This window comes from Ylistrum balloti, unplaced genomic scaffold (genome assembly GCF_031769215.1).
Source record: "Ylistrum balloti isolate Yb309-2 unplaced genomic scaffold, AGI_CSIRO_Ybal_v1 Utg369874, whole genome shotgun sequence".
In the NCBI taxonomy this organism is placed as follows: domain Eukaryota; kingdom Metazoa; phylum Mollusca; class Bivalvia; order Pectinida; family Pectinidae; genus Ylistrum; species Ylistrum balloti.
This window is the reverse complement of record NW_026782015.1, coordinates 1,258,675-1,402,853: the sequence shown is the minus strand read 5'-3', so window position 1 is coordinate 1,402,853 and position 144,179 is coordinate 1,258,675. Positions and strand designations below refer to the sequence as shown.

Here is a 144,179-nt window from a genome sequence, read left to right as displayed (position 1 = left end):
TCAAACAGTGTGTAGCAAGAGTTATCACTCTGGTTAGTCAGTATTCATGTTTATCATAATTTGGGAGTATACCATTTGTTACTTCTCGGCTGATTTCATACATTTCTGTTATAAGGTTTGGAATTGGCGGAGTAGTTGTGGATGGAATCAAATTACATGGAAAGTAGTGACAAGTAGTCAAGTACTTCACACTTCAACATTTATTTCTTGATAGGAGTGGGTAAGATGTGTTTATGCGTGAAATAAAAGTTAACATCAATGAGTTTGGTTTTGGTTTTAGTATAAGCTTGTTTCCACCATCGCTAAGCTTTTGGCAGATAAAGACATCACAAAAAAAGCCTTTACATGCATTGGACTTTCAGATATGAATAGTGTTGAATGGTTGTCTGGATTAAAATTTTATTCTAAAAATACTTGATGTAACAAATCTTTTTTTTTATGTAACAAATTTTATCCTCAATCTAAAATTATAATTATTGTGTTATATGTACTAACAATGTGTGGTTATTTGGGAATAGAATTTGGTCAAATACATATGGAATAACTATTTCCTCGTGAAAATCGATCTTCACAGGTTGTCATATTTCACAGGTATTTACTTTCACAATATTTTATTTGACTTTAACATATAAAAGTAACCGTACGGTAGTTTCCTGAACTCATATCTCACACTGATAATATTTCATATTGTTGTTGATGTAACATAGAATCAAAGTTTTGTTTAACTTTATGGGTCATTGATCCGTTGGGCTATGACAATATCCAGGGCAGACATTCAGTAACTAGTGGTACTTACCTCCCCCTTCTTTGAAGTGTAGGTACCCAGACAGACTGTGCCAGCCTGACATGTTTGTTAGTGTCTAAAATGTCCACTACACAATGTGGGATAGCTGACCTTCCATTGGATCTGTTGTTGTTTGTGGGTTTGTCTGTCGACACTACCAGTAGATAACACACATTAAACAGATGTCTTTCTCCCATATATCACACAGAGCCTTATATCACAGCTTTCTGTCCGTGTTGTTATCATAGATTTATCTCCCTTGTATTTCTAGTGTATTACTACACACTGATATATTTTTCCCCATATCGACCTTCCTTTTGTGTTTTCCAACAAGTTCTATCTCCCTTGTAAGTTCAGTGTATAATATATCACACCGAATCTTATACATCCATATGTAGGTGATGTCACATACAATGAGGGTATAAATGACAGGCACAACAAAGGTAAGTCTCTGGTAGCCAACAATTTATCACAAGTAAGGCATGAAGCAATTTACCTATAAATTTCAGGTAAACCAAAGGTAAATCACTGGTAAATCACTGGTAAATCTCTGGTAAATCTCTGATAGGACACAAGTAAATCACAGGTAAAACAATCTCAGGTAGCCCACAGGTAAGTTACAGGTAACTTCAGGTATAAACGAAGTTAAATCATGTTTGTAGTTCACATAAGTATCCAAGAACTGCATGGTTCCAGTTAATGCAAAGCTCCATCCTCAGTGTATCCTACCTGAAAAAAACACACAGTATAATCAAAAGTATGTCCGTTAGATGATATGTATGAGAAACACTATTCCACCAAGAACGACTCATGCACGGAGGCCAGGACATTCAATTTAAAGGCATTTTTCAAATATATCCAAGGTGCAGGTGAACGAATGAGGTATAATCCAGTTAAAGGTCATTAGGAATGCAAGTGCTGAATAAAAACAGAATTCTCTAAAAGATTATAAGATGCTAATTTGTTCGGAGACTGGAACATACTCAACAAATGAAGGAAAGTGAAACACAGCATATATTTATTGTTTTTATCCCAAATCTTACTATTATTTTTATTAATAACGCCTTGTTGCTCTGACAAATATCATTACATATGAGATTTTATTGATATAAAGCAAAACATTAAAAACTGGTTAAATCTTAATAAAGATTACCTTCTTATTCAAATCCAAAAACAGACAGACCAAAAACAGATAGACCAAAAACAGATAGACAGACCAAAAACAGATAGACAGACCAAAAACAGATAGACCAAAAACAGATAGACACACCAAAAACAGATAGACACACCAAAAACAATCTGTCCCTCAATCTGGCATCAAAACCCATCTTTACATAACAAAATACCTGTCTATAGAGTCACCTTAATATAACAAATACCTGTCTATAGAGTCACCTTTCTATAACAAATACCTGTCTATAGAGTCACCTTAATATAACAAATACCTGTCTATAGAGTCACCTTAATATAACAAATACCTGTCTATAGAGTCACCAAATACCTGTCTATAGAGTCACCTTAATATAACAAATACCTGTCTATAGAGTCATCTTAATATAACAAATACCTGTCTATAGAGTCACCTTAATATAACAAATACCTGTCTATAGAGTCATCTTAATATAACAAATACCTGTCTATAGAGTCACCTTAATATAACAAATACCTGTCTATAGAGTCATCTTAATATAACAAATACCTGTCTATAGAGTCACCTTAATATAACAAATACCTGTCTATAGAGTCACCTTAATATAACAAATACCTGTCTATAGAGTCACCTTAATATAACAAATACCTGTCTATAGAGTCATCTTAATATAACAAATACCTGTCTATAGAGTCATCTTAATATAACAAATACCTGTCTATAGAGTCACCTTAATATAACAAATACCTGTCTATAGAGTCATCTTAATATAACAAATACCTGTCTATAGAGTCACCTTAATATAACAAATACCTGTCTATAGAGTCATCTTAATATAACAAATACCTGTCTATAGAGTCACCTTAATATAACAAATACCTGTCTATAGAGTCATCTTAATATAACAAATACCTGTCAATACAGCTGACTTTAGGTAACAAATTCCTGTCTATAAAGGCAGCTATTGAAGTCACATGCTTGTTTATAAAGTCACCATTAAGCATTAAATACTTGTTTTCAAAGTCACTTTTATATAACAGAAAACATGTATAAGAACCCTTGTGCCAAGAACCTTTGTGCCATGTTATACAGACTGTGTGTATAACAGTTAGGATAGGTGAGGTGGTACTGGTCAAATTATCATTGTGATACATCCTACTGACCTTAAGTGACCAGCGGTGAGACAACTATAAGACAACAATATAAGGAATTGTGTAAATATTGACATAAGTAATTCACTGAACCCATAGAATAAAGAAACTGAAATAGAAGAACACGACTGTGATAAGTTTACATTGTAGCTGCAGGCCTAGAGAGCTTTGTGATGGTGTCAGTGAAAACTACCTCGAAAAAGTTGGGATAAAGTTAAAAAAAAATCCAAATAATTTTAGCTTATATAATAATTTATTAACATTATTACAGATCCTCTTTATTTCTAAATTTTTTGCCCTGTATAATTATCATTATCTACCCTGTATAATTATCACTATCTACCCTGTATAATTATCACTATCTACCCTGTATAATTATTACTATCTACCCTGTATAATTATCACTATCTACCCTGTGTAATTATCACTATCTACCCTGTATAATTATCACTATCTACCCTGTATAATTATCACTATCTACCCTGTGTAATTATCACTATTTCCCCTGTATAATTATCACTATCTACCCTGTATAATTATCACTATCTGCCCTGTATAATTATCACTATCTACCCTATATAATTATCACTATCTACCCTGTATAATTATCACTATCTACCCTGTATAATTATCACTATCTACCCTGTATAATTATTACTATCTGCCCTGTATAATTATCATTATCTACCCTGTATAATTATCACTATCTACCCTGTGTAATTATCACTATCTACCCTGTATAATTATCACTATCTACCCTGTATAATTATCACTATCTACCCTGTATAATTATTACTATCTACCCTGTATAATTATCACTATCTACCCTGTGTAATTATCACTATCTACCCTGTATAATTATCACTATCTACCCTGTATAATTATCACTATCTACCCTGTATAATTATCACTATCTACCCTGTATAATTATCACTATCTACCCTGTATAATTATCACTATCTACCCTATATAATTATCACTATCTGCCCTGTATAATTACCACTATATGTCTTTGTAGTAGCTTTCTATTGAAACAGATAACTGTATACACAGAGACACTGACCAGAGTTACCCGTTTATACTGAGACACTGACCAGAGTTACCCGTTTATACTGAGACACTGACAAGAGTTACCTGTTTATACAGAGACACTGACAAGAGTTACCCGTTTATACTGAGACACTGACAAGAGTTACCCGTTTATACTACGACACTGACAAGAGTTACCTGTTTATACTGAGACACTGACAAGAGTTACCCGTTTATACTAAGACACTGACAAGAGTTACCTGTTTATACTGAGACACTGACCAGATTTACTTGTTGATACAGAGACACTGACCAGAGTTACCTGTTTATACTGAGACACTGACAAGAGTTACCCGTTTATACTAAGACACTGATAAGAGTTACCTGTTTATACAGAGACACTGACCAGATTTACTTGTTTATGCAGAGACACTGACAAGAGTTACCCGTTTATACTAAGACACTGACAAGAGTTACCTGTTTATACAGAGACACTGACCAGAGTTACCTGTTTATACTGAGACACTGGAAAGACTTACCTGTTTATACTGAGACAGTGACAAGAGTTACCTGTTTATACAGAGACAGTGACCAGAGTTACCTGTTTATACAGAGACAGTGACCAGAGTTACCTGTTTATACTGAGACACTGACAAGAGTTACCTGATTATACAGAGACACTGACCAGAGTTACTGTTTTCATACTGGGATGCTTACAAGACTTACCAGTTCATTCTGAGACACTAGCAAGACTTACCTGTTTATTCCGAGACACTGGCGAGACAGGAATTAGGCACTAACAAAACTTACCTATTTAAATTGAGACAGTAGCAAAAATTACTTATATATACTGAGACACTGAAAAGACTTACCTGTTTATACTGAGACACTGGAAAGACTTACCTGTTTATACTGAGACACTGGAAAGACTTACCTGTTTATATTGAGACAGTGCAGAGTTACCTGTTTATACTGAGACAGTGCAGAGTTACCTGTTTGTATTGAGACAGTGCAGAGTTACCTGTTGATACTGAGACAGTGCAGAGTTACCTGTTTATACTGAGACACTGGAAAGACTTACCTGTTTATACTGAGACACTGGAAAGACTTACCTGTTTATATTGAGACAGTGCAGAGTTACCTTTTTATACTGAGACAGCGCAGAGTTACCTGTTGATACTGAGACAGTGCAGAGTTACCTGTTGATACTGAGACACTGTCCACAGTAGCTCTCCACACTAGGTCCCAATCCTGTATGAATCATGCTGATACAGAGGCTGATGACAGGCCCCAGATGGTAAATCCAGGTACAATGCTAGGTGATATCATCACATGAGCACTCAAGTGTGTTTGTTAACACATATTCAGAGTGCTTCATGTACATATACATCTTAAGTATACACAAAACCTCTGCATAACTTTCTTCCCGTATGAATCTGAACATTGACCAACAGTAGCTAACAAAATAGCTTACTATGTACTAACAATTACCTGTAAGTCATTTTCAAATGTTCAAACTATTTTTGTCTGGTCCTGCTACAACTTATTTTAATCACATTTCATTTTGTCTTGCTCCAACCCATTTTTATTCACTTTTTATTTTGTCTTGTCTTGCTACAACCCATTTTTATTCACATTTCTTTTTATCCTGATATTTTTATATACATGGTCTAATGAATATATCTAATGATAGAACACCATAGTTAGGGCCCAGTGTTGATTGTTACCAATAGTAGACCAATCACTGTGTAGTATGATAAAAAGGAACCTATGGTGAAGTGGACTGCTGTTCATTTCACCATTGTGGTGAAATGACACCACCAACCCCCAACCCCCCCCCCCCCCATGGTGAAGTGAGCCCCCCCCCTTCCTCCACACCCTTGCCCCTGCTCCACCCTAATTTCCCCACCCCAGACCTATTTTTTGTTATTTATGTCTTTATATGATTGAATCAGGGTGAATAGCAAAAGAATTGGTGAAAAATGTTACTTAGTAAGAAAACAGTGAAATGCTTTACTTTACCATGGCCAAGAACCACCCTAGATTTCCCTGCCCTTGTTATTTTTCCTTTTTTTATTATTTTATTTAATTAATCAAAGTGATAAGAAATTAAATGAAGTTTACCATGGGGGCAAGCGGTCCCGTCATCTCTACACAGGAAACACCTATAAAGGACTCGCCTCTCACCCACAAAGGACTCACTTTCACTGTACTCGCCTTGATAGGACTCGCCAACACAGTACTCACCTATACAAGACTCACTTACAAACGACTCACCTAAACAGGATTCATGCACTCCAATTCACCTACAAAGAACCAACCTACACAGGATTCAGTAATATAGGACTCACCTATACTGGACTCATCTAAATACAATCACATTTACAATTCTCACCTACACAGGATTCACCTACACAGGACCCACATACACAGGATTCACCTACACAGGACCCACATACACAGGATTCACCTACACAGGACCCACATACACAGGATTCACCTACACAGGACCCACATACACAGGACTCACCTACACAGGACCCACATACACAGGACTCACCTACACAGGACCCACATACACAGGACTCACCTACACAGGACCCACATACACAGGACTCACCTACACAGGACCCACATACACAGGACTCACCTACACAGGACCCACATACACAGGATTCACCTACACAGGACCCACATACACAGGATTCACCTACACAGGACCCACATACACAGGATTCACCTACACAGGACCCACATACACAGGACTCACCTACACAGGACCCACATACACAGGATTCACCTACGCAGGACCCACATACACAGGATTCACCTACACAGGACCTACATACACAGGATTCACCTACACAGGACTCATCTACACAGGACTTAACTTCATAGGAATCACCTACATAGGGTTCACCTACTTAGTATACACCTAGATAGGACTCACCTACACAGGATTCATCTTCACAGGACTCATGTAAACAAGACTTCTTCACAGGACTTAACTTCATAGGACTCCTCTACACAGGACCTACCTACAAAGGACTCGCCTTCACAGGACTTAACTTCATAGGACTCCTCTACACAGGACCTACCTACAAAGGACTTGCCTTCACAGGACTTAACTTCATAGGACTCCTCTTCACAGGACTTAACTTCATAGGACTCCTCTACACAGGACCTACCTACAAAGGACTCGCCTTCACAGGATTCACCTTCACAGGACTCACGTACACAGGACACACCTACAAAGGACTCGCCTTCACAGGACTTAACTTCAAAGGACTCCTCTTCACAGGACTTGCCTTCATAGGACTCCTCTTCACAGGACCTACCTACAAAGGACTCGCCTTCACAGGACTTAACTTCATAGGACTCCCCTACACAGGACCTACCTACAAAGGACTCGCCTTCACAGGACTCATCTACATAGGAATCATCGACTCAGTGTACACTTACCTAAGACTCACCTACACAGGAATTTCCTTCATAGTTCTGTAAGTGACATTATTTCCCTAGAGCAGCACTGATTTTGAAATGTCAACAAAAATGTAATGTAATGTAACATTTAACTCCAACTTATACTTTCAAACAAATTGTGAACATTTGGTGTAAAATAGAAGTAATCAATTTTGTGTCAGGCTGTAATTGTCCGGCCAGCTGCAGCAAGTATATTATCAACAGGATGTGAGTAAGTAAAACCAGCCAGGAAAACACCAGGTATATCATCAACAGGGTGTTAGTAAGTAAAATTTTCCAGGTAAATACTAGGTATATCATCAAGAAGATGTTAGTGAGTAAAAACATTAAAGAAATATCTGGTTGTTCATGTAAGTACCAATGTATTTCTCCTTACATGAGTACCAAACAGCAAGGTATTTCTCCTTATCTGAGTACCAAACAGCCTGGTATTTCTCTTAACTTGAGTACCAAACAGTCAGGTATTTCTCCTTACCTGAGTACCAAACAGCCTGGTATTTCTCTTAACTTGAGTACCAAACAGTCAGGTATTTCTCCTTACGTGAGTACCAAACAGCAAGGTATTTCTCCTTACCAGAGTACTAAACAGCCTGGTATTTCTCCTTATGTGAGTACCAAACAGCCTTGTATTTCTCCTTACCTGAGTACCAAACAGCCTTGTATTTCTCCTTACCTGAGTACCAAACAGTCAGGTATTTCCCCTTATCGGAGTACCAAACAGCCTTGTATTTCTCCTTACCTGAGTACCAAACAGCCTGGTATTTCTCCTTACCTAAGTACCAAACAAACAGGTATTTCTCCTTACCTGAGCACCAAACACAGGTATACAGCTGTGATCTCTGTTTATAACCCAGTCAGCTATTTAGTGTTATCAATAGACAATTTTTAATGTCATTAATTCCAACATGTTTATATATTTAAACATCATACAATGATCTCTAAACCAAACAAATTTGCATTACCTGTCTCACCTAATATACAGGTGTGTCCTATGTTATAACCAGCCAGGAACAACACCTGTACAATCCAGGTAGAACACAGGTATAATATAACTAGTTGTAATAAATATAGGTATTGTTGTGATAGAATGTGCAAATCATGACCGACTAAATGATTGTATTGTTGATTATTAGTTCCGGAATGATTTGGTTCGATGTTATTTTTCTTGTAATCCTCACTTTTTTTCAGTCACGGAGAGGTGTCTAATGCTATTTTTATCATTTCCTCCAACGTGTAGAAAAAAAAATCAATCAACATGTAAAGAAGTATTATTAACGTGTTTGTAGTTATTTCAGAAATAAATTGGCATTGATTAATTAATCATAATAAAAATGTTATTTATCTTAAACATCTGATTCAAAATTAAGAAAATTTCCAGTCTGAAATTTTTAATATTTTCACCTGACAATTCATATCTAAATGTACTTCTCATTAAAATACAGTGTATTGATTAAATCCAAGTTTGATAAGTGAGATACCCGGTATACAACGAAATATTGAATTTACTGACTACAAATAAATGGCACCTAAATTCATCTTACCATCATGGAGAGGAATTATGTATGTAATAACATCATTGTATAAAACAGGAACGAGATACATGTAATTCCATATGGATTGACACAACTTCGGAATAATTGACAGACTTTCAGACCTTTTGTATCAGTCATTGTCCTCTTGTCATATCATCATTTCTGTGTTGTGTATCAGGCAATTCAGTGAAGTATTGTAAGTTCAAGTGAAACACTAGCGATGCTGACAACCGGTCAATGTCAGGTGAATGGTGTTGGATTCTACTATGTTTTCTAAGTGATTTGTTTCCTATTGAAAGATGTATATTCCAACAAAACCACCTTTAGTAACTATTCTGAATCATTTTGTTTAACTGTTGTGAATTTATTGAAAAATCTATGTAATTTTCTTCATTATTTATTATGTCATACAAATATTCGTTTCTCTATTTAATGTCCGTGCCAACAACTGTTTATTATGTCTGTATGATCCTCATGTATCGCAAATATCAGTCTGAGTGTAAAATAAAGTCGTTACCTATAAATAGGGTTATAATGAACATGTAGCAGACAGGATTCCAGTTATAATACAAATTTATGATAAATCTTCCATTAGAGATTCATAGATATGGTGACATCTAAATACATTGTTCGGTATAAACAGATCTTCTAATATAGAGATATGGTGACATCTAAATACAGTATAAACAGATTTTGTAATAAGGAGATATGGTGACATCTAAATACATTGTTCGGTATAAACAGATTTCCTAATATAGAGATATGGGGACAATCTAAATACATTGTTCGGTATAAACAGATCTTCTAATATAGAGATATGGGGACATCTTAATACATTGTTCGGTATAAACAGATTTCCTAATATAGAGATATGGGGACATCTAAATACATTGTTCGGTATAAACAGATTTCCTAATATAGAGATATGGGGACATCTAAATACATTGTTCGGTATAAACAGATTTCCTAATATAGAGATATGGTGACATCTAAATACAGTATAAACAGATTTTGTAATATAGAGATATGGGGACATCTTAATACATTGTTCAGTATAAACAGATTTCCTAATATAGAGATATGGGGACATCTAAATACATTGTTCGGTATAAACAGATTTCCTAATATAGAGATATGGGGACATCTAAATACATTGTTCGGTATAAACAGATTTCCTAATATAGAGATATGGGGACATCTAAATACATTGTTCGGTATAAACAGATTTCCCAATATAGAGATATGGTGACATCTAAATACAGTATAAACAGATTTTGTAATATAGAGATATGGGGACATCTTAATACATTGTTCAGTATAAACAGATTTCCTAATATAGAGATATGGGGACATCTAAATACATTGTTCGGTATAAACAGATTTCCCAATATAGAGATATGGTGACATCTAAATACAGTATAAACAGATTTTGTAATATAGAGATATGGGGACATCTAATACATTGTTCAGTATAAACAGATTTTTAATATAGAGATATGGGGACATCTAAATACATTGTTCGGTATAAACAGATCTTCTAATATAGAGATATGGGGACATCTTAATACATTGTTCGGTATAAACAGATTTCCTAATATAGAGATATAGGGACATCTATATACATTTTTCAGTATAAACAGTTTTCCTAATATAGAGATATGATGACATCTAAATACAGTATAATCAGATTTCCTAATATAGAGATATGGGGACATCTAAATACATTTTTCAGTATAAACAGATTTCCTAATAAAGAGATATGGTGACATCTATATACATTGTTCAGTATAAACAGATTTCCTAATAAAGAGATATGGGGACATCTAAATACATTGTTCGGTATAATCAGATTTCTTTATGTAGAGATATGTTGACATCAATATACATGTTTATAATCAGATTTCCTGATTATAACCCCCTCCAGGTCTGCTAATATTAGCTTTATCTACACAAGGTCTACCTTTACCTTGCTGGCTCTAATGTTGACATTTTGGTATAAAAACATGTTACTGAATGTACCTGTCAGACTAAGTTTGTGTGTAGAAAAGTAAACCAGTCCAATGTTGACCGCCATCAATAGAAGGATTACACTAACACACTTATCTTAATTACAGTATGATCTCCAAGATTCCAGACTTAATTTATCTTTCATCAACACCAGCTATTAAGTTATAAACGTATGAAGAGGCCAGACCTGTGAGGACTGTCTTCATTACCATATTTAATTTGTAACGTGTCAACGTTACCAGAGCACCACATAGCTATGTATCACAGGGACCTGAGAATCAGAGGAGCGTTATTTTAACTGAATGTTAATCTAACCCTCAAAAATGTGTTATAACCTTTCTAACAGACCAGGATAAGTCCTTATTCATATAAAGACCATAACAAGTGTTCAAGAGCAGCAATGTATAATGCCTAGACTGTAACTAGTTCTCAGGACCCTGTGTTACATATAACAACAAAACTGTAACCTAATGTCAGGTCCCTGTGTTACATACGTGTATAACACCTAGACTGTAACTATATATCAGGTCCCTGTGTTATATATGTGTATAACACCTAGACTGTAACTATATATCAGGTCCCTGTGTTACATACGTGTATAACACCTAGACTGTAACTATATATCAGGTCCCTGTGTTACATACGTGTATAACACCTAGACTGTAACTATATATCAGGACCCTGTGTTACATACATGTATAACACCTAGACTGTAACTATATATCAGGACCCTGTGTTATATATCAGGACCCTGTGTTATATACATGTATAACATTTAGACTGTAACTATATATCAGGACCCTTTGTTACATACGTGTATAACACCTAGACTGTAACTATATATCAGGTCCCTGTGTTACATACGTGTATAACACCTAGACTGTAACTATATATCAGGTCCCTGTGTTACATACGTGTATAACACCTAGACTGTAACTATATATCAGGACCCTGTGTTACATACGTGTATAACACCTAGACTGTAACTATATATCAGGACCCTGTGTTATATATCAGGACCCTGTGTTATATACATGTATAACATTTAGACTGTAACTATATATCAGGACCCTTTGTTACATACGTGTATAACACCTAGACTGTAACTATATATCAGGTCCCTGTGTTACATACGTGTATAACACCTAGACTGTAACTATATATCAGGTCCCTGTGTTACATACGTGTATAACACCTAGACTGTAACTATATATCAGGACCCTGTGTTACATACGTGTGTTACATACGTGTATAACATTTAGACTGTAACTATATATCAGGACCCTGTGTTATATATCAGGACCCTGTGTTATATACGTGTATAACATTTAGACTGTAACTATATATCAGGACCCTTTGTTACATACATGTATAACATTTAGACTGTAACTATATATCAGGTCCCTGTGTTATATATGTGTATAACACCTAGACTGTAACTATATATCAGGACCCTGTGTTATATACATGTATAACATTTAGACTGTAACTATATATCAGGTCCCTGTGTTATATATGTGTATAACACCTAGACTGTAACTATATATCAGGACCCTGTGTTATATATCAGGACCCTGTGTTACATATATGTATAACATTTAGACTGTAACTATATATCAGGTCCCTGTGTTATATACATGTATAACATTTAGACTGTAACTATATATCAGGTCCCTGTGTTATATACATGTATAACATTTAGACTGTAACTATATATCAGGTCCCTGTGTTATATACGTGTATAACATTTAGACTGTAACTATATATCAGGACCCTTTGTTACATACATGTATAACATTTAGACTGTAACTATATATCAGGTCCCTGTGTTATATATGTGTATAACACCTAGACTGTAACTATATATCAGGTCCCTGTGTTACATATATGTGTAACATTTAGACTGTAACTATATATCAGGTCCCTGTGTTATATACAGGTATAACATTTAGACTGTAACTATATATCAGGTCCCTGTGTTACATACGTGTATAACATTTAGACTGTAACTATATATCAGGTCCCTGTGTTACATATATGTATAACATTTAGACTGTAACTATATATCAGGACCCTGTGTTATATACGTGTATAACATTTAGACTTTAACTATATATCAGGACCCTTTGTTACATACGTGTATAACATTTAGACTGTAACTATATATCAGGTCCCTGTGTTATATATGTGTATAACACCTAGACTGTAACTATATATCAGGTCCCTGTGTTACATATATATATAACATTTAGACTGTAACTATATATCAGGTCCCTGTGTTACATACGGGTATAACATTTAGACTGTAACTATATATCAGGACCCTGTGTTATATACGTGTATAACATTTAGACTGTAACTATATATCAGGTCCCTGTGTTATATACATCTATAACATTTAGACTGTAACTAGCTATCAGGACCCTGTGTTATATACGTGTATAACATTTAGACTGTAACTAGCTATCAGGACCCTGTGTTGTGTACAGCACTACAGCAGGTACCTTTCATCTCCAGCAGAAAGCAACAATTTTTTTTTCTTCAAATTCTGCTTTACCACCAACTCACCGAAGCAAGAATGTATTGATAAATTCATAATAAACATTTAAGATCAAAAGATACAGAAAACACACAAAAACATAGGTTATGAAACTGATCTGTGATTCACTGATAAGAACGCAACCATGTGTGTGGTTATACAGTAGTGTGTCTTCTAGTGTTAGTGGTATGAATCCAGTGATATATAATAATTACATTGGAGTTATATATCTGATTTCTGGTATAAATCATACCATTTTCAAACAAGTGTCATCAACAGCAATCATTGCAAACTGATTTCTTTTAATAATTTATTTTAAGGAGTTGTGTGTGATGTAGTTATTAAAACTGTCCAGTATTTGTGACATAAGTTTACAAATCTCAGATGAAGTACAAAACTTCAGGACAGCAGAAATACAGTTGCTGTTTTTATCAAATTTTTAGATCAATAAAACTCTCTGGAGAAAGACAGAGTGTCAGACATACAGTTTGTTGTGTCAGCACATGTAACAGCTGCTGACCTCAGCTCCAGGCTTTGTGAAGAATAATGTCTTAATAAAAACTATTTGTGTTGTTCATACTCACATGACTCATAAAGAACAAGTTTGGCTGGGAAATCTGGCATAAACAAGATGGTGGTCCTGCTACTTTGTGACACCTTCAGTCGTTTTTATTGACTGATGGACGACAAAGCCACACTTCCAATTATAACTAATACAAGGGCTGTATAACTTGTGTAGATAATATACCTGTAGCATATTTCCTCCCTTATCAAACAAGAGGCCCTGTAAGCTTACCTGGATATTTCAGCTTTCGCTTCAAAACATTTCTATTCACAATTGCTCCGCTACATTTTCCCTAAAAGATGATGAATTTTAAAGTTTGAAAATAAACATCAACTAAATACTTTAAATCCTGACCTAAATCTCCCATATTGGACTTCCCCTTCAGCAGAACCTTGATTTACATAGAATCGAGTTCCCCTTACTTATGGATATTTATAATGAAATTTGGATGAAATTCTTTCAATGTAACTGAAGAAGATAAATTTCAAAATTACATCTACCTGGTCTATTTTCTGATTCACTGTCTTTCCTACAGATGAAGAATTTTCCCCTCAGGCTCCTGGGGGCCAGGAACCATCAGTAAACAAATATGGTTCCTCTTCCTTACAGGATGCCTCTGACCAATTTTGCTAAAAATACCTTCACCCTAAAAGAAGGATTTTAAAGTTATTCATCTATTTCCCCTATAAAGCCCTACTCATCTGCCCCAAGGTGGTCTGATTCACCAATTAAAAAAATGAATCCTTTCTGCGTGAGAGTGCTTCACATCAAACTTTTAACAAAATCCAATCATCCCTACAGAAGAAAAAGAATTTTAAATATTTGCTACATATTCACTTTTGGACTCTGCCCTCAGGCCATAGAGGGCAGAGACACCCATCATTTATATCAAACTGGTTACACTTCACTATAGGATACTTCTGAACAAATCTGGTCAAAATCTGCTTAGTGGCTCATGACAAGTAGTGATTCTCAGAAAAAAAAGGTTTACAAAGAGACAGATAACGGATGCCAGAATATTGCATAATCTCCTTTTGACCAGGTGAGCTAGAAAGTCTTCAGGAAATTTCTGTCATACTCACATCCCCCCAGTAATAGTTGCATCTCTCCTTTGAAGTGAATTTTATTTATAAACTAAACAAAACTAAAGAAAAGATACCGCCAGGGTAAGATGGAAATCGAAATACTATATATAGATTACTCATGATCATGGCTCCAACTGGTACATTGTATCAAGATGTGTCTTGATAAAGGCCTATAACTTAGCTCTACCCCAGCGTTTGAAATGGTTATGTGACCCATTTTATTTATTCATTGATTTAGATGTATAGAAAATTTCAGGAAGACAAATATCTACAGATACAGTGTTTATATAGAGGTACTTAATCACACCTGGCACAGAAATACACTTAGTCTAGCTGTAAATCTACTCAGTTTAGAGTTGATATGCTAATAAGTATGGAAGAAAACTCATTAGATAAAAAAATTTAGGTCTATATCTACAACAGGGAAAACTTTATTCTAATTTGTGTCTTTGAGATATGGCAAACATTGTATGCCAGAGTGTTCATCTCAGTACAGAAATCAGTTGTTATATCAGGGAGACACTAGTTCTAATGCTAATGAAATAATTAGATAACCCAAAATTAGTCTTAAAAGTCTGTTTCCTTATGCCAGTGTTATATATGTATACATAAGTGTTCCTCAGCCTTAAAGTATCTGAATATATTCTATAGAGGAGATTGGGAATCTAGTTAGAGGGGAGGGAACAGTGTTAGTGTTCCTTAGCCTTAAAGTGTCTGAATATATTATTCTATAGAGGAGGTGAGGAATTGCAGTAAGGCGGGAGGGGAGGGACTGGTGTTAGTGTTACTTAGCCTTGAAGTGTCTGAATATAATTTATAGAGGAGGAAGGTAATTGCAGTAAGGGGGAAGGGAATAGTGTTTGTGTTGCTTAGTTTGAAAGTATCTAAATATATTCTATTGAAGAGGTGGGGAATCACAGTAAGGCGGGAGGGAGGGACTGGTGTTAGTGTTACTTAGCCTTAAAGTATCTGAATATACGTTATAGAAAAGGTGGGCAATCACAGTAAGGCAGAAGGGAGGGAACAGTGTTAGTGTTACTGAATATATTTTACAGAGGAGGTGGGGATTCACAGTAAGACAGGAGGGAATGGTGTTAGTGGTTCTATAAGGATTGTATGTTTATTTCAGATTGTGAACAAACTGACTGAACAGTTATGTGAGACACATTTTCCTTGGGATTTGTAGGGATGAGATGAACAAGCCTTAAGTTGCTTTCTGTGTGTGTAATGCAGCAGACATAGAAGATTTTAAGGGGTTTGTTTGTGAATTATGTAGTGGATACATGATGTATACAATATGGCTTGTTTGCTATTTCTGACTGTTTGGGAGAAAAGGCTGTTCATTTCATAATTTTCAAGATTCAAAGTTTTGAAAATGTACAAAATTAGAAAAAACATGGTGTCTTAAACATTATTGCTTCAAGTACCATAGGTTGTTTCCCCATCATTCCTTGGTCGTCCAGTAAATGTGTTACGCCCAGTAACTGATCATAACTGATGTAAATGACTAAGGTTTGACAAACAGAACCAACTACATGTAATCCCCGAATACAGAACTGCTTTCATATCACTGTTATCTGCAGCAGGATCACCTTAAAAAAAAACTGAACTTTAATGTGACCACTGACTTTCACACTGTAATATATAACCTGCAACTAGCAGAGTTCTCTTCCTGTATCTATCAAACACAGTGACCCCAGCGTAGGAGATAGTGTGGTGGGGAGCTGTATAGGTAGCAGTGTATTGGGGCAGTAATTATCAAGAGTCTATATGAGGACCAGATCTTGTTCAGTGGGGACTGTATAGGGACCAGTAGTTATACAGTGGGGACTGTATGGGGACCAGTAGTTACTCAGTGGAGACTGTATGGGGACCAGTAGTTACTCAGTGGGGACTGTATGGGGACCAGTAGTTACTCAGTGGAGACTGTATGGGGAGCAGTAGTTACTCAGTGGGGACTGTATGGGGACCAGTAGTTATACAGTGGGGACTGTATGGGGACCAGTAGTTATACAGTGGGGACTGTATAGGGACCAGTAGTTATACAGTGGGGACTGTATAGGGACCAGTAGTTATACAGTGGGGACTGTATAGGGACCAGTAGTTATACAGTGGGGACTGTATGGGGACCAGTAGTTATACAGTAGGGACTGTATGGGGACCAGTAATTATACAGTAGGGACTGTATGGGGACCAGTAGTTACTCAGTGGAGACTGTATGGGGACCAGTAATTATACAGTGGGGAATGTATAGGGAGCATTAGTTATACAGTGGGGACTGTATGGGGACCAGTAGTTACTCAGTGGAGACTGTATGTGGACCAGTAGTTACTCAGTGGGGACTGTATGGGGACCAGTAGTTATACAGTTGGGACTGTATGGGGACCAGTAGTTACTCAGTGGGGACTGTATAGGGAGCAGTAGTTATACAGTTGGGACTGTATGGGGACCAGTAGTTATTCAGTGGGGACTGTATAGGGAGCAGTAGTTATACAGTGGGGACTGTATAGGGACCAGTAGATATACAGTGGGGACTGTATGGGGACCAGTAGTTATACAGTGGGGACTGTATAGGGAGCAGTAGTTATACAGTGGGGACTGTATAGGGAGTAGTAATTATACAGTGGGGACTGTATAGGGAGCAGTAGTTATACAGTGGGGACTGTATGGGGACCAGTAGTTACTCAGTGGAGACTGTATGGGGACCAGTAGTTACTCAGTGGGGACTGTATGGGGACCAGTAGTTATACAGTTGGGACTGTATGGGGACCAGTAGTTACTCAGTGGGGACTGTATAGGGAGCAGTAGTTATACAGTGGGGACTGTATAGGGACCAGTAGATATACAGTGGGGACTGTATAGGGAGCAGTACTTATACAGTGGGGACTGTATAGGGAGCAGTAGTTATACAGTGGGGACTGTATAGGGACCAGTAGTTATACAGTGGGGACTGTATAGGGAGTAGTAGTTATACAGTGGGGACTGTATAGGGACCAGTAGTTATACAGTGGGGACTGTATAGGGACCAGTAGTTATACAGTGGGGACTGCATAGGGAGTAGTAGTTATACAGTGGGGACTGTATAGGGACCAGTAGTTATACAGTGGGGACTGTATGGGGACCAGTAGTTATACAGTGGGGACTGTATAGGGAGCAGTAGTTATACAGTGGGGACTGTATAGGGAGCAGTAGTTATACAGTGGGGACTGTATAGGGAGTAGTAGTTATACAGTGGGGACTGTATAGGGACCAGTAGTTATACAGTGGGGACTGTATGGGGACCAGTAGTTATACAGTGGGGACTGTATAGGGAGCAGTAGTTATACAGTGGGGACTGTATGGGGACCAGTAGTTACTCAGTGGAGACTGTATGTGGACCAGTAGTTACTCAGTGGGGACTGTATGGGGACCAGTAGTTATACAGTGGGGACTGTATAGGGACCAGTAGTTATACAGTGGGGACTGTATGGGGACCAGTAGTTATACAGTGGGGACTGTATGGGGAGCAGTAGTTATACAGTCGGGACTGTATAGGGACCAGTAGTTATACAGTGGGGACTGTATAGGGACCAGTAGTTATACAGTGGGGACTGTATGGGGACCAGTAGTTATACAGTGGGGACTGTATGGGGAGCAGTAGTTATACAGTCGGGACTGTATGGGGAGCAGTAGTTATACAGTGGGGACTGTATGGGGAGCAGTAGTTACTCAGTGGGACTGTATGGGGAGCAGTAGTTACTCAGTGGGGACTGTATGGGGAGTAGTAGTTATACAGTTGAGGTGGAGACTATATGGGGACCACACATTGCCAATCCACAAACTACACATCTAACAAAGAATATCAATATTTGTTTATGTAAAATATCCATGGCAACCAAGGAAAGCAAAAATGAAAAGAAAATAAATATATTGTTTACTTTTATCACAGATATTTTTACACTTGGGGGAATATTAATACGTCTTAAATCAAAAACTTCTCATCTGTTAATAAATATAATCCTACAAATTTGACATAAATTCTACTTTTTTATGGCGACCGTGAACATACTGCAATCATTCCATTAATTATGATAACCAGTGTTCAGAAAATCCCAAAACTTCTTGCCTTTATTTGTCAAATCAGTGACTCTTTTTGGTCTTTTTTCTTGTTTTCTTCAAAGAATTGAGGCCTACATGTTCCTTAATGGGATGATGACGCAAGAACAAGTAAAAATTAAAAAAATTGTGGAGAAAACAAAAATCTGACTGTGATCCCAGAAAATGCTGGTCGAAAGCAATGCTACACAAAAAATCATTTTGGACAGTTCTGAGTAAATTTAGTGGGTTTTTTTGTATTTTATTTTCTCCATTAGTATAACTGTAATCAGTATTATATCATCAATAATAACATATCCTGATGTGTGTAACTGATGTAATATTACTCCATGTAATGGAGCTGTTAAAATGTTAAATATAATCATACGTTACATGTGGCACATGCTTTACTAGACACACACATTTTAAGTGTTTTCAAAACATTCGTGATCCCATCCCCTCCCCCTCTACCTAATACATTTTTTGCAACTTCTACTGACTGGATTGTACAGTAAACAGCAGCTTTAGTAGGAGATAGAGGAAGCATTTATTACCAGTTATTAGAGAGAAGAGTAGGTAGAAGGGGTCATTATGGTAGTTCTGGAGAAGCTCCCGAGATAAATCTGAAAGACTCACCCGTGTGATGTTCCTAAACCAGCACAGACCTGGTGTTGACGGATGCCTGATCCTGTAAATACTGTCCTATTATTACCTGTTGTTTGAACGGCAAAATCACAGTAACCTTTTCATTCAATGTAAATAATAAAGATAAGACAATTCAGCTTTCAGATCTAACACAAGATAAGTGACCCTATGAAGAGGTCCATTAGACCTGTGAAGCATGTTGGTTCCTACTGTTATCTGAACTAGAAGTGAAGATGTTTATGTCAACATGTAATTAAAGCAGCCTAATGGGAAATCAAAATGACCAAAAACATGTATACAGGAACATTTACTTAAAACAAAAACAACCTTATGGTGGCTAGTAAAATAAACAAGAGGCACAAGGGCCTTAACGGTAACCTGGGTTCTATCACCGCCAAAGATATTGTGTTTCTATAAATTTTGTTAACAGAAATCATATAGTTAACAAAGTAAGATAACTCGAACTACACTGTACTTATAATACACATAACATCAGCTGCCATTCCATGTTAAGGATTCTAACCCAAGTTTGGATTAAAAGTTATTATATAATGCTCAAATATGCAGTTCACCTATATACGCTATAGTAAGCTTTCCTCCCTCCCTCGGGAGAGACCCTGAGATCATAAAGTTCATAATTTTGGCTAAGCAGCTTAAGACACTTCTATGAATGAAGAGCATTCAATTCTAATGTATTAGGGTCTTGAGAAGAAGATTTTTCAAAATCTAAGTCAATCTGACCTCTTTTGGCTTCACCTATCAGCCCATGGGGATCAGGCAGGGTCAATATGAGGACGCTATCATGCAGTCATTTTGTACCAATATATTTTGACCAAGTTCAAAATATTTCAAATGAAAATTGAACAAATCATGCTTAAAAATATCATTTTCTATAAAATGGAAGTGTATTCCCTTCCCAGTGGGAACTAAAAGACCCTGTGGTCATGAAACTTGTCTTTTGTGTAAAGCACCTTCTGATCTTTTGCTTTCTATACTTGAAGAGTATTTGATTATACCTATCTTGATATTAAGAAATGTTTTGAAATTTGAGTCTGGTCCCTGGCAAATGATGACAATAAAATTCATCATTTTGTTTTATCTTTTGCTATGGAAAGTTTCTACAAAATTTCATAAAAATTGGTTTGGGGATATTCCAGAAAAAAAGCCAAACATGTTCACTATAGATGAAACACCAAAGATGGCACATGATGCCAGACAAAAGGCAATAGGTCACCAAGGATTTTTTTTGCTACAGGTGACCTAAAAAAATTCACCAATGGCCACATCAAGAAACTGTGCAAAGGGTCAAAGTTGTCATGTTCACCATGTTCATGGTTCTAAAACTGCAAAACTCGAGGCTACAATCAAATCTGTTGCATTGTCAAACTCATCTCAAATCATGATATAAGGCTGCATACAAATAATACAATTAGTTCATATCAACTCAATTTATCGTGTTCATAAGAAAAGTTACAGCACAATCTATGGTCAGGTGACCTAAAAATACACACAGTGGAACACACTGACTGCGAATTACAGTATTACACTGTGAGATACAGTATTACATTGTGATGTACAGTATTACACTGTGTGGTACAGTATTACACTGTGTGGTACAGTATTACACTGTGTGGTACAGTATTACACTGTGTATTACACTGTGAGGTACATTATTACACTGTGTGGTACAGTATTACACTGTGAGGTACAGTATTACACTGTGAGGTACAGTATTACACTGTGATGTACAGTATTACACTGTAAGGTACATTATTACACTGTGTGGTACAGTATTACACTGTGAGGTACAGTATTACACTGTGTGGTACAGTATTACACTGTGAGGTACAGTATTACACTGTAAAGTACAGTATTACACTGTAAGGTACAGTATTACACTGTGAGGTACAGTATTACACTGTGAGGTACAGTATTACACTGTGAGGTACAGTATTACACTGTGTGGTACAGTATTACACTGTAAAGAACAGTATTACACTGTGAGGTACAGTATTACACTGTGAGGTACAGTATTACACTGTGAGGTACAGTATTACACTGTGTGGTACAGTATTATACTGTGATGTACAGTATTACACTGTGATGTACAGTATTACACTGTAAGGTACAGTATTACACTGTGATGTACAGTGCTACACTGTAAGGTACAGTATTACACTGTAAGGTACAGTATTACACTGTGAGGTACAGTATTACAATGAGGTATAGTATTACACTGTAAGGTACAGTATTACACTGTAAGGTACAGTATTACACTGTAAAGTACAGTGTTACAATGAGGTATAGTATTACACTCTGAGATATAATATTACATAGCAGTTAAAAAAAACTACATTTTGAGGTATAGCGTTACACATTGAGATATTACATTTTAAGGAAAAGTTTTCTAATGTAAGATGCAGTACTTTTTACACAGCTGTTTCCCTGTCTATCACAGAACTAATACTATTTATAGACATCATCCCTATGACTCTTAGACCTGTAACGTCAGCTCTAGGGAGTAGTGACATACCACTATTCTCATTAGTCTTTTTTGCTCTATTTCAAACTGTTCCAATATCACATTTACGCGTTAAAAAAAACCCTTACATAAAGTGATAAAAGCCGTACATGTTTCAATATCGTCACATTTTCTAATTATTCTATTTGCTACCTACCATGGACCTGTGACCTTATAATGATCCATTCCACTCATCCACCCACACTATTGTCTCCTGGGGCAATAACAAATATAACATTTGTGTAGGAAATTGTTCAGTCAACCTTTAAATTCCTCCACTCTTCAGTGACTCTGGAGCTTTCTAGCTGTATCTATCTTTAATACACAGACTGAAACAGCAACCATTGGCTCATCAATGGATGTGGCTCGTTTGATAGTACAGGTCTTCCTTTAACCTTAACTACAGTCTGTTGTCACTATAGACAAGTATATGTACACTGATACATTCTGATGTCACTATAGACAGCTGTATGTACAAAGTAACAAATTCTAATGTCAGAATAGACAGATATATCTGCACTCTAACACATACTGATGCCACTATAGACAGGTTTATCTACAAAGTACTAAATTCTGAAGTCACAATAGACAGGTATATTGCACTGTACCAAATTATGAAGTCACAATAGACAGGTATATTGCACTGTACCAAATTCTGATGTCACAATAGACAGGTATATTGCACTGTATGAAATTCTGATGTCACAATAGACAGGTATATTGCACTGTACCAAATTCTGATGTCACAATAGACAGGTATATTCTGATGTCACAATAGACAGGTATATTGCACTGTACCAAATTCTGATGTCACAATAGACAGGTATATTGCACTGTACAAAATTCTGATGTCACAATAGACAGGTATATTCTGATGTCACAATAGACAGGTATATTGCACTGTATATTGCACTGTAATTCTGATGTCACAATAGACAGGTATATTCTGATGTCACAATAGACAGGTATATTGCACTGTAAATTCTGATGTCACAATAGACAAATTCTGATGTCACAATAGACAGGTATATTGCACTGTACCAAATTCTGATGTCACAATAGACAGGTATATTGCACTGATAGACAGGTATATTGCACACAATAGACAGGTATATTGCACTGTATATTGCACTGTAAATTCTGATGTCACAATAGACAGGTATATTGCACTGTACCAAATTCTGATGTCACAATAGACAGGTATATTGCACTGATGTCACAATAGACAGGTATATTGCACTGTACAGGTATATTGCACTGTACCAAATTCTGATGTCACAATAGACAGGTATATTGCACTGTACCAAATTCTGATGTCACAATAGACAGGTATATTGCACTGTACCAAATTCTGATGTCACAATAGACAGGTATATTGCACTGTACCTAATTCCGATGTCACAATAGACAGGTGTATTGCACTGTACCAAATTTTGATGCCAGAATAGACAGGTATATTGCACTGTACCAAATTCTGATGTCACAATAGACAGGTATATTGCACTGTACCAAATTTTGATGCCAGAATAGACGGGTATATCAGCACTGTAACACATGCTGAAGTCACAATAGACAGGTATATCTGCACTCTATCAAATTCTTATGTCACAATAGACAGGTTTGTCGCAATAGACAGGTATATCTTAATAATAAATGTTTTTATTACAGACATGAACTAGGTACGTACTACGTGACAATTTGATACATCTGTCACAATGCTAGTAATGCCTAGTATTAGTTTTTAGTTTCAGATAATAATTCGCTTATTCGCACGTGTACCGCGAGGATATGCGTGCACGGTGTACAATAACATGTTGCGTAACATAGATAGTAAAACAGTTGACCATGTGACTTACCTGTTTGGTCAGCATCAGTTGTTCGGGTATAACATGCTCCTCCTCTGTCACCTGGTCATTGACGAAAGCCATGTATCACGTGACTTTAACTAGATGATAACAAAAACTTGCGAGGGGCATAATAAGCGTGGCGCATACAAGTTATGTTACGCGCTAGGTATATGTTTTGATAGGAAAAGTACATTTGATTGCACAACAATTCGCCCTCATGCGTGAAACCTATTGCTTTCTGTGTATTTGATAATAGAACCCACCCACTATTGAGTCGGCCGCACGTACAGTAGCGTACAAAATTATATATCATAGACACGTCTTGAGCGTACAGCCATTATCTACAGTATATATATTGAGCTTACAACATTATCTCATAGATAATAGAACGGGCAATAAAGGCCACTATATAATTATCATCGTTATGTATATATTACGTACTAGAATATACAACACAGTTTACCAGATAAATAAGTATTTCGTGTTAGGAAGCTAGTAGAAGTGAAGTTCGCTTATAGGGAGTAAAACCTGTACAAAGGGAGTCAACTCCTGTTCGGACAAGAGAAATTTTGTTTCAACGATTTCAATTCGCCGTCAAAATGCTGGATGTGGATAATGAATTATTTTTAAAAATTGACAAAAGATTTCTACAGAGAAATGTAAATATAATCATTGACCTGATTGGCTGTGACAGAATGATCACTAGAGACTAGTTATTGTGCGATATGATGTTTGTGACTCGAGCTCTCTCGTTTATGCCGCTATAAATGTAAAACAATACAGGGCCTCATTGTATCGATTTGCATAAAGTGCAAGAAATGTAATGTCATTTATGACAGTTATAGTCGTATTAAATGTCAGAGACTTCCAGACAATAAAAGGGCGTGTTATTTGTAAGCTTACGCATTTGACTATACCTTTCTTGCTTTCTTACTTTGAATTTTGCGTGCGTATGTAAATTAATAAAGTTGTACTGTAGCTTATGGATAACTTTTCATTTATTGTCTGTTAACGAGAATGCCTGCCTTCTCTGACATATTTCGTAGACTTCATCTTAACTACACGTAGATACACAACAAGGTGGAAATCATTTTCACATTTTAATTTTAACTCTTCCAAGTCAAAATTTCTTCACAGGCCTATCCAAAATCTCGCAAAAACTGGACAAAATCTTGCTGTATTGAAGAAAATATAATGAAAAAAAATACCTCAAACATATTTCTTAAAATTCGTATTTAAAGAATTTTGCTATTTGAATATCATTAAAAGTATCGGTCTAAATTGTGTTTCGGCTCGTTTTCTAAAGAATGCTGCTTCGGTAATTAAAGTGCCTGTAATATTTTTGATACGCAATTCCATACATGAAAATGTTGTACCAGATGAACTCAAATGCCATTTTGAGTAAGCCTATTGCAGCTCGTTCGAAAGTTTATCAAAACACTGTCGAAAAATAAAAAAAAAAACACCTTTAAATTACTCTGCAGAAAGTGGTAAGATTTATTCTTAAACTTCACCGATCAAGATCAAGACTCAGTAACAAGGAATTAGAGCAAACTAGTATGTTGGATGTTTAGAGCAGGGTATTACAGCCCTCAGTACTCCAAGGGTTACGATCACTTCCGCTCTTCGTTACTCCAGGGGTTACAATCTTTTTTGCTCGGTACTCCAGTGGTTACAATCACTTTCTCTCCTCGGTACTCCAGGAGTTACGATCACTTTCTCTCCTCGATACTCCAGGGGTAACGATCACTTCCTCTCATCGGTACTCAAGAGGTTACGATCACTTTCACTCCTCGATACTCCAGGGGTTACGATCACTTTCTCTCCTCGATACTCCAGGGGTTACGATCACTTTCACTCCTCAGTACTCCAAGGGTTACGATCACTTCCGCTCTTCGTTACTCCAGGGGTTACAATCACTTTCTCTCCTCGGTACTCCAGGGGTAACGATCACTTTCTCTCATCGGTACTCCAGGGGTTACGATCACTTTCTCTCCTCGATACTCCAGGGGTTACGATCACTTTCACTCCTCAGTACTCCAAGGGTTACGATCACTTCCGCTCTTCGTTACTCCAGGGGTTACGATCACTTTCTCTCCTCGGTACTCCAGGAGTTACGACCACTTTCTCTCCTCGATACTCCAGGGGTAACGATCACCTTCTCTCATCGGTACTCAAGAGGTTACGATCACTTTCGCTCCTCGATACTCCAGGGGTTACGATCACTTTCGCCCCTCGATACTCCAGGGGTTACGATCACTTTCTCTCCTCGGTACTCCAGGGGTAACGATCACTTTCTCTCCTCGGTACTCCAGGGGTTACGATCACTTTCACTCCTCGGTACTCCAGGGGTTACGTTCACTTTCTCTCCCCGGTACTACAGGGGTTACGATCACTTTCTCTCCTCGATACTCCTGGGGTTACGATCACTTTCTCTCCTCGGTACTCCTGGGGTTACGATCACTTTCTCTCATCAGTACTCCAGGGGTTACGATCTCTTTCTCTCCTCGATACTCCTGGGGTTACGATCACTTTCACTCCTCGGTACTCCAGGGGTTACGATCACTTTCGCTCCTCGATACTTCAGGGGTTACGATCACTTTCGCTCCTCGATACTCCAGGGGTTACGATCACTTTCTCTCCTCGATACTCCAGGGGTTACGATCACTTTCTCTCCTCGATACTCCAGGGGTTACGATCACTTTCGCTCCTCGATACTCCAGGGGTTACGATCACTTTCTCTTACATCACTTTCTCTACTCCAGTGGTTACGATCACTTTCTCTCCTCGGTACTCCAGGGGTTACGATCACTTTCTCTCCTCGGTACTCCAGGGGTTACGACCACTTTCTCACCCTGGTACTCCAGAGGTTACGATCACTTTCGCTCCTCGATACTCCAGGAGTTACGACCACTTTCTCACCCCGGTACTCCAGGGGTTACGATCACTTTCCCTCCTCGATACTCCAGGGGTAACGATCACTTTCTCCAGGGGTTACGATCACTTCTCTCCTCGATACTCCAGGGGTACTCCGGGGTTACGATCACTTTCTCCTCGATACCCAGGGGTTACAATCATTTTTGCTCCTCGATACTCCAGGGTTACACGACACTCCTTTCTCTCACTCGATACTCCAGGGGTTACGATCACTTTCTCTCCAGAGGTTACGGTACTCCAGGGGTTACGATCACTTTCTCTCCTCGATACTCCAGGGGTTACGAGCACTTTCTCTCCTCGGTACTCCAGGGGTTACGATCACTTTCTCTCCTCGATACTCCAGGGGTTACGATCACTTTCTCTCCTCTCCAGGGTTACGGTACTCCAGGGGTTACGATCACTTTCTCTCTCCAGGGGTTACGATCACTTTCACTCCTCGATACTCCAGGGGTTACGATCACTTTCTCCTCCTTCAGGGGTTACGATCACTTTCTCTCTCGGATACTCCAGGGTTACGATCACTTTCTCTCCTCGATACTCCAGGGGTACTCGATCACTTTCTCTCATCGGTACTCCAGGGGTTACGATCACTTTCTCTCCTCGGTACTCCAGGGGTAACGATCACTTTTGCTCCTCGATACTCCAGGGGTTACGATCACTTTCTCTCCTCGGTACTCCAGAGGTTACGATCACTTTCGCTCCTCGATACTCAAGGGGTTACGATCACTTTCTCTTCGATCTCCTGGGGTTACGATACTCCTCATCGTGGGGTTACGATCACTTTCTCTCATCGGTACTCCAGGGGTTACGATCACTTTCTCAGCCTCGATACTCCAGGGGTTACGACCACTTTCTCTCCTCGATACTCCAGGGGTTACGTTCACTTTCTCTCCTCGATACTCCAGGGGTTACGATCACTTTCGCTCCTCGATACTCCAGGGGTTACGATCACTTTCCCTCCTCGATACTCCAGAGGTTACGATCACTTTCGCTCCTCGATACTCCAGGGGTTACGACCACTTTCTCTCCTCGATACTCCAGGGGTTACGTTCACTTTCGCTCCAGGGGTTACGCTCTCTCCTCGATACTCTTACGATCACTTTCTCTCCTCGATACTCCAGGGGTTACGATCACTTTCTCTCCTCGATACTCCAGGGGTTACGATCACTTTCTCTCCTCGATACTCCAGGGGTTACGATCACTTTCTCTCCTCGCTCCTCGATACTCTCCTCGATACTCCAGGGGTTACGATCACTTTCTCTCCTCGATACTCCAGGGGTTACGATCACTACATCCTCGATACTCCAAGGGGTTACGATCACTTTCTCTCCTCGATACTCCAGGGGTTACGTTCACTTTCGCTCCTCGGTACTCCAGGGGTAACGATCACTTTCTCTCCTCGGTACTCCAGGGGTTACGATCACTTTCTCTCATCGGTACTCCAGGGGTTACGATCACTTTCTCTCTCTCTTACGATACTTTCTCTCAGGGGTTACGATCACTTTCTCTCCTCGGTACTCCAGAGGTTACGATCACTTTCGCTCCTCGATACTCAAGGGGTTACGATCACTTTCTCTCCTCGGTACTCCAGGGGTTACGATCACTTTCTCTCCTCGATATTCCACTGGTTTTCGGTCACTTTCTCTCCCCGGTACTACAGGGGTTACGTTCACTTTCGCTCCTCGATATTCCAGGGGTTACGTTCACTTTCGCTCCTTGATACTTCAGGGGTTACGACCACTTTCTCTCATCGGTACTCCAGGGGTTACGATCACTTTCGCTCCTCGATACTCCAGGGGTTACGATCACTTTCTCTCATCGGTACTCCAGGGGTTACGATCACTTTCGCTCCTCGATACTCCAGGGGTTACGATCACTTTCTCTCCTCGATACTCCACTGGTTTTCGGTCACTTTCTCTCCCCGGTACTACATGGGTTACGTTCACTTTCTCTCATCGGTACTCCAGAGGTTACGATCACTTTCTTTCCTCGGTACTCAAGGGATTATGATCACATACGGTCCTCGAATCTCCAGGGGTTACAATCACTTTCGCGAGGAGTATCGAGTATATACTGAGAATGATGGTAACTCCAAGAATATCCGAAGGGCCATGATGTCATGTGACGTCCTTGGTAAAAACTACTGCAAACTGCATTTGAAAACTCTCATTATCTTTTCTAAATCAGGGACGTATACTATTTTATTGAAATTATCAGTATACGTCCGTGTCCAAATACTGTGGAATATAATTGGATATAAATATTGTAGTAAATATAATATTGTTTTGTGTGTGTTGTACCGGCTTTATACATGAAGAAATTTTGAAATATTCCGTGAACAGTGATATCATACATTGGGGAAAAGTTGTCTGCAGAGACCCCAAAAGGGTTGCTGCATGAATCAAATGCACAAAAATACGTATACGTGATCGAAAAATTTTGGCGGTTCGCTTGCTGTTACAAACCGGTTCGTCACAATTTTTAAATATCACGCGCATGTTTCAGGTATAAATTTGAACGGACTACAGACTAGACAAAATCAAATAGATCTAATATCAGCCGGCCTGGTCAAACCCATCTGGGTGCATGATTGATGATCTGACTAAAATTACTATTTTATTTTTGAATGACATCAGTTAATAATCACAGCACTAAAAATCAATACTTTTAAAATACTGATACACCTGATTTTACAAAGTTACAGATTATTTATAAATAATGGATTTACAGTGTCGTTTCTATTAACTAATGTCATACATTACTCTGAATCTGTGACTATGACATCTAGCCTGTATGAGACTTAAAAAGACTGTTACAGCTTTTATCGATCCGCAGCCTAGAATAAAAACTCATTTGGGAGTTATCTCCTCCCCACTTCCGGATAAAAGGAACCAAAACATGGCGAGAGATCTGCCTTCAACCAGCTCGTCATTAGTATGACGGACGTGTCAATGCATCCATGTTTTTCATAACTATTGCAAAAGTAGGTATACATGTCATAGACAATATTAATTCTATTTTCATTCTGAGAAGACTGTAAATTTGTGATTTCTTAATCGGATTCTGCTTAATCGGTCACTAGCAGACGGTTTCTTATCAGTTTCTTACAGTGTAATACCACGTCTTCATGTCGTTAGCTGCATGGTGTTCATAACTGTACCAATTATGATGTCTACCGCGTGCATGTTAGAAGATATACTTGTGTAGAATGTAGGATATCTGTTATAAAACAGGGTCTTTCATGCACGATCTTCTAGACGTGTTGCATTCTAACGAACTGTTAAAACGTCTCTTTTTCTACCTTACCGAAGTTACCCACGTGAATATGAATGTCAGTTAAATCGTGTCTGACATTCAGTTGATCCTGAACATTTGTTGATTTCAGATGTCAAATAAGCCTTACGTTTTCCCTGAAATTTAACAATTTTAATCTCAAAGTGATCTCATCATTCCCGAGAGTAGGTACTTGTTTTTAAACATTTTCAAGGGTCAACTGCATAGGCATTACATTTATAACCAGGTATACGTAATTCTCTATGTCACCAGCATGGGCGAAATTAGCATGAGCTATGAGAGACTGTGAGAGTTTAGCGTGTGCATGTCGTGAAGCACCTGTCCTTGGATTCCAGTCAAGTGATTCCACGCCTGGCCAGACAAATGTAATCTCAGATTTATCTCTTCATTTCCGCGAGTAGGTACTTGTTTTTCAAGGGTCAACTGCATAGGCTATCACTGTTTTACTTCCTTATATACTTTACATTTGAAAATATTATTATACAGGAAGACTTCTCTTAAAAACCTGTGAATACCCTGCAATATGAGTATAATGTACAAATTTAAGCTTTTTACAATTAACTTGAATCTTGACTAGGTCATGTCTAAACCAACATACTGAATCATTTTTTAAGCTATCAGTATCTCTAAAATTTTGACAAGCCAATTTCCACTTCCAGGAAAGTTATAATCAGCCCATTGTCTAATGTCAGTGTATATACATACAAATAAAAATCTGTTTTGTATAATCAAATCAATTTGAGTTTTTCACATATGAAAAAATAATATTTTTTTTTATTTTTCTGGTTTACTTTTTAAGTCCATAGTCAAATTTGCAAGCTACATTATTTTTCATACATATGTGTTAGAAAACTGATGTGTATTTATACAACATACATGAAATTATTTTTCAAGACACTAATCTTAAAGTATTTATTATTTAATATACATGTATATTTCCATGCTTCATGAATTCATACAACAAACGGTCGCTGTGTACTTGGTTTTCTCCCCAAGTTGTCATTGATTGTTGATAAGAACTTTGTCATTGCAATATTTTCTGGCATTTAATGTGCAGCTGGACATGAAAGCTTGACAGTCTTGATCTGTATCCAATGGATTTAATGAAACCATTTTCCATCAGATTGTCTGTTGCCTGTCTATAAAAGAAGAAAGATTATGACTGGTTCCTTTCTTGTATAATGTTCAAAATTAAATAGGTATGAATCAATCCAACAGACTGGAGGCGGGTTCTTCAAAGATTTATTATAGGTAGTCTGCAGACCTCTATTAAATACAACAGCGGCGTTGGCTCTATCCTTTACTCATGTTCAAAATTAGAGACAGAAGATCAGGATTCAATGCAACTACCACCTAAAACAAAAAAAAAGTAAAATTTTTGCTAATTTTGTGGGTGGTTATGTCAGTCTGTTGGTTTTGTAATGATTTGGTTTAGTATATATTCTTTAAGAATTTTTACAAGGAAAAATGACAAAACCATTACAAAGCAAATTGGTATTTAAGTGTACCAGAATATGAAATGATAACTAAGTATGTAAGTGTAACAAAGTATGTAAATGTAGCTAAATATGTAACTAGGAATTCAAGTGTACTAGAGTATTTTATTATAACTGATCTGTAAGTGTAGCTAAGTATGTGGATGTGGCTGAGTATGTAAGTGTAACTATGTCTTTACTTAACAAGTTTAACACTTTCCGAAAAGAATTGATCATTAATCAGAAACTGAATCTCACTATCAGGAATATCTTTAGTAGCACTGATATTATAGACAGGCAAACAATATTGTGACTTAAAATTCTCTATACATTTTTCAACCATATCTAAATATTCAGGATCATACAAAAAAGAATTATTAAGTTTCCATAGACCTCTCCCTCTTTTAAATTCACTTAACTGTAAAGCTGTAACTGTAGCTAAATGGTCAGATCTATAACTAGATTCAATAATTGATTTGTTAACACTAGATAGCAGACAGTCTGAAACAAGTCTGGCCTGTTTTACAGGATTGTTTTGTCTCCAAGTATACTGGTATCTGGGTGCAGTGCTCTATAAATATCAATAAGATTGTATATATCGTTAATTTCTAAAACCCTTTCCCTAGCAGCTGCATTGTTTATATTTCCATATGTATTATCATAGTCTAAATCTGGACTCAATACCAAATTGAAATCACCACTAACTATTACCTTTTCATTTCCAAAACTGTCTATGGCATTGGAGACTTGATTATAAAAATCAGGATTGTGGGTTTTTTTCATATAAATGTATTCTTGAGTGAGTATATGTGTGTGAGGAAATATCTTTGATAAGTGTAGGTGATAAGATTTTGTGCTTGTGTGTGTGAGTATTTTGTTAAGTACACGTAAGTTTGCTATGTGAGTGTAAGTGGGTGTGAATGTTGATGAGTGAGTTTGTGTGCAGGAAGTAGTAGATACATGTGCATGATGATAAAGATGATGATGATGATGATGATGATGATGATGATGATGAGGATGAAGAAGAAGATGATGATGATGATGATGATGATGATGATGATGATGATGATGATGATGAATGTACATGTTTAAGATGTATTCAAGTTATAGCACACAAGTGTGAGAGTGTGTGTGTATGTTTTTGTGTAGATTCTCTTGTATATTGTGTAATATGTAAAAACTTGTCAAAATATAAATAAATTACAAAAAAACAAAATAACTTTGAAAAGTTTAACACTATGTATATATTACAGGAATGAGGATTTCGCTGAGGCCTGAAAAGTTTAACACTATGTATATATTACAGGAATGAGGATTTCGCTGAGGCCTGAAAAGTTTAACACTATGTATATATTACAGGAATGAGGATTTCGCTGAGGCCTGAAAAGTTTAACACTATGTATATATTACAGGAATGAGGATTTCGCTGAGGCCTGAAAAGTTTAACACTATGTATATATTACAGGAATGAGGATTTCGCTGAGGCCTGAAAAGTTTAACACTATGTATATATTACAGGAATGAGGATTTCGCTGAGGCCTGAAAAGTTTAACACTATGTATATATTACAGGAATGAGGATTTCGCTGAGGCCTGAAAAGTTTAACACTATGTATATATTACAGGAATGAGGATTTCGCTGAGGCCTGAAAAGTTTAACACTATGTATATATTACAGGAATGAGGATTTCGCTGAGGCCTGCATGTCTCCGGAGGACTTCACGTTTGATCAATGCTGGCTGTAGATTATCAGACTGGTGGCAGCGGATATCCTATTATTTAAGCAAATTGGTAACACTAATTACACTCGTAATCGGGTTTCTTCTCTTCAGTAATAACGAGAAAAAACATTTTAGCTGACATAGGACTCAATTATTTAGGAGTTTATGGTGCAGCTGTAACTTGTCAAGTTTATACCTAAAATATTATCATACATCCTATCAGTGATGGTATTAGCATGGAAATGTACTGAAAACACATGTATCATGTATAAACATTGTATATACAGAGTAATCTTGCTTTAGTTCAAATTAAGAATTTCAGATGTTTTGTACTTTAATAACTTTGGGTTATTTTGAGACTTTGCAGTATCAATGATAAGTTACTGGTTTTTACTGTTTTAGAAAAAAAGATCAGTTTTCCCTTTAGATTTATTTGGATAAAATAAAAAAGTTTCAGTGAGTGAATGCTCATTAAAGATAAAAAATATTTCGTCACCAAAACATGTATAGGCTATACAATCATCACAGACGTCCCCTTGTGTGTAGATGTAAACCAATGGCTGATATGCATTTGTTGTATAGAAAATCAGTGGTAATGAAATGGAGATTAATTACACAACCAGTTGCAGTTATTTGATGGTAAAATTCCCTGGAAAAATTGCCGTATGTAATATTGTGATCTTTACAGCTGACAGGATTAGGTCTGTGAGTGGGACATATTACATAGTCTATAACCCTTGTTACAGCTGACAGGATTAGGTCTGTGAGAGGGACATATTACAGAGTCTATAACCTCTGTTACAGCTGACAGGATTAGGTCTGTGAGAGGGACATATTACATAGTCTATAACCTCTGTTACAGCTGACAGGTCTAGGTCTGTGAGAGGGACATATTACATAGTTTATAACCTTTGTTACAGCTGACAGGATTAGGTCTGTAAGTGGGACATATTACATAGTGTATAACCTCTGTAACAGCTGACAGGACTAGGTCTGTAAGTGGGACATATTACATAGTCTATAACCTCTGTTACAGCTGACAGGATTAGGTCTGTGAGAGGGACATATTACATAGTGTATAACCTCTGTTACAGCTGACAGGATTTAGTCTGTAAGTGGGACATATTACATAGTTTATAACCTCTGTTACAGCTGACAGGACTAGGCCTGTGAGAGGGATATATTACATAGTTTATAACCTCTGTTACAGCTGACAGGATTTAGTCTGTAAGTGGGACATATTACATAGTCTATAACCTCTGTTACAACTGACAGGATTTAGTCTGTAAGTGGGACATATTACATAGTTTATAACCTCTGTTACAGCTGACAGGACTAGGCCTGTGAGAGGGACATATTACATAGTTTATAACCTCTGTTACAGCTGACAGGATTTAGTCTGTGAGTGAGACATAGTACATAGTCTATAACCTCTGTTACAGCTGACAGGATTTAGTCTGTGAGTGAGACATAGTACATAGTCTATAACCTCTGTTACAGCTGGCGGCAGCAGTGTGGGTCTGTGAGCGAGACCTGTGGAAACTGTTGGTCGGGTTTTTCTTCCTCGTCTTACTATTTGTGTTGAGTTTATGGTATCTACTGAAGGATCCTTGTGAGACCACTGCTGCTACACAACACTTGGTGAGTCAGAATAAAGGGATGATGAATTGGAATGAAATGATGTTGACTTGGAATTAAATAACATTGAGTCATATTGAAATCAATCAATCAAAATACAATCCTTGCTAGACAATAAATTAGTTGGAAGCAGTTATTTTTGTAGGATTTTTTCCAAGAAAGTTCAGAACACCTTTTCCAAAAATTCTGAAGTGTGCCAATTCTAATGGATAGAGTGGGTCCTGAAAAAGTTCAGGACTTGAATATCTAAGTCCCAAAAAGCACTGAGAAGAATATAAATAAGACAATAGTGGGTGGGAATAAAAAAGTAGTGAGTCAGTCTGAAAATTCAAATGGTGAGCCAAAATTCAATAGTAATTCAGAATTATGGTAAACTAGAGAGTTCGGGAATAAAATAATTGGAGTTAGAATAAAAGACCAACAAGTTATACTGAGTCAAAATAAAGAGTCAAGATATACTCCATCAAGTGAGTCAATTTTGTTTATTGTTTTTTGGGGACCTATGTTATGTATATTAACCATTCTCTCGTCTGTTTGTCAGTGTGAAGAGTACGAGCGCGGGTATGTCTCGGGTACCCTTTGCTATGACTTGTGTATATCCAGAACATTTGTGTTGCCCAGATGTCTTTCAATGTCAGGTGATATCATGGTAGGTATATGAACTCAAATGTGATCTATGCTTTAGTGGTTACTTTTCATCTCATGTTTATCCATCAGTAAAACATTCTATGAGCACTTACTGCCAGGGGTATGACACCCTGTTTTACACAAACACTTACTGCCAGTGATATGAGACGCTGTTTTACATAAACACTTACTGCCAGGGGTATGACACCCTGTTTTACATAAACACTTACTGCCAGGGGTATGACACCCTGTTTTACACAAACACTTACTGCCATGGGTATGAGACCCTGTTTTACACACACACTTACTGCCATGGGTATGAGATCCTGTTTTACATAAACACTTACTGCCAGGGGTATGACACCCTGTTTTACATGAACACTTACTGTCAGGGGTATGAGATCCTGTTTTACATAAACACTTACTGCCAGGGATATGAGACCCTGTTTTACATAAACACTTTCTGCTAGGGATATGAGACCCTGTTTTACATAAACACTTACTGCCAGGGGTATGAGACCCTGTTTTACACTAACACTTTCTGCTAGGGATATGAGACCCTGTTTTACATAAACACTTACTGCCAGGGGTATGAGACCCTGTTTTACATAAACACTTACTGCCAGGGGTATGACACCCTGTTTTACATAAACACTTACTGCCAGGGATATGAGATCCTGTTTTACATAAACACTTACTGCCAGGGATATGAGATCCTGTTTTACATAAACACTTACTGCCAGGGGTATGACACCCTGTTTTACACAAACACTTACTGCCATGGGTATGAGACCCTGTTTTACACACACACTTACTGCCAGGGGTATGAGACCCTGTTTTACACACACACTTACTGCCAGGAATATGAGACCCTGTTTTACATAAACACTTACTGCCAGGGGTATGAGATCCTGTTTTACACAAACACTTACTGCCAGGGATATGAGATCCTGTTTTACATAAACACTTACTGCCAGGGATATGAGATCCTGTTTTACATAAACACTTACTGCCAGGGATATGAGATCCTGTTTTACATAAACACTTACTGCCAGGGATATGAGATCCTGTTTTACATAAACACTTACTGCCAGAGATATGGAACCATGTACACAAACACTTATTGCTAGTGGTATGGGACCCTCTTTTACACTTACTGCCAGGGAAGTAGGACCTTGTTTCACATGAATATTAATTTTAGTTTACTCCTCAATGACAAAAATGTGACCTAACTAAAATAAGATATTCTGGTTTTGACAGCAAATGATGTAATTTGTATTTGGTATAGTCCTTCTGCAATAAACATGTAAACATAGTTTAGAAGAAGGATTTACTCTCTATCTGTAATGTTTTTTTCAGACATTCCATTCCAAAAAATCTGTTGCTAAGTTCAAAGTACCACCGCGTGATGGCGCTACCATGGAGAATGATAAGTTTAACATTCCATTCCATTTGCATGCCCAAGAAGGCCGATTAACTAATGAGGATTTCCATCACCTCCTGGAACGCTTCATTATATCCAGACTGGGCCCCGTAGATGTGACTGAACTGATCGAACGCATCTACAACTTTGCCGATGCCAGTCATGATGGCAAGGTATGTATCCCTACAACAGACATTCTGTTTAGACAAATGATATGTACATATAAAAAAACCAAACACTTGTCATGAAATATCAAATTCTAAAATCTTGTTTACATTTGTCACAAGTTTTTTTTCTTCAAGTACATTGTAATAATTAGTGTATACCGGTAAGCCTATATTCTTCTTGTTTCATGTTCCACATCATATTAATTACCATTTAATTACAAATTGATTTCAGCCAGAATGGTCCTTGTAGAAAAGGAACATGAAGTTGTTAACTAAGAGGGGGTGGGGTTAGGGCAGGCTCACTCAGGGGGAAGGGTCATTTAGCTTAAAAATTTTAATTTTCCCATTTTTTAAAATGTCTTCTGTTGTTTGAGGTATACACATGCTACTGATAAATAGTATTATTTACTATAATTATTTGCTATAGATATGGGGTTAAGGATGAAAGTTGTTTAAGCCCTTGGTTTCCCAAATCAACCCCAAAAGAGAGCACAAAATTAACTGTTACGTTTCTTTTTGTATCCCTTGGGCAAGTGGGGGTCCTCAGAGAGAATATGGTCTCATTGATGCCAAAAGAAGGCAAGCAAATAAATTAGACTACATTCAAGATTATCAGATGGACTTTAAGGCCTTTTGTACATAATAAACTATGTAGCTGAGAAATTAGCCTGTGTTATGTCACAAATTTTTAAACCATTTGCATACTAACTTTATTGATGAAGATCTCTACCATGGTCTTTATATTTTTCAAATATGGAAATTTATTTTCTGTTGTAAATACTGATTCTGATAGTTTTATAATACCAAATGGTTATATTTTTTCCAGCTTAACTTTGGTGAAGCAAACTCCATCTGGGAACTTATTCATATCCATGAGTTCTTCATTCTCTTTCTGTTCCAAGGCGATGCAACATTCCCAGTTATAAATGCAACATGTGGTTCCCTCTACACGTACGATAAAGCCTTCATTCCAGCCTTATATGATAAAAAGAATAAAGGCTTTCTTGACAGGATATTTTCTAACACCTACCGCTGGAGTCTACCTAGGTGGGACAAGAGAGTCAATGTAGCCGTGGGCTTGTTAGAAAATGTAGCCTCTTTATCAGAACGAGGAAATGCTCAATTTCACATGTGCAATGTGAATCCAACCAAGTACGGCTACACTGAAAAATTTGAGGCAAAGTTGACCTACTTTGAGGACATTGTATCCCAGAACCAGTTTGAACTGGAGGTCAAGGGTCAGCCATGCTTCAGAGACCGGGACTGTTTCCATGGCGATTGTGTGATGGAGTGTGATACAACAACAGGGACATGTACAGGTGTCCTGAAACAGCCAACACTGGTACAAATGTGTAAGATTATAGAGGAGTACCTTGTTTTTGATGCACCATCAGAGGTCAAGGCTGCTCTGAAAGTATTGCTTTCCAAGTGTAAGGCTTTGACCAGCTCCCAGGAGAAGGCCCAAGACCCAACATATGCTGTGCAATACAACCTTCTGCTGGATGAACTATCAAAATTCCTTTGGGACCAAATCAAAAGCAAGCCTGTCAGCTGGCTTGACCTACCTAAAAAAAAGGCAGCACCTAGCTAGGTTAAAACTATGAATTAGTCATTGGCCATAATTGATATAAAATGTATCTGTCCTTGTTTTATATAGAGCATAACTGTCAATATGTTATATAAATAATGACTGTCAATGTTTTATATAAATTGTGATGGTCAATCTTTTATATAAATTGTGACTGTCACTGTTTTATATAAATTGGGACTCAATGTTTTATATAAATTGTGACAGTCAATGTTTTATATAAATAATGACTGTCAATGTTTTATATAAATTGTGACTGTCAATGTTTTATATGAATAATGACACACAATGTTTTATATAAATTGTGACTGTCACTGTTTTATATAAATTGTGACAGTCAATGTTTTATATAAATTGTGACACACAATGTTTTAGGGTATATGAATTGTGACAGTCAATGTTTTATATAAATTGTGACACACAATGTTTTAGGGTATATAAATTGTGACACAATGTTTTATATAAATTGTGACTGTCAATGTTTTATATGAATTGTGGCAGTGAGTGGTTAGAATCAGAAGCTAGGACCTTACATAGATTGTTTCAGGCTTTGTTTCATTTCTACCAGTTACATTTGTATAAGTTTACATAATTTTAGATAAATATTTATAATGTGAAAGGGCATACCAACAAACTCTTGATTCTCACTGAATATAACCATCAGTATTAATACTATTATATATTACCAGCTATGTTTAAATTTTTTTGTTATAGTGAAACCTTTTTTATTTGTACATAGCTATTTAGATTTATCCCAGAAAATTTAAACCTTCAAGAATAACTCATTATTTCAAAAGTCCAAAATGTTCATTGCAATGATATTTAAGCTTGTGGGGATAAAAGGTCCTTAAAATTGTTCATGTTGACCCAATTTTACATACATTTATGAAATACATAATGATTAAACAATTTTTATTTGCATTTATTTAAATATAAATGAAAATTTTTGAAGGTTATCTATAATATATCGTACCTAATTAGTAATAGAGTGTCAATTATGGAACTTCAGTTCATACAAGCTTTTATGGTCGTCAGTACCAATGCCAAAATCTTGAATCACCAAATATTATCAAAATATTTATGATGTGTTCAGGTATGTGAGCCTAAATAATATTGATGCAAATGTAATAATTTTGTATCATATTACATCAGTATAACTTCACACTGACATATTAGATCAGTATAACTTCACACTGACATATTACATCAGTATAACTTCACACTGACATATTAGATCAGTATAACTTCACACTGACATATTACATCAGTATAACTTCACACTGACATATTACAGCAGTATAACTTCACACTGACATATTACAGCAGTATAACTTCACACTGACATATTACAGCAGTATAACTTCACACTGACATATTACAGCAGTATAACTTCACACTGACATATTACACTGACATATTACAGCAGTATAACTTCACACTGACATATTACAGCAGTATAACTTCACACTGACATATTACAGCAGTATAACTTCACACTGACATATTACAGCAGTATAACTTCACACTGACATATTACAGCAGTATAACTTCACACTGACATATTACATCAGTATAACTTCACACTGACATATTACATCAGTATAACTTCACACTGACATATTACAGCAGTATAACTTCACACTGACATATCACAGCAGTATAACTTCACACTGACATATCACAGCAGTATAACTTCACACTGACATATTACAGCAGTATAACTTCACACTGACATATTACAGCAGTATAACTTCACACTGACATATTACAGCAGTATAACTTCACACTGACATATTACAGCAGTATAACTTCACACTGACATATTACAGCAGTAAAACTTCCCACTTAGCAGTGTAGTGTCACAATATCCTCAGTAATGTGATAAAGGTACAAACATATCCCATTAATAAGAAATTGAAATGTTTTTATCATTTTTTTTTTCTGATCATGTGAACTTTTTATTATACAATGTTGTTTGTGTGTCAGTTTTACAATATCAATATTTTTTACTTGTGTGTAACATTTGAAAGCTTGCTATATTAAGTTTATAATCAATTTATTTATCTTTATAAATTCTTATTGGGATTGTGTTCACTTAAGAGAATGATATGGTTTGTGTTCATTTAAGTCAGTGATATGGATTGTGTTAACTCAAGAGAGTGATATGGATTGTGTTCATTTTAGTCAGTGATATGGATTGTGTTAACTCAAGATGGTGATATGGATTGTGTTAACTCAAGAGAATGATATGGATTGTGTTAACTCAAGAGGGTGATATGGATTGTGTTAATGTAAGAGAGTGATATGGATTGTGTTCATTTTAGTCAGTGATATGGATTGTGTTAAGTGAAGAGAGTGATATGGATTGTGTTAACTCAAGAGAGTGATATGGATTGTGTTCATTTTAGTCAGTGATATGGATTGTGTTAAGTGAAGAGAGTGATATGGATTGTGTTAACTCAAGAGGGTGATATGGATTGTGTTAACTCAAGAGGGTGATATGGATTGTGTTAATGTAAGAGAGTGATATGGATTGTGTTAACCCAAGAGGGTGATATGGATTGTGTTAACTCAAGAGAGTGATATGGATTGTGTTCATTTAAGTCAGTGATATGGATTGTGTTAAGTGAAGAAAGTGATATGGATTGTGTTAACTCATGAGAGTGATATGGATTATGTTAACATAAGAGAGTGGTATGGATTGTGTTAACTTAAGAGAGTGATATGGATTGTGTTAACTCAAGAGAATGATATGGATTGTGTTAACTCAAGAGGGTGATATGGATTGTGTTAACTCAAGAGAGTGATATGGATTGTGTTCATTTAAGTCAGTGATATGGATTGTGTTAAGTGAAGAGAGTGATATGGATTGTGTTAACTCATGAGAGTGATATGGATTATGTTAACATAAGAGAGTGGTATGGATTGTGTTAACTTAAGAGAGTGATATGGATTGTGTTAACTTAAAGTTATTTGGAATGTGGTAAGATAGTTGTTACTGGTGGAAGCCAGTGATTCATTTCTGGTTTAAAGTAAGCATTGGTATCAGTGTGGTAGATAAGACCAGTGATTATGTAGATTAACTTAAGCTCTGCAAATTTGGATTTGAAACAAAATGTGGATGTAAGTACAAATATCATTTGTTTTATAACAAATTGCGAAACAATCATTGCTTGTGTTAATCCCTGTTGTTGCCCAGGATGGTCATTGGTTTCATTGTGGGAGGAAACCAGAGTACCAGGGGAAAACCCACTTGGCCCGATAAGTGACCCCATACCTTTACATGTTCAGGGAATCAAACTGTAGTCTCTGTGGAAGGCAAGTGTGTTACCACCGCACCACCCAACTACCCTTATTGATTTAATTTAAAAGAAGCAGACAATTATGTGAGTGGTTATTTGGATTGGTGAGAGTTAAGTGAATGGATATACATGCTGTGCTAAGATAGGCAAATTGTTATTTAGACGATGGAGAGTTAGGCAGGTTTTAACTTGGATTGACATGAAAAGTTGTTAGACATAAGCTGTGTGAAGCAGTAAGAAGGTTGTATTACTGTTGTAAAGACTGATCGACTCAGTGAGTAGAACTTTTATTGTTCATTGTCATGTTTTTGGTTTGTAATCAAACATATTATCGTGATGTTATATGTGATATTAGTGTGACTTTTATGAATCTAGTCAGTTTGTTTTTGGACTCTTTTACTTGGATTTCAACGTCTCCTGAATACTGTATACAGAGTAAATTCTAACTGTAGTATAATTTTCCTTCATACTGAAGGGTGATAATGAATTTGGATTAAAATAAGAAGTTAAACCTGATGAATATTATAATTATGTATTTTAGAACACTTGGTAAGAATGAATTTTTTATACCAGAGCAAAAAACCAAGGGCAAATATTTCCCAATATCCAGTATTTTATGTACCGGTAAGTTTTTGCAGCACATTTCTTTGATGTGTCTGTCATATACAGCCTATCAGGACTAGGTAATTACATCGGTGCATCCTATGGGCTAAATAGTGTAGGGATACAAGTTTGCTGTTGCCAGTGTCTAATTTTCACTATTAAACTACATGAATAAATTGAACTAACAAATGTATCATGAGAAGTATCAAATCACATAAGCTCATGTCATCCAACAGTGAAAACATGACAGTGAAATTTGTGCATGGCCTAATCAGTCCATTATACAGTATGAAACAAACCTGGTTTATTTTGAAACTTTAAAATGAAACTAGTCAAGTGAGTGTAGATTAGCTTATGATTTTATATGATACCCTGTTGAGTTTGCTAACATGACATACTGTTGTTACTGTGTTACTCAGCTTGTAACTTTCAATAAATGGTGTTCAAGTATTGATGTACTAGTGACTATTGTTTTGTATTCCTGTGATCATATCCACTATTGTCCAATATTAAATTAGCCAATCCAATATGGTCCTATGTACAATACCCAATCCAGTATGGTCCTGTGTTAAATTAGCCAATCCAATATGGTCCTATGTATATTAGCCAATTGTATATGTTACTGTGTTAAATTAACCAACCAAATATGGTCCTATGTAAATAAGCCAATCTAGTATGGTCCTTTGTATGTCATGTCAGCCAATCCAATATGGTCCTATGTATGTCCGCCAATCTAGTATGGTCCTTTGTATGTCAGCCAATCCAATATGGTCCTATGTATGTCAGCCAATCTAGTATGGTCCTATGTATGTCAGCCAATCTAGTATGGTCCTATGTATGTCAGCCAATCCAATATGGTCCTATGTATGTCCGCCAATCTAGTATGGTCCTATGTATGTCCGCCAATCTAGTATGGTCCTATGTATGTCCACCAATCTAGTATGGTCCTATGTATGTCAGTCAATCCAATATGGTCCAATGTATGTCAGTCAATACACTATGGTCCTATGTATGTCAGCAAATCCAATATGGTCCTATGTATGTCAGCCAATCTAGTATGGTCCTATGTATGTCAGCCAATCTAGTATGGTCCTATGTATGTCAGCCAATCCAATATGGTATGTCAGTCAATACACTATGGTCCTATGTATGTCAGCCAATCTAGTATGGTCCTATGTACGTCAGCCAATCTAGTATGGTCCTATGTATGTCAGCCAATCCAATATGGTCCAATGTATGTCAGTCAATACAATCCTATATTTATCAGCCAATCCAATATTGTCTTGGGTTTATCAGTCTATCCAATCCTATATTTATCAGCCAATCCAATATTGTCTTGGGTTTATCAGTCTATCCAATCCTATATTTATCAGCCAATCCAATATTGTCTTGGGTTTATCAGTCTGTCCAATCCTATATTTATCAGCCAATCCAATATTGTCTTGGGTTTATCAGTCTATCCAATCCTATATTTATCAGCCAATTCTGTATTATGCTCTGCAAGGTTTAGTGTAGAATTCAAATTCTTTGATGTTGTTTAAAGAAGATCCCTTCTGTATTTTGTATGAAATAATTAACACAAAAATTGTTAACCAACTGAGTGATTTGGTCAGCTCATGATATGATGATGATGGAAAAATTAAATGTATACATTCAACTACTTCCTCATACAACTCTTGACCTGTTGGTTATTGAGGACTAGCTTCCAGTATGACACTGGGTAATACAGTGCAGTACCTTCAAAATACCTGACTAATAATGACAGGTAAATATGCATTTGAAAACATTATGTCTAAATATATGAATGTAGATAAGGAAAGTGTTGTGTCTAGTGTGTATGCTGCTGAAATAATTACTATTAGACCGAGAAATGAACAAGAAAATGCAAAACAAAAGATTAATTCAATGGCGGGATTCCTCCTTGATATGTGACCGTTTATAATCCTGAAGTTACATTTAACATCGAGATGACATTATACCATGTCACAAACACTATAAAGTAGGATTCAATGTCACTCGTACAATCATTCAACTCATCAGCTACATTCCTTATCACCGAAGATTTCTTAGCCAGTAATAGCTGCAATGCATAGTGATACAAATAATTATAGGACACTCGCCACTAGAATCAGTTTATGAAAAATTTTGTATTGAAAATACTATCATGATGTCAGAGACTTGGATTGCCTGTGTGACCCCATGAAAACACTAATGTGGGAGTTACGCCTTACCATCTGTGCTATCGCCTCTGATGTAAAGATCATCAAAATCTTACATGTAAATTCATTATTGAAAACATAAGCGCTGAATATTTTTGGTCAAATTTGATTTTTTCAATTGTTCTGTATCAATGCATGCTTGTACTAGCTTTCAAGGATAGGATTTAAGTGCATCTGATCACACTGGATTTAGTTCAATTGCTTAAAAGTTTGTACATGTGTGCAATTGCATTCAAACCCAGGAAAACACCCATGTTTTAGTGTATATTGCTTCAGGTAGCATCTTTGATGATTTGTTAAAAATAACACAACGCATATCCAGGATAATTTTTTTCTAATAATTGGTCTTTGGACAAAGTTCATTTAAATTACCTATCCACATTCATTGAGATAGAAAATTCATTTTTCAGTCACATTTAGGTCGGATCAGGTGGTTACATACCAAACCTCTTTATTGAAATAAATGACCTCCTCCCTCCTTCAAGGTAACAGGAATCAAATGTGTTTAAACCGTCAATAAAGGGGGTATCAAATTTGTTAAAATAATGTCTTTTTTTTTCAGTCACAAGGATGTTATAACCGTTAATCAACTTCTGAAAACCATGACCTTGAGTCATAATTCCTAGAACATGATGGGATGAAGTGGTAGTTTGTTCAAAACATTGATTACCTTGACCTTAGTTCATGCATGATCATGTGTCATTTATCTCGGCATGCTACTATCAATATGTCTCGGACCTCTCGAATCTTGCCCTTCACTATTTAACTTTGAGCTCTGTTAGAGCTAAATTGTTTTAGGGGATAAAAAACAAAAAAAACAGATACTGGTAGATATTATGTCACTTGGCAACAAATTACAGGAGTAATCAGGGAAACTTTCTTTTCAGCCTAATTTTTTCTCAGATTTCTCTGATGTATGATGTAAAGAAGTGAGGTTTTTCAGACTAAACAAGGCAAAACACCTGTGGTCAGAAATACACTTCAGATATAATTTCAATAACAAAAACACTTGTTAAGTTTTTACAAACATTTATTCTTTAGTATTAAAACTAAGATAGAAGTAAGTTCTGATAATAGTATGTATCAGAAATTCTACCATGACGGATGACACAGAATGTAAACAGTTTTATAGACATGGAGGTCCCAGTCTGATTAAACTTACAGGTCATTGATGTTATAATCAGACTGGAATCTGTATGGTTAGTATCACTGGTACACAACCTGGCAAAATTTTCTTGTTTATTTTTCTGAGCTAAAACTGAGCTTATCTTTACTCTCTTTAAGTTGAAAACAACGACTATGCATTAAGAAGCTATTTTCATAGGCATAAAACTGCATAAACTACATATGTATCTAGATCTTGAGTTAAAGCAATGCTAAGAACACGTGTTTTGTTAACAAATGATACAGCTGCATTAAATATTAAAGGGTGCACTTCTAACATGATGATCACAGGTACGACATGAAACGCTGCATACGGTCTTAATTCACATCACAGGTATGAAGGGTAGTGAAAGAAACCAGTATTGTTCTAAATATTAAAATTAATCGCGCTTAAATAAAGGTTTCGAGCTAATATATAGACAGATACAGGCGAGTCTGAACACATTGACCAGTGAAGACCAGTGAGACTGACCACAATGACCAATTAAGACCAGTGAAACTGACCTTAATGATCAGTAAAGACATACAACAGTACACAAAATCTAGTACAGTTATAATATACAGGGTTATAAATGAATCAAACATTTGTTCAATGAGGCAAAGTACTACAGGCCTCTCACCAGGCATGGGTGTCAGCAATATTTGAGCAAAGCTTTATCATTAACAAAAATCTACAAGCTGTGTTGGAATCTTGCAAAACTACTGAATAAATTATCTAAAGCTAGAGAACATTAAGATTCTGCCATCAATCTGAGATAAACTAATGAGAAGACAGAGTATTTAATGGTTTACCATTTATATTTCACAAGTGATATTTAATGAGAAACCATTAAATCTCCTTTTTATTAAGTTTTAAAGAAGAAAAACTTGAAAGCTGTTCTTAACATAAAATGAAGTGTCGTTCAAAAAAGTTTGGAAAATATCAGCAGAAAATTGACGAAAAAGTGAAACAATCATTGGAAAATTGATGACATCACAAGTAGTGATGCAGAAATTATAGAAGTTTTTATCAAATTGATAAATTCCTATCCATATATTTCACTGACAAACATGTCATAAATCATTATAACATCAGAGTTAAATCACTGAAAACTTATTTAGGAGTAGAAATGTAGCCCAGGTTAAGTTGTGATGATAATCAACACTCAATACTATATCACTGGTATAAATGAGGTAGAATCAAAGCTAGTTTTAAACCCTAATGCTAGAGTGGCTGGAGTTACCTGTAAACTATGGCCAAGGTATTGGTTCTAAAACAGCAGCCAGGTTACACGTCGTTGTTTACGGGAATCCATGGGGATTATACATTCCAACATTACAGGTTTCATAATAAATGACAGTTACATAATTTGATAACTAATTTTACGTTAGAAAACAAATCAGCAAATTATAATTCTGTGGTACAAGGTGTTCACAGATCAAACACAAATACATTAAGATCAAGACACACTAATGTCATTTTGTGCTGTCATCATTTTCTGGTAACAACCTATTTTATATAAACATTGTGTAATGTATACTGTATCACCAACTCAGTGGCACATAACACTTGCATGACCATCCATCAGTGGCATGCATCACCTGAGGGACACACATCACCTAAGGGACACACATCACCTGAGGGACACACATCACTTGAGGGACACACATCACCTAAGGGACACACATCACCTGATGGGACTCACATCACCTAAGGGACACACATCACCTGAGGGACACACATCACCTAAGGGACACACAGAACCTGATTGGACACACATCACCTGAGGACATGCATCACCGGATTGGACATGCATCACCTGAGGGACAAACATCACCTTATGGGACATGCATTACTTGATGGGATACACATCAGCTGAAAGGACATGTGTTCTCTCTGCTCAACTTAAAAGACCTTTTCTTCTCTCCCCTAAATCACTCTAAACATTTATCATAGTTAAGGATTTCTATTCTGGCAGTAAAGCCGAGCTCTAAAATTTCTTCAGAAATGTGGATGTGGGGAGGCAAATGTCACATCTATCACAGTGAACCCAGCAATCATACAACAGTAATCACATGTCTTTTTGGCTCTGAATTGGTCTGTACAGGTAATTTCATGGTGCTGATTATATTGAGGAGTTTGTCAATGTTGGAGAATCAGTAAGTACCTTGGGTATATAAACTCAATGGTTACAACATCTCCAATACATATATATCAGCTCTTTGTAGTACCAGATTCCAAGTTGGGTTAGTTTGCAAGACAGAAAAAATACAACAGTTACAATTAATCATTCTCATTTTAATAAATTTCTATCACTTTATTTATCTATATTTCAAAACTTCTTAAAATTCCTTTTTACTTCTCTAAATTTGTGAACTACAGTCGAATTTACTACAAAAACCACCTCCATTAAGCATTTTACTTTCTGAAGAGACCATCACCAGCAAGTAATTATGTTTCTAAACAAATGATCTCCACCAAGCAAATCCCTGTCTTACAAGACCACCTTTACTAAGCATTTTCCTCTCTAAAGAGACCACCCCCATTAAGCAATCCAATTTCTAGTGAAACCATCTCCAAAAAGTAATTTCCTCTCAAAAGAGGCAAACTTCACTATGTCATTCTATCTCTCGTGACACCAATTAATCAAATCACGGAATTCAATAGATGATAGATATGTATAACCAATAACTGTCACCAAATCAAGAGAGTAGACACTATTCATTTTGAATCTTAAGATTACTTCCCACCAATATATGGTAAAATTGGTGAGGCATGATACCGCCCACAACAGACCAATATATGGTGGATTTGGTGAGGCAAAGTACTGCCCAACACAGACCAATATATGGTGGATTTGGTGAGGCAAGGTACTGCCACCAAAAGAGACTAATATGCAGTGGATTTGGTGAGGCATAATACTTAATTCAATTATAGAAAAATTAATTAAAATCACAAAATTATCTTGTAATGATGCACTATAACTGTTGAGCATTTGGTCTAGTACTTTATATATATATATATTAGTTAAAACACAGATCAATGCTATGTAATATACAGGGGAAACTGACTTACTATATATACAACATGTGTCAGTACCATCTATATAAACAGTGAGACATGTTTTCTGTAAGGAGAATACACATAACCTTGCATGTCTGGTGTTAGTTTGTCAAACCTGGTAACTGAAACTATATCAAAGTGTTAATTTGACGGAAAATTAAACCTTGTTTTGTTGCTTGTCAAACCCTGGAAAATTTATTTATGTAGTTCTACTTTTAGCATGGCCTGTGCCTTGTGTAGTACGGTAGGAAGCGACTAACACTAGGTCATCTGTTCGGAAAAGGTTTTCAGGAGTGATTCATTATTATTGTACAGAAACACAAACATGGTGGGTACATTTAATATGCTGACAGCTGACACACAAGGAGAGACAAAGACAATAGTACAGTCCTATACAAAATATATTGTCTAAACGAACTTTTATAAATAACAATTTAGAAACAGAAATATTATACTTGTTACATTAACCTCCAGAACTCTACATGGTAAGTTATGAAAACTATAGACACAGAAATATGTTTGAGGTTATGAAAAGTAAGCACAGAAATTATATTTGAGCTCTCAATGTTTGGTTAAGAAAACTAGGTAAATAAATATGTCCGAGCTTTACATGGTAGGTTATGAGGGTTATAAGTATAGAAAAAAGTCTGAGCTTTAAATGGTAAAGCAATCAGAAGTAACTTTAAGACTGCCTCACTGCTGTGTCATCTGTAGCACCTGTTGGACAATCATAAGGAATGTTTAGTCAGTAGGTAAAACAAAGCCATCAACATAATCAGTATTACATTAAGAATACAGTTTAAAATTTGAGACAGAAAAATTTCACGAGGAGGAAGCAATAGGCATAGCAACGGTGTTGGGTTTACAAAGGATTGACAACTTGTGAAAGATATTCTATGATGGAGATCTGAGGTTCACAACTGGGGTGAAAGTTTCGATGATAGGTTTTGTTAGTTATTGGTTATGATATGATACATGATAGGAGATAATGATCAAATTATATCATAACACACTAAAGTGTTGTTATAATAACACTACAGAACATATGGGGCCGTCTACTTACACGTTATAACATGTTATCTATACAATAACACATTTCTAATGACAATGATGAGATTCTGTATCTACAGAACTAATACAACAACAGCCATAAATATCCTAACTTTAACAGTGTCCATGATAAACAATGAATACCCTGTTGTTCACAGCGTGATAAATGACAATAAAAAATTTCTCTGTAAGGCACAGGAAATCAATCAGCAGGCAGAGATATTGGTAATCATCATACAAACATGGTCTTGATTACCAGTTCAAATCAGTATAACATGATCTCACAGAGTTTTTACAAAAAAATCCACATTACAAAATATTTCATTACTTCATACTCCTAGACAACAACCACCAAAAAACAGTCTTCAGTATACTGTGAAATGGTTAAACATGTTTTTCTACTGAACACAGATCTGGTAAATCTGAATACACAGGAGTCAACCTTCACCTCCAACACTGGCCAAGTTACAATGATCTCGTGTGATATCGTTTTCTACTGGAATTTACCGAATTTAATATTATAGTGTTGGTGTGATATCTTAGAAAGCATAGCAGTTATCTTTTTAAGTCCAATTTAACAGACTTATTTTCTGGTGTGGCTTATTCATTCAAGTGATGGAGTTATCTCCCTATCTCCAAACAGTCTATTTTGAATCCAGTAATCCCCCTTGGCAAAAGTGTTCTGATGCAACATCAGATTTACAATTATCCCCCCTGACAAAGTGTGGTACAGCAAAAGTTGAGGTGGAGATAACAGGCAGAATTTTAGGCAGCATTTCCGTTACGCGGTTGAAATGGATCAGGTGATCTGGAATTATTCCACTATACATGAATGCACTTGTACCTGATGTTGGACCTAAAAAATATATGTAAAGCTCAAAATGAACATTTTCAGAATTTCCTGTCTATCATAAATCAATTAACTAAAGTTAAGATACCATCCATTTCACTCATACTTTATAGCACAATGCTCCCGAAAATATGTGAGTGCACTGACCCTGCTTTTTATGCTGAAATTCTTAAAAACTAATGATATTCAACAAGTCAGTTTCTGGCAGGTACAGCTTGACCACTGAAACTGCACATGCCAAATATTACGCAGTCCAGCCTCAGTCCCGATCTGTACCTGCCTCTTTTACTTCACTCTCCAACTGTTTCAACAGCTTATGCAATAGCGCCGTAAGCGAAGGCTAGTTAAATCTACTTCGTAGTCTGACCAGGTTTAATGAGATGAAATGAGACATAATGTAATAGCACCAAGCGTACCATTAGAAAAGCTCAAATGGGAGAATCTAAAAATAGAAATGCAGTTATCTCCCTTGAATCCTAGTGTATTCTCTTTTTCTATCTCTTAACACCACATAGAACCTTAATAGGAGTAACATGTTCAAATACTTACATACTGTTTTACAATAACTTATAATGGCAATGGCTGCAGTACATATAAACAATGCCATGACTGCCATAAACACTGCCATGGCTTAATACAGTGTCATGATTAAGTATTAACATTTTAATGGTAACTTATAAATATTTCCATTGTAACATGTAAACATTTCCATGGTAAGCTGTAAACATCTCCATGGTAGACTATAAAAGATTTGTAAGATATATCTTAATGCCTTTAGAAACCTTAAGAAAATCACAACATAGGAATTGGATTTGTTGAATTCATATCTTTTCCAGGAAAGTTTTCTAAAATCAAAATCACAAAGTCTTGTTTCTGTTCAATGAAACATCATTTTACAACATATGATAGAATAAAACAGGAATGAGTCCAGGATCCTAGAGTGTCTTGCAACAGAGACAGGCTGGAATTCTCTTCCTTAATGGATTTGCTTGTTCCTGTGGAGACATATACAGGGATAATAATAGAAAGTCCAACACCAAGGGTTTTAGCCAAACAGCTATTGTTCCCAGGTTCATCAGAATGATGCATATCACTTAGACTCCTGAGGTTGCCTAGGTGTCAAACAATTATGATTCCTAATTTCTTCTGAACGACACCCATCACTTTCACTGCTGATGTCACCTGAGGGCTGAATGGCTTTAATTCCTGGTTTCAACAGAACAACACCCATCACTTTAACCTCTGTGGTCACCTTAGGGCCGTTGTACCATCTTTATCTACCAGCAGCTGTAGTCCTGAACCTGTCACACAAAGCACAGAGTCTACTATTAGTGTCTAACAGGGTAATGCATTCCGAACTGACAAAAAGATATTTTTAAATTTTTACTCAGACACAACAATAAACAATTTTAGACACCAAGTATTGTTTATTGTTTTATTTACTTAACATTCACACAAAGATAAGGGGTGTGAGAGTAAACAGATTCAGCACAGTCAATATACCAATAAGGACAACATACTTTCTTCCCGTGAGGATAGAAGGTCTGCCGAGTTGAGGAGTTCATCAACAACCCCTGTGGCATCTACTCGTGTGGAATCCATCCTCTTCTCCTTCGTAGAGTCCTCAAATTTCTGTAATAACAAACAGATGGACTTATGGGTGTTTACATTAAACACTCTGCATCTTTCTGTTAAACGTTGAATTACTTGTGTGAATTTGTTTGCCTTTTCAAGCACTTCAAATCAGAAATTTATTTAAAACTTAATAAAAATTCCAGTCAGAACTGGCTGTAATTTTGAGCCCAGTTTTCACTTCAACACCTAGTAGATATTCTTTATCTCTGACTAATTTGATATTTTTTCTCTCTAAAGAATATGATACAAACTGACTATGAAATCACAAAAGCAATGACAACATACCTTTCTGCGGTCGCCTTTGATGAGATCATTGATGAGAGCAGATCCAGCACTTGGACTTCTGTAAAAGAAGAAACATATCTAGTGTTAGCCAAATTTTTATCTTAATTGTGCATGATCCTTCATAGTGTCAATATCATGGTTGGCTATTCGTAAAAAGCATGATATATCTGGATTGTATGGTTGACTATTCATACAGTGTAAGATATATCCTGACACTATGGTTGACTATTCATACAGAGTAAGATATATCCTGACACTATGGTTGACTATTCATACAGTGTAAGATATATCCTGACACTATGGTTGACTATTCATACAGTGTAAGATATATCCTGACACTATGGTTGACTATTCATACAGTGTAAGATATATCCTGACACTATGGTTGACTATTCATACAGTGTAAGATATATCCTGACACTATGGTTGACTATTCATACAGTGTAAGATATATCCTGACACTATGGTTGACTCTTCATACAGAGTAAGATATATCCTGACACTATGGTTGACTATTTACACAGTGTAAGATATATCCTGACACTATGGTTGACTATTCATACAGTGTAAGATATATCCTGACACTATGGTTGACTATTAATACAGTGTAAGATATATCCTGACACTATGGTTGACTATTCATACAGTGTAAGATATATCCTGACACTATGGTTGACTATTCATACAGAGTAAGATATATCCTGACACTATGGTTGACTATTCATACAGAGTAAGATATATCCTGACACTATGGTTGACTATTTACACAGTGTAAGATATATCCTGACACTATGGTTGACTATTCATACAGAGTAAGATATATCCTGACACTATGGTTGACTATTCATACAGTGTAAGATATATCCTGACACTATGGTTGACTATTTACACAGTGTAAGATATATCCTGACACTATGGTTGACTATTTACACAGTGTAAGATATATCCTGACACTATGGTTGACTATTCATACAGAGTAAGATATATCCTGACACTATGGTTGACTATTCATACAGTGTAAGATATATCCTGACACTATGGTTGACTATTTACACAGTGTAAGATATATCCTGACACTATGGTTGACTATTTACACAGTGTAAGATATATCCTGACACTATGGTTGACTATTCATACAGTGTAAGATATATCCTGACACTATGGTTGACTATTAATACAGTGCAAGACATATCCTGACATTATGGTTGACTATTCATACAGAGTAAGACATATCCTGACACTATGGTTGACTATTCATACAGTGTAAGATATATCCTGACACTATGGTTGACTATTCATACAGTGTAAGATATATCCTGACACTATGGTTGACTATTCATACAGTGTAAGACATATCCTGACACTATGGTTGACTATTCATACAGAGTAAGACATATCCTGACACTATGGTTGACTCTTGTGCAGCGTATAAAACAAATACTGTGAAAAGAATGTTAAAGAATTTTGTATATAAAATGTAATATTGCTACTTGAAGCAGTGAGTGACAGTATTGTAGATCTACATTCTAAATTCTAGCCATCAGTAGTATTGACTTCACACATCACAGCAATCAACACTCTGACCACACTATGGAAGCTCTGTGCACCTTATGATGCAGTCTGCTGTTAGTTAAAACAGGATATGATGTACATAAAAGAGTGTATAGAATTATATATTAATGATATAGTAATGTACACATATATGTATTTACATTAATGATATACAGTGGTTCCGAGTTAATTCTGATGCCAGCGGTGTGGAAAACTTGCAATTGGGATGGAAATATTAGGGAAAAGAGTTCTGTAATATTATTTATATCAACTAGCCTGGAAAATCAAATTCTAGAACCTGAAATATTTTTAGAAAACAAAATGCATTATTCCTGACATATTTGTCATAAAGTTAAGTGATCAGCATACCGATCACTCTTTTGTAATAGTACGCTGCAGTGTTCAGGTCATCCTCATGGGCACCCACCTGTGTCATCAGCACTACATGTATATATACAATTGTCCAGTAGGTATTTGATTGTAGCCCTAATTCATAAACAGACTTCTTCCTCATTAATTAGGAAAATTTAACTGTACTGTAATTAATCTGTTATAGAGACTGAAGCTTGGGTGCAAATATGGTCACAATAACAAATAGAGCTTGGAGATATTCAAAGCTGTCTCCAATATTCCATACCTTGGATTGGGAAGTAAACTTAAAGCCAGATGACTTTATGATGAAATATTATTATTCAACCCATAAGCATGTAAAACATGAAATATTGTGCATAGGTTAAAAGTCGAAATTCACAACTACTGGATTGATCAAGACTATGTTTTCTTTGCACCAACACAAGTGGATGTAGCCGTTTCCACAATGAGAAAGTTGTCGTATAAATACATGACTTTTCCACTTCTAAAACTTAACATATAAACATGAAGACCAAGGGTACCATTCACTGAACACAAGTACAAGTTATCCATACATATAGGATCAAGTTAACCACTTGCTCTTTCTTATTCACAATAAATGCCATGTTTAACAAGCAGTATAAAAATCCAAATGATTACATCAGTCATGAATCATTAATCAGATGTCTATGTCCTCAGGTTATAAAGGGACATCACTCTGTATGACAGGCCATACGCCAAACTTTGCAGTCTAGAAAACTTGTGATCCAGATGATGTAAACAGGGAATATAGGTGTAGGTTCACAGTAGTATAGCAGAATTAATAGGCACATTTGATTTGATTAGGTATGATTATCAATGATTTAATACTTCATCATCATTAAGATGTTTCATTTCTATTAATAACTTGTCTGTTTACCTATACCCAGAGGTTTCCAAACTTCAGGATTGGTCACACATCCAGTGTTTTATTTTGCTTACATTTATCAAACTGTGAATGCCAGTTATGAATGAAATGATAAAAGATTTTAATGTGACTGAGAAGTTAAAGTAGAAGTAAACATTAGGCCAAAACACACCGGTATACTCACAAATATAAAACATTCAAAAATCTGTAAAGTGATATAAGTCATGCATGTATGTGCAGGTATACAGAAACAGCATGTACCAAAGTAGCAAACCTATCTACTGACTAAAGCAAAATAAATGTTCTGAATGAAAGAAAGTATCATAAATTGGGAAATGTTTGCAAAGTATTAAAATTAATCTGAATATTTGATGAAATATATTTTCATTTAAATTTTGTATATTTTCAATTTTAACAGATCTGTGGTTCTTCCTATCTGACTGCCTGAAAGGTTTTCTTTCTGAACTTACATTTTGATACCACAGACAAATTTGCTTTAACTAAAGTGATGCTAAAACTTTCCCAATTTGATGCTATATATTACATCCTCATACCGACCACAGGTCTGTAACATTACCTCCCCTTTCCACCCCTTCCTTAATCTACACCAAAAATACCTCTTCTACACAGGTATTTCTGACTGTAACAGACCTGTGGTTATGTAACCTTACCTTTTGCAATGGTCACTGTTTCATCAGATAAGAAAGGAAAATAGATTTATAATAAGGATTGTGTTTTCTGCTGATCACTCATATATTTTCTTTTCCTTGACAAAACCAGAGAAATATTATAGTATAGTACATTGGCAGATACATGCTATCATTTACGTATGAAAAAGTACTTTGATTTGGTCCATGCTAATTGTAGATACAGTAAATACTTAAAGGTATAAGGTTTTAGTGCTAATTTCTACATATAGTACCTAACTTCTAGTACCTAACTTCATGCTAATTTAATTTATCTTAATAACATGTATATATGGGCAGCATTTTGATTTTCTGACTTAATTGCACCAAACATTTCTTGTATCAGGTTGATATACCTTGTGTGGGTGGGTTTTTTGTCTGGTAAGATACCTTGTATGGGTGGGGTTTTTGTCTGGTAACATACCTTGTATGGGTGGGGTTTTTCGTCAGGCGACAAACATTGTATGGGTGTGGTTCGTGTCAAGTGACAAACTTTGTATGGGCGGGGCTCTTGTCTGGTAACATACCTTGTATGGGTGGGGTTTTTGTCTGGTAACATACCTTGTATGGGTGGGGCTCTTGTCTTGTAACATACCTTGTATGGGTGGGGTTTTTGTCTGGTAACATACCTTGTATGGGTGGGGCTCTTGTCTTGTAACATACCTTGTATGGGTGGGGTTTTTGTCTGGTAACATACCTTGTATGGGTGGGGCTCTTGTCTTGTAACATACCTTGTATGGGTGGGGTTTTTGTCTTGTAACATACCTTGTATGGGTGGGGTTTTTGTCTGGTAGCTTACCTTGTATGGGTGGGGCTCTTGTCTTGAAATATACCTTGTATGGGTGGGGTTTTTGTCTGGTAACATACCTTGTATGGATGGGGTTTTTGTCTGGTAGCTTACCTGGTATGGGTGGGGTTTTTGTCTGGTAGCTTACCTTGTATGGGTGTGGTTTTTGTCTGGTAGCTTACCTTGTATGGGTGGGGTTTTTGTCTGGTAGCTTACCTTGTATGGGTGGGGCTCTTGTCTTGTAACATACCTTGTATGGGTGGGGTTTTTGTCTGGTAACATACCTTGTATGGGTGGGGCTCTTGTCTTGTAACATACCTTGTATGGGTGGGGTTTTTGTCTGGTAACATACCTTGTATGGGTGGGGTTTTTGTCTGGTAGCTTACCTTGTATGAATGGGGTTTTTGTCTGGTAACATACCTTGTATGGGTGGGGTTTTTGTCTGGTAAGGTACCCTGTATGGATGGGGTTTTTGTCTGGTAGCTTACCTTGTATGGGTGGGGTTTTTGTCTGGTAGCTTACCTTGTATGGGTGGGGCGCTCTTGTCTTGTAACATACCTTGTATGGGTGGGGTTTTTGTCTGGTAACATACCTTGTATGGGTGGGGCTCTTGTCTTGTAACATACCTTGTATGGGTGGGGTTTTTGTCTGGTAGCTTACCTTGTATGAATGGGGTTTTTTTCTGGTAACATACCTTGTATGGGTGAGTTTTTTGTCTGGTAGCTTACCTTGTATGGGTGGGGTTTTTGTCTGGTAGCTTACCTTGTTTGGGTGGAGTTTTTGTCTGGTAACATACCTTGTATGGGTGGGTTTTTTGTCTGGTAGCTTACCTTGTATGGGTGGGGTTTTTGTCTGGTAACATACCTTGTATGGGTGGGGTTTTTCTCTGGTAGTATGGATGGGGTTTTTGTCTGGTAGCTTACCTTGTATGGGTGGGGTTTTTGTCTGGTAACATACCTTGTATGGGTGGGGTTTTTGTCTGGTAGCTTACCTTGTATGGGTGGGGTTTTCATTGCCTATACTGGACTGTCGACTGTGTGATAATGAGACATAGCCTGTTGAACCTTTAGAATGCTGACTTGCATAGCTGTTGTTTCGTGAATGGCTCTTCTCAAAGTCATGGTTACTGTCAAACTCCGGGGGATTTTCTGTAATACAAACCAGTAATCTAACAAGATGTAAGGGCAGATTACTTTCATTTCAACATAACAAGAGGCCAATGGGACCTGTATCACTATGATATAATCAATCATAATTATTATTAATTTTTAAATATAGATCCTATCTACTAATTTAGAGGCTTTGTAAGATATCTATTTTTTAAATTCTTGGACACAGATCCTCAATCACCGGGCTTTACATCACAGGACTTACCAACAGGGAGGATTGCAGGACGGTCTTTCCTGGGGAGACTGTCAAACCCGCTGCTGTTGGAGGCAAGACTTCCCTCACTACAGTCCTCAATCCCCCGCGCTTCCTGTTCCTGCACATCCATCATCTCCATCGGTAGACGGTAAAACACAGACTTGCTCTTTTGAGGACTAACAATGGTAGTAAATACTTTGAGATTAGTTACATAAAACTTCTGTCAGTAAACTTTATCATGAGTTTGATAACTATAAGGAAATACTTCGTATATTAGACTTTCACATATAAACTTTTCGTTAGTTCACAATACTCAAAACAACCTGTCACAGGAGATTTTATGGCATGTACACAATCATTATTTCACAAGAATTTCTTATTTTAGACTTTGAGCAAAGTATCTCTGGATATTGCCACGTTAACATATACCAGGTACATTGAACACAGGTATTTTAACACCAGAAACATCTCTATACTACCTTATACTTTGAACACTGGGTCTCCAGACACAAGGGACATCTCCACACTAACTTACACTTTGAACACAGGGTCCCCGGACACCAAGGACATCTCAACGGTAACCTCCAGGACGGAATTGTCTTGTCTATGTTTGGAGTCATAGCCCTCTAGAAGGAATTTCTGAGTCTGACAACCTGACCCAGCATACTCTGCCAAGTCCACATCCTTATACCCGAGCTTCTGGTATGTCCTCCCTCCTTTCAGCTCCTACAATAGGTCAAGGTCAATCAGAGGTCAGGTTAAAGCTGGACATTGAAATGGACAATACTTACCAATACAGTATGCTAATAATTTTGTACTGATTGTGGCAAACAATATTTTGGAAAGATCACTAATTTCTGAGAAAAAGCAATGATCATAATCTGTATGTCATGCATCTTGTTTTCAAACCAGCCTAAAACTAATGAAGCACAACATATAATGAAGTGTAAATGATGGTGACCCTCTTGTATATTCGATTGACTGCAAAATAAGACAAGCACAACTAAAGCCCCTAAGGCACCAATATCCTAATTTTTTTAAAGATGTCATCAATCATTATTGATAAAAAGTAAAAATGATAAATATAAGAAGTAAAAATTCCATATAACCACTGGTGACCATCTTGAACATCTGATCAACTTCAAAATGTGGCATGCAAAAATTTCCACTCCTGAAGATATGTAATTGAAGTTATATCCAATTGGTAGATTTGGAGATATACAATGGCTGGATTACTGACAAGTTTAAGTTTAGTGCTATACTCTTTAATAGGTTTATTATAACACATGCAGTTTCTCATTAAAAAGGTATCAAAAACATTGTCTTTAATTAAAGAACATGGGCTAAAATTAGATAACTTTTTTCAAAGAAAACTTTTCCATGTAAAAATAGAAAAATAAGACACTGTTGAAAAGATGCCTTGTCATACCATATTAGCTACACATATATACCAGTCATTAGTAACACACAAAAGATATCATAACTGAAGATGGAGGTCACTCACTTGACAATTCCATTTTAGTAATACCACAGGGTGGATAAGATAATAGATATTAGTAAATAAGGTTAGCCTAATTGTTGATTTTCAGATCTACTCTTAGTTGACAATCTTACTCCCAAACACCTACCCAGGGACCACCTCATCCTATATCACTATAAGTCATTGCTCTCTAAACATCTACCCAGGGACCACCTCATCCTAATCACTGTAAGTCATTGTTCTCCAAACATCTACCCAGTCCTCATCCTACATCACTATAAGTCTCTCTCTAAACATCTACCCAGGGACCACCTCATCCTAATCACTGTAAGTCATTGTTCTCCAAACATCTACCCAGGGACCACCTCATCCTGATCACTGGAAGTCATTGCTCTCTAAACATCTACCCAGGGACCACCTCATCCTACATCACTATAAGTCATTGCTCTCTAAACATCTCCCCAGGGACCACCTCATCCTACATCACTAAAAGTCATTGCTCTCTAAACATCTACCCAGGGACCACCTCATCCTACATCACTATAAGTCATTGCTCTCTAAACATCTCCCCAGGGACCACCTCATCCTACATCACTATAAGTCATTGCTCTCTAAACATCTACCCAGGGACCACTTCATCCTACATCACTATAAGTCATTGCTCTCTAAACATCTACCCAGGGACCACCTCATCCTACATCACTATAAGTCATTGCTCTCTAAACATCTACCCAGGGACCACCTCATCCTACATCACTATAAGTCATTGCTCTCCAAATATCTACCCAGGGACCACTTCATCCTACATCACTATAAGTCATTGCTCTCTAAACATCTACCCAGGGACCACTTCATCCTAATCACTATAAGTCATTGCTCTCTAAACATCTACCCAGGGACCACCTCATCCTAATCACTATAAGTCATTGCTCTCTAAACATCTACCCAGGGACCACCTCATCCTAATCACTATAAGTCATTGCTCTCTAAACATCTACCCAGGGACCACCTCATCCTACATCATTATAAGTCATTGCTCTCCAAACATCTACCCAGGGACCACTTCATCCTACATCACTATAAGTCATTGCTCTCTAAACATCTACCCAGGGACCACTTCATCCTACATCACTATAAGTCATTGTTCTCCAAATATCTACCCAGGGACCACCTCATCCTATATCACTATAAGTCATTGCTCTCTAAACATCTACCCAGGGACCACTTCATCCTACATCACTATAAGTCATTGCTCTCTAAACATCTACCCAAGGACCACCTCATCCTTTATCACTATAAGTCATTACTCTCCAAATAGCAATCTCTTTCTGACTCCATCTAAATCCCTGTTTGTGACTCCCACTAACTCCCTGTTCGTGACTCCCACTAACTCCCTGATCGTGTCTCCCACTAACTCCCTGATCGTGACTCCCACTAACTCCCTGATTGTGACTCCATCTAACTCCCTGATCGTGACTCCCACTAACTCCCTGTTTGTGACTCCCACTGACTCCCTGATCGTGACTCCCACTAACTCCCTGATTGTGACTCCCACTAACTCCCTGATCGTGTCTCCCACTAACTCCCTGATCGTGACTCCCACTGACTCCCTGTTTGTGACTCCCACTGACTCCCTGATTGTGACTCCCACTAACTCCCTGATCGTGACTCCCACTACAATCACTTCCACAACATCCTTGTGCTTGATGTGGATGTAAATAATTTCAAATCAATCTGAAAATGACTAACGAGTTGACATTCTGAGATTGTAGTATATGTGTAACAAAGACTCCTGCCTTACTATTATACATATTGTGATATGGTGGAATTTTTTTCTGTTTATTGATTACAGCCAATATTATACATATTCAATGGATGGAGATCAGACTGATTATACAACATATCCAGACAATAGTGACTGCATACATAATATACATATTTAATGGTTGGTGACTGAACAATATAAATACCAGGTATTTGTGTATTCAGAGTATGTTGACCTTTTATCTTCATTCTCCTGTTTGGATGGAGAAAATACATCCATACCGCTCTTGTAAATACATGTAAACTGTAAATGGAGACACAATATATCATAAATACTTACCTTTGGACAGAGATGTGACATTTATACTCCTTCAATGACCACAGAAAAGCATTGTACAACATACTGTACTTCATACTTACTTACCCTTTGGACAGAGAAGCGACATTTATAATCATCCAAATACATAGAACAAGAGGCCCATATGGCCTACATCACTCATCTGACTTTGGTTGAAATTCTTTTTTTTTTTTCAAATTAACGGTAAGGAAATTCAAAATGTTTATAAATAATCCTGCACCAGCTTCCACCCCTCTGCCCCCAAGGGGACAGCAAAACCATTTATACAAATGTCCAAAAATACTACAGACAAAACTGGGCCTGAGTTCAGCTATTCATGAAGAATTATACAGAAAATGGCCCTATTTCCATTATTGGGTCCTGCCCTAAAAGGCCATGGCCTACTGTTTATACAAAATTGATTACCTTTCTGCCTAGGATGCTTCTGACAAAATTGCCCAAGGGTGTAAGCTCCATTGTTTATATGAAACTTATTCTCCTTTAGCCAATGATGTCTTAAACCCAAATTATGACATAGAAGAAGGATTTTAAAGAATTTTTCCTATTGGGCCATGCTCCTCCTGCCATAGGGGGCCTAGTTCAACTCTTTATACAAAAGAAGAAGATTCTTAAAAAATATGCTAAATTTCCCCTTTTATGCCCCATCCCTCAGGCCACAAGGGATGTCCATCATTTATTAAAAATTGAGTCCCCTTCTGCCGAATCTGGTCCAAACCTGCTTAGTTATTCATGAACAGTAGTATTTTAAAGAAATTAAAAATTTAGACAGACAGGCAACAGACACTGTGGTACAGCATAAGCTCACCTTTGTCCTACTGATCAGGTGAGCTAAAAAGCACTGAACTCCTGCTTTCATACATACTTACTCTTCAGACAGAGATGTGAAATTTACTCTTGTCAAGAGATGTAGAAAAAACATTAAAACACCTTCCATCATACATATACTTACCCTTTGGACAGAGATGTGAAATTTACACTCATCCAGAGACACCTATAAACATTGAACACCCTCCTTCATACATATACGTACCCTTCCGACAGAGATGTGAAATTTACACTCGTCCAAAGACACATAAAACATTGAACACCTTCCTTCATACATATACTTACCCTTCGGACAGAGATGCGACATTTACACTCGTCCAATGACCCAGTATTAGCGTTGGCAGTCATCTTACACTGGAAACTAAAGGGAGCCTTCCACTTCACACAGTTGTTGATGATGTCCTGCCTACAATTAACAACAATCATTACTTAGCATAGAAATTACCAGAAACATTTGTTAAAGTGGATAAAATACTTGTAAACTCTCCTAAACAGGAAGAAATACCGGAAATATTTGATTTTTTTAAGAGGGATGAAGTACCGATGAAGTTAGTTAAACGGTAATATCAGATTTATAATGTGAGGAAATTTAGATTAAGTGCAAATTTATTTCTAAAACAAAATAGCAGCAGTTCTCCAATATCATTAATATCATAACTTTATTAGTATGATAAAATTCTCATAGTTTTTTGTGAAATAACATATCCCTTATACATGACTGTAAAAATTACCACTAATTCATTAGAATGATAAAACATGGTGAAATATCTGCGAATGTAAAGGTGAAGGAAGACCTATAACAGTTTAGTATAATTGTTTTATCAGTCTGTAAAGGTCATCACAACACTGGTAGAAGATTAGGGCCATTTCCTACAACTCATTAAAGGTAACGCCCATACATCAGATTCCATGTATACAGAAGATGAAGCTATAGTCACATGGAATTTCACATATGCAATGTTAGGAGGAAATTTCTATAGGTAATTGTTGAGTGCATAAAAATAAACCCATTATATTATATGCATCAATTTGGGTGATATAAAAGTGAGCTGCTCTGGTTTCTCCTCTGACAGCTGACTATCTGACACTCTGCCAACATGGCCAATGATAAGTTCAAAGAAATCCTTCTCTGACCTGCTGTATGTAAAAGTACTTAAACATTGCTGGCATTTCATGTATCTGTGGTATAAATGTTGTATCTAAGCTCTACTCAATAAGATCAGTCACTCTAATTACCTGTACACAACATAGTCTCTCCTTTAATGTAAACATTAGCCATCTGCTTTTCACAGCAGGTTTTGAAAATAATGATATCCAACCCAACCAAAGATTGGTAGCTGTGGTGGATTCAAGGGAGATTAACCTGTGGTGAAACTGATGATTTGGCTTTATAAGCATTCTTATCAAAATAGAACACATCTACTAAGAACGAACAAACCCTGTGGCTACACCTAAATAACTAACAGTAGGACAGGCACCACAATAACCCTACAGTAGCACAGGCACCACAATAACCCTACAGTAGCACAGGCACCACAATAACCCTACAGTAGCACAGGCACCACAATAACCCTACAGTAGCACAGGCACCACAATAACCCTACAGTAGCACAGGCACCACAATAACCCTACAGTAGCACAGGCACCACAATAACCCTACAGGAGGACTGGCACCTTAATAACCCTACAATAGAACAGACACCTCAATAACCCTATAGTAGGACTGGCACCTTAATAACCCTACAATAGAACAGACACCTCAATAACCCTATAGTAGGAAAGACACCTCAATACCCCTACGGTAGGACAGGTACCACAATTACCCTACAGGAAGACTGGCACCTCAATAACCCTACAACAGAACAGGCCCCTCAACTACCCTAAGGAGGACAGGCACTACAATAACAGCACCACAAACCTTACAGGAGACTAGATATGTTGGTGTTAGGAATGTCCCCACCAGCAAGCAATGAGAGGCACATTATCGAACCTTTTTGATGCTATTGGTTTATCAAGATCAAGATTTTCCAGGTTGTGTCATATATTGGTCAACCCAGGTAGATGACCACAGTTAATTCATAGCTGACTTGGTACAAACTTCATATCTTCAGAATTCTTTTTTCCAAATTTCAGTTTAATATGTTCATCCATCAAAGAGTAAATGAACAGAAAGTAAATGATGATAGAATGATGGCCTGGGGCAACAACACTGTATGTCCCAGCCATAAGCAGTCTCTGATCCACGATGAATAAGACAAGAGGTCTCTGATATTTCTAGTCAAATCTCTGGCAATGTTTCTGTAATACAGAGAATTCCTCCCCTTGTCTATAGAGTAATTAGTGTACGAGTATGACCTTACATAAGTAGCTGTCGTTAAAGACATCTTTCATCAGGCACAGACTACTGTCTTCTTATACAGCAGCATTACAAAAACTATAGGAACAGATCTCTTAAGGAAGTGGACCTCATCAGCGCCTACCCTGCCTAATTGAGTCAGATTCCATCGGTGAACATCTAAGTAATTAATGGAGTGCTGCCTGGTATAATTACAGTCTCTCTGTATAGCCACTTCAGTAAAGTAAGGTTCCCTGACACAGAGTAAGCTACTGTAACAGGACATTGTGGTCTCCCACCTGTACAGTGGCAAATCTGTATATAAGCTTGATTTTAGATACTGTAAATATTATTATTGTTGTACGAAGGCAAGATCAAACAGTTATTTACGGATGTCCTGTAACCGTAGAACAGGATGTACAAGCGCAATCCACAAGGCCAGTCAGTGTACATGTTTTGTCTTTATAGATCATACCTGTAGCCTCTGGAAGGATCTATCAGACTTTCCTTTACACTAAAACTTGACACAATTATGTGGTGTTGGATTGCTTGTCCACCCCAAGTAATACTTGTACAACATAATTAATTTGTATTGTCTGACCTCTGCAGACAACAGTGACATCGTAGCTATCATAATACCTAGAGGTACATAGGACTGCAGCAGGAAACTCTGCAGTTTATTTGTGCAGAGGTGTATGCATGTCTTGGTAAGGAATGTTGATGATGACACATTGCACTTGGACCATTAAGTTGTTGTGAGATGACTGTGTCTACATTTTTTATGTCAGTCCTTGTGAAAGAATGTGTCAGAGAGTCAGTTATGCAGATAATATCACCTCTTGCCAAGATATTGTCAAAAAATACAATCTACAAGATTGTAAATGAAATAAGATGATGTGTGGATGACAAATTATTGAGTTTTTATCTTTACTGATATGTCCCTTTGATCCTATAGTACTACATAAAGCACCTGAATCCTTATTGTTCTAAAATTAACACTAATCCCTATTACACAACGATGAGTACTGAATCACTTTACTATAAGCACCTACATCCCAGTTACACAAAGATGAACACCCTGATAACTTTAATATAAGGATGAACACTGCATCTATATTATACTAAGATGAACACCAAGATCCCTATAATACTAAGGTGAAAACCTGGATCCCTATCACACAAAGATGAACACCTAGATAACTTTAATATAAGGATGAACACTGGATCTCTATTATACTTAGATGAACACCAAGATCCCTATAATACTAAGGTGAAAACCTGGATCCCTATCACACAAAGATGAACACCTAGATCACATTTTTGTACTAAGTTGAACATCTGGATCTCTTTTGTTCTAAGGTGAACTCCCAGATTAGCCCTTTTGACAGAGTCAGCTATGCATGTGACACAGAGTCAGCTGTATATGTGACAGAGAGTCTGCTATATATGTGACAGAGAGTCCACTATGTATGTGACAGGAAGTCTGCTATGTATGTGACTGGGAGTCAGCTATGTATGTGACTGGGAGTCAGCTATGTATGTGACTGGGAGTCAGCTATGTATGTGACAGAAAGTCAGCTATGTATGTGACATAGATTCTGCTTTATATGTGACAGAGAGTCTGCTATGTATGTAACACATAGTCAGCTATGCATGTGACACAGAGTCAGCTGTATATGTGACAGAGAGTCTGCTATATATGTGACAGAGAGTCCACTATGTATGTGACAGGAAGTCTGCTATGTATGTGACTGGGAGTCAGCTATGTATGTGACAGAAAGTCAGCTATGTATGTGACAGAGAGTCTGCTATGAATGTGACAGAGAGTCAGCTGTATATGTGACAGAGAATCAGCTATATATGTGACAGAGAGTCTGTTGTATATGTGACAGAGAGTCCATTATGTATGTGACAGGAAGTCTGCTATGTATGTGACTGGGAGTCAGCTATGTATGTGATACAGAGTCAACTATGTATGTGACACAGAGTCAGCTATGTATGTGACAGAGAGTCAGCTGTATATGTGACAGAGAGTCAGCTATGTATGTGACAGAGAGTCAGCTATGTATGTGATACAGAGTCAACTATGTATGTGACAGAGAGTCAGCTGTATATGTGACAGAGAGTCAGCTATGTATGTGACAGAGAGTCAGCTATGTATGTGATACAGAGTCAGCTGTTTATGTGACAGAGAGTCAGCTATGTATGTGACAGAGAGTCAGCTATGTATGTGATACAGAGTCAGCTATGTATGTGACAGAGAGTCAGCTGTTTATGTGACAGAGAGTCAGCTGTATATGTGACAGAGAGTCAGCTATGTATGTGACAGAGAGTCAGCTATGTATGTGACAGAGAGTCAGCTATGTATGTGACAGAAAGTCAGCTGTATATGTGACAGAGAGTCAGCTGTGTATGTGACAGAGAGTCAGCTGTATATGTGACAGAGAGTCAGCTATGTATGTGACAGAGAGTCAGCTATGTATGTGACAGAAAGTCAGCTGTATATGTGACAGAGAGTCAGCTGTGTATGTGACAGAGAGTCAGCTGTGTATGTGACAGAGAGTCAGCTATGTATGTGACAGAGTCAGCTATGTATGTGACAGAGTCAGCTATGGTTTTGTCAAAGATTCAGCTTTGTACCTGACAGAAAGTCACCTATGTACATTACAAAGAGTTAACTATGCTGATACTTGTCATGCCAAGATATTTTTAAAAGAAAATTTACCAGATTGATCCACATATAAGACATACCAAGAAATAAGCCGTACCCTTATTAACGATGTGGTAACCTTTATTTTGACCAAAGTTCATTGATATAACAGACAGATAGCCCTTTATTTTATTAATGTGTCTGAAAAATGTAAAATAGCAATTCTCGAACCAGTTTGGCTTGGGCGCCTTCAAAGATTGTCTACACACAGATATAGAGACTGACATTATGTACGGTTAACTTATCAATATCTCCATTGGTGTCTGCACTGGATCCCTATTGCACACATATAGGCACCTGGATCCTGTTTGAAATTCAAGGTAAATGAATCTTGCTTGATAAAGGTATTTGGTGTGCACCAATAGTTGGTACACCTGTACACTTTTAGATATGGTTGTGTCATGTAATGGTCTGATGATTGTAGGGCAGCAAAAAATTATTTAGTCTCAGCACATAAACTGGTGTCTCACACTTAAAATTTGTCATGTAAGTCGATACTTCAACGTTGATTATATATGTTTCCTGAATGTCTATCTCCACATTTACATAGAAGGCACCTAGTCTCCACCTATCCCTTCTGAATCAGGCTCAGAGTTTCTGTCTATCCATTCGGAAGGCTTTGAGTCTCCACCTATCTCCCCAGAATCAGGCTTTGAATCTCCACCTATCTCCCCAGAATCAGGCTTTGAATCTCCACCTATCTCCCCAGAATCAGGCTTTGAGTCACCACTTATCTCCTCAGAATCAGGCTTTGAGTCTCCACCTATCTCCTAAGAATCAAGCTTTGAGTCTCCACCTATCTCCTCAGAATCAGGCTTTGAGTCTCTACCTATCTCCTAAGAATCAAGCTTTGAGTCTCTACCTATCTCCTAAGAATCAGGCTTTGAGTCTCCACCTATCTCCTCAGAATCAGGCTTTGAGTCTCTACCTATCTCCTAAGAATCAGGCTTTGAGTCTCTACCTATCTCCTAAGAATCAAGCTTTGAGTCTCTACCTATCTCCTAAGAATCAAGCTTTGAGTCTCTACCTATCTCCTAAGAATCAGGCTTTGAGTCTCTACCTATCTCCTAAGAATCAAGCTTTGAGTCTCCATCTATCTCCCCAGAATCTGGCTTTGAGTCTCCACCTATCTCCTAAGAATCAAGCTTTGAGTCTCTACCTATCTCCTAAGAATCAGGCTTTGAGTCTCTACCTTTCTCCTCAAGATAAGCCTGTATGGTGCAGCTTAGTAACAGTATATAATTCAGGTTTGAGTATTGTATAGTAGATGTTGGCTAGGAAAGTATATTAATTGTTTAGGACCTCTCATGCATACAGTATAGCATCAAAGGATCCTTATATAAAAGACCTTCATAGCTAGTGGTCTTTATTGATCCCTGTAGAGCATTTCTGCCAATCAGGTATAGATGTTTAAGCAGACAATGTGACCACGGCTCCAGAAACAGGCTAGAAAACATACTGTGCAAAGGTAAACAGTTACATTAACTCATTGCCATGTAGACATTCCATACAGGTAACAAAAATGAAGGACATTCACACAAAAAGTCAATAAGTTCGTAACACACAGGTGGTCATTATAGACATGTAGTCATACCAAGTGGCTGCTTTAGAAAGGCAATCATCACACACATAATAAACAAATGATCACTATAGGCAGGTAGTCGTGACAAACAAATGATCACTACAGGGAGGTAGTCGTGACAAACAAATGATCACTATAGGCAGTGTAGTTGAGACAAACAAGTGGTCACTTTAGGCAGGTAGTCCTAACAATCAAGTGGTCACAATAAACAGGTATTTGTGACCATTGGTCACTAAATCAGGTAGTCATAACAAACAAGTGGTCACTATGAACAGGTAGTCATGACAAACAAGTGGTCACTATAAAAAAGTGGTCACTACAAACAGGTAGTCATGACAAACAAGAGGTCATTAGGTAGCCAATGATATCATTAAGAGTGGTCACCATAGGTAAAGATGAAACAATTATGTTTAAGTGTTCATGTAAGACAGGTGATAAGTCAGCTGACACCAACTAATGTGACATTAGATGTTGAGAGAATGAGAATGTTTTGCCCTTTGTGTGGGTAGGGAAAGACATTAAGTAAAATCCAAGTTCTAATATTGATCATGTTATATATTACATCTCTACTGCAGTTATCACTACGAACTTTAATAGTCTAAAGACAGAGACAGAAACATAGATGGAAGGATAAGGTGATATTCCCTACACTCATAGAATATAATGAGTGCTAAGGTATTTTTAAAATATAGTTACAGGTAATTAGGTCTGTATCTGAAATCTATGTAGATCTTCAGGAGCTAAACTCTACCAACAACATCAGGAACAAGCTACAACATCAGCTTTACACTCACTCGCTGAATACTAATTAACATTCAATATTTATGTACAGCTGAAGGATACTTGACTATTTTACACTTCAACATAGAAAAGTGTATTTGTATAATTACAACTGCAGTCACAAAATCTAAGATATTTATCTACCAGGTAAGTGCTATCCATCTACCTTCAAATCATATATCAGAACTTTTTGAAAATAAATTCATTTTTAGTTTGATTATGCACTGTGTTGAATTATTTATTAAAGGGTGTGTGATCAGAGTTGTGTTAATATAGATCAATCAAAGGTCGCATGATCTCATCTTAAAACAGTGTTACTCAGCCTGACTACAAGGCCGAGAACTGAAAACAAGACTGTTTGTTGTCATATTGCCAAGCAATCAGACACCATGTCAACATACTGACCACAAATACATTGACAGATATCATCTATCAGATTAATTAATTTCATTGATATTTTTAAAATTTCATCAGATCACACAATATCAGTGTTGGTTTTCAATGCCTGTAGAAACTGTAAATACACAAGTCCCTTCATATCATCAATTTATTTTGGAAGTTATCAGCAGAGTTTTCATAGTAAGAAACACACACGACAAGTAAAGATAATCATAGTCAATATATGTTGGTGTCATGATTCCCTGAAAGACACAGGGTAAGGTGCATCCCAGGATTTCATGAAGAGATGTGTTATTGGATCAGCTTGAGAAGGGTTGGATCAGGCTAGCTAATCTAGCTTATGCACAGACAGCTGACTGAAAATTACAGGCTCAATTTAGATGTCTGCATGTTTAACAGGTTATATTAATTAACACAGATATGAACAGTAAAAGTCATGAGAAAGAGGACACCAACTGAGTTGGCTATTCTATTGATACATGATAAGAGAGTAAGTGATGGAAACACCCAACACCACACACTCCTTGACCTATTCCTTTGTTGAGTGTGTGACTTTTTCAGGATATGAAGGGCAAAAAGCCCATTATGTCAGCCTTGCTGGTCTGATCAACTCTACTAGAACTGAGTAGGTCAAGGTGAATCAGCTGTACCTCTGTGACCTTGTATTATAATGTCTCAGATCATTTTACAACACAGTCATCAAACCTCTGACAGTGCCCTTATTTTTGGCCACTTCCTCACTGTAAATCATCATATCATTTAAAACACCACCATCATCAGACATCATTGCTTTGATTCTAACAGAATCCTTATCTAGCATCATCTCCATCTTCCATTTTAGTTTTAGCATTATCTGACACAAACAGCATCCACTCCAAGACCATCATGTTATGTTATCTTGTTATCTAGTACCAGCACTCATCACATTGTCCATATCTTATTTTTCATCTCCAACATTTCACACTCTCTAAATCTACTTCATCTAACTCTTCATCTAACCTGATCAGCTGGAATTGTTTAATATGATTATCATACAGTATCATTTACCATATAATTATCAAAATGACTTCAGGGTCCTAATGATTACTGTTGAGTCTACTTTCAAGCCTGATGCCAGCCTACCCATGAGTTAACTCTTTAATCCTAATACCAGACTACTGTTGAGTCTACTTTCAGGCCTGATGCCAGCCTACCCATGAGTCAACTCTTTAATCCTAATACCAGACTACTGTTGAGTCTACTTTCAGGCCTGATGCCAGCCTACCCATGAGTCAACTCTTTAATCCTAATACCAGACTACTGTTGAGTCTACTTTCAGGCCTGATGCCAGCCTACCCATCAATCCTAATACTAGAGTCCTAACTCTTTTAATCCTAATACCAGACTACTGTTGAGTCTACTTTCAGGCCTGATGCCAGCCTACCCATGAGTCAACTCTTCAATCCTAATACTAGACTACTGTTGAGTCTACTTTCAAGCCTGGCCCCAGCCTATCCATGAGTCTACTGTTTAATCCTAATACCAGACTACTGTTGAGTCTACTTTCAGGCCTGATGCCAGCCTACCCATGAGTCAACTCTTTAATCCTAATACCAGACTACTGTTGAGTCTACTTTCAGGCCATGAGCCTACTGAGTCAACTCTTTAATCCTAATACCAGACTACTGTTGAGTCTACTTTCAGGCCTGATGCCAGCCTACCCATGAGTCAACTCTTTAATCCTAATACCAGACTACTGTTGAGTCTACTTTCAGGCCTGATGCCAGCCTACCCATGAGTCAACTCTTCAATCCTAATACTAGACTACTGTTGAGTCTACTTTCAAGCCTGGCCCCAGCCTATCCATGAGTCTACTGTTTAATCCTAATACCAGACTACTGTTGAGTCTACTTTCAGGCCTGATGCCAGCCTACCCATAGTCCTCTTCATGAGTCTACTGTTTAAGCCTAATACCAGTACTGTTGAGACTACCTGGCCCCAGCCTATCCATGAGTTGAGTCAGACTCTACTTTCAATCCTAATACTAGACTACTGTTGAGTCCTGAGCCTATCCATGCCAGCCTAATGTCACCATGAGTCTACTATTTAAGCCTAATGTCAGACTACTGTTGAGTCTACTTTCAAGCCTGGCCCCAGCCTATCCATGAGTCTACTGTTTAAGCCTAATACCAGACTACTGTTGAGTCTACTTTCAAGCCTGGCCCCAGCCTATCCATGAGTCTACTGTTTAAGCCTAATGTCAGACTACTGTTGAGTCTACTTTCAGGCCTGACGCCAGCCTAACCATGCGTCTACTGTTTAAGCCTAATGTCAGACTACTACTGGGTTTTTATTTATTTATTTATTCATTAAACCACAATACTATTGAGTCTAATACTGAAGCCTTTTGCCAGACTACTTTCGAGTAGTGTTTGTAAGCATAATTTTTCTCCTACCACATAATAAATTTTGTTTTTTAATCTATGTCTGGTACATATTATATATATATATATATGAAAGCTTATGCTTAACTCTTGTGTTTACAATAATTTTTTATAAATTTATAACTTGAGTTATCCAGTTTAGTGCATGTGTAGACAAACTGGATACTGCATGTACAGCCAAGCATTACAACACACTAATAAACATTGTATAGCTGACAACTCATGATCCAATGTTTCACATCATATTAATATTTAAATAAATTGTGTGTGACTGCATTTATATTGTTATATCACATGGATATTATTAGAAGTATGACTCAATAGATACACACTCCTACCAGGTAAATACAAAATAAGCCTAGTTTGATTTACTTCCTTTGTACTCTGTATATACCCAAGTTTACATTTGATAACATTTCTGTGTACAAGGGATATTCACAATGTCCAGTGATTTTTAAATAATTAGGACTCCTATAGACACACCATAATTTTGGGAGCTCGCTGCATCTCAGTAATGGAACTCCTTAAAATTTTAGAAATGGTGTTCCATAATTGCCTCATAAAATCCTACAAAGATGTTCTGGTTTCCACAGGCTCTCGGGTCTCTCCCACAGTATGGTCCCTTTCATCAAGCTTACTAAAGCAATTAACCTGATTCACAATGAATTGTGCTAAAATCAGTTTTAAAGCTTGAAATTTATAACCATTCTTTAAGACATTTTATAACTCTTCTGCTGTAGATCAATTCATTAATTATATTTCATATTTCTAAATATTGTAACTCTAAGCTAAAATTGTGTTTATTTGTAATGTTATTGATACTGTACATGTATGTTAGAGGAGGGCTCAATATACAATCAACATGTCAGGAAGCTAGGCTTTATTATCAGATTATAGTGAAATATTAACAAAGAAGTACTAATCTTTCATAACAAAATCATTATGCTTTAAGTCCTCTGGAATGTTGTAGCTTGTAAGTGAATGATATTCAGTACCAAGTTCAAAATGTTTATCTGACCAGTTGGAAATTTTAAGTTTATTTATAGTTTTGATCAGAAACTACAGTCAAATATTTACTTTCCATCTGACTGACTAATTGGCATGATTTGATAAGTTTTATTTACAGATGTGATAAGAAAATACAATACACATGTTTACCTGTCATTTAGCTACTGATTTACCTGGTTTCTGGATAGGAATGTGATGGTAATCTGATTACAATGTAATATACATAGTGTGTATGTAATGTATGACCTGTCTGATCCCAACAAAAGTATGTAAAGTATCACCACCACCGCCACCCAGTTCTCACAGCAGTACAACAAAGATACACCTGGTACACCTTGTGTACTCTTTTTTTAATTATGTCCCTTTAACAGTGTTGGGGATTGGATGGGAAAGGGGAGAGGGGATAACTACCTGCATCACCCAATGAAATTTCAAACTGTATCCATTCAATTACAGATAGTCTGGGTTGAGATGAGATGGGGAGCCCATGGAATGTGTGATCTATACAATCTACCAATCATAACAACCACTCAGTATCTAGGTCCTGGTTGGATTGTGGTGGAGAGTTTAAGTTAATTGTATATGCACTGTCTTAAACCAGCTGGAGTTGGGAGTATGAGTAGGGCTGAGGTTAGAAAAGGGGTAGTTATGGGTTTTGGGGCATGATCGGGGTATGATTGGGGTTAGGGCAGGGGATATGGGATGGGGTTATGAGTATGGTTGGGGTTGGGGGTATGTTTGGGTTTAAGAATGGGGGTATGGGTAGGGGTTGTAGGTATGGTTGGGTTTAGGGTAAGGGTATGGTTGAAGTTGGGGTATGGTTGGGGTTTGGGCAGAGGGATACTGGTGGGAGGCAGGGGGTAACATGTTGATAGCTACCAAATGGAACATGTATAATGAACAAATGAACAAAAAAGAATTAAGCATCTCAGCATGTTTGGGCCACCTGGGTAAGGGGAAGCTGTGTGACAGTTACCTATTGTCATAAAACCACCTGACAGCTATACAACTGTTGGTGTACCAGGCTGTGGTGTCACAGCTATGTAAACTCTTACAACACAATGATTTATCTGTTGGACTAGTGAATATGTGTTTTCAATTAAGCCGAATTCATAGACTATTAAATCTTTATGTATCAAATTAAATTACATAATCAACAAGAGAATCTGTGTATAAAATTAAATTATGTAAAACTGAATCTCTGTATATTCAATTATATGAAATTGAATAAGACATTATTTAGTAAATACAAGCAACAAATTGACAGACATATATATGATGTAAAGTATCAATTGAATTATCAAATCAGAGCAATATCAATTATGATTGCTTGACAGTCATGTACTTAATTTGTATAAGTTGTACAAATCTGTATTAACTAGCAGTGTTGAATCAATGACTCCGCTTTGGACCAGTTGTAAATGACGCCTTGATTTTCCCCTTATCCATAAAAATGCCTGACCTAGCAGTATTTCAAGGTCTTGCTGGTTTCCCACAGAGCAGCTGTATTCAGTAAATCTGTGTTTATGAAGATTGTTCATTACATTTTTTATTTTTGATAAAAATTCTTCAAAAGTTTACAAGAAGTACAGCTTGATTCAATATTGACATACCAATGTTGGCATTTAAAAGCCAGTAGTGTGGTTGTATGTTTGTATTAATAACTCTGAGGGTGGTTATGCTAATGTTTACTAGATGTTTATCATATTCAATCTTCCATGTGGATTAGTGGTTCCTGTAACATGTTAGGTAGCTAAGGTCCTGTTCAAGTTATCTATACGACTCCTCGTCTTCCACGTCTGATCAATGGTAATATCTCACACCACAGATACAGGTGTTACATTTCAAACGTTTTACTCGTCTTCTTTTTCATGAATCACAAAAGAGGATATTGTTTGAGAAAGGTCAGAATGTACTCTGTACACCTATGTACAGTTGTCTGGAGTGGGATTGGTTTAAGAGGTGAACCAAGTACAGGCTACGGTCAACAACGAGCACAAAGACCTACACAGGCACTTTATCACTATAATGATTTTGGGCTGTCTCTTAATTATTTTAGAACTTACAAACTATTCACCACCTTCATGACTGTACTACTCTTAAGAAACCAAATACCTAACTAAATTTTGATGGGAGGAACCAAAGGAATTATCATTATAGCTAAGAGGAGTTCCAAGACCTAAAAAAGATCACTGTAGGCATGGGGAGAGTAGGGGTTGGTTTGTACAATTAAACAGAAGTCTGAGAATCAGTTATTTATTCGAAAGAATAATTGAAAGCAGAGTCGTAGGTAACATAACCTTGAACCAGCTTTTTATCTTTAAACCTATTTAAATACATTATAGCAGATTGTGTCTGATCCAGTGAAGCAGAATGAATATAAATATACAGCTGAGTGGGTATTACATAGGGTAGACAGAGTACTTAACGACTTACAATACACAGCATTATAACAACCCTTGTTAAACAGTCAACCAACCTGAAGTCAATCAAATTTAAATCTGAGGTAAAATGACAAAATATAAAGAATAGCAACTTTAAATATCAGGTATAATAAAAATTGAATCTACATAATTATATCTATGAATAGAATTCAATGTACAACTTAGAAAGCTCCGTCAATGTCCTTCCCAACATAACAGTCCATGTACACTTGTGTCAGTTCCCCTTTCCCAATACCACAGCCGTTTCTTCTCAGTGAATGTTCCAAAATCCTCCAATATTATCTGTCGTTCCAACTCCCCCAATTCTAAAGCCTTTGTACTTCATGGCCCCTTCTCAAATCAATGATTTTCATGTTTCAAATCCCTATAAGTATCCTGATCTTTGGCATTTCCAAAATCCTCCAGCATTATTCGTCGTTCCAACTCCCCCAATTCTAAACCCTTTGTACTTCATGGCCCCTTCTTGAATCAACAATTTTCATGTTTCAGATCCCTGTAAGTATCATGATCTTTGGCATTTCTGTATCCTCTCAATCTTCCTCTGCCACTATTCCATAACCATAGTGTATAAGCGTCCTTCCCACATTCCACTATTTAGGTTTTTTAACTCCCCCTCCCTTCATTCTGGTTATCAATTGTCCATGCCAGGTACCACTGATACCAAAAACATCATGTTTCAGAGCCCTATGTATATCCCGAAGTATTATGACCTTTGGTGTCCCAACACCTACTACTCAATGACCATTGTGCTTCACTGTCCCCATCCCCACCCCACAACCATTGTGATTCAGTGTCCCCATCCCCATGCACTATTCCACAACCATTGTGTCTTAGTGCCTCCATCTCATGCACTACTCCATGTCTATTGTATTTCAATGCCTTGCCCCTCCTGGATAGGCATGTACACAACCAGACTTCCCAATTCAGTGTCCTTTCCCTACACATACAATGGGCATCAAATTGTAGTCTTCATTCTTGCATACCATGCCATTTGTGTGAGTTCCCCATTTCAATCACTGCTAACTGTCCTTCCCTCATTCCCAAACACACATACACTCACAATTTCCCCTCCACAATAAGTACAATAGTATTTGTAATGCTGACTGGTTATACACACAATATTATCACTGTACCTATATATATATCCTGCAGGTAGTTCTGATTTTATCTCTTTGTAATGATAATCATTAATCTTCATGAACCTCAAGGTCATGATGAAATTAATTTACTGATTTGTTCAAATAATTCAGGGATCTCAATGTCCTAGATTTTACTCCTGATAAGGTAAGATGTAAGATATAGAGGAAATCAATGAGGAACAATCAGTCAGTTTGTAGACCCTTCACACCAATAAACTTCAGGGTTAACAACAGGTAGAATTAGTCGATCACAGCCTCACAGTGACATATCTATAATGCCCCATACGCATATATCCTTCCACTAAATGATATTCTCAACTAGAATATTTTTATTTACAATAATGAAATCTGGAGTTTTTATCTGTTAATATGTATTTATTTATAAAGAATCAGATTCTGGTAGGTTCACAAGACTAATATAGTGTTGGCTTGAGTGATTTTATAAAACAATTATTGGTGACTTGGCCACTGTGTTGGCTCGAGGACTTCACCAAAACAATGGTGACTTGGCCACTGTGTTGGCTCGATTGACTTCAGCAAAACAATGGTGACTAGACCACTGTGCTGGCTCAAGGACTTCACCAAAACAATTGGTGACTTGGCCACTGTGTTGGCACAAGTGACTTCAGGAAAACAATGGTGACTAGGCCACTGTGTTGGCCTGAGTGACCTTACCAGAACAATGGTTACTTGGCCACTGTGGGTAACCTCACTAGAACAGCAATGACTGGACCACTGTGTTGACTTCAGTAAGTTCACTATTGAACTATCAGTCCACATGTACATTCCTATATAGATCTCTACAAAAACACTCATTTTTGTATAAGAATCAATGCACAAGTGGGATAACAAATGGCAGTTCCTGCATAATTAATGGTACCATTTCCTAAGGGAAAACAGCTTGTGTGCGACTCACTGTCATAAGGAGAGAAAAAAAATGACTCATTCATACTAAATGAAGTGTTCTGTTAGTAGTACTAGATAAATCAAGATTTTACTCAATTCTCTGTTGGATATGTACTTATAAGCCAAACCACATGTGTGAGTGAAGAATTTTCATTATTGATAATGGGTCAAATTCCCTTCTAACATTATATGGTAAGATTTTTCTCTCTTTTATAGACATTTCCCCAAAGTCAAATGGAAACATGTTCATGAATATACAATTTTATCATTAACAATCATGTTTAAATAAGAAACGAATATCAATGTTATTTTAAGAATATAACATGATCTTGTTTTAGTATTGGTAAAAGCTACCATGTTAATACTTCAACACACTGATAGTTTAAAATTTTTTGAGGAAGTGCAATTATTTTAAAATTAGTCGAAGTATTCCTTCCATGCTTATCATCAATAATCTAACAATGTCTTAAAATAACCCCTCCTCCCCCACTTGTAATAATAAGACATCATGTTTCTGTGATATGAGTGAGGTACACCACAAGTATTCTAATCACTACTACACATTATGTACCTTGCTAACATTTTGTCACTGACAATATCATACATGTTGACAGGAAGAGCTCCTATGTTTGTTTACAACTTATGTCTCTACATAAATGACTTTGTTTTTGATTATCTGTATCACAGTGCATCAACTCTGTATCAAAGTGTAAGAGAGAAAGTCATATCAGTATTCATCCTGTCATACTTTCTTCTAATTTTTTATCTACTTTCCTGAGAGCAAAATTTGAAATTCTGGAAATTTTATTGTTTGATCAGTTTCAAGATACACTTAGAGAAATTCAACTGTTTTTCTCAATAGTTTAAAATACAAATATAAGTAGTAAGATATAAGGTTATGACAAATAGTATTTTCTGTCAGTTCAGCTGTCGAACAGCAGCATTTCTTAATCTATTTGTACACCAACATCTTGTACTAATCTTGTATATATCAGATTCCGCAGCTCCCACTGACAAGTCTGATATCCAGCTGTGTGTCATAATTCACATAAACATCTCTTTATTTTCAGATACATAACACAATCTGAATTCCTTTTAGAATACGACTCACTGAAACAACAATGGCAACACACACCCTGTAATTCACTACCAAAAAACTGGTCCAACAGGTTAATGTTGCATATGATAAAGTGGGGGTTACATCTGTCCTAAGAATACTTAGCTGTTCAGTGGACCAACATAAACAACTTACCCTCCAGTTAACAACTGTGTCAAAAACGTACTTGGTCTGTATTCACAACTAGGGAAATTACAAAAAAAAAAAATCAAAAACAATAAATGGCATTAATTAAGTAAAACATCATGAATGATCAGCAGCACCAAACTGTTTCTGTCAAGCTTGGTGTCATCAGAATATGGTGCCAAAGATCGCACCAATTATTCTCACCCTTTTTCAGGCAGTAACTTTGCTTGTTTGGGTGTTCAGATACTTTATTTTTAAAATATCACATCCGGCCCAGGCATATCAAAAACTTCAACATTTTCCAAAATAAACCCAGCCTTTTGGCAGAAATACAAGATTTTTTTTATTTTGTTTAAATGCTCCACATTTATGAAAATGAAAAATCCTGTTGGTATCAGGAAATCACTAAAAAGTTCCAATATTTCATTAAAAACTTTTTACAGAGTAATATGCTAATATATGAAGATAATTAATGATGCAGTGTTCCATACATCAGTCTTTAATATTTAAATGTACATACAGCCAGCAAGTACATACATGTACTCATCAGCTTTATCAGAAACATTGCATACCTCAATTTGTGTGTAATTTTTTTTTTAATTATCTTCCATGCATCACAAGCTTATGGCAGGTGCTACTGGAAGCTCATTATTAAATATCATGTTGTGAAGATCCATATACTAAAATCAAGTGCCTTGGAAAGTATCCATTCCATTTCTACTTACTTCACCTTTCCAAGTACGCAAACACAGGATGATAAACCCCATGTAAATACTGCAGTTTCTTTATACTACTCAAATCCTTGACATTTTACAGGTATTAAACATTGTGTATGTAAATTACAAATTTTACAGACTTGCTTTTAAGTAAGTTTTAAACAATGTGTATATTTGAATTTCAAGTTTTACAGATTTTAGAAAGTTCAAAATACTATGTGTGGGAAACTACAAGTTTTACATCAGCACTGCATCATCAAATGTCAGTTGTGGTGAACCAGTATATCAGAGACCACCTATACTACTGATTACCACGTGCAGCCAAGCAGAAATACAATTTTAGTCCCTCATGTATACTGTGAGACTAGGAACTATAGAGAGTTGGTAAAAACATTTTCACACACTCTGAGACTAAGAACTACACATACGATTAGTAAATATAATTTCTGATACTGGGAACAATCACTTAGTGTGGATTTTGAACTACATGTATAACCAATTTCACACACTCTCTGAGACTTGGAATGATGTTCACCTTCAAGTTTATTATTATATACAATACCAGATTGGGAATAGTAGTTATCCAAATTAAGAACTCTTTTTAAATAAAGGTGATTTTAGACATGTCACTGGGGCAACATTAACTCTGTTACAATGAAGCAGACACGGTGGCAAATGTCAAACTACTGATTGTTGTTCTTTGATAAACTCATCACTGTCATATCTTCTCTGTATCATGTGTCCAATTTCGCTAGAAAAGTTACTATAAATAGAAAATTCAGGTGATCTTTCCTCGTTAACATTACAACAATAATAAACATAACAATAAAGAACAAATGTGTTGAAATTTGTTGCCTTCATTTTCACAAGCATTGAGGTACTCTTCCAGAATGAGAACATGTGTAGATGCTGAAATATCTTATTTAACCTGTTTCAGACACAGGCACATATTCCACTGTAAGACCTATGCTGTTTGCCCCCAAAATCCTGCAGTAAAGTGATGAGGGTGGACTCTTTTTAGCCCTACCCACAAGATCCAAGGAAAGCAGCTCATCTGTAATCATGATAACCCCTATTGCATACAATTAGGACTGCTAGAAATACCCAGACACAGTTTGCATTGAAAGGGTAACTGGGTTTGAAAAAGTGTATCCATGTACCCATAAAAAAATTGAAACAATACATATTTCATTTTGTCGCAAGTAAAACCTGATGGAATATAACATTCCACTCATTTGTTCTGATTTCTCACACCAAAGATGACAATTTATCTGTTTACAACAACAGGCAACATCGTCATGCTCATGCATGTATTTCTCAGGACTGTATTTCATTGCCAATACAGACACATGCATACAGGATCAAAATTCTAAACCTTTAACAACCTTAGATATTACTAATCTTTACAATTTTATATAGTCTCAGCTTGGGAACAAATTTTCATACAGTTTCTAACAATCTGTGACAGGGCAATACATACAACTAAAAAATTCGACAGATAATTAATTACATAAAATTTCATGGGTCTGGGAATTACATACAATATCATAATTTGAGGTTGTATCATTAAACAATTTCATCAGCACTAAGATGGGAGTAGTAAATTACTTCTACTTCTAGCCAGGAAACACAAGTAATTTCATACACTTGAATTTGCAACTGAATTCACTGGTTACATTGCCATCTACACATTTCCTTTCAGACTTACACAAAACCACATAATTTACATGTACTGTATGTGTGAATTCTTGTTTTCATTTATAGGTGCTATACAGCTAAATCTGATAAAAGAACAGTATAATCTCAGCACAAGTGTTGCAAGTTTTAGTGTTATCTATAACATTTGGATATATCTTGATAGTTTTGGGTAAATTTTGAGTAGTGTTGGGTAAGTTTAGGATATTTCATATATATCAATGTTTCATATCAAGGTTCTCTGTCTGAAAATAAAGGCTTGGCACAGTAACAGCCAGTTTTGGTTGGTGCAAACTGCTGATAAGGCATGTAAATAGTTTAGTAATTACAGGGGTATACAGTCTTCAATTCCTTTTACAGTATACTCACCTTTCAGACTGGCCTGCAAAGTTGCCACCATCCAGCAGTCGAATCTTTGCAAATAATATTCCACTAACATAAGGCACAGATGACAATTCCTCAATGCAAAAGTTTACATGGAACTTGAAACGCTTCTTTTTCATCATAAACGACATCATTTTTGAGATAATTTAACTAAATGTAAAGAAATCACACAACATTTTACAGATGAATAGGCCTAGTCGATCACTTTTCGTGATTGTTAACAACAGAAAAAGTCCACATGCAACAGACCCGGGGATTACCCGAACCTGAAAGTGAGTGATTTTACATGTCGAAAGAACAGCATTACAAATATCCCACGTCAAAGTTTTTCAAGTGCCATTCTGGTTGTCAAATATTCAATAAACGTAGCGACACTGGATGTAAGTCACATTCTGTAGCTCCACAAGGGGATATCCCCTTCCAGCTCTGTTGAAAAAGTTAGTCACCAGGTCTAACATTCTTCAATTTTGCATTCATGATATTTCGTGGGTGTTTTTCTTTCAAAGGTGTTTGCATTCATTCTGAAAATCTGCCAATACACACGATACACCCACACGCATGCGCATAAAGGATTATGTGCTGATTTCCGCTGTTTTTAGCCTTACAAGTTCAGTCGTAATCCATTGTAAACTAAGCGAGTAGTGTGAATCGTCGTAGGTACCGAAATCGCTCAAAGCGTGTGTGCAAGTCTGCCATGTACTGTCATGTTATGGTGTGAAGTAACCAACAAAACAGTTTTGTAAAGAACTCGAAGCATAGACCGGTTTTCTTTCAAAGAGGTGATAGACAAAGTAAGGCAAATTATAGTTCGAATGATGTATGCTTTTGGCAATACTGGTGGCATCTGAGCAGACACAGGGTTTTGAGTTTGTGATGTGTGGAGAAGGAAGGGAATCCCTTTTGGGATTCATTCATATCTCAGATATTTGTTAGTGTCCCGCGTCGTTTGACAATGACGTTGTAAAAAGTCCGATATAGATAAGTTTCCAGGATGTACCCCAAAAGAGATAAGGAGGGCTGTGTGTTAAACCTTAGTGGACTAGGTAACCTGCATATAATACAGTCTTCAGACGTTTTAAGGGATAGTTCAGATAGCATGCTGCAATAGGTCAATGTCATACTTCGGAACTAGCAACCTGACAGAAAACTAGATAATAAATTAGTCATCAAAGAGCTTCTACTTCGACCAACTGGTTGAAGGTTTTACCTTCATGGTTTATTGAAATATTTAAAGAGGGGATTACTGATCTGAAAGAAGATATGTTTTCTACAAATCAAATTTCAGGCAAAAGCTTATGCCAATCATTGATTGTTCAGGGACACAGACATTCTGCAAGAGATAGTTTGGAAAAAATTTGATGACAGTGTCTCGAATATCTTATAGTTGGAATTAGATGTTAAGGGTAGATGGCAACATTGCTTTGTCTTATTTTATAAAGCATGGTCAGCTGCACATCCTTACTGTGATCGGCAGACGCCGCCATTTAAAATGGTCTAATATTACCAACACTTGGGGAGTTATGATGTCAAATGGTAATAAAATGGGCAGCCTAGCGCTGAACCTTCCCTATCTTGTAGTGTCTATTTTCAGATATGTGTCCCTGATAGAAGGATGACAGGTCAATTTTCATATATTCCGTTTGCTTTTGTGTATAAATGCATTTTATATGGTTTTTGTCTGATTTTCTTGGGGACATGACAAAGCTCAAGGAATATAGCATCACAACATGATATGCTTGGGATAGGCTGGGGTCTTTGCATTTGATTTGGGGTGTTGGTGATGATTAGGTGTAGATTAAGCATATTTGGCAGAATGCAATTCAAAAGAAACTTAAGCTGATGGACGCTGGCAGATAGGGAAATTAAAAAAAAATTGTTTTCTTGTAGAGCTCAAGCAAAACAGATTGGATATTCTATTTGTAAAATGTCCTTGGAATGCAGGTATTTAAGTTTTGAAATTGGGTCCCTTGCTTATTGAATGTGGTCACATCTAGGGGCCAAATTTAAGGTCAGCATTCGCTGTATAATGATTAAATATGAGCTACAGAAATCTCAAATACTACAAATGAGAAAACTTTTATATGTAAAGGAAATGATGCAGATTGATGTAAATTGATTGAATTCACACCCATGACCATGTTTATGAGTTTCAACATTTGCTATAATCTATGATCACAGATGAAAACAGTTCAGATTGGAATCATTCTTAAGAGACAAATACAGTTATCATATGCTTTTGGGACCAGCCTTAAGAGTACACCCCCACCTCTGGGAATTTCAACATGGTTCATGGGTCAATTATGATATGGAAAAACCTGTATTAAATTGATTTTTACATCTGTTTGGTCATTCCATACAGAAAGTCAGCATGAATTATGAAAAATAAGACTGTGAAGAAATGCATGACTAATTCTTGATTTAAATAACATTGTTTTCAGCCTGATGAAGTTTTACATTCACTCCAATGACCATGAGTTCACCATGGTGGTCAGATGTGAGGAGGGCTACCATGGAACTGTGGAGGACATTGCCAGGGTAAGTTGATTAAATGTAGCGAAGGACATCGTCAGGGTAAGGTCAGTGGTCATGTTGGAGGACATCGCCAGGGTAAGGTCAGTAGTCATATTGGAGGACATTGCCAGGGTAAGGACAGTGGTCATATTGGCGGACATTGGAGGTCATGCAAATAAATAGAAAACCTCAAGGTTATTGCTATTTGCAATTTCCAGTATTGAAGTCAGATGACTGTTAAGGCACATTGGCATTTTATATTAATTTCGTTTGTGATTTTCAGATGTTTATTAAAGAACTGAAGAAGAAACTACCAGCAGAAAGCCTAGATAGTGTTGGTTTAGAAGTGAAAAAAGGGTAAGTATACCAGACTTTTAACATGAAGAGTCAGAATCATAGTCTATTTTTTATGGACATTATCAGAAATGTCTTTCTCTACTACAATTATGACGACCATTATCAAGATTTCACCCTTCTTGATCTTACTTGCAACACATGTGTTACACAGTATTTTCCCCCAATAAATCTTTCATATCTATGGTATTTTATTTTGTATAGCCATGCTGATAAACAACATTTGTTTATATTACTGACAGTTATAAAATTTTAGACATGAAAGAGGAAGTGAGGAAAAAAGTTCAAGACAAAGAAGATCTGTTTCTTACTATACACAAAGGTGCCAAACCAAAATCTGGTAAATATATATTACCCAATAATATCAAATCTGGTAAATATACACCCATAATATCAAATCTAAAAAGTATATATCCCATAATATCAAGTTTAATCAATAGACTCCATATCATCAGATTTGATAGCTATTATCTTATAATATCAAGTCTGTTAAATATACCCTATGATATCAAATGTGATAGATTTAACCCATAGTGTTATATCTGTTAAGTATAGACAAAATCTAGTTAATATAACATAACTTATTTGAATAATGTAACTTAATACCTTATTATCAAATTTGGTTGTTACATATAGATTGTATCATTCTTGCTCATATCACATTAAACCTTGTAATTTTATGAAGAAAAATAAACATTACAAAATTTTCCTTTTCATTAAAAAAAACCACATTTTTAACCAATACAATTTAATGTACTAAGTCATTTGTCTTTATTGTTACTATGTTTTTAGACACGAAGAAAAGTGCTGATGTTAAAGAGCCTAAACCTTCTGAAAGTAAAGTTACTAAAGGTAATTATAATTGTCAAGCGCATGTCTGTACTTTAGGACTTTTGTATCCTCTCTGGAGCCGCTCTTAGAAATTTTGTAAGATTTTTCTTGAATTGTCTTTCAATCAACTTTACAGCTGAGGAACCTGTGTCTTCCAAGCCAGAAAGGAAACCCAATAGCAAGGCTGATGGGCTGATGCAGATAGCTGTTCAGTTTATATCAAAGGGCAACTTTCAACAAGCTGTCATGACACTAGAAGAAATCACCAGGATAGATCCAAGCAACATGGAAGCTCACTTAGGTCTTGGTAGGTAAAGCATTGATACACAGGTTTTAAGTCATAACATAGACACTTAACTGGATATCTCACATTTGATACAGAGGACAGGTGTAATACAGGCACTCACCTAGGTCTTGATAGTTGTATCCCCAGAGCTCACCATGATCTTTACAGTTGTAATGCAGAAGCTCATCTAGGTCTTGACAGTTGTACCACAGATGCTGACCAAGTTTTTGACAGTTGAAACACTGGAGCTCATCAAGGTCTAGACACGTACAATACAGTCACTGACCAAGGTCTTGCCAGTTGTATCCACAAAGCTCAGGTGGACAGGTAGAACACAAATGCTCACCTAGCTCTTGACAGATGGAACACAGATGCTCACCTAGCTCTTGACAGGTGGAACACAGATGCTCACCTAGCTGTTGACAGGTTGAACACATGCTCACATAGCTTTTGACAGGTAGAACACAAATGCTCACCTAGCTCTTGACAGGTGGAATACAGATACTCACCTAGGTCTTGACAGGTGGAACACAGATACTCACCTAGCTCTTGACAGGTGGAACACAGATACTCACCTAGGTCTTGACAGGTGGAACACAGATACTCACCTAGGTCTTGACAGGTGGAACACAGATGCTCACCTAGGTCTTGACAGGTAGAACACATATGCTCACCTAGCTGTTGACAGGTGGAACACAGATACTCACCTAGGTCTTGACAGGTAGAACACAAATGCTCACCTAGCTGTTGACAGGTTGAACACAGATGCTCATATAGCTCTTGACAGATGGAACACAGATGCTCACCTAGCTCTTGACAGGTGGAACACAGATGCTCACCTAGCTGTTGACAGGTTGAACACATGCTCACATAGCTTTTGACAGGTAGAACACAAATGCTCACCTAGCTCTTGACAGGTGGAATACAGATACTCACCTAGGTCTTGACAGGTGGAACACAGATACTCACCTAGCTCTTGACAGGTGGAACACAGATACTCACCTAGGTCTTGACAGGTGGAACACAGATACTCACCTAGGTCTTGACAGGTGGAACACAGATGCTCACCTAGGTCTTGACAGGTAGAACACATATGCTCACCTAGCTGTTGACAGGTGGAACACAGATACTCACCTAGGTCTTGACAGGTAGAACACAAATGCTCACCTAGCTCTTGACAGGTTGAACACAGATGCTCATATAGCTCTTGACAGATGGAACACTGATGCTCACCGAGCTCTTGACAGGTTGAACACAGATACTCACCTAGGTCTTGGAAGCTTTAGCATAGATGCTCATCTTGGCCATGATAGATATAACACAGTCCCTCATCTGGTTCTAGAGGGTGACATACATTTAAATTGCTATGAAAATTATTGGTGTTAATTGTTCCTCTCTTATTTTCAGTTGATATTTATCTGAAGGCAGAGCGACCCAAGAAGGCTTTGAAGTGGTGCAGAAAAACACGAGAACTCTACAACAGCAAGGAATTGGCACTAAGGTACATGCAGTATACTTGACACTTGGATATAAACAGCTATCTTCACTGGGATATAACCATATACATGACACTAGGATATAACCATATACCTGACACTGAGATATAACCATATACATGACACTAGGATATAACCATATACCTGACGCTGAGATATAATCATATACATGACACTGAGATATAACCATATACAGGACATTGAGATATAACCATATACATGACACTGAGATATAACTATATACATAACAATTAGATATAACCATATACCTGACACTGAGATGTAACCATATACCTGTCACTGAGATATAACCATATACCTGACACTGAGATATAACCATATACATGACACTGGGATATAACCATATACCTGACACTGAGATATAACCATATACCTAACACTGAGATAAAACCATATACATGACACTGAGATATAACCATATACCTGATACTTGGATATAACCATATACCTGACACTGAGATATAACCATATACATGATACTTGGATATAACCATATACCTGACACTGAGATATAACCATATACATGATACTTGGATATAACCATATACCTGACACTGAGATATAACCATATACATGATACTTGGATATAACCATATACCTGACACTGAGATATAACCATATACCTGATACTTGGATATAACCATATACATGACACTGAGATATAACCATATACCTGACACTGAGATAAAACCATATACCTGACACTGAGATATAACCATATACCTGACACTGAGATAAAACCATATACCTGACACTGAGATATAACCATATACCTGACACAGGGATATAACCATATACCTGACACTGAGATATAACCATATACATGACACTGAGATAAAACCATATACCTGACACTGGGATATAACCATATACATGACACTGAGATATAACCATATACACGACATTGAGATATAACCATATACATGACACTGAGATATAACTATATACATAACAATTAGATATAACCATATACCTGACACTGAAATATAACCATATACATGACACTGAGATATAACCATATACCTGTCACCTGCATATAACCATATACATGACACTGAGATATAACCATATACATGATACTTTGATGTAACCATATACCTGACACTGAGATATAACCATATACCTGATACTTGGATATAACCATATACCTGACACTGAGATATAACCATATACATGATACTTGGATATAACCATATACCTGACACTGAGATATAACCATATACATGATACTTGGATATAACCATATACCTGACACTGAGATATAACCATATACATGATACTTGGATATAACCATATACCTGACACTGAGATATAACCATATACCTGATACTTGGATATAACCATATACATGACACTGAGATATAACCATATACCTGACACTGAGATAAAACCATATACCTGACACTGAGATATAACCATATACCTGACACTGAGATAAAACCATATACCTGACACTGAGATATAACCATATACCTGACACAGGGATATAACCATATACCTGACACTGAGATATAACCATATACATGACACTGAGATAAAACCATATACCTGACACTGGGATATAACCATATTCATGACACTGAGATATAACCATATACATGACACTGAGATATAACCATATACACGACATTGAGATATAACCATATACATGACACTGAGATATAACTATATACATAACAATTAGATATAACCATATACCTGACACTGAAATATAACCATATACATGACACTGAGATATAACCATATACCTGTCACCTGCATATAACCATATACATGACACTGAGATATAACCATATACATGATACTTGGATATAACCATATACCTGACACTGAGATATAACCATATACCTGATACTTGGATATAACCATATACATGACACTGAGATATAACCATATACCTGACACTGAGATAAAACCATATACCTGACACTGAGATATAACCATATACATGATACTTGGATATAACCATATACCTGACACTGAGATATAACCATATACCTGATACTTGGATATAACCATATACATGACACTGAGATATAACCATATACCTGACACTGAGATAAAACCATATACCTGACACTGAGATATAACCATATACCTGATACTTGGATATAACCATATACCTGACACTGGGATATAACCATATACCTGACACTGGGATATAACCATATACCTTACACTGAGATATAACCATATACCTGACACTGAGATATAACCATATACCTGACACTGGGATATAACCATATACCTGACACTGGAATATAACCATAAACATGACACTGGAATATAACTGAATATCCAAGTGTTTATTATATCCATATACCTGAGATTGCGATGGGGCACTGATTGGTTTGGTAGATTCTGGTTTAAGACATGATGTTATTGACAAACATTGAGATCCATTCTTGTTGTAAATGTTGTGATTTGATTCAGTTGTTTGACCTTAGTTTACATTCTGGCATTTTGATGATAGTTACAAAATTATCAGTATAAAAACAATGGATATAAAACAGAAACTGGTGACAGAAGCTAGATGTGAGAATTTTGTATCAATGTTTAAAAAGAAAAGTTTGAAGATTGTCTGATCCCTCATGTTTCAGGGAAGCCCAGTGTTATTTGAACATGAAGAAGTCCGACAAGGCCATTGATCTTCTCTTGGCCTATTGTAAGGACATGAGAAAGTCTGGTGGAGGATCTCAAGCAAATAAATATGATGTACAGGTAAAGGTCATATGTCATAGGTGATAAGTTGCTGTGAGGATTTGGAGGTCCAAAGTCAATAAATATTATGTACAAGTGAGGTCACATGTTATAGGTTAGAAGTCATAGGTCACTGTAAGGAGATGAGAAAGTCAGATTGTGGGTCATGTGCAAGTAAACAGATAAGGTCACAGGTCATATGTCAAAGGCTACATGTCATGACCAAAGATTGACCACTACAATGTAATAGTAAATAAGACGAAGTGTTTCATGTTTTAATAGAAAGTGGCATAACATCAATGTATAGATGCCTATTCTCATTTGATGGGTGACGGTGATGTCTGAAAAAGAGTAAAAAAGAAAATTCATCAGAATAATCAGATTACAGTGAATGAGTATTTGAGTATTGACTAGCTATAGTATAAACATCATTTAAATTTTCTTTATGATCATTGTTATCAATCTTTAATTGTTTACATACTCAATTTACACCAGGTTTGTTCCATATTTTTATAATTCTTGAATGGTTCTATGGCATGGTCAAGTGATGATTGATATTAAAGGAAAGTAGATATATATTAATAATTAGTAAAGCATTTTTCTTACTCTACAGTGTAAGGAAAGGTTTATAAACTAAAGTGTACGATGTTGGTGATATATATACAGTATTGTGTATGTTTTATGCTGATGATTTATATGTGGAATGTTGACTCCATAGGTGATGTTAGCCAGAGCTTATTTACAGAAGGACCAGAAAGATATGGCTATTACAGTACTACAGGTAAGGGGTATTATCAGGTGTCAACACTTACCTGGGATATCTGAGATGTCAACAGGTAAAGGAGATATATCAAAAGGAAAAAGGGGATGTCACACTTGTTGACAGGTAAACAGGATATCTCTCATGTCAAGAGGTAGTTGTCTAAAGGAAAAGAGGATATCTTAGTTATGAACAAGTAAAGGTGATATCTCATTTGTCAAAAGGTAAAAAGGATATCTCAAATGTTAAAATGTGAACGGGATATTTCAGGTTGTAACACGTAAAAGAAATATCATAATTGTCAAAAAGTGAGAGATGTTAATTATTTAAGAGGATGGTTCAGATGTGAAGGGATTTTGCAGTCATTTAAGGTGTTTGAAACATGTAAATGTATGAGTGAATGTGTGCTTTTCATGTGCCCAGGGTGTTCTAAGGGAGGATGAAAAGAATGTGGATGCACTGGCAGAGTTTGCTCCCCTGATATTTCCATATGCTCAGCCAAGCCAGAAGGATAATACTATGTCAGTTGTCCTCACTCTTCTCTCCAACAACAAAGGTATGAGGGTAAAAATGTAAACAGGAAACAGATAAAATGGACCAGTAGTGATTTTATTTCTAAAATCCTTATTGCAGAAGTCAAAACAAAGTGATCAAATATATCTGTATAGGCAATTATAGAGGTTAAAATCACACCTTTAGTCGATAGTGAGGGAAAAGATACCATATAATTGTTTATGCTTAATGCAAACATGGACGGGTCAGAGTTTGTTTGTAAATGGTATAAATTGTATTTATTTTTTATTTGAATGTCTTTAGATAACAGCTTCATCAAGGAGAAGTTTGCTTCAATGTGTAAAGCAGAGCATGGACTTGAGGTCTTAGAAAGGTAATTCAAATATCACATAATTAACATCAAGTTATCTACTCTGTGTTGATCTTGCACTCTTAACCTTTCCACAGAATGTAAGATAAATGCTTTGCTACACTGAGTTATATAAACTTGAGGTGAAAATATTACTGAAAGTTTAGGTCTAATACATAAACAGATTTTACCTGCTTATCTGTCTGTTTTGGTTTTTTTTTTTGCCACAATATCTATAGTTCTGTTAGGCCACTTGCACTTAAACATAACCCAATACTTCTTCGAAGAAAGTGCTTGAGGAAGAATGATTTTCAGGTCCTGAGGTCAATTGTTAAAGTCAGTGTTACTATAAATAGAAAAACACTTTCTGCAGAATATCTTAGTTCTGATTGGATGATTACACTAACTTTCTACATTGCTTCTTCATAGGAAATGCTAGGTCTTTATTTATTCATGACATAATGAAGTATGATTGAATAGAATGAAATGAGGAGCCACCTGACTAAGACCAAGATCATAAGGTCAAGATCATAAGGTCAGAGTTCAGGGGAATAATTGCAATATTTCAGACCAAAAGCCCAGATCAACGACAAAGGTTTTTAATGACATAAGGAAGTATTATTATTAGCTGAAATCAAATGAGAAGTTGCCAAAATACAGGTCAAGGTCACCAGGTCAAGGGTACCAAGCATTACAACATTTAATTACCTTATATCTGTTTTGCTCTAACATCATTTTATATAAATATTCTGAAATTTGTTTTAGGCAGCCATTAATTATTATAGATAGACACACAGGCATGTGTTGACCCTTCTGTCTGTATACACAAAAGCAGCCTTTGTCATTTTAGAATTCTCTATTGTGTCCCTTCATAACTATCTCCCTGATCTGTTTCTGTGTTTGTATTATGTCCATCTAAAGTGATATACATAGCTAATTGTTTCCTTTAATTAACATGTTCTTTTCATTGTTTCAACTTGATTCTTCTGATTTGTAACAGTGTGTCTGGACAAGCTTGGAAAGATGTTTCAGCTGTGGTTTTCATGGCAACCTCCTTGCGGGACTGTGGAGGTCAGTATTTTTGATAGCATAGAATATATAAGGTCTTCATGTTATTGGTAAATATTTAGTCACTATAAAGTAGGTTTTACTGATGGCAGCCGAGGATGATTAAAGACATTCAACCTCAGATAAGATATAAAATTTAGACCTATTCTTAATAAGTGTTAGTAAATACTTACTTATTTTTTTTTACATTCATGTGGATGTAACAGCATTGGATTTGTGCACATACTCCTTACAATATAATATAAACACATAAACCTCTCAACAGATTTTGTGTCTTGTCATCATCAAAGTATAGCTCAAATACAATTCTTCTGACTTCAATGACCTTTGGACAAGGTCAATGAGTGAATGACAACAAATATCACGGAAGTATAGCATCAAGTATGATTTTTGCGATTTCATTGATCTTTAGACTGGGTGAATGACACCAACATATAGCATTAAGTACAATTCTTCTGATTTCAATGACCTTCAGACAAGGGAAATGGATAAATATCACACTAACCTACTTTTGGAGTGAGTATTTCATCTATATGAAACTCTGCTGACTGATTTTACATTAGTTGTAACAGCAATATCAGGTAGTTTACAACAGCATTTATACTTGTAGCCATACAGGAGTCACTCAAGTTATTGCACCATGCCTACAGACTGGAGCCAAGCAATGCCCACACACTGCTAACCTATGTACATACAATGGAGGTAAGACAAACCTAGTAATCTGTAAACTCAATGCACGCTTGACGTATCACTAAGGCCTGGGTAGTCGGGTGGCGCAGTGATAACACACTCACCTTTCACCTATACGTCGGGTTCATTGAACTGAACAGACATGAAAAGGTATGGGGTCACCTGCCCAACCACATGTGTTTTCCTCGAGTATTCGGTAAGACCCCTCGCATGTTTTCCAGACCAACAAAAACAATTAATATATTTTTGAAAACTTGTTATAAAATGAATAAAGTGTAAATAGGACCTGAAATGGTAGGGATACTTTGGCTTCTTTCGCTTTCATCAAATCTCTGTGAATACGTCCACATATGAGCATTACATGTGAAAATATTGACACATGAATATTTTCAGTTGGTAATCAGAAAAGAAGAAAATCTAAGCCATTAGAACATGGTTATAGCTAGTCTAATGGTAAACTATGTCAGCATTCAAACATCATGTAGTCAGTGTTATGTTGTCATGGTTAGTCAAATGTTTGAGATATTACTAATAACTTATGAGATTCTAGTCTTTAGATCTGTAGAAAAAGGTTTGATTGTGAAATAGGTAGTGACTCTCGCAACGATGCATATGGGATAACTGCAGAATAAAGTAAAAAATCAGTTCAGTAACTGCTACGACAAAGATACGTACTCACCACTCCCCATGAAATTACTGAACCAATGTCGTAACAGATACAATAAAGACACTGTACTAAAGTATTAGTATACACCATGTTATTGATCTGTTTTTAATACATTTTTTTTTATAACATTCTTTATACATTTTCTAAATATTTTATTCAGAACATGATTGATTACTCTTGAGGTTCTACAAGAAATATTTTTTATAAACATGTAGCTGACCAGTGGCCCAGATTTCAATTGACACTTTAACATATTTAAGTACTGCTGCAGTAACTTTTTGTGGGATTTTTCTGGCAAGCACTATTTCCATAATTTGATGAGTCCAGTTACAAAGATATGTAACAGATTCTCAAAATTTGAACGAGTCCCACAGGATGAATCAAGGACTCAAATATTTTAGTCCAAAAAATGTCTAACTTCCCACTGCCCCATTACTGACCAAGTGAAGTACAACACACAATAACAATGTGTTAGTTTTACTCAAGTTTATACTTAACATGACATCTGTCTAGATAGTTGTAGGACAAGGACCACTTTACAGTATCCAATTACCATTAACAGTATTTGATAAATGTTATGTCCCTTTATTGACAAATTTGACAAATCATTAACACTAGACACAATATAAAACCGGAAAAATTCTCCCTGCATCCTTAAACCCAAATGGACATTACAAAAATAGCCCACTGTATAGTTAGGTAGTGGTGACTTCAGTCTAGATGTTATACAAATGTAAAGGTTATTGCTACCTGCATGTAGATGTATAAGTAGTTAAATATTTCATAATCTCTTACAGTTAGTGGAACAACATACAAAGGCAGTTACCTTGATCAAAGAATTTGTCCAGAAATTCCCTGACCAGACAGCAGGATGTTTTAGCTGCGGAATGGTCGAGCCTGTCATCAAGGGGTTAACAGGGGATATCTATTGTAACAGTGAGTACTGATTTACAGGGGAGGTCTGTTGTAACAGTGAGTACTGATTTACAGGGGAGATCTGTTGTAACAGTGAGTACTGATTTACAGGGGAGATATGTTGTAACAGTGAGTACTGATTTACAGGGGAGATATGTTGTAACAGTGAGTACTGATTTACAGGGGAGATCTGTTGTAACAGTGAGTACTGATTTACAGGGGAGGTATGTTGTAACAGTGAGTACTGATTTACAGGGGAGGTATGTTGTAACAGTGAGTACTGATTTACAGGGGAGGTCTGTTGTAACAGTGAGTACTGATTTACAGGGGAGGTATGTTGTAACAGTGAGTACTGATTTACAGGGGAGGTCTGTTGTAACAGTGAGTACTGATTTACAGGGGAGATATGTTGTAACAGTGAGTACTGATTTACAGGGGTGGTATGTTGTAACAGTGAGTACTGATTTACAGGGGAGATCTGTTGTAACAGTGAGTACTGATTTACAGGGGAGATATGTTGAAACAATGAGTACTGATTTACAGGGGAGATCTGTTGTAACAGTGAGTACTGATTTACAGGGGAGATATGTTGTAACAGTGAGTACTGATTTACAGGGGAGATATGTTGTAACAGTGAGTACTGATTTACAGGGGAGATAAGTTGTAACAGTGAGAATTGAGTTTCAGGTTTTACAGCGAGTGGTTATCTGTTAACTTATTTTCATTTTTCAGTTCCGGAATCCAATGACCCAAACCTTGCACATGTTGACCCTATCATTGGTGACTACACTGAGGAACAACGCTACCTCTTGGCTCTCATGTTTACATTGGTCAAAATACTGTTTGTCAAAGGAGCACTTGGTTACATTCCATCCCTGACAAGGTTACTTGGTGGGTATAATCTTGCACCAGTTATTGTGTAATAATGTTTTATATTTGAACAATATTCACATTTTTCAAGCATTGTTCTTTTTTCCACAGATCCCTGCTGTGAAGGTCACAATCTCCATGAGACCAACATCAGGAATGAATATGCCTACTACACCTGTATTGGCAAGGTAGCTCTACAAATTCCATCTCTTTTTCTTTCCTGCACACACTGTAGTAGTCTCATTTCTTGACACTGACTTTGGATACACCAAGGCTCAAACATTGTGATTGGTGAAAAGTTAAGATTACTATTTAAAATCATGGGTTTTATCTTTTCACTCTCTTTCCCTGCAGATTTTACTGAAATTTCAAAAAGATGTTTTTTCATTTTATGTAGGTCACAACAATCAATATACATGTGCCATTGGTAAAATGTCAAGGTCATCACTCCAAAATAAGAAAGAATTTCATCATTATTGTCATTACTATAGTAATCCTTAACAGGTTCTCTTGAAATTTCATTCTTGTGTGTCTTAAGACTAAATTTTACACCTGTAAATATTGTCATTAACAGGTCAAGGTCATTATCCATGTTACAGAGAAAAAAAAATTTCGAAGGAAATTTCAAAATCTTGTTTACTTTTCACAACTTGAATGAAATTCAGTGTAATTGCTTTCCACATACATGCATGATGCTTTGTGATTAATGAGTTATCGATTGAAATACAATTTACAAGATTTCTTAAGAAAATTGATACCTACATAGCTGAAACATTTTGTTCACCATCTCTTGTCCGTAATTTTTATCAGGTACTAAGCCAACAAGAGGAGCTACCCCACCTCACCCCTGACACATCGTATGTCTACTTTGTAGGCGACAGTCATTGTGTACCTCCTGCCTGGCAGAAAATCAGTTATCAGGTAAGTCTCTCCACCTCACCCCAACATGTCATATGTATACTTGGTAGAAGACAGGTCTCCACACTTTAACTTACACACATTGTATATATACTTTGTAGGTGACAGTCATTGTGTACATTTTACCTGTTACAAAATAAAATATCAGGTAAATTTAATTTCTGTAACAAAAATACACCGGACGTGTATACGCTCAACACATGCCAAGAGAAATACAACTTTGCCTCAAAACAACTACAAATATCGAAATGAAATAATTTTCTAATCAAAATGCCACTAAGAAACCACATTTTCATGTCTTACCAAAAAACTTACCAAGTTTGAATTTTTTTTGGTTAAAATTGAGGGAGAGATCAAAAAGCTCGAAATCACTTACTGTTTATAAAAAAACAAGGTTAGCCATGACAATAAAGCCCATCAAGTTTCAAATAAATAGACAAGAACTGAAGGCGGAAATATCAAGAAAAGATCAAAGTGCTGAAATGAGAATGAGCAATAACTTTTCCAAACAATAATATAAAGGAGATTTTGGTTTAAAAGCAAGGAAGAAGATCTCAAGCAATCAGAAAGAGCCTAATAGGTTTCATAGAAGTTGGATAAAACTGAGGGAGGTTTCTGGACAAACGTTTAAAAAAAAGTTTCATTTTAAGTTTGAAAGAAGTGGGAGGATATCTCTAGAAAATCTGTCATGTTTCACAGTGCAGGATAATCTTTTCTGTAGAAATATATATGTGTTTTCTCTTCATTACAGGGAAGCCCTGTCACTATCCATCCTATCCTGTCTACAGGGACAAAGATCTGGCACCTGAGGGAGGAGAGTGTCTTCTATCCCAAGACGAACTTTGAGTCAGCAGTAGACAGCATACCAAACAACTCTACTGTGATGTTTTGTTTAGGAGAGATAGACTGTCGCGAGGCTCTTCTATACTGTGTAGAACAGGCCAGATATGATGTAAATATCAAAACTTCTCTTGCATCTATTTTGTAAGACTAACACAAATGTGTGGTTTCTGTCTTGGGGAAGCTATTTCATGTTGTTTACAGCTCATGACCATGCTAATCTAGATGTCGGAATTTCCTATCTTCGACATCACCTTTCAAACAATACTGCCACCACAGTTACATAAAAGAGTGATAGTTTAGATTGGCAATAAACCATTACAGCAAGTTTTGAAAGCAAGTCTCTTTCATAGGAATTTAGATATGATTTTAATAACTGGGATGGAGTTTAATGAGGTACACAAACAGTTCAGATGAGCTTTGATAATAATACATGACTTAAAAAATTTGTTTTGTCAGAGTTTAGAAGATGCTATCAATGCAGTCATAGACATCTACCTTGAAAAGTTGCTAATGCTGAGGAAGGAAAGGAACTGGGACATCCATGTACATCCAGTGATGCCTGTCCTGGAGCCTACAAGGTAATACTGTCACACTTGAACCATGTTTCCCACTAGTGTTATTCATTGAAGCTTGTCATAGAAGTTATCAAATTACTGTATGGTGTTCAAAAGCATGTACTACAGGAAATAAGTGTAGAAATTGCCAGATTGATTCATGTTGATACATTTGTTTATAGACCAGTAGTGATGCAGTTCAACAAACAGCTGGCTACAAGAGTCCATAAAAACAAGCGGCTACACTGGTTGACCTTTGTAGAAGATCTTCTGATAGATGGTTCTTTACGTCCAGAGTATGGTGAGTTACAACACTATATACTGACTGGTGACTTTATTTTTGTTGCCTGGCACTTGTTAAGTAAAACTTCATCAGGTCTCTTGACATGCAGTGTCTGGAAATTACAACATTGTGTGGAAGCTGTGCTTTACCTTCTTCAAATTTTTTCTTAAAATTAGATGTGTAATTTGAACAGAACAAATAGGATAAAGCTTGTTGTTATAGGCTCAGATAAGATTGAGACACCTCAATGCTTTAACACAGTGTCACTATTTCAGTAGTCCTTTCTAAATCAAATTTATTGACTCTCCAACAGGTCAACTTAACCAAAACTGCTAAAAATTTGCAGAAGACTAACTCAGTGTCCGTCTCATCCTTTAATTGTAACTGAAGGCACAATACATTTTATATGGTCTAACAAATAATGGAATAACATTGCCTTTGGTCTTCAAGATCTTTGATGTTCTAATTTACGACCCGACTCATGAAGGATGCTAATCAGTAACTTATCTGCTCAGTGGATTTTACAGATTATTTCAAACCTCAAAAAAAACCACAAAAAATATTTTGTTATCCTTTTTTATTCTTACAGAGTTTGATGGCACACATTGTCATCCAAGTTATGTATCCCTGTTAGAGAAAGCACTGGCAGAGAACAAAGTGGAAACCAGCCAGACCTGATATACAGGAACTTCATGACCCACTCACTACGAACATGTTGTACAGATCAGAAATATGATTACAAAGAATGTGTGGAATACTATAGCAGACAGTATTAGAAGGAGTTATACAATTATAATACAGGGAGTTAAGTTTGAAAAACCTCAATGGAGTTTCATGTCATATATGTAGTTTTACAAGACCTATGTTATTAATGAATTTGCCGTCCAAAAGAAATCTGTTATTGTCACACTTTTTACACCAATCAATTTTTAATTTGTATAAAAATACCTGTTCATTCCTTTATAAAATCATATACTTCTATGAAATGGTTTTGACTTTTATTTCCATAGCAAAAGGAAGACCTCGGACTACACCAGGTGAAGGAGTGATAGCGTTTTACATGGTGGGTGGGGGATCTCTTTCCAGAGAAGGTTTTGATATTTTTGTTGTCTTCACCTTGTAATATAACCAAAACATGTACCCATGAAACACCAGATATATCTATGTATCAATTCCTGCAAATGTTTCAACCTGAAGTCTCGTAGTTTTCACACAAGTCCTGAAATGTTTTGTTACTTCGCATAGATAGAAGTGTTCTCTTACCAAAATCAATATTTTTAAATGTAAGGGAATTGACTTATTCTTTCATATTCATGTTTACATCTAGTAACCATGACAGCAACGCCAGAATACAATTTTTGTTTAATCAACTAAAAAAAAAAAAAAGAAGAAAATGTCCAAGAAGTCCTTCCAATGGAATGTTATGTAGCTGATTGACCTCTAAATGCAGGGAGAGCATTTACAACATGCCAAGCATTACAATACAAGATCTCCCATCAGCCACTTTCTGTTTAATAGAATCCCTTCTTTTGTAAATATGAATTAATTTGTACAAAAATTTACAAAGTTAAGAAAGTCATATGTTTAGTGTCTTTGGCAGATGGAGAGGAGTGTCAGATACTTGGAGAAGGTGGTGTAATGTTATGAGCATTCTCATAATTCACTGTCTTGCACCTGTTTAAGTTAAGTTAAAATGTGCCATATGATTGAGAAGTAATGCATCCATGGAAAAATAATAAACTCTTGAACTGACAGATTGTGATGGTAAAATAGCAGTGAAAAATGGAAGCTGGAATAACACAAAATCTTTGGCTTGTATCTTTTAATTAAGCGGATGAATATATAAAAACATTAGTGTATTTAATATACTATTAACAGCTGAATTAAACAGTATCATCCTGTGACAATTATTTGTATGAATGAAAGGACTAGATCAGTGTCTCGGCTAAGACCACTGGGACGGAAGAGTTGTTTCAGTGCTTTAAAGTCCTCACTTTCCCAGTCGTATTTCTTCCCCTACTAGACCATCCCAGTCAGAACTGCTCTCTTCCATTTCCCAGTTCAGTGTACAACATTGTCGCTATCTGCTGTTGTTCCATATAGTACCGGTAGAACAGTCTGTACAGAATCAATCTGATGACTTCAGTTTATATCTTGTCACCAAGTTTCCAGCTCTCACGACTCCTGAGATTCACAGATCTCATTGTTGTCTTGAAAGGACAAGTATATCCAATCCAAGTTTCCAATGTCACTGGAGAACAATTGAAATAGGATACCTTTCCTCCTCTTGGTAAATGTTCTGGGACAGAAGGCTTAGACTCTTGACAAAAGAAAGTCTCATTCCAGATCATCTCATATAACAATCTCAGCTTTTGACCATATCTTCTCCAACTATGAGGCGTGTAGTACTTCAGGTGTTGCTCTGTCGCTGGCGTATCCAAAAACGCTTGACGTCATCATGGCCCGATCGAGACACTACCATCACACGTTTGGATGGGTTTTCCCATGTCAGTACATCCAGATCCTGTCAGAACACACAACATTTAGTAGAGACAAACAAGGATCAGGAACAAATCTTGTGGGAATTTCAATGAAAAAATTGTATTAAAGTTTTCATTTCTGAAAATTATGTTGACAAATGTCTGAAGTTTATCAACACAATATGGATGATAATATCACTTACTTTTGCATAGTCTCTAAGGAGTTCAAAGTCACTCTGAGAGTTGAACTGACTGTAAAGAACACCATCTGTGAACTTGAACCTGTCTCGTTCCATCTCCCATAAACGTATCTGATCTGTGATGGTTGGGGGTAGCACAGGATTCTAAAACATTTTTATACAAATAATGAAAAAAAAAAACCAAAGATGTGAATACAGTGACGGTTCTGTGATGTGACTATAGTAACAAGTGTATGATGTGAAACCACAATGTTAATTTCAATCAGACAAAAATTCTCTAAGCCAAAAGAAGTTTCAGGTTAAGTTTGGTGTCATCTCCTAACCAACACAGGAGAAGGATTTTAAAGTGCAGGATCTCTATCAAATGAAGGAAGCAGATCACCCAGACAATGCTGAGAAATTTAATATTTTACCCTATAGAGATCAAACCTCTTACCACTGAACATTTGTTTGTGATTTTACATTTAACATCTTATCAACAGCTAGGGTCATTCAACATGGGAAGAAAGGCAACATATTTAAATTATATTATAATAGTGTCATCACTGAGTTACAGTACTTGAGATGTGATTTAAGTTGATACCAGCTGACTAACATTCTGTTCCATCTATGACATTTGATGTTCTGATTTTGTACGTCATGTGATGCAAGCTGCGCCAGACCAACGGTATCACGAGAGATGGTTATAAACAACATATTTAAATTATGATAATTGTAATAAGTAGTGTCTATCACTGAGTTACAATACTTGAGATGTGATTTAAGTTGATACCAGCTGACTAACAAGAAAGTACTAAATTTTCTAACAAGACAATATGCTGGCAGTCAGGAACATGAAAGTATGTTGGAATGTGTGTGTGGCTAGAGTGCATAAATGGGGACATTTTGAAGATTCAGATTAATGTTTGAGTATTCCTTAAATGTTTTAGCACATTCATCTTTAAACAGTATCATGTTTGTTTGTTTGTTAGCCGAGTGTATCCTCAAAGTGGTGTCTCTTTGTACCAGAAGCTGGTGATTACTTTTCTGAATATCATGCTGAAGACCCATCACATGTTGTCCAGAACAAATGGTGTAAATAGTCTTGCCCTGTGCACTGTGATCTCAGATTCCAGAGAAATTGATTGCTCTGATTACAGATCAAAACACACAACTCTGAGCTACTTCAGTTCCCTTCTCTGGTCAAAAGATCTTTGACTACTGTAACTGTATATAGATACATTAACACCAGTCAGTTTCAGTAGTGTTACAGGTATTTACTCACTTGTTTCAGCATTTTTGGGTGAGCGTGGGTCCTAAGGAAGCTGATTATCTGTAAGGGTAAAAAGAAATACCCTGTACATAGTACACACAAAATTTGTTCTACACCATAGAATGTTGAAGGATTCATTTTTCTGTGTTAAATATACTTCTCAAAATTATTCATAAGTTCTTTTATTTCAAACACTGAATAAAACAACATTAATTTTATATTATTACAGGTAAATTAAAAAGGGTTCCCTGTGCCTCTCTCTTACACTTTCTCTACCCTTAAATGGTCTGCTGTGATGCCACGGACAAATGCTTCTATTACACTTTCTCTACCCTTAAATGGTCTGCTGTGATGCCACGGACAAATGCTTCTCTTACACTTTCTCTACCCTTACATGGTCTGCTGTGATGCCACGGACAAATGCCTCTCTTACACTTTCTCTACCCTTACATGGTCTGCTGTGATGCCACGGACAAATGCCTCTCTTACACTTTCTCTACCCTTACATGGTCTGCTGTGATACCAGAGACCAATGCTTCCCTCACACTTTCTCAATCTTTACCTAATGTGCTGTTATACCACAGACTTATGCTTCCCTCAAACTGTTTCTTCCCTTATCTACTCTGCTGTTATACCACAAACTAACATTTCTCTCACACTTTCTCAATCTTTACCTGCTCTGCTGTGATGCCACGGACTAATGCTTCTCTCACACTTTCTCAATCTTTACCTGCTCTGCTGTGATGCCACGGACTAATGCTTCTCTCACACTTTCTCAATCTTTACCTTCTCTGCTGTGATGCCACGGACTAATGCTTCTCTCACACTTTCTCTAATCTTTACCTGCTCTGCTGTGATGCCACGGACTAATGCTTCTCTCACACTTTCTCTGGACAAATTACCCACGGCCATGTTTGGAAACCTAAACAAGAGAAATTAGATGAGGTACATGTATTTGTTTTGGTCAAACTAAATGAAGATGATAAAACCTATATATGGATTTTATATCTCTATTGAACATTTGCCATGTGCTAACTGAAATGCATATTATTGATACTCCTGCCTTTTGTCAGGGCTTTTCAATCTTTGTTTACTTGATGTTGACTTTAAACTGAATTGTGCCTGATCACAAATGTCAAAATAATTGCTCAACACGTAAGTATAGGTCCACACTTCAATGAATATAAAAAGCAATTTTATAAATTTTCATAAATACACTTGTTCAAATAAATAAGATAACATATCTTAAACAATTATTTATACTTTTAAATGACAATGACAGTGCAAGTTACAGGATAAATTTCATAACCAAAGCTGTAAAAGAAAGGTGCCATGTTTGGTTTAACCTCCAAGAGAAAATTAGATCAGGTACATGTATTTGTTTTGCAAAATGGTCTCTTGAAGATGATAAAACCTATATATGGATTTTATATCTCTATTGAACATTTACCTTTGTTTTTGAAATCTATGAGCTAACTGAAATGCATATTATTGATACTCCAGCCTTTTGTTAGGGCTTTTCAATCTTTGTTTACTTGATGATTTGTTTATTTTTTTTTGTGCCTGTTACAGGTGTTGTAAATGTTCATAAACTGGTCTTCATTGAATGTACTCGATGATGGCACAAGATATTTTTATTAAGCACCTATTAGCAAATATCATTTGAAAAAGATCCCAAAGTATTATTAGATAGCAGTCAGTTACAGGTGGATAATGGACAATATGCTTGTGCTGTATTACATCGAGATGGCTGCCTGTGGGCCACCTTGATTTTAAACAGTCCAAAAAAGGTACAATGCACAATAAATATAAAAAGCAATTTTATAAATTTTCGTAAATATACTTGTTTATTAGACTATGATTTATTCTTTTAAATGAAATGTGCTGCCTGTCAGCCATCTTTTTCAAATCAGTGCAAAAAGGTATAATGCACAACATTTTTTGAACCAAAGGGAACCTGCATATGAATATATATGTAGCAGTCATATTACTTTCCAATGACAGTGCTAGTTACAGGATAAATTTTATGACCAAAGCTGTAAAAGAATCTCTTGGTTTAACCTCTAGATAAAATTAAGTATCAGACCCTTGGTCAGATCATTAATGCAAACCAGTCTGTTAATTTCTAAACATTTCAGGCTTGACTTTATGTAGATGTTAAACTTGGCCTTGCAAGTCTCCTGGCAGAAAAAGAAATAAGATCATGATTGATCACAGGTTTTTAAAAACTACTTTTCTCCAGCTTATGTATCTATCTACCCCTGGCAGCTTACATCTCTCACACTGTACTTCAAAACAGCAATGTCAAACAAATCAACTGAATTAAACAGGGAATAACACATGGCTACAAAAAATAAGTTTAAACCTAACTTACCTGTACAGCATCTCACAGAATAGTGCCACCAGAGCAACCTTTAGTGGAGAATCTGTAATACACAAGGGCCAACAATTAACACATTAGAACCATAACTTTCAAAACAATATTATACACAATTTGTCATGGACTGATTAGTACATACTGGTGTAGGTGTACATCTTGTAGAATTTTTCCACCATCAGATAGCCCTGTAATATTTACCTGTGAAGGTATAAACCCTGCAGTTTTTTTTTCACTATCAAATAGCTGTGTATCACTTGCCTGTAAAAGAGTATATCCTGTTGTTTGTCTTCAACTTCAGGTTGTCATAAAATAATTCATTGTGTAGGTATACATCCTGTAGTAGGTCTCCAACGTGTTGTATTCTTGTCATACTAAACTGTGTAGGGGTATACCCTGTAGATGATCTCCACCATCAGGATGCCTTATAATACTTACCTGTACAGACATGCACCTGTTGATGGTCCCTACCATCATGAAGCCTTGTAGTACTTACCTGTGTATGCATACACCCTGTAGTTGGTCTCCACCATCAGGTAGCCTTGTTGATTGGTATCAGTGTTTAGGCTGGTTACACCTGATGCTAGATTAACAGCCAGGCGTGTTGGATAATATCGCATGGCCTTTCTCTACAATAAACATCAGAGATATTTTACCATAACTTTTTGTCCTACACTACCTATGTGTCAACATTGACAAAGCAATGACATTAGTAATCAATGTACCCATGTTTAAAGCAGAATTTAGGTTTACTACACTTTTTTTTATTTTTTCTTACAAATTTTCTCCCTTGTGTACACAAAATATCCAGTTCATTTCTGTTCAACCTCTCCTTGATATACTTGTGTACAATAGAGCTACCTTTCTCAGATAGACCAGACTAAACTCTCCTAGATATATTCATTAAACCTACATGTCTTTAATTGAGCAGACTAAATTTCCCTAGATATACTCACTAGACCTGCGCATCTCCAATAGGCCAGACTGAACTCTCCCCTATATATACACACTAGACCAACCACCTTTCACTGATAGACCAGACTAAACTCTCCCCTATATATACACTAGACCCACCTTTCTCTGATAGACCAGACTAATCTCTCCCCTATATATACACTAGACTCACCTTTCTCTGATAGACCAGTCCAAACTCCCTAAGATGTTGTAAGAAGCGAAGCTGTTGTTCTGTCATGCCCTCAGTGGAATAATCCTACAAGTAACACACACATTTAGTACCTTATGACATCAATAACTGCAAAGAAATTATGCACATTTAATGATGGTTGGATAGCAATATTTCTTTAAACATTTTAAAATTCTTCAACTTTAATTAGGAAACTTTTGGTCATTGTAATACCAGTTTGTGGGTAGATTATAAAAATTTTAGAACAAGAAAAACTACATGTATAATTACAGAGCTTTATCTTTCATGAATATATCAACTTTGAGGGAGTTAATATAAAGTAAATAATCTGTAACTCTTCATAAGAATCCTAACATTGTATAGGGACCTGACAGCTACCCTTACCTTGCCTAGTGTGGAGAAGCTGAGCTGGAAGAGGAAGGACAGACACTCGGTTAGATTCATCCCTCGGGACTGAAAGAGCAGAAAGATACAACTTTTACAATCAACAGAAAACAGTCATAACTTAAACTGTTGTCCAGGCATTACATCATTGTGTTCCTAGAATTGTTCTGAATCTCATATCATCACATCCCATGAAATTTATCCAGGTGGGTTTCAAAAGTTTGGAGGTTGAATCAAATTTTTAGGTTATAAATTCCAGTTGTTAACAATTTGTTAAGTACCTGGTAAATTAATATTGTTTAACATCCAGTTATCCAGGCTGAGTGAATGTCCTTGGGTCCTTTTAGTATGTTTTACTGATAAAAGTCCCTTCAATACTATTGGATCATAGCCTCCAAGTACTGCAACGTGACTTTCCTTGACAGTCACTAGGTACTGTAGCCTGACTTACCTCAACAGTCTCTAGGCACTGTAGTGTGATTAACCTCAACAGCCTCTAGGTAATGTAGCATGACCTACCTTGATGTCTCTAGGTTCTACAGCATGTCTCTTGGTACTGTAGTGTGACATGATTTGACACAGTCTGTATGTACTATAACATGGCTTACTTTAATGGTATCTTGGCACTGTAGCTTGACTTACCTCTACAGTCTCTAAGTACTGCAGCATGAAGTACCAGACTTGTGATGAGCTGTCCATAAGGAGAAACTGGAACCCAGCAGGTGTTATAGACGGTAGGGGTTCATTAGGCTCACTGAATATAATTACAACAGGTATTAGCATAATGAGATCAGAATCAAATAAACATAGAAAACAAATATAACATGGCGAGGTTTGTTGTACATTAATGATTCCTAAATAATGACCCACAAGACTACTTATTAAGTATCTGTTCAGTTGTTCGAGACAATTAAATATCAGCTTGTTTAAATGACCAAGGTGACTGGAATCTAGGATTTAAAAACTCTGCCAAGCTAAGGTTAAGGTTACAATACACCTAGCTCTCTTAGTTATTATGATAACTATCTGCCAAGCTCACTAATAAATTGTTTAGAAAACTATCAAACTCACTGACTTGTTGATTAACTATCTGACAAGCTCTTGATAAGATTTTTGGCAACTATTTGTCTTTTCTGAAAAATACACATACCTTTTCATGAGACCTGAATGTAGAAGAACATCTATGATGTCATTACCAACTCCATCTGTACCTTCAGATGACCCAACCATGAAGTGTAGTACACACTACAATACAATGTATTACACTGAATGAACAATGAAATTCAGTAACATATACATTGTATAACAGTAGAATATATGATTAACAGATTGATTAGGATTTTATGAGAAATTCATAGTGGAAATTATAGGAATGAATCCAAGAAATTTTCATTTTTTGAAAGTTTCTGGAGAGCTAAAAAGGAACAAAGGTTGATAACACACTACTGATATGGCCTGTTTGTTTCATCATGAAGTCTGATTATACTATCTATTTCCACTTTGAATTACCTCCCATCTCTCCAAGGCATACTTGTCCAGGAATGGAATGTCTTTAGCATGTTTGTCTGGAATCAGAGCTCCCCCACCTATCCATGCTCTTTCTCTGTGGGTAGATTTAGGAAAACAAATAGTATAGAGAGCAGAGAGAAGTATAAACAAAAAGAAGTGATGCCATAATCAGACTGGAGACATGAGGATCACAACAGGATTACAATCTGACTAAACACAAACTTTTAAGTTTTCATTTGTAGTGGTACCCTCCAATTTTGGTAAAACATGGAACGGGTGCTATGAATGTGATCCTTCCAATAGTTCAGATTATTTTGAAGAAGAAACACTTGAAGAATGATTAAGTAGACTTTATAATTTGTTTAGTCAAACATACAACATATGAGAGATAAAAAAAACCAACTGTACACACCCTCCCAATAGGGCCACTCTCATGTTTTGTCTGAAGGTGGGGCTGAGTGTCCAACCAGGCAGACCTCCTACCATACCCTGTTCCTGCCATACCCGTAGTTCTGACAGTACCCGTGCAGATGTCTTGTGCTCACTGAAACATATCATTTTCTCATCATTAACACAATTTTAAAATATACAGAGGGGCTTTCCAATACAGATTCCACTCAATTCTGAATTATTAAAACATACTGAAAATTACTTCTGAAATTTGGCCTTACCTAACCAATCATGGCCAAAGTTCTGACCAGCAGACTGTGAAATCAATAACAATGACAAGATCAAACAATATAAAATGAATCCAACTTTTCAACAAAACGCGTAAGAGCTAAAGCAAGTAAGAGCTATAGATAAAAGTGAAAATAAGACTTGTGCAGAGCTAGAAAACACCATTTTGCATCTAACTTGTAAGTCATGAAGCACATTATTTTAACACACACAAAATGGAAACATTATTGGAGAGTTATTTTTTTAAAGATAACTTTATTACACTGATATAAAAAAACAACAGTTCATAATGTATATCAGTCGTAAACACTTTAAGACAAACCAACCACCCAACAAGGGGCCTGTGTACAAAGTATTAGCTAAGTGCTGACATCAGCAAGGTACAGAGTTCCTTTTTAATCAAAACTTCTTTCTATATTCAGTTGGAAATCTGCACTGTAAATGCTCTAAGCAAACGGAATGGTAAACATAATGAATGTACACAACTATAAATCCAAGATAGGACAACTCTGTTCACTTCTGCAAACCAAATCTTTCATAAACCCACCAAATATTAATGTACCATGTATAGTCAGTTTAGAGTGGTTCCACTGAGTATGTACATGCATGGATTTCTTATGAATTACCTAATCCTGGTGATCAATTATGAGAAGACAAGTGAACAGGGATAAACCTTCATTCAGTTGTGTCATTTCCTGGACAGACACAAGTTACAGTTAAACATATCATTTTCTAACACACATTTTAATACAGATCAACTTCCCAATTGCGTTGAAATAATACCTACTTCTGGTGTTTATTGGTGACCCACATGGCTACAACAGACTGAGACACAGCCTGCTCAACAAACAGCATCCTCATAACATAGTGTTTGGACAGCTCTGGCAGCTCACTACAACAAAAATCAAATCTGAATAGCCACAATTTTCATACTATCAGAAATTATCCCTTTTATTTAGGCATTATAACAACAAATCATCAAAATTGTGAAAACAATGTTTAGTTACTTGGTACCATGTAAATGGATGTCACTAGCTTTACATTTCCTGTTTTTGTATCGCTAAAGAAATTATTTCAATGCCTCCTCTAAGATTGACTGATTGGTCTTTTTACCAATAGCTTTTACATCTCCATGAATCAGTTAAAATGTGAAGACATGTTTCAGGTTGGGTACTGTTTCCATTAAGCTAAAATTGTCAGCCCTTTCAAGCAAAAGTAATCATGAACTAAAAAAAAATATATACACTTTTAAAATAAATCGTAACATATAATAATGCAAGTAATGAAATGATGCTCTGAAACTTCCTCTGAACACAGGATAAAAGTTCCCTCGTTGCAAGTAAATTCCCGTAGGACAATGTGTAAACAAAAATAAATAGGTCTCGGTGAAGATGTCAATTATGCAAGTCAGTATAATCAGCTTTTGAAAATAGCCAAAGGAAATGACAAATATATATACTCCCAATCATAATGACAGTAGCTAGCTGCTCATGGTCTCGGGTCAGTGTAACAGTTACAAAAGGTCCGAATTATTCTACTACATACCGGAAAACTGCCAGGCATGTTGCTGGATGATTATACAAATTATCCAAAGTGTCTGATGGTAGAGTCTTGAGGTAGCTATGCAAATCTTTACAATCTAATGTTTTAGATGCAGCAGACGGGCCTGCCATGCCTGCCGCCTGTTTCGACAGTCTTGCTGTCTGAAAATCTACCTCCGTTGCAAAAGAGCTCTTAACAACATTTTAACACATTTTCTCTAATTCTTATTATGACTCTCCTAATGAATGAATTTCAACCAAAGAAAATCTAAAGAGAAATACATTATTCGTCTATATAGGATATACACTTGAAATATTACTAGAAAACAAATAATTTTATATTGCCACTCTTTAGGCAACGGAGGAACGAATGTTAATCCAATATGTCAGCGCCCATGTTATCATATTGTGTTTCACGTACATGCTATAAAAAGTACGGAATAAGACTTACAGCAAAGTACTGCTGTGGGCATAGAATCGTGAGATACAGGAGTGTTGGAGGACTTCCAGTAGCATATAAAGAAAGCTTACGTGCAGCAGAAAAGATACTTTCTTGCAGGAAATCGGGATTGACATTGAGCTCGGTCGGCTCATGCAGGAGATTTCATTGCCGCGTAGTTTCATTTTCTAGTATTAGCGAAAATCAGGTAAGGGCTACATGTAACAAGCCAGAGACATGGATTCTTTAAACATGCATCAGTCATTTCTGAGTATAACCAATTGGATAGTTGACAACTTAACAGTATGCTGACTGTAACTGTGTTATATATTATTACATACACGTATTATCCGATCCATATTGATACAAACATAGATATGTAAGACAATGTCTAAGTCCATGATATTGATCATGCTTGGTAATACTGAGGAGCAAAACTTGCTTTCATCATAAACATCAGTTATGAAAAAATACAACACTTCACCACATTGTATATTAAATATTTCTGAACATTATCGTAGAGCTGGTAAGGTCAATAGAATAAACGTTCCTATGACACAACCATAGAAGATTTGAGTTAGACATTTTGATTACTACACAGTCACCTTCATCACACAAATGAACAGTGAGGAGCATATTATTACTAACATACATAGTGTACAAAATAGTAAGGAATCAATCAACGTTTTGACTGTAGTATAATCCTATATACACTAAGGTCTAAAATAGTGTGACAAGATGGTAAACACATTATAAACCAAAAAATACACATGATGGTAACAATGTGCTCTAGTCAATTTGGCTACACTTTTTAACACTTAGTCATAGATATGCTCAAGTTTGTGGCTGGCTTGTCCTCATTTAGTACTGATACCTCAGTGCTCAGTATGCTTCACACTGGTCATTTGTCTGAGGAATCTAAAGGTGACCATGTACTTATCGAAACTTCACATTCAAATCTTCTTCTGGTTGTGTTTTAAGAACTTCTTTTTTTATGTATATTGAAAATCTGTATTTTTAATTAGATTGCATGAACACTGAAAAAAGTACTGTAAAAAGTACTGTCAACTTAAAGTCATAAGTACCTGCATACATTTACAATGTAGATGAACTATTTTCATCATAAATCTCTAAAGAGGAAGTCACTTTGTACAAAATATTAATGGCTTTTGTGTATAAACTATTTGATGATTTCAGCTGTATTATTCTTGTATAAGAGTACATGTAGAATATTTACCTTTTTAGAATGGCATCAATACTACTGAAAAGACCAAACATGGGTCGACATATGATATACCTACATCACCAGGTCAGAAGAAAGGTATGTTCTGAACTTTCTTTATTCCTATTGTCAGTGCATATATATATATTGAGTTCCATCAAAATATGATATACCTATATCACCAGGTCAGAAAGAAGTACTATGTAGGTTGCAATTTTTGGGGTGTTTCAGATTTATTGCTTCATGCACATGGTCATTAATGATAGCATGAAATTAAATAACCAACAAATATTTTTACAATGAATGAAAATCTTGGAAAATACATGTTATTATCTCTGTATGGGTAAGAATATATTAGAGACATGTACAGAATTTAAAACCAGTGTCCATGAACTTGCCCTCCCCAGACATCCCCAAAATATCAGCCCTGTACTTTATCAGCATTCATTGTACTTCATTTAAGACACAACAAGAGCTTTGCCAAGTAGCTATAGTCCTGAGTATGTGGAGGCAGCTTGGTATGATTGGTGGGTACAGCAAGGCTACTTCAGGCCAAATGTTAAGGTTGGTATAGATTGTCTAGGAACTTAATGACTGGTACTTTTCATCAAAAACACCAAAGTGATTTACAAAAAAAAAGTCGCCTTACCGAGTTACTGCATATGTACTTCGAAAGTGTATGATGGTGATATTGTCTATAAGTTTACTGTACTCTGATAGTTGTCTGGTCAATGTAACATTATTTTGACTTTCCTGGTTGTGAAGAAATTATTATGAAGCATTAAAAATCTCATCGTTAGTCGTAATGATCCAAAACACGTAATTATCTCCCATTACAATTATATCATTCGAACTGCTATATAATAGATGATGACATGAGATTAGGGTGATAAATTGTGTTTCTCTGTATCATTATACATGTATATTTCTTAAACTGTGAGCGTGATCTGAAGATTACAATAATTTTACAAAGTGAAACGAAATATTCTTTTTTCTATAGTAATTTATGAGACATCTGATTCCAATATATTTGAATAAAGGTATGCTGTATGATTTTAACAGACCTGTTGCTCTTCATGTTTTATAAGATGAAGCCGGGTGAGGAGAATGATAGATTTGTGATGTGTTTGCCCCCGCCAAACGTGACAGGGACTCTACACCTAGGTCACGCCCTCACCTGCTCCATCCAGGATGCTATTGCTCGGTGGTAGGTATTACAGTTACTACAAAACCAGCATAAATTGTATTGAAATACAGTGGTAGAGACTTCATTGTAATGTTTGTGGCTGTAGACATAACATTATTGTATGTAAACTGTTCAGTGTTTGTGACTATGAACAATGTCTGTGTTGTATGTAAACTGTTCACTGTTTGTGACCATGAACAATGTCTGTGTTGTATGTAAACTGTTCAGTGTTTGTGACTATAAACAGGTCTGTGTTGTGTAGAAACTGTTCAGTGGTTGTGACTATAAATGATGTCTGTGTTGTATGTAAACTGTTCAATGTTTTTGACTGTGAAAAAAGCTTAGTTGTGTAAATACTGTTCAGTGTTTGTGACTGTAAAAATTCACTATTTTATATAAACTGTTCAATGTATATGACTACAAACAAGTCACTGTTGTATATAACCTGTTTAGTGTTTGTTATTGTAATTATGTCTGTGTTGTACGTAAACTCAACTGTCCTGTGTTCGTGACTATAAACAGGTCTGTGTTGTATGTAATCTGTGCAATATTTGTGACGATAAAGATGTTTGTGTTACATGTTAACTGTTCAATGTTTGTAGCTATAGACACATTGGTGCTGTGCATAAACTTTTCATTGTTTGTGACTGTGAAGTAGTCTGTATTGTATATAAACTGTGGCTATAAACAGGTCTATGTTGTATATAAACTTCTCAGAATTTGTGACTACAAAGTTAAGCAGGTCTGAGTTGTATATAAACTGTTAAATATTTATGACTATAAACAGGAACCGGATGAGAGGTCAGTCAGTGCTATGGATCCCAGGATGTGACCATGCAGGTATTGCCACACAAGTTGTTGTAGAAAAACGACTTGCTCGAGAGCGCAACATTACACGTCATGACATTGGCCGGGAACTCTTCATACAGGAGGTGTGGAAATGGAAACAAGAGTAGGTACAATGTAGTGGTGTAAGTTTTAATATTATCTATGTCTTAAGTTAGGGGGATAAACTTTCTAACCTTTATTTGATACACTTACAGAGACTAAAGTTATGTATATACATACAGTACAAATACAAACATTTTACCACAATTAATGACGTCACCATTGTGGGCGTAGCAACTACGCAAAACAATACAAATGTCAGACTGAGAACCGAAGAGGCAGTGATAAAATTCCTATCAACCTTACAACCGGATGGACTAAATATTCAACTATAATCATGGCCAGAGTAAAGTTTACTAAGAGGAAAATTATAGATAATAAGGATCAAATATGAAACCGAAACCAACTAAACACATATCGTGCATGAAGTGCAAAACGAAAGTAAGTACAATTTCTGCTTTAAAACGCCACATGAACACTAAACACAGTACCAGAGTTACTAAATACCAATGTCGGGTATGTATGCAGAGCTATAGCAGGAAGGATGTATCCATTAGACACATCAAACAACACCATCCTAATGAACTTGAGAATGAAAACAATCTGATACAACTTGAAACCTTTTCTCCAAGAAAATCAGCAAGCAAACCAACGACATGGACACCACCGTTCGAAGCTAGGAATACCAAGAAATCAATGGATTGTAGAAACGCAACTTTCAGGATAGTACCTGGTGGAAGTAAATACGTATCAACTCCAACTTTTCAACCCAGAATCAGTACACTGGAAGAAGATTTGTATCTCTCGTCCTCGGATGATGAGATTGAGCATCTACACAATGATAGACACTATTCCCTTTTTAATTATGTATCAGAAGAAACAGTTTTACATAATCAAAGTATTCTAGATCAAACCATATGTTTAGATGAGAAACCAGAACATCTACTTCAAGAAACTATTATGATACACAGTGTGTATGGCATCTTTCACACTACCTTGTAATTCAATTGATACTATGTCCATTATTAATTGTTCATGACGTAATATTTTCACACCGCAATGTTATACTTCAGTACCTGATAATCTGTATAAAATTGTCCTGATGACGTCCGCCTAGCGGTCGAAACATGTCGACAATGTGCCAATAATAAAGATAAACAGCCGTTCTTGGATGTTGAGAATCCTTTATTTTCACATTATGTTACCCACATCACAGGATCTCTAGTGAATACCATTGGGTATCCATCCAGGAACATTATCTCTTTCAACGACCTAAAGAGTGTTGGTTCTCTCTAATATTATTTTGGATTTTACCAAACTGAAACACAATTGGTCCCACTGTCACATAGAGCATATTGTGCTGTTAAACTCTAGGTGTAGAATTGAATATGATGTATCACTGTAAGTGAAATCTACAGGGTAAGGGGAGATAACTTGCTTATTGAGTTACAAGCTGATATATACCAGGTATATATTGATTATTAAGAAATGAAATGAACTGCATGCAATCATATTACAGGCAATACTGATAGTATAATCATGGTACTACACAGCTTACTTATGATGAACTCTACCCAGACTGTAGTTTTAAAAGATCTATCAGTTAACTCGTTTCACACCTGAGAATAGTTAGTGACGTTTACCAGAAGTATGTTTAACTTTTTCTACACCTTCGGACACTGGCATTTACCTGAAGTATATTTAATTTGTTCCGCACCTGTAAATACTGCCATTTATTTACCTGTAGTACGTTTAACTTGTTCCACACCTGTAAACACTGACATTCACCTGATGTATATTTAACATGTTCCACACCTGTAAACACTGACATTCACCTGATGTATATTTAACATGTTCCACACCTGTAAACACTGACATTCACCTGATGTTTATTAAACATGTTCCACACCTGTAAACACTGACATTCACCTGTAGTATATTTAACTTGTTCCACACCTGTAAACACTGACATTTACCTGGAGTATATTTATTCTTTGGAGCAACTGTTGGTAGCTGCATTAATTGTGTCTTGTAAATAAACCAAATCTGATGTTTGATATTAGTCGACCATCAGCCAATCTTTTTGATATGATTTTTTGTCTGTGTCATTAGAAAAGAGGACTCAATCCTGGAGCAGGTGAAGAAACTTGGGTCATCACTGGACTGGAGCCGATCTTGTTTCACCATGGACGAGGTCAGCATGGAGTTACCAGCATATCTCCTTCACTATATATACCCATCTATCACACCTGGTTGTATATCTTTCTGATAATTCCCTGTCCCTTGTAGATAGATACACAGTCTCAGTCATCCCCAAATTATCACCATTATAAATAATTCTATGTCTGCTCCCCTACTTTATCACCACACCATACATAATTATATAACCATTCTACCTTGTTCACCATCAAACCATAAATCATTATGTAAGTGTCCCCCACTCTCCACCCCACCTCCCTACTTCGCACCATTACACCATGTTAACTTATCAATGTTTCCTGTTTTCGTTGTCTGTTATAGAAACTGTCATCTGCAGTAACTGAGGCTTTTGTTCGTCTCCATGATGAAGGACTTATCTTTAGAAGTAAACGAATGGTCAACTGGTGCTGCCACCTTAAGTCTGCCATCTCTGACATTGAGGTTTGTGATCATAAAAAGCTTAAGGTCATCTGCTGTGATTTTTTAAGGAGAATCATATATGTGTATATATATACATGTATGTTGTATTTCAATGCTTACCATTCACTTAGGCTTAAATAGGCCTGTATTACTTATACTGGTGATTGATGTTAATTATGCGACCTATATATAGATGTTATGCAGACATTGACCTCTGACTTTTGTATAAATAATATTGCATTGACATTGAGCTCTGCCATTTGCATGTATATGATACTATGTTAGTAAATCTTGACCTCTGACCTGTATGAAAAGAGAGTCTTTTCTCTCAGTTTGATTTAAGATATTGGGAAAATAGTCACTCTAATTGTTATTTTTACACACTATATGTAATTATATTTTACCTCTGTGACCTATTTATTAACAGTTTTGAATATATATATTTTTTATACATTGATCCTTCTTATTTTGCTATTTATAGATTGAGCAACTTTCACTTGAAGGCCCAACCAAAATTAAACTGCCTGGATATGAAGAGGAATTAGAGATGGGAGTAATCACAACCTTCAACTATCCTGTTGTTGGATCAGGTTGGTAACAAGATCACAACCTTCTGTCCTGTTGTTGGATCAGGTTGGTAGGAAGATCACAACCTTCTGTCCTGTTGTTGGATCAGGTTGGTAGGAAGATCACAACCTTCTGTCCTATTGTTGGATCAGGTTGGTAGGAAGATCACAACCTTCTGTCCTATTGTTGGATCAGGTTGGTAGGAAGATCACAACCTTCTGTCCTATTGTTGGATCAGGTTGGTAGGAAGATCACAACCTTCTGTCCTATTGTTGGATCAGGTTGGTAACAAGATCACAACCTTCTGTCCTATTGTTGGATCAGGTTGGTAGGAATATCACAACCTTCTGTCCTGTTGTTGGATCAGGTTGGTAGGAAGATCACAACCTTCTGTCCTGTTGTTGGATCAGGTTGGTAGGAAGATCCAATGTGACATTAATCTTTCGTTTTACCATCTTCTGGTATGAGACTTTTATGAAGACTTCAAGTTTTGATGGAGACATTTTCAAGGATAGTTTTTCTGATGAAAAAAGAGGTGGTCTCTGTGTGGTTTTTGTTTTTTTGCAATTTTCCACCAAATAGCCATTCTATGATCAAGAAACAAGCTAAAATTCTTATTTTTGGGTCTGAAAAATCTAGGAAAGCAGTGACCAGGTCAAAATTCACAAATTTGAAATCTGTGATTTGTGGTAATGATTCTTGCAAAATTTAGTTGAAATCCACCAAAGACTTCCAGTGTTATACTCAAGAGAAGTACCTTAGCAACCAGAAAATATTGAAATTGTTGTCAAGTATGCTGTCCAAAAAATTGTAGACCAGAAGTGGAATTTAAGTTGTCTGTTTTCATTTTATAAGTACTACTTTAGATGGAAAAGTATATAACAAGACAAAAGTTCAAGATTTTATCTTGGAATTAATTATATATTGAGTTATGTCTTACTTCTGGTCAAAATATCAGAGAAGTACATACATAAGTAGTGTATTGTAACTATAGTGTGTTTTTATTCAGTTCATATTGCCTTAGAAGTTAGAAGTGTCATCAAGCATTTTTTTTTTAGTTGCTACATTCAACTTCCATTACAATATTAAATCAGGTCCATTAATTAACAAAAGAGATAAAAATTACTGTTCAAAATATTGTTTAGAAAAGTGCACTAACTAATGAAATAATAGTTTTCTGTTTTTGCACTGTATCCAGGGCATCATCATAGCTCAAGTGTTATTACTCTGTAACCTAATGACATTAATTCCAGATGAGGTCATTGCTGTGTCCACTACCCGGCCAGAGACCATGCTAGGTGATACAGCCGTGGCTGTCCACCCTGATGACCCACGCTACACGCACCTCCATGGAGCCCAAGTTTGGAACCCCTTGAGCAACAGGAGTTTTCCTGTGGTCTGTGATACTTATGTAGATCAGACCTTTGGTACAGGTAAAGAGCCCCCTGGGGAATCAGAGTTTCCTTGTGGTCTGTGATACTTACGTAGATCAGACCTTTGGTACAGGTAAAGAGCCCCCTGGGGAATCAGAGTTTCCTTGTGGTCTGTGATACTTATGTAGATCAGACCTTTGGTACAGGTAAAGAGCCCCATAGGGAATCAGAGTTTCCTTGTGGTCTGTGATACTTATGTAGATCAGACCTTTGGTACAGGTAAAGAGCCCCCTGGGGAATCAGAGTTTCCTTGTGGTCTGTGATACTTATGTAGATCAGACCTTTGGTACAGGTAAAGAGCCCCCTGGGGAATCAGAGTTTCCTTGTGGTCTGTGATACTTACGTAGATCAGACCTTTGGTACAGGTAAAGAGCCCCATAGGGAATCAGAGTTTCCTTGTGGTCTGTGATACTTACGTAGATCAGACCTTTGGTACAGGTAAAGAGCCCCATAGGGAATCAGAGTTTCCTTGTGGTCTACGATATTTCCATGTATGTGATATTTCCTTGTGATGTGTGATACTTATGTCGATGAGGACCTTTGGTACAGGTAAAAAGCCCCCTGGGGAACCAGATTTTCCCTGTGGTCTGTGATATTTCCTTGTTGTGTGTGATACCTATGTTGATCAGACTTTTGGTACAGGTAAAGAGCCCCCTTGAGAACCAGAGTTTCCCTATGATCTGTGAAATAATATGTGCTATTAAAATCACTCAGGGATCTCATGTTTCTATTACTGATATATCTGTGTCATTGAAATGACAGGTGCTGTTAAAATCACCCCTGCACATGATCCAAATGATACAGAAATTGGTCAACGACACAATCTCCTCAGTATCAATGTCATAGATGACGAAGGGAAGATGGAGAATGTTCCTGATAAGTACCATGGCATGAAAAGGTTCCATGCTCGGGCTGCTGTCATACAGGATCTTAAAGATGAAGGACTCTACAAGGACACACAGCCCCACTCAATGGTCCTGCCCTTTTGTAGGTAAGGCCAAAACTTGTCAGTGGGGGCATACATTATGGTTCTACTCCTCCATAGGTAAGGTCAAAGTTCATCAGCCAGTGGGAAAATATAATGGACCTAGTCTTCTGTAGGTAAGGTCAAAGTTCATGAACCAGTGGGATATATAATAGTCTTACCTCTATGGATTAGTCAACAGTTTGTCAGAAAATCGGGACATTTCTTGAGTAGATCAAATTTAATCAACATAAGATCAAAAATCATGGACAGAAGGCTGTATTTATGTTGGCGTAGAAATTCCACTTCATTAAACACTAACATGTGCTGTTCAGTGATGAAAAAACAACTAGTTTTTATATACATTGAAAACAATTCTGATTAGTTCTTCAGATGTATATATCATATATATATATATATATATATATAAAACCAAAATATCAAGATATTAATATAATATATAATATTATATATGTATAAAATATCAATATATATATGAGCATAAATATATATTGTTAGTTTTTTGTATTCTAATGTAGCATTTTTTAACATTACCCAAAGATCTATACATTTTTAAATTAGAGAGTTTAGTCAGTCATCTGATTTTATTTGCCAATACACTCTGTTACACCAAACATTACAAATATTTGATCCAATTAACATCCTTCTGGTTTATTATCAGTTTATGAAGTAATTATCTAAGACAATTCCTAAGAAGTGATCTAAAGTAGATTTAACTCTTTTTCTACCTGTTAAATCTTGAGTCTAGAAAGAATGACCACAGTTTTACTGATACAATCTTGTGTTACAGTCGATCCAAGGATGTGATTGAACCTCGTCTTAAGGACCAGTGGTTTCTTAACTGTAAAGAGATGGGGGAGCAAGCCATCAAGGTAGGTCTTACACTGTAGGTAAAACAGAACAGGTGATTTAGGTAGGTCTAACACTGTAGGTATAACAGAACAGGTGATTTAGGTAGGTCTAACACTGTAGGTATAACAGAACAGGTGATTGAGGTAGGTTTAACACTGTAGGTATAACAGAACAGATGATTGAGGTAGGTCTAACACTGTAGGTATAACAGAACAGATGATTGAGGTAGGTTTAACACTGTAGGTATAACAGAACAGGTGATTGAGGTAGGTCTAACACTGTAACAGAACAGGTGATTGAGGTAGGTCAAACACTGTAGGTATGACAGAACAGGTGATTGAGGTAGGTCTAACACTGTAGGTTTACTAGAACAGGTGATTGAGGTAGGTCTAACACTTTAACAGAACAGGTGATTGAGGTAGGTCTAACACTGTAGATATAACAGAACAGGTGATTGAGGTAGGTCTAACACTGTAACAGAACAGGTGATTGAGGTAGGTCTAACACTGTAGGTATAACAGAACAGGTGATTGAGGTAGGTCTAACACTAGGTATAACAGAACAGGTGATTGAGGTAGGTCTAACACTGTAGTTATAACAGAACAGTTGATTGAGGTAGGTCTAACACTTTAACAGAACAGGTGATTGAGGTAGGTCTAACACTGTAGGTATAACAGAACAGGTGATTGAGGTAGGTCTAACACTGTAACAGAACAAGTGATTGAGGTAGGTCTAATATGGTAGGTATAACAGAACAGGTGACTGAGGTAGGTCTAACATTGTAGGTATAACAGAACAGGTGATTGAGGTAGGTCTAACACTGTAGTTATAACAGAACAGGTGATTGAGGTAGGTATAACAGAACAGGTGATTGAGATAGGTCTAACTCTGTAGGTATAACAGAACAGATGATTGAGGTAGGTATAACAGAACAGGTGATTGAGATAGGTCTAACTCTGTAGGTATAACAGAACATGTGCACCAGGTATGTCCCAGTACTGTACTAACATTGATTGTTGCTTTCTTCCACAGAGTGTTAGGACTGGCAAACTAAAGTTAATCCCGGCATCAGCAGAAAAGTCCTGGTATCACTGGCTTAATGACTGTCAGTAAGTATATTCATTACTTACCTTTATAATTTGGTAGTGTAGTAATGATTCGTTGACCTAACATAAGTGTAATTGTAAATGTGATATCACAACAACCATATTATCCTACGACACTTATTTATTTTCTGTGTACATTGATATTGTGCTGCTGAGAAAATGTTTGATGTGGTTACAGAGACTGGTGCTTGTCACGTCAGATTTGGTGGGGTCACAGAGTACCAGCTTACCTGGTCACCATAAGTAACCAGGTAGGTACCTGTCATGTCAGATCTGGTAGGGTCACAGAGTACCAGCTTACCTGGTCACCATAAGTAACCAGGTAGGTACCTGTCACGTCAGATCTGGTAGGGTCACAGAGTACCAGCTTACCTGGTCACCATAAGTAACCAGGTAGGTACCTGTCACGTCAGATCTGGTAGGGTCACAGAGTACCAGCTTACCTGGTCACTGTTAGTAACCAGGTAAGTATCTATCACATCAGTGTATGGGCAGGCCTAGACTCAATAACAAAGCAGCTTCAAGCTGCACACTTTATAAAGTTATGAACTTGATTGCTTTTTCATGTCCAGACCATAACATTATTAATGCCATTTGTTTCTGAACTATGACCTCTATAGCAGATGCCTTTTTATATCAGAGTAAAAATACAGGTAGTAGAGCCAATGCTGTTGTGTTGCTTGGATGGATGTCAGGTTCCTTAACTCTTTAGCTGGATACTCAAAGTATGCAGTGTGATCGATCTGTAAGGAAAATCAGGCAAAAGAATATCAACCCACAACAGCATCAGAGTAGGTCGTTTGAATTTATTTCATGTCTATTGACCCGTCTGGCTCTAAGCGGGCTTCTTTAGGATCACTTAGGGTGAAACCAGTTGATAGATATGGAATAAATTGAAACAACCTGCTCGGATGCTGCTGTGGTTGATATATTTTTCCTTGACAAGAGAGTGATACTTTTTCTTAATAACATGCAGCCCAATACAGAGGGAGTTTGGATCAGTGGACGAACAGAGAAAGAGGCTCGAGCCAAAGCTGCTGTTCACCTGGGAGTGTCACCTGATTTATTGTGTCTACACCAAGGTAATATAGGAGTGTCACCTGATTTATTGTGTCTACACCAAGGTAATATAGAAATGTCACCTGATTTACTGTGTCTACACCAAGGTAATATAGGGGTGTCACCTGATTTATTGTGTCTACACCAAGGTAATATAGGAATGTCACCTGATTTATTGTGTCTACACCAAGGTAATATAGAAATGTCACCTGATTTACTGTGTCTACACCAAGGTAATATAGGGGTGTCACCTGATTTATTGTGTCTACACCAAGGTTATATAGGAGTGTCACCTGATTTACTGTGTCTACACCAAGGTAATATAGGGGTGTCACCTGATTTATTGTGTCTACACCAAGGTAATATAGGGGTGTCACCTGATTTATTGTGTCTACACCAAGGTAATATAGGAATGTCACCTGATTTATTGTGTCTACACCAAGGTAATATAGAAATGTCACCTGATTTACTGTGTCTACACCAAGGTAATATAGGGGTGTCACCTGATTTATTGTGTCTACACCAAGGTAATATAGAAATGTCACCTGATTTACTGTGTCTACACCAAGGTAATATAGGAGTGTCACCTGATTTATTGTGTCTACACCAAGGTAATATAGGAGTGTCACCTGATTTATTGTGTCTACACCAAGGTAATATAGGAGTGTCACCTGATTTATTGTGTCTACACCAAGGTAATATAGGAGTGTCACCTGATTTATTGTGTCTACACCAAGGTAATATAGGAGTGTCACCTGATTTACTGTGTCTACACCAAGGTAATATAGGAGTGTCACCTGATTTACTGTGTCTACACCAAGGTAATATAGGAGTGTCACCTGATTTATTGTGTCTACACCAAGGTAATATAGGAGTGTCACCTGATTTATTGTGTCTACACCAAGGTAATATAGGAGTGTCACCTGATTTATTGTGTCTACACCAAGGTAATATAGGAGTGTCACCTGATTTACTGTGTCTACACCAAGGTAATATAGGAGTGTCACCTGATTTACTGTGTCTACACCAAGGTAATATAGGAGTGTCACCTGATTTATTGTGTCTACACCAAGGTAATATAGGAGTGTCACCTGATTTATTGTGTCTACACCAAGGTAATATAGGGGTGTCACCTGATTTATTGTGTCTACACCAAGGTAATATAGGAATGTCACCTGATTTATTGTGTCTACACCAAGGTAATATAGGGGTGTCACCTGATTTACTGTGTCTACACCAAGGTAATATAGGAGTGTCACCTGATTTACTGTGTCTACACCAAGGTAATATAGGAGTGTCACCTGATTTATTGTGTCTACACCAAGGTAATATAGGAATGTCACCTGATTTATTGTGTCTACACCAAGGTAATATAGGAATGTCACTTGATTTATTGTGTCTACACCAAGGTAATATAGGAATGTCACCTGATTTACTGTGTCTACACCAAGGTAATATAGGAGTGTCACCTGATTTACTGTGTCTACACCAAGGTAATATAGGAGTGTCACCTGATTTACTGTGTCTACACCAAGGTAATATAGGAGTGTCACCTGATTTATTGTGTCTACACCAAGGTAATATAGGGGTGTCACCTGATTTACTGTGTCTACACCAAGGTAATATAGGAATGTCACCTGATTTACTGTGTCTACACCAAGGTAATATAGGACCCTGATTTATTTTCTATATATACTTATCAACCAAGGTCAATGTGTCTACACCAAGGTTATAGTGTCTACACCAAGGTAATATAGTGTCAGTATTGATTCACACTTTAGGAATGTAATTTACTAGGTAATATGGACTGTGCAAAACAATAGAAACATTAAAGACAATGTATACAAAGTGCTGTTAGGATCAAGAATTTGTCCAATTACAGTGATAGTAAAACTGTCCTTATCATCATCATTCACTGAATTCACAATAAAGTTTACGTTTTTTTACCAAACTTAAGACTATTGTTTATAATTTCAGATGAAGATGTACTAGATACGTGGTTCTCCTCAGCTTTGTTTCCGTTCTCCTCACTGGGCTGGCCCACAAAGGTACGTAGTTCTCCTCTGCCTTATTTCCGTCCTTTTATCTTGGCTGGTCCACACAGGTACATGGTTCTCCTCAGACTTATATCCATGTTACTCACCATGCTGGCCCACACAGGTACATGGTTCTCCTCTGACTTATATCCATGTTACTCACTGTGCTGGCCCACACAGGTACATGTTTCTCCTCTGACTTATATCCATGTTACTCACCGTGCTGGCCCACACAGGTACATGGTTCTCCTCTGACTTATATCCATGTTACTCACCGTGCTGGCCCACACAGGTACATGGTTCTCCTCTGACTTATATCCATGTTACTCACCGTGCTGGCCCACACAGGTACATGGTTCTCCTCTGACTTATATCCATGTTACTCACCGTGCTGGCCCACACAGGTACATGGTTCTCCTCTGACTTATATCCATGTTACTCACTGTGCTGGCCCACACAGGTACATGGTTCTCCTCAGACTTATATCCATGTTACTCAACGTGCTGGCCCACACAGGTACATGGTTCTCCTCAGACTTATATCCATGTTACTCACCATGCTGGCCCACACAGGTACATGGTTCTCCTCTGTCTTATTTCCGTCCTTTTATCTTGGCTGGTCCACGCAGGTACACAATTATTTACTGACTTATATCCATGTTACTCACCGTGCTGGCCCACACAGGTACATGGTTCTCCTCTGACTTATATCCATGTTACTCACCGTGCTGGCCCACACAGGTACATGGTTCTCCTCTGACTTATATCCATGTTACTCACCGTGCTGGCCCACACAGGTACATGGTTCTCCTCTGACTTATATCCATGTTACTCACCGTGCTGGCCCACACAGGTACATGGTTCTCCTCTGACTTATATCCATGTTACTCACCGTGCTGGGCCACACGGGTACATGGTTCTCCTCTGACTTATATCCATGTTACTCACCGTGCTGGCCCACACAGGTACATGGTTCTCCTCTGACTTATATCCATGTTACTCACCGTGCTGGCCCACACAGGTACATGGTTCTCCTCTGACTTATATCCATGTTACTCACCGTGCTGGCCCACACAGGTACATGGTTCTCCTCTGACTTATATCCATGTTACTCACCGTGCTGGCCCACACAGGTACATGGTTCTCCTCTGACTTATATCCATGTTACTCACCGTGCTGGCCCACACAGGTACATGGTTCTCCTCTGACTTATATCCATGTTACTCACCATGCTGGGCCACACGGGTACATGGTTCTCCTCAGACTTATATCCATGTTACTCACCATGCTGGGCCACACGGGTACATGGTTCTCCTCTGACTTATATCCATGTTACTCACCGTGCTGGCCCACACAGGTACATGGTTCTCCTCTGACTTATATCCATGTTACTCACCGTGCTGGGCCACACGGGTACATGGTTCTCCTCAGAAGTATGTCCATGTTACTCACCATGCTGGCCCACACAGGTACATGGTTCTTCTCTGACTTATATCCATGTTACTCACCGTGCTGGCCCACACAGGTACATGGTTCTCCTCTAACTTATATCCATGTTACTCACCGTGCTGGTCCACACGGGTATATGGTTCTCCTCAGAAGTATGTCCATGTTACTCACCGTGCTGGGCCACATGGGTACATGGTTCTCCTCTAACTTATATCCATGTTACTCACCGTGCTGGCCCACACAGGTACATGGTTCTCCTCTGACTTATATCCATGTTACTCACTGTGCTGGCCCACACAGGTACATGGTTCTCCTCAGACTTATATCCATGTTACTCACCGTGCTGGCCCACACAGGTACATGGTTCTCCTCAGACTTATATCCATGTTACTCACCATGCTGGCCCACACAGGTACATGGTTCTCCTCTGTCTTATTTCCGTCCTTTTATCTTGGCTGGTCCACGCAGGTACACAATTATTTACTGACTTATATCCATGTTACTCACCGTGCTGGCCCACACAGGTACATGGTTCTCCTCTGACTTATATCCATGTTACTCACCGTGCTGGTCCACACGGGTATATGGTTCTCCTCAGAAGTATGTCCATGTTACTCACCGTGCTGGCCCACACAGGTACATGGTTCTCCTCTAACTTATATCCATGTTACTCACCATGCTGGGCCACATGGGTACATGGTTCTCCTCTAACTTATATCCATGTTACTCACCGTGCTGGCCCACACAGGTACATGGTTCTCCTCTAACTTATATCCATGTTACTCACCGTGCTGGCCCACACAGGTACATGGTTCTCCTCTAACTTATATCCATGTTACTCACCGTGCTGGCCCACACAGGTACATGGTTCTCCTCTAACTTATATCCATGTTACTCACCGTGCTGGTCCACACAGATACATGGTTCTCCTCAGAAGTATGTCCATGTTACTCACCGTGCTGGCCCACACAGGTACATGGTTCTCCTCTAACTTATATCCATGTTACTCACCGTGCTGGCCCACACAGGTACATGGTTCTCCTCTAACTTATATCCATGTTACTCACCGTGCTGGCCCACACAGGTACATGGTTCTCCTCTAACTTATATCCATGTTACTCACCGTGCTGGTCCACACAGATACATGGTTCTCCTCAGAAGTATGTCCATGTTACTCACCGTGCTGGGCCACACGGGTACATGGTTCTCCTCAGAAGTATATCCATGTTACTCACCGTGCTGGGCCACACGGGTACATGGTTCTCCTCTGACTTATATCCATGTTACTCACCGTGCTGGCCCACACAGGTACATGGTTCTCCTCTGACTTATATCCATGTTACTCACCGTGCTGGCCCACACAGGTACATGGTTCTCCTCTGACTTATATCCATGTTACTCACCGTGCTGGCCCACACAGGTACATGGTTGTCCTCAGAAGTATGTCCATGTTACTCACCGTGCTGGCCCACACAGGTACATGGTTCTCCTCAGAAGTATATCCATGTTACTCACCGTGCTGGCCCACACAGGTACATGGTTCTCCTCAGAAGTATATCCATGTTACTCACCGTGCTGGCCCACACAGATACAGGGTTGGTTATATCTTTCTTTTACACCATCATATTATATGCCAGTCATTTCACTGTCACCTGTCAGTTAACAGGGTCTTTTCTAGTCTGTTCCATCTGTGATAAAATTCTACTTAGTATATGTCATGTTTTATACGTCTGTTATCAGAGAGAGACAATCCTATTGCTATTCTGCCAATAGTAGAGGTTTACTGACAACACAGAGTAATTCTGATATACATGTTGAGCTTCAAATTTCAAAGCAAAGTTGAGTTATCTCTATTCCAATTCATATAGAGTTAAATTTAATTTAAAATTTGAGAGCTCAGAATTCATGAAGCCAGTGACTTGGGAAATTCCATCGACCTTGCAGGGTCAGGCACTTTCATGATGAATTCATGGCCAATCAAGGTCTTTGATGTCATAAAGATCATCATCCATGCTAGCTATGCAAATGAGAAGTTTGTGGATGGTATATTGTGGTTATACTACACAAGTTACTGTCACTGACCAATCAAATGTCAAGTAACATCTCCATGAATTAAAGTTGTACTTTTCTGTTGTTAGAGTACATGTGCTGTATAAATTTGTTACACTGATATCTGGTTATGTTATGACACATATGTTTGCTACAAAGTAAGATTTATTTTATCTTTGTATGATTATTATACACCACCAGAGGCGGTCGTATATTGGCGTCATCTTCTTCGTCTGTCCGTCCGTCCATTTCTTGTGAACACAACTCCTCCTAAACTCATCATCAGATTTTCATGAATCTTGCTCAATGTCACTACTACAATCGGTAGATGTGCATGAAGGAGCGATTTTTTGGTTCGTTAATTTTTGTAAGATTTACGCCATTTTCAACTTTGTATCTGTAGCTTGCTCATAGTGGAGCCTTGTGAACACAACTCCTCCTAAAATGATCATCAGATTTTCACAAAACTTGCTCAATGTCACTACTACAATGGGCAGATGTGCATGAAGGAGCGATTTTACGGTTCATTGATTTTCGTAAGATTTATGCCATTTTATCTTGATCTTTATGTTTTGTTGCAGGGTATATTGTGTCCACAACACTCTTGTCTACCTGTAGCTGCTGTATTTCTGTAACTGTACATCTGTGTCAAATTTGTAGCAATAAATCAATCTGCCTCCTTCTACATTGTATAGACTGCTGATTTAGAGAGATTCTATCCCACAAACCTCCTTGAGACAGGAAGTGACATTATGTTTTTCTGGGTGGCACGAATGGTGATGCTTGGGTATAAACTAACTGGTCAACTACCCTTTACAGAGGTAGGTAAAAATAGTTTACAGATAAAAGTGTAAAACAAACACATTAAGAAATATAAGTATCCTTTATACATAAATCTTTAATTAGATAAATGCATTTCTGTGAGACTAAATGAAGTCATGAACAGACAAGCTATGCTGTTTTCCATTTACAAATTATGTTATTTTTCTAAACTGTAAATAATGTCATATTTCTGTGTAGGTTTTACTTCATGGAACGTTACGCGACGCTCGCGGTAGAAAGATGAGTAAATCTCTCGGAAATGTGATAGATCCGATGGATGTTATTAATGGCATCTCATTAGAGGTAAGTAAGATTATGATGTAGATGTCCTTTAATAGGTAACTTCCTTTGTGTGTGTTTTTGTTTTTAGTGTCCAGTTGATATGTAAACAAAATGATAAAATCAGAAACACACAGATTAGGCCTGTACATGTTATTAGTCTAGTGATGTAATACAAATTATAACAGAACAGTTTTGTTTTACTTGTGCTTGTTGGGGCCTGGATTTACTGCACTAGATTACTTATCTAAAACATAGTTACTCCTGCTCAACCGTTATACAAGGATGGCAGATTATTTAGATCTTGTAAACTCCTTACCAAAGGCCACTCATTCCAACAGACCATGTGGAACTTGTTTATAAACCCCTACCCAGTGACACTAACTCTTACAGACTGTATCAATCTTAGATATAACCCCCTACCTGTGGCCTCCCATCCTATAGACAAGATCTGCCTATATCCCTCTTACCCAGGGCCTCCCACTCCTATAGACTAGACAGATCTGCCTATGTCCCTCCTACCCAGGGCCTACCATCCTACAGACTAGATCTGCCTATGTCCCTCCTACCCAGGGCCTCCCACTCCTACAGACTAGATCTGCCTATGTCCCTCCTACCCAGGGCCTACCATCCTTCAGACTAGATCTGCCTATGTCCCTCCTACCCAGGGCCTCCCACTCCTACAGACTAGACGGATCTGCCTATGTCCCTCCTACCCAGGACCTCCCACTCCTACAGACTAGATCTGCCTATGTCCCTCCTACCCAGGGCCTCCCACTCCTACAGACTAGATCTGCCTATGTCCCTCCTACCCAGGGCCTCCCACTCCTACAGACTAGATCTGCCTATGTTCCTCCTACCCAGGATCTCCCACTCCTACAAACACCGAGGATCTTGCATATGATCTGTATTGAATATTACAATTCATACTTCATTTTTGTTATTTTTAAGTTGTTTATTTTTTTATATTAAGGATCTCCAACAGCAGGTAAAACAGAGTAACCTTGACCCTTCAGAGGTCACCAAGGCTCAGGAAGGTCAAGCTAAGGATTATCCACGTGGCATTCAAACATGTGGTACTGATGGGCTGCGATTTGGGCTCTGTTCCGTTGATTATAGTGGTAAGATTATCAACACGTAGTACTGACAGACTGTGATACAGGCTTTGTTCCGTTGATTATAGTGGTAAGGTTATAGACATGAGGTGCTGACAGCTGTGACTTGGACAGTTCCATCATAGTGGTAAGATTATAGACATGAGGTGCTGACAGCTGTGACTTGGACAGTTCCATCATAGTGGTAAGATTATAGACATGAGGTGCTGACAGCTGTGATTTGGACTGTTCCATCATAGTGGTAAGGTTATAGACATGAGGTGCTGACAGCTGTGATTAGGACTGTTCCATCATAGTGGTAAGGTTATAGACATGAGGTGCTGACAGCTGTGACTTGGACAGTTCCATCATAGTGGTAAGATTATAGACATGAGGTGCTGACGGCTGTGACTTGGACAGTTCCATCATAGTGGTAAGATTATAGACATGAGGTGCTGACGGCTGTGATTTGGACTGTTCCATTATAGTGGTAAGATTATAGACATGAGATGCTGATGGCTGTGATTTGGACTGTGTATGTGTATGTTCCAAGTCTATTATCATGTTATGATATTGTATATAAAAGTTACAGAGTGTAGCCTACATCACCTGTTGTTTCGTTGTAGCCCAGGCAGTAAACCTTGACATGAGTTATATAGAGAGCAAGTATCGAATGTGTAACAAGATCTGGCAGGGCTTTCGTTTCTTTACATCCAACCTTGGACATGACTTCACTCCAGCAGTTAATTTTAAGGTAAGATGTGTATTTTTGTTTTATATTCTGGAGTTAACAATTTATTCCACACTCAGTTGAATGAGAATACCAAAATGCTTTAGAGAACTATCGGACATGAATTGCTATGACCATGGATAATGGTTTTTATCTTTGATCTCTACAGTCAGATGTGATGGTGACCAACTTGATGGACCAATGGATTCTCAGTCGACTGAGTCACATGGTTATATCATGTGATCAGTACTTTATGGACTATAAACTTCATGGTGTGACAGAGTGCCTACAGACATTCTGGATCAATGATTTCTGTGATATATATCTGGTATTGTATTGCATTGTGTTGTATTGTATCATATTGTATGGTTTATTCACTTAAAACCTTACAGCTCATAAGTGCATTAGTACAATACACAAGACTGCAGTGTACATGTACAATATATGGCTATTATAACATATACAAAATTTTCAAAGAAACCACAGACTTTCTTCTTGAACATTAATTGATCAATAAGTGATAATTATGTAAACAGAGGTTTTTCTGTAAAATCATTGCAAGAAAAAATAGAGAAATATTTGTATCTTTGGCAATCCAGGTATAATATGCAGGCCATCTTGGCTTCTTGTCTGTATCTTTAAGCACTCTGTATAATTTTGCTCACTTGACTGATAAGACTCATGGGCCTCTTGTTTATATTCTCAGGAGTCGGTGAAATCCATACTCATGGAAAACAATAGGGACTCAGATACAGCCAGACAGGTGATGTGTTTCTGTATAGATACATTCCTGCGGGCACTCAGTCCTTTTATGCCATACCTTACAGAGGAACTGTACCAGCGTTTACCTACAGCAGCTGACCGTCCTGAAAGTGTGTGCATCAGTCAATACCCATCAAAAAAGCAGGTGTGTTATCTCATATTTTTATGCTCCCCAAAGGGAGGGCAGTCACCACTTTGTCCACCAAGCCATCTGTCCGTCCGTATGTCCATCTGTCCATCTATCATAATTTTAATCTCAATAAGGAGAAGTGTTCAAGAACCATAACTCTTTTTTGCATAATAAGTCCTTTTGGAACTAGCATTTATTTGGGGAGCATCCATAGGTTCTATCAATTCTCTTGTTATTTTTTATATTTCCCCACCCCCCAACTTAGGTAAGTGAGTTATACATAGTAATCACTTTGTCTGTACATCTGTACTTGAGTGCATGTATGAGTGCAAACCTTGGGTACAAGATATCTCATGAACACCTGATTTGGTTTGTATTTGTACTATCAATGCCTATACCTGATTACATTTTTGTGGTCATTGAACGAGGTTAAAGGTCAGAGGTCATCCTTGGCTTCTTTATAACGATGGGGAGTATGTCTGTGTGAACCCTTGTTCACTTTGTTTTTATTCAGTAAGGTGAAACTGATTTTGTATAATTTTCTCCGCGGCTTTTTCTTGGAAGAAGGGAGGTAATGTAGTTTAAAGGAAGGATCTTTTTTTTTAGCATATTATTAATTATGTGTTCCTCCACTGATATACTTACAGTATAAAGTAAAATGAGCATTCTCTTATGATTAAACAATATCTTTCTTTACATATTAATGGGAATGAATCTATGTACCTCTACTAGTATAAGTTAAAAATTGTTTACGGGTAGAAGAAATTTACCTTTAATATTTAGTATGGGATTTCATGGCCACATGAGACTTAATATTTTGTAAAATAAAAACGAAAAAGAAAAATAGAAAGAAAGAAAAAACTAATTTTCTAATATTTCAATCGCAGAAAAACTACAGGAAAAACGGGGGCAATACATGCCTCTTTGTCCTTTTCTTGTTTTTGAATGCCTGTAAAGTTATGTTACTTTTGTACCTGATGTTGATGTAAGAGGGACTGATATTGTAGGTAGCCTTCCATCAGGAGAAACTAGAGGAGGCAGTGACTGTTGTCAAGTTGTTAAAGAGTGTTATATTATCTGTGGGGACCCGCTACAGCATCAAGGCCAAAACTTTACCAGGTAATGTATTACACACTTGACCAGAATATCAACAGGAAGGATAGGGACCATAAAACATGGCTGGATTAGAGTATAGAGAGAATTTAAATCAGGTAGAGTTTAGTAAATGAAGATAAATAAGAATCCAGAACAAGTCATTTGACAAAATTTTGGATAGGACAGAGTTTGATTTAGACAGAGTCCACTAATCCAAAACAAATCATTTTCCATGTTTAGACACATTCCACTAATCCAGACCATTTGGAAAGAGCAGAGTTCAGTTAAGAGTCCAAAAACTTGATATAGTATGAAACACTGTTTTTTGTCCCTAGTGATGCTACAAGTGACAGATGAAGGATTACTACAAACACTATCCGAAGATTCTCTGCTGAAGACTTTGCTGGTTTTGTCGAAAGCCAAATCTGTTGACTTCCTCTCACCTGACCAAGTTCCTCCTAAGGGCAGTCTTGTCATGTCCCCACATCATCAGGTTCAGATCTTCTTCATGATAAAGGTACAAAGCACAAACTGACAACATAAAGATGATGCACTGTGAGGAAATGTTGTTAAGGCAATGGATTTGGTGGTAATAATTTCTTCTTAAGTACTATGAATTACCTTTACTATGGTTATTTTGTAGGGTCTTACCATATTCTTTGTGGTATATGGAGGTAGAACAGATTCTGTAAGGCACTTTTGTATGTTGTAGGACATGATTGACCCAAGGAAGGAAATCACACGTCTGGAAAATAAACTAAATAGAATAGAGAAGACCATGAAAAACAAGTTAAGAAGGAAAAAAGAAGATCACACTGACATTGTAAGTTGATTGTAAAGAAAAAAACTAAATTAATTGACAGATTCGTTCAGTACATTTTCAATGCAAACAGGAATAAGGAAGATTTGGTGCCAAAGAAACAAAATTAATTGCAAATTGGAACTTTACTTGTGATCATTCCTAGATACTTTGAACACATATTCTGTAATTGTACTTGATGTAATGCAATAAGACTCTAATGCATTTTTGCTTTTCGGCAAATTAACACAAGTAACTGCAATTAATAAAATCATGTTTAAGTGCAATACTTTCATTTTATACATTTCATATTAAGTGACTTTTCCTATACATTTCAGAATAAGTGACTTTTCCTATACATTTCATATTAAGTAACTTTTCCTATACATTTCATATTAAGTGACTTTTCCTATACATTTCATATTAAGTGACTTTTCCTATACATTTCATATTAAGTGACTTTTCCTATACATTTCATATTAAGTGACTTTTCCTATACATTTCAGAATAAGTGACTTTTCCTATACATTTCATATTAAGTAACTTTTCCTATACATTTCATATTAAGTGACTTTTCCTATACATTTCAGAATAAGTGACTTTTCCTATACATTTCATATTAAGTGACTTTTCCTATACATTTCATATTAAGTAACTTTTCCTATACATTTCAGAATAAGTGACTTTTCCTATACATTTCATATTAAGTGACTTTTCTTATACATTTCATATTAAGTGACTTTTCCAATACATTTCATATTAAGTGACTTTTCTTATACATTTCAGAATAAGTGACTTTTCCTAACATTTCATATTAAGTGACTTTTCTTATACATTTCAGAATAAGTGACTTTTCCTATACATTTCAGAATAAGTGACTTTTCCTATACATTTCAGAATAAGTGACTTTTCCTATACATTTCATATTAAGTGACTTTTCCTATACATTTCATATTAAGTGACTTTTCCTATACATTTCAGAATAAGTGACTTTTCAGAATACATTTCAGAATAAGTGACTTTTCCTATACATTTCAGATTAAGTAACTTTTCCTATACATTTCAGTAAGACTTTTCCTATACATTTCAGAATAAGTGACTTTTCCTATACATTTCAGACATTTCAAGTGACTTTTCCTATACATTTCATACATTTCATATTAAGTGACTTTTTCCTATACATTTCTATACATTTCATACATAAGTGACTTTTCCTATACATTTCATATTAAGTGACTTTTCCTATACATTTCATATTAAGTGACTTTTCCTATACATTTCATACATTTCATATTAAGTGACTTTTCCTATACATTTCAGAATAAGTGACTTTTCCTATACATTTCATTTCCTATACATTTCAGAATAAGTGACTTTTCCTATACATTTCATATTAAGTGACTTTTCCTATACCTATACATTTCATAATAAGTGACTTTTCCTATACATTTCAGATTAAGTGACTTTTCCTATACATTTCATATTAAGTGACTTTTCCTATACATTTCTTTTCCTATACATTTCAAGTGACTTTTCCTATACATTTCATATTAAGTGACTTTTCCTATACATTTCATATTAAGTGACTTTTCCTATACATTTCAGAATAAGTGACTTTTCCTATACATTTCAGAATAAGTGACTTTTCCTATACATTTCATATTAAGTGACTTTTCCTATACATTTCATATTAAGTGACTTTTCCAATACATTTCATATTAATTAAGTGACTTTTCCTATACATTTCAGTGACTTTTCCTATTTTCAAGTGACTTTTCCTCATTTCATATTAAGTGACTTTTCCTATACATTTCAGATTAAGTGACTTTTCCTATACATATACTTTTTTCATTTCATAATAAGTGACTTTTCCTATACATTTCAGAATAAGTGACTTTTCCTATACATTTCAGAATAAGTGACTTTTCCTATACATTTCAGAATAAGTGACTTTTCTTATACATTTCAGAATAAGTGACTTTTCCTATACATTTCATATTAAGTGACTTTTCTTATACATTTCAGAATAAGTAACTTTTCCTATACATTTCATATTAAGTGACTTTTCCTATACATTTCATATTAAGTAACTTTTCCTATACATTTCATATTAAGTGACTTTTCCTATACATTTCAGAATAAGTGACTTTTCCTATACATTTCATTTTCCTAAGTGACTTTTCCTATACATTTCAGAATAAGTGACTTTTCCTATACATTTCATATTAAGTGACTTTTCCTATACATTTCATATTAAGTGACTTTTCCAATACATTTCAGATTAAGCTACAAGAAGAAAAAGAAGTTTATTTAAAGGAATTAGCAGCAATGAAAAAATATGAAATGGACCAATCAACATAAATGATGACAATGAGACACTGTACCCACGATAGACAAGTCACTGTGAATGATGACAATGAGACACTGTACCCACGATAGACAAGTCACTGTGAATGATGACAATGAGACACTGTACCCACGATAGACAAGTCACTGTGAATGATGACAGTGAAAGACTGTACCCACGATTGCCAAGTCATTGTGAATGATGACATTGAGACACTGTACCCACGATAGACAAGTCACTGTGAATGATGACAATGAGACACTGTACCCACGATAGCCAAGTCATTGTGAATGATGACAGTGAAAGACTGTACCCATGATAGCTCAGTCAGGATGAATGATGATAGTGACAGACTATGTCTACCATGGACCAGTCAGGGGGAATGATGACAGTGACAGACTATGTCTACCATGGACCAGTCAGGGTGAATGATGACAGTGAAAGACTGTACCCATGATAGCTTAGTCAGGGTGAATGATGAGAGTGTTTTCGGGGAGTGTTGATCCAATCTTTCACACATTTGACTGGTTGGTGTACATCTCCTGATCTGTGAAACATACAAATGAAAGCCTTTTATCTTATATGACAATATGAAATATAAATCTGTTTTGTGTAACAGTAAGTATAAAGGGACTACATTTGTTCTGTCTCTGTTGCTATATAAATGAAGTGCTCTATCTACTGAAGCCTCTGTGACCTTGTAAGAGATTCTACAGATTAATAACCTGACACCATTATTGTCCAATATTTCTTTATGTAATGGTTAGAAGTTGTCCTTTGTTGAAATGTTTGTTTTGACTGACAACTGATATTAAACTTTATGATGAGAATGTTAATACTATGATAGAGTGACTATATCAGACGTTCCTTGGGCGACTCCCACAATATACAATATTTAATTTCCACAATAAACCATCCGGACTACTTTAACCCAGTATTTGTATTTATAACTTGATGAAGACATTACTGATAATATATATCATTAGTTTTTACAGAAATATGATCCCATGTATGGTCATAATTTTGTATTACATATTTGGTAACGCCAAAAAAAACATGGTGTATGAAGAATGTAAGTGCTCCTGTTGTGAAAAAAATTGTGTATATAGAATTTGTGTACTTTAAGAAAATAAAATAAAAATAATTGAATGACAGTTGGTTTCAGTAGTGATTAATTGAAAAACAAAAATGAGTTTTAAGGTCATCTGACAACCGATAGGATCAAAATAACCTATAACCATTACATTTTGTTCATCGTCCACCATTTTTTAAACTCTCCATTCAAAAAGTTTCTTCTTCACAAAAGATAAGGGATATTTATGTTTTGGCAATGTATTGTCCATCTGTCCTCATTATTTATGTTGTTGTAATGTGTGTCCATCTGTCCTGCTTCTTTATGTTTTGGTTATGTGCTGTCCATCTGTCCTCATTATTTATGTTGTTGTAATGTGTTGTCCATCTGTCCTCCTTATTTATGTTTTGGTTATGTGCTGTCCATCTGTCCTCATTATTTATGTTGTTGTAATGTGTTGTCCATCTGTCCTGCTTATTTATGTTTTGGTTATGTGCTGTCCATCTGTCCTGCTTATTTATGTTTTGGTAATGTGTTGTCCATCTGTCCTCCTTATTTATGTTTTGGTAATGTGCTGTCCATCTGTCCTCATTATTTATGTTTTGTAATGTGTTGTCCATCTGTCCTCCTTATTTATGTTTTGGTTATGTGCTGTCTATCTGTCCTGCTTATCTATGTCTTGGTAATGTGCTGTCCATCTGTCCTCCTTATTTATGTTTTGGTAATGTGCTGTCTCTCTCTCTCTCCTGCTTATTTATGTTTTGGTAATGTGTTGTCCATCTGTCTTTCTTATTTATGTTTTGGTAATGTGTTGTCCATCTGTCCTCCTTATTTATGTTTTGGTAATGTGTTGTCCATCTGTCCTGCTTATTTATGTTTTGGTAATGTGTTGTCCATCTGTCCTGCTTATTTATGTTTTGGCAATGTGTTGTCCATCTGTCCTCATTATTTATGTTTTGGCAATGTGCTGTCCGTCTGTCCTCCTTATTTATGTTTTTTAATGTGCTGTCCATCTGTCCTCCTTATTTATGTTTTGGTTATGTGCTGTCCATCTGTCCTCCGTATTTATGTTTTGGTAATGTGTTGTCCATCTGTCCTGCTTATTTATGTTTTGGTAATGTGTTGTCCATCTGTCCTGCTTATTTATGTTTTGGTAATGTGTTGTCCATCTGTCCTGCTTATTTATGTTTTGGTAATGTGCTGTCCATTTGGACTCCATATTTATGTTTTAGTAATGTGTTGTCCATCTGTCCTGCTTACTGTCCATCTGTCCTGCTTATTTATGTTTTGGTAATGTGCTGTCCATCTGTCCTGCTTATTTATGTTTTGGTAATGTGCTGTCTATCTGTCCTGCTTATTTATGTTTTGGTAATGTGTTGTCCATCTGTCCTGCTTATTTATGTTTTGGTTATGTGCTGTCCATCTGTCCTGCTTATTTATGTTTTGGCAATGTGTTGTCCATCTGTCCTGCTTATTTATGTTTTGGTAATGTGTTGTCCATCTGTCCTGCTTATTTATGTTTTGATAATGTGTTGTCCATCTGTCCTGCTTATTTATGTTTTGGTAATGTGTTGTCCATCTGTCCTGCTTATTTGTTTTAGTAATGTGTTGTCCATCTGTCCTGCTTATTTATGTTTTGGTTATGTGCTGTGTATCTGTCCTGCTTGTTTATCACTGCACCTATTGTACAGTGTATTTCATGCGAGTGGATGCCAAAACTGGACAGCAATCCTAAACTCTAAGCAGACATGATATAAAGTGCTTTTGAAGGAAATGCTAATATCAAAAATTGATCTTTTTCTAATATAAACTTGAAATTGTTGCGTACTACAGTTATTACAATTACTGAGTACAAATTTTGATGGAAATATGGTTCGTCAAGACATTGTCCTTATGTAAGAAGGAGTCGTCTGTGGGGTTTCCGAACTGTCATACACGAAAGAAATGTATGAGAAAAGAAAACAATTGAGATGAGATACGGTGTACCAGAAAAAAGAATCCTAACCAAGCGGACAATAGGGGTGTTGTTTTACCTTTTTTAAATTCTAAACACTAAAACGATAAGGTGATATCACTAATTGAAAAGGTATGTAACACTATAAATAAGTGTTATCGCCTGTTCAATATACTCGGTATAATAAACTAGCATTGATAACCACACAAAACTGACACATGAAAAGGTGTTGGGGGAAAGTGACACGAATTCAAGGCCACCCCCATGAAATTCAGCCACAATTTCAGGGACCCTCCGTGGATCAGAAAGGTCGTGAAGCTAAAAGCTTAGACCCACATTTATCTGATCACTGAGTGTGTTCTGTGAAGGATATGACTTAAATCTTGTTATCTTTTATATAAACAACCATACCTAGTACCTCAATCAATACATTTAAAGATATTTTCATGTATGTACACACATGCTGACAGCCTAACAAAAACACCTGAAAACTGAATTATCATAGGAGGTAACAAATGACACATTAAGAATCACAAAAAACATATTTTACAATAGAAGATATTAACCAGCCAGCCCACAGTTTGTAATGCATGGTTATAATGTTTTTCTAAAGGAACTGGACAATCTGCCAGATGTTTCAAGTACTTTAAGTATTTCAGCCTAAATATGTCAATGAAAATTCAACAAGAACGAGACATTGGTAATCAGAATTTCAAGTGGTTTAAGTTTTTCAGTCAACAGATGTCAATGAAAATTCAACAAGAAAGAGGCATTGCTAATCAGAATTTCAAGTGGTTGAAGTTTTTCAGTCAACAGATGTCAATGAAAATTCAACAAAAATTATGCATTTGTAATCAGATTTGAATACTGAAGCACCAATGAAATCTTTGAGAAGATTAAGTCCATTATTATGATGAACTGGAAATCGTTGGCCACTATTACGTATTACAAAAGTGTAAATATTTCAGAAAACTGCTGACTGGTCAAGTATTTATTGGCCGGAAAAGCACGGGGTCCAAATGAAAACATGATTATAACTAATTTTGAGGGAATGGTTAGATCACCAGTCTATTAGACACCTAATTATAACTAATGTAGAGTGTGTGTTACGACGATATGCCTCACTGAAATTCTACTTACAGCTAAACTGAACACCAATAAAACGGCTTTCCCAACATTGAGACGATCTTTATAGGGATCTACATCATATAATTGAAGTCTTTTATGTTCGGGTGAAAATATGTCCAAACCAAATTAAGTATGGTTTGTTGGTTTGTCACAGGTTGTCCGTCTGCGTGACTCTTCCTATTTCTTGGCGTGGTGTCAGTATTCTGAGGAGGTGGCGATTTACTGAAGAGCAAACGTACGATACCTTCAAGAAGTACTTATTGTTGATATCAAACAAAAGCCTAGGAAGACGGTGGTTACGTTATACCACAAACCAGGAGACATGAGATAGAGAGAGGGGAAGGGACAGGGAGAGAGAAGTGGGGTAGGGAAAAGGAGAGAGAGAGGAAGTGAGAGAAAACTTTGCAAAATCTTCAGATACCACCGGAAGTTCATTGTGTTGCTAGGTAACAGTGTATTCCCATTAGAGCTGGGACAATGTTTTAATTAACTCGGTGATGTGATACTAAATTAATAAAGCATTGAGATAAAGATATCAAATAATCATACTATACTGAACATATAAATGTTTAATAATCATCTCAAATTATCCTAAACATTGTGATGTTACTACAGTATCAGCGAACGTCAGAGTGATTCTTAAGTGTCATTATCAAACTTATTAGCTGACTGGAGAACATTATATCAGAGAGAGATAAAAAGGACTTGGAAATTATAGTCAATTAGAAATTTAAAAAATCACAAACAACAGAAAATAAATATAGCAAACAGTATCCTTGGCGCAATGGCATGCTATAGATAAGGTGTCTACTTGAGGAAACAACAAATTCCTCGGTACTTTTGTAGAGATTTAATATCAAAGTGTTCCTTGGTGTCGATCGTTCATTATAAAAAATTGTATTGTATATGAGTTTCCGTCATATTTCCTTCACGTTTGTCAGATGTTACTACCATTGTTGTATTTTGTTAAACTTACAACTTGTGAATATTGATCGAACAACCACAGTCTTTGGTTCTCCGTACTGAAGCTTTACAAAGACGATTCTAATTATTTGTCCTGAAACCAGATCGACTTGTGGGCCGTAATGATTATGTAGTAAAGAAAGGTATATTGATCCAATCATTGTTTCGCATATTATTGTCATTCTTGTTTTTTCTGTATAGTATTGTTTGAGTAACTAGTTCTTGGAACAGACATACAATACACATACAACAACTCATTAAAATGATCTGTGTATTGTAAGGGTAGGTCCGTGTACAATCACTGGGATGTTTGTAACGTAAGGGTACATTAGCGTACAATCACTGGAATGTTTGTAACGTAAGAATAGATCAGTGTACAATCACTGGGGTGTTTGTAACGTAAGGGTAGGTCCGTGTACAATCACTGGGATGTTTGTAACGTAAGGGTAGATCCGTATACAGTTACTGGGATGTTTGTAACGTAAGGGTAGGTCCGTGTACAATTACTGGGATGTTTGTAACGGAAGAATAGATCAGTGTGCAATTACTGGGATGTTTGTAACGTCAGAATAGATCAGTGTACAATCACTGGGGTGTTTGTAACTTAAGAATAGATCAGTGTACAATCACTGGGGTGTTTGTAACGTAAGGGTAGGTCAGTGTACAATTACTGGGATGTTTGTAACGTAAGGGTAGGTCCGTGTACAATCACTGGGATGTTTGTAACGTAAGGATAGGTCCGTGTATCAATTTACTGGGATGTTTGTAACGTAAGGGTAGGTCCGTGTACAATCACTGGGATGTTTGTAACGTAAGGGTAGGTCCGTGTACAATTACTGGGATGTTTGTAACGTAAGGGTAGGTCCGTGTACAATCACTGGAATGTTTGTAACGTAAGAGTAGGTCAGTGTAAAATTACTAGGATGTTTGTAACGTAAGGGTAGGCCCGTGTACAATCACTGGGATGTTTGTAACGTAAGGGTAGGTCAGTGTACACTTACTGGAATGTTTGTAACTTAAAAGTAACACTATGAGGTGATGTTTTATGTTATGATATTTTGTATTTTAAAATTCAAATAATTAAGAACCAGGAATAATTGTTTTTTGTTGAGAAATATTGTTTGTATGAACCTGTGATTTGAAATATTGTTTTGGGGAACTTGTGTTAATTGTTGTTTATGGGGATTCGTAGAGAGTGAGTGTTGTCTGCGGGGGCTGGTGGTGTGAAATGATATTTTTGGGGGGAGGGGGCGTGTTGTTAAGTGTTGTTGGTGGGGGTTTGTAGTGTGAGTTGTTGGTTGTGGGAACTTCTTGTGTGAAGTGTTGTATGGTGGGGCTTTTGGTGAAGTGTTGTTTGTTTGTGGGAACTTGCGATGTGAGGTGTTGTTTGTCGGGACTTGCGGTGTGAGGTGTTGTTTGTGGGGGCTTGTGGTGTGAAGTGTTGTTTGTGGGAACTGTAGTAGTGTAAAGAGTGCCGTTTGTTCAGATTCGCGATATGAGATGTTATAAGTGGAGGCCTGCAGTGTAAAGTTAATTGTGAAAGCTGGACGAGTGATGTATCGCTTTGATAGAATCACGGTTCAGAGGGATTTATAACTGTTTGGTATTCTAGCTTTGTCCTCAGAGAGAGTTTTGTTGTCCACGTGCTATT

At 36.8% G+C, this 144,179-nt stretch overlaps 5 protein-coding genes across 6 annotated transcripts; 3 read left to right on the top strand and 2 right to left on the bottom strand.

Moving 5' to 3' along the window:
- The first annotated feature begins 30,267 nt into the window (after positions 1-30,267).
- On the top strand, positions 30,268-39,347 carry LOC132546112 (divergent protein kinase domain 1B-like). The gene is made up of 6 exons (XM_060209808.1): positions 30,268-30,332; positions 33,796-33,908; positions 35,339-35,479; positions 36,018-36,125; positions 37,463-37,699; positions 38,520-39,347. Exons 2-6 carry the CDS (start codon positions 33,798-33,800, stop codon positions 39,282-39,284), a joined length of 1,362 nt encoding a protein of 453 aa, XP_060065791.1. The 5' UTR covers positions 30,268-30,332; positions 33,796-33,797; the 3' UTR covers positions 39,285-39,347.
- Positions 39,348-46,414: 7,067 nt separating this feature from the next.
- LOC132546029 (early estrogen-induced gene 1 protein-like) lies at positions 46,415-83,806 on the bottom strand. Its single transcript, XM_060209724.1, has 8 exons — positions 83,256-83,806; positions 63,792-63,912; positions 59,615-59,805; positions 59,089-59,255; positions 58,706-58,862; positions 53,433-53,490; positions 53,033-53,144; positions 46,415-52,813 (listed from the first exon to the last, which is right to left on the bottom strand). The coding sequence occupies exons 1-8, from the start codon at positions 83,402-83,404 to the stop codon at positions 52,761-52,763; spliced, it is 1,008 nt and encodes a 335-aa protein (XP_060065707.1). The 5' UTR covers positions 83,405-83,806; the 3' UTR covers positions 46,415-52,760.
- A 166-nt stretch (positions 83,807-83,972) lies between these two features.
- LOC132546017 (uncharacterized) lies at positions 83,973-100,879 on the top strand. 2 transcript variants are annotated; one of them, XM_060209711.1, is made up of 21 exons: positions 83,973-84,061; positions 85,709-85,805; positions 86,065-86,138; positions 86,378-86,475; positions 86,928-86,987; positions 87,103-87,273; positions 88,660-88,753; positions 91,370-91,490; positions 92,188-92,250; positions 92,653-92,785; positions 93,046-93,115; positions 94,092-94,162; positions 94,770-94,861; positions 96,314-96,452; positions 97,164-97,322; positions 97,413-97,489; positions 98,112-98,222; positions 98,971-99,171; positions 99,519-99,640; positions 99,799-99,917; positions 100,489-100,879. In XM_060209711.1, exons 2-21 carry the CDS (start codon positions 85,713-85,715, stop codon positions 100,575-100,577), a joined length of 2,157 nt encoding a protein of 718 aa, XP_060065694.1. In that variant the 5' UTR covers positions 83,973-84,061; positions 85,709-85,712; the 3' UTR covers positions 100,578-100,879. The 2 variants fall into 2 exon arrangements, with proteins under 2 accessions (XP_060065694.1, XP_060065695.1); XM_060209712.1 differs by lacking the exons at positions 83,973-84,061; positions 85,709-85,805 and having other exon boundaries at positions 86,064-86,138; positions 86,392-86,475.
- On the bottom strand, positions 100,480-111,607 carry LOC132546018 (general transcription factor IIH subunit 4-like). The gene is made up of 14 exons (XM_060209713.1): positions 111,469-111,607; positions 110,711-110,815; positions 109,658-109,789; positions 109,246-109,339; positions 108,887-108,981; positions 108,379-108,490; positions 107,737-107,805; positions 107,335-107,418; positions 106,705-106,837; positions 106,206-106,257; positions 104,675-104,753; positions 103,844-103,891; positions 102,583-102,723; positions 100,480-102,423 (listed from the first exon to the last, which is right to left on the bottom strand). Exons 1-14 carry the CDS (start codon positions 111,594-111,596, stop codon positions 102,310-102,312), a joined length of 1,386 nt encoding a protein of 461 aa, XP_060065696.1. The 5' UTR covers positions 111,597-111,607; the 3' UTR covers positions 100,480-102,309.
- A 240-nt stretch (positions 111,608-111,847) lies between these two features.
- Positions 111,848-138,502, top strand: LOC132546041 (valine--tRNA ligase-like). The gene is made up of 25 exons (XM_060209736.1): positions 111,848-112,111; positions 113,149-113,224; positions 113,589-113,689; positions 114,214-114,332; positions 115,099-115,263; positions 117,312-117,393; positions 117,720-117,839; positions 118,300-118,408; positions 119,639-119,818; positions 120,581-120,809; positions 121,594-121,675; positions 122,688-122,764; positions 122,940-123,012; positions 123,738-123,843; positions 125,798-125,868; positions 130,049-130,174; positions 130,374-130,478; positions 131,428-131,575; positions 132,175-132,302; positions 132,448-132,606; positions 132,985-133,185; positions 134,178-134,289; positions 134,601-134,782; positions 134,978-135,088; positions 137,345-138,502. The coding sequence occupies exons 1-25, from the start codon at positions 111,848-111,850 to the stop codon at positions 137,423-137,425; spliced, it is 3,207 nt and encodes a 1,068-aa protein (XP_060065719.1). The 3' UTR covers positions 137,426-138,502.
- Positions 138,503-144,179: the final 5,677 nt, after the last annotated feature.

What these genes read in the sequence shown, in the direction of transcription:
- LOC132546112 (XM_060209808.1), top strand. Translation starts at nt 33,798, where the DNA reads ATGAGGATTTCGCTGAGGCCTGCATGTCTCCGGAGGACTTCACGTTTG. An exon ending in CCTATTATTTAAGCAAATTG is followed by an intron (nt 33,909 to 35,338) that starts GTAACACTAATT and finishes CCTCTGTTACAG; the next exon opens with CTGGCGGCAGCAGTGTGGGT. An exon ending in ATGCCAGTCATGATGGCAAG is followed by an intron (nt 37,700 to 38,519) that starts GTATGTATCCCT and finishes TATTTTTTCCAG; the next exon opens with CTTAACTTTGGTGAAGCAAA.
- LOC132546029 (XM_060209724.1), bottom strand. Translation starts at nt 83,404, where the DNA reads ATGATGTCGTTTATGATGAAAAAGAAGCGTTTCAAGTTCCATGTAAAC. An exon ending in TTTGCAGGCCAGTCTGAAAG is followed by an intron (nt 63,913 to 83,255) that starts GTGAGTATACTG and finishes TGTTAATTGTAG; the next exon opens with GCAGGACATCATCAACAACT. An exon ending in GTCGCATCTCTGTCCGAAGG is followed by an intron (nt 59,806 to 63,791) that starts GTAAGTATATGT and finishes GACCTATTGTAG; the next exon opens with GAGCTGAAAGGAGGGAGGAC.
- LOC132546041 (XM_060209736.1), top strand. Translation starts at nt 111,848, where the DNA reads ATGTCAGCGCCCATGTTATCATATTGTGTTTCACGTACATGCTATAAA. An exon ending in CTGTTCCGTTGATTATAGTG is followed by an intron (nt 131,576 to 132,174) that starts GTAAGATTATCA and finishes GTTTCGTTGTAG; the next exon opens with CCCAGGCAGTAAACCTTGAC. An exon ending in CTCCAGCAGTTAATTTTAAG is followed by an intron (nt 132,303 to 132,447) that starts GTAAGATGTGTA and finishes TGATCTCTACAG; the next exon opens with TCAGATGTGATGGTGACCAA.
- LOC132546018 (XM_060209713.1), bottom strand. Translation starts at nt 111,596, where the DNA reads ATGGCAGGCCCGTCTGCTGCATCTAAAACATTAGATTGTAAAGATTTG. An exon ending in GTCACCAATAAACACCAGAA is followed by an intron (nt 109,790 to 110,710) that starts GTAGGTATTATT and finishes GATATGTTTCAG; the next exon opens with TGAGCACAAGACATCTGCAC. An exon ending in AGTACTTAGAGACTGTAGAG is followed by an intron (nt 107,806 to 108,378) that starts GTAAGTCAAGCT and finishes CTGCTCTTTCAG; the next exon opens with TCCCGAGGGATGAATCTAAC.
- LOC132546017 (XM_060209711.1), top strand. Translation starts at nt 85,713, where the DNA reads ATGAAGTTTTACATTCACTCCAATGACCATGAGTTCACCATGGTGGTC. An exon ending in GGACTTGAGGTCTTAGAAAG is followed by an intron (nt 93,116 to 94,091) that starts GTAATTCAAATA and finishes GATTTGTAACAG; the next exon opens with TGTGTCTGGACAAGCTTGGA. An exon ending in ACTACACCTGTATTGGCAAG is followed by an intron (nt 97,490 to 98,111) that starts GTAGCTCTACAA and finishes AATTTTTATCAG; the next exon opens with GTACTAAGCCAACAAGAGGA.